The 120,578-nt window shown below is 46.4% G+C and overlaps 4 protein-coding genes and 4 pseudogenes across 6 annotated transcripts in view; 2 read left to right on the forward strand and 6 right to left on the reverse strand.

Annotated features, from left to right (window-relative positions):
• LOC147961869 (cysteine-rich receptor-like protein kinase 44) overlaps positions 1-1,834 on the forward strand; it is a 2,113-nt gene extending 279 nt beyond the window's left edge. Inside the window, exons 2-6 of the mRNA XM_087534681.1 lie at positions 1-224; positions 306-534; positions 629-779; positions 887-1,117; positions 1,290-1,834. The exon at positions 1-224 is cut by the window's left edge and continues 32 nt beyond it. Of these exons, the coding sequence (XP_087390807.1) occupies positions 1-224; positions 306-534; positions 629-779; positions 887-1,117; positions 1,290-1,700 (1,246 nt within the window). The 3' untranslated portion in view covers positions 1,701-1,834. The remainder of the gene's footprint in view (positions 225-305; positions 535-628; positions 780-886; positions 1,118-1,289) is intronic.
• A 50,565-nt stretch (positions 1,835-52,399) lies between these two features.
• LOC147961870 (uncharacterized) lies at positions 52,400-53,658 on the reverse strand. The gene has a single exon (XM_087534683.1). It carries the CDS (start codon positions 53,614-53,616, stop codon positions 52,408-52,410), a length of 1,209 nt encoding a protein of 402 aa, XP_087390809.1. The 5' UTR covers positions 53,617-53,658; the 3' UTR covers positions 52,400-52,407.
• A 3,356-nt stretch (positions 53,659-57,014) lies between these two features.
• Positions 57,015-58,547, reverse strand: LOC125519404 (AAA-ATPase At3g28580 pseudogene; annotated as a pseudogene).
• A 21,442-nt stretch (positions 58,548-79,989) lies between these two features.
• Positions 79,990-80,595, reverse strand: LOC147961871 (AAA-ATPase At3g28540 pseudogene; annotated as a pseudogene).
• Positions 80,596-80,609: 14 nt separating this feature from the next.
• LOC125522252 (AAA-ATPase ASD, mitochondrial pseudogene) lies at positions 80,610-81,827 on the reverse strand (annotated as a pseudogene).
• A 10,965-nt stretch (positions 81,828-92,792) lies between these two features.
• On the reverse strand, positions 92,793-98,339 carry LOC125525118 (uncharacterized). Its single transcript, XM_048690142.2, has 2 exons — positions 93,614-98,339; positions 92,793-93,345 (listed from the first exon to the last, which is right to left on the reverse strand). Exon 1 carries the CDS (start codon positions 98,050-98,052, stop codon positions 95,359-95,361), a length of 2,694 nt encoding a protein of 897 aa, XP_048546099.1. The 5' UTR covers positions 98,053-98,339; the 3' UTR covers positions 92,793-93,345; positions 93,614-95,358.
• A 1,829-nt stretch (positions 98,340-100,168) lies between these two features.
• LOC125525548 (putative methyltransferase At2g41040, chloroplastic) lies at positions 100,169-103,646 on the forward strand (annotated as a pseudogene). The gene is made up of 7 exons (XR_015610361.1): positions 100,169-100,432; positions 101,514-101,614; positions 101,708-101,931; positions 102,139-102,332; positions 102,676-102,794; positions 103,150-103,266; positions 103,358-103,646. The product of XR_015610361.1 is annotated as a putative methyltransferase At2g41040, chloroplastic (transcript).
• Positions 103,647-103,791: 145 nt separating this feature from the next.
• On the reverse strand, positions 103,792-107,425 carry LOC125525549 (uncharacterized). 2 transcript variants are annotated; one of them, XM_087534684.1, is made up of 6 exons: positions 107,129-107,425; positions 105,723-105,819; positions 105,250-105,619; positions 104,924-105,165; positions 104,728-104,760; positions 103,792-104,627 (listed from the first exon to the last, which is right to left on the reverse strand). In XM_087534684.1, the coding sequence occupies exons 3-6, from the start codon at positions 105,515-105,517 to the stop codon at positions 104,538-104,540; spliced, it is 633 nt and encodes a 210-aa protein (XP_087390810.1). In that variant the 5' UTR covers positions 105,518-105,619; positions 105,723-105,819; positions 107,129-107,425; the 3' UTR covers positions 103,792-104,537. The 2 variants fall into 2 exon arrangements, with proteins under 2 accessions (XP_087390810.1, XP_048546516.2); XM_048690559.2 differs by lacking the exon at positions 107,129-107,425 and adding an exon at positions 106,188-106,316.
• Between the last annotated feature and the right edge of the window lie 13,153 nt (positions 107,426-120,578).

Raw genomic sequence — 120,578 nt, forward strand, 5'->3', positions numbered from 1 at the left:
GAAGCTTCACCACTTGGTAGGACTTGATGACAAAGCATTTGACAGTGAATTTCGTAACCTTAGCAAGGTCCAGCATCAAAATATCATACGATTAATTGGCTACTGCTACGAATCACGACATCAGTATGTCAAGCTCAATGGGGATCTAGTTTTTGCTAAAGAGATGGAGCGAGTTCTCTGCTTTGAATTTATGGAAGGTGGAAGCCTTGATCATCATATCGCAGGTTTGATGGATGATGATCCACATTGGCATGCTAAGATGAATGGTTTAGTAACCTCATATGTTTCTATTTTTGCTTTGACAGATGATTCTTGTGGACTTGAATGGCCCACATGTTATGAAATTATTAAAGGGACTTGCGAGGGCTTGAATCATCTACATAATTCACAGGGAAAACCTATTTTACATCTGGATTTAAAACCTGCCAACATATTGCTAGATAAGAACAAGACTGCCAAAATTGCAGATCTTGGTTTGTCCAGACTTGTTGCGTCAACACAAACCCATAAAACAGAAGTTGTCAAAGGATCACAGTAAGTTGATGCAATGTATGCTTTAAAGAAATTTTTTTAGTGCTTTGTGTTAAACTAACCAAAATATATGTTTGACACTTATGCTATGTTGCAGAGGGTACATGCCACCAGAATACATAAACGATAATCTTATATCAATGAAGTTTGACGTGTTTAGTTTGGGGGTTATAATTATAAAAATAATGGATGGAAATATGGGCCGCTCCCGCTGTTCTGACATGGGCAGTGAACCATTTATTGAGTTTGTAAGAAAACTTACCAAGATCAGTTATATTTTCATATGTACCAGTATGTTTTGTGTGCTAGTCTTTTTCTCCGAAACTTTCTAACTTCATATACCAAAACTTTGCAGGTATGTAAAAACTGGATGACAAAGCTGCGGGCAAAGTCGGGATATTCATCAGATGAAATACACAGGAAATGCATTAAGAAATGTGTTGAAATAGCATTAAGTTGTGTGGTGTCTGACCGAAATAAAAGACCATTAATAAAGGATATCGTCCAAGAACTGGAAGAATTAGAAGATGAGATTAAGGAAATGTCAATGTCTTCTGTTCAGTTAGAAGATCTAGTCGCACGTCAGGTAGCATCATCCTGATAGCATGGATATTTTTTTATAAAACCAAGCGATATGTTTAACATATGTACATCATGTTAACAAAAAACACTATTGTAATATGATGCTAGCTTGTCAAGGATGTGCATCGATATAGCTAGGTTGCACACACATCACATTAACCCCGTGTTCCTTGCAGAGAGGCTGTGATTCCAACGTGCTTGCTGTTGATCCGACCCTGGAGCTGCGCTTCTTGTTTGAGCCAAGGAAAGACATATCAAGCTGCCTGCAGCTAACCAACATGACGAGTGGCTTTACTGCATTTAACATAAAGACCAACCACACCAAGTACAGAACAAAGCCAAGCAAAGGAGTTATGCCACCGTGCTCCAAGCGTTATATCTCGGTGACCCTGGTAGCACAGGATGAATCACCACAGAATATGCAGTGCAACGACATGTTCCTTGTGCAGACTGCTTGTGTCGGCGTGAACCTGACATCCGATGAGATGATCACCGAAGACTTGTTCAAAGAAGCCATGGCTGAGAAGGTGGTGGATGCGGTCAAATTGCCGATCGTTTATGTTTCCCTGGACCAATTTCAATGCTAGAATTGCCGACGAGAGGAATTAGCAGAATGCCCTTGCCAAATTCCTGGTAAATTACATACTCATCACATGTTGTGTGGCCATACTGTATGTTTGGTTTGTTCGAGTAATTCAGGCAGCTTCCAGTGTTGCACCTCTAGCCCTAGTCCTTTTAAAAATACTATGTTTCAGTGTTTGTAATTCCAGAAAGAAAAGAAACTTCATGGACACATTTGTAATAATCATTTGGCTGAAAGTTCATGTTTGGCTGGCACTAGGACTTTGAGGGGAAATCAATACCAAAATCAAAATGAGCAATAATATGCATTGAACCTCTAGTGTTCAAACATACAATAATATTATGCATTGAACTGTACTATGCCAGTACCATATATAAAACAAAACAAAAAACGGATACTAGACCATGAGACTTTGTAAAAAGTTCAATCGTTGCAATATGATAAAGTTCACAAGAAAATCAAATTGTCACAATTTAGAATTGGTTACATAAAAACCGAACCTTTGCATTACTAACACTACCGAGAAGACTTTCATTGCTTGATTTGCTTGAGGATATTTTTCTCCATTCTTTTGTTCGGCGCCATACGTTACCCAAAATTTGATGCATTTTGCCTGTAGCAAGCGGTTTCTTTGTTTTCCTACAAAATATGATGACAAATGGCCTCACGGTGTACGCGTAAACAGTCCATGAACACAATGGTATTGTGGGAACTGTAGCGGTTGAGATGTAGATATTGCATGTGTATATCTTGTACAACAAGCCCTCCTCCTTCCGTGTATAGTTGAGGACGTGGCTCTTCTATGTACTTATATATACGTGCATATGCACCCGATCAATATATCGTGAGTTGCACATATTTTCTACATGGTATCAGCCTCCCTTCGATCCTCTTAACCCTAGCCGTGCCGCGCCGCCGTCGCTACCCAGCCACCGCCGCCGCTACCTCCCACCGCTGCCCCGACGTCGCTGGCCCTCTCGCCGCCGCCGTAGCCTCCCCACCCTCCTGCCTCGCGATCGCCACCCGCCCTCGCTGCTCTCCACTGCCGCCCAAACCCTCGATCGCCACCCACCCTCGCAGCTACCCGCAGCCGCACAAACCCTAAAACCCTAACCCGCGCCGCTCCAACCCTCCGCCGCGCGCTGCTTGCCCTCCCTGCTTCTGCCCCTAGCCGCTAGCCGCTACCACCCCAAAACCTAAACCAGCTCCCGCGCCGGCCTAACCCTTCGGCGCGTGCCACCTTGTCCGGGCCCGATCTCTCCCACCACTCCCTCCTATCGACTCCTCCGCCGGTTCCACCGCCGAACCCCCACTAGTGCAAAACCGGGATGTATCACCGGTTCGTAAGGGCCTTTATTGCCGGTTCCGCAGCCAGCACTAAAGAGTGTGGACTAAAGGTCCCCCCCTTTAGTACCAGTTAGGCACGAACCGGCACTAAAGTGCAGCCACGTGGCACGAGCCAGCGCCGGGGGCGGGGAGCCCTTTAGTACCGGTTGGTAACACCAACCGGTACTAAAATATTTGAGGGGGTTTTGGTTTTATTTTTTATTTTTCCTTTAGTTTTGTTTTTTCCATTTCACATTTTTTTGTTTGCTGGTATTTTACGATACTACATATTGTACACGTTATGCATATGCACCCGATCAATATACAACTACCGACCACTTTCATGCATACCAAATCCTAGAGGATAGGAACCAAATTAGCTTGAGCCGCTGACCCCGTTTCTATAGTTGGTTTTCTTGCGTGCATACTATGCAACCATCGAAAAGTAGTACTTATAATTTTGAGTACGTACTACTAGAAATTTGAGTATATACTACTTGTTGTATACACTATTATTTTGAGTCAGATGAATTAGAACAAAGGATAATGAATGGTGTACGTATACTGCTCAAGAATAAACTGGGTTTCACCCACAAGCAGTACAACAGTTTATATTGTATCTTACTTTTTTTTCTTTAACGGGTATATACTACTTTTTCTGAGTGAACATATACAATATTCTGTTGAGAGATTATGTAGTGCTAGTATTTTGTAAGACCACATTAAATTTTGCTGAATATACTACTTTTTCGTGAGTGAGTATATACTATACTGTTTTTTGTGAAAGGATTGACCATATTTTTTCCTCAGGGGGTATATACTAGTATTTTTTTTGCGAGTGAGTATATACTATATTTTGTTGAGAGAGTATGTACTAGTACTATTTTCTTAGACTACATTGCACTTTGCTGATAGGATATATATACTGCTTTTTTTGTGAGTGAGTATATACTACATTGCATTTTTACTGTTGCGGTATATACTATTTTGTGAGTCGATATATACAAGGTACATCATGTCAAATGGGATGCATATTATTTTCTATAGACGTATATCTTCTGCAAGCAGTACATATACTTTCCTCGATGCAAAAGAAAAACATATACTTTCGTAATATATATGATATAATATACATCAACACGTTATACATCTTTGTCGTCAAGCCGATGCCTGTTATGTGCGAGTTGCCGATACGCGAGGACATCGACGAGCTGCCGCCGGCTGCTTCTCATCTTCGCTGGATGTCGAGACGCCGCCAGTCACATGTTGATATTACGTCGTCGAGCTGTGGCCGGCCGCGACGTTCCGTGACGACGTAATCGTGGCGCCATCAACCACATCTCATCTATCGTCGAGTCCTCGCTGGTTCTGGCTGCGTGTATTTTGCTGATCAGTTCAGAGCAAGTCGGTCCTTGAATCACACGATGAAACCAAGAGAAAAACAAGGATCTGAGTAAAACACATGCGTGCTACGTAAAGGTGCATGCATGAGATGAGAAGATGGATCCATGCATAGGTAAGCACATGTATATGTTACCTATGGGATGGATCAATTCAATCGTCGCTGTTGATTGCCACTGCCGTCGGCCACTAGGAGTGCCACCGCACGACGGCACGAGACACGGACAGATCCATCTGCAGAAATTGATGATCAAGAAAAACAATTAAAATAAATCGTAGAGAGTTAAAAAAAAACACTGGATCTCAGATTGCATAAGCGCGAATGAAGGCATACCTGATTGCTTCCCTTCATCAGCTAATATCATACTCTAATCACCGGTGCATGGAGCAGCCGCCGCCGAATCGTCAAAGCAAGCTGCACCGATATATTCGTGAGGTACTAGAAACCGCTACAAACCAAGGTAGCTTTTATATAGAAAAAAAGGTAAAGCGGTGCTGGATATTTTGTTTTTAATCCGCACCAAAATAGGGCAAATGGTTACAACTCGGTGCGCCAACGACAGATTGGGAAAGGAGTACGTACACCCAGGTGTATGGACTTATATATCATCGAATGTCTTACAACCACACACCATTATAATTCACACACATATACACATACATGTATATATTTATACAATTAGGTACATATACAATTTCTCCTACATGTTGCCTTGGTGCCTTCGGAGCACGATGACAAGTGGTTCATGGGGGCGGTAGCGGGTAATAGTATTTTCTTTTGAGATCTATGACCTAGTCAAGCAAAAATCCCGCTATTTTCTTTTGAAGTGCTCGTATGCGCTCCGTTGGTAGGAGCTTCTTCCGCACGTCATGGAACTGTTAAGAAGGAGATCAATATCGATAATCATGTAAAAATTGTGATTAGTGTTCTGTGAAACTTACCCATTGCTGTCTATCCGATCTGCTTTTTTCGGACGCCATCATGCGAATGTTCTCGCAAACGTAGAATGCACACACATCAGTCCCCGGCGCCTGCTTCAGGGCCTTTACGAGAATTGAATTTAATCAGGTAATAATTAATCTAGCATGATAATTAATTAATGGTATTGAAACAAGAATTAAAGAGATGGTAGCTAGCTAGCTAGTACTACTCAATTACTTATCTTGGGTCGATACCAAAACAGCTTTTCTGCCCATTTTCCTGGAGTCTCCTTGATGAACTTTGCCCAAGCCCTGCCCGCCGGCAAAGAAAAATAATAAAGGGGTTATTAAATAGTTCATGTCAAGAAATGACGAACTAAATAGATCAAGATATAGTTAATAATGATTGAAATTACCTGTTGACTATCCCCTTCAAGATGGTATAGTCACTTTCTTTTTTAAGTAGTGAGTCCAGTACTTCAACTTTTCCTTCGTCAACTTTAATGTCTAACAAGATCCAGTGGAAACTGCATGCGCACACGTTTGCATGTCTTAATTAAGCGGGCATGTGCATAACACTAATCAACTACCCTAAACCATATGCACTTAATTATTAACATCTAGCTAGCTAATAAGCAAAAACAGAATTTGTAGTACAAGACAGTGTGACTGACAGGAAGTTGTAAGGAAGTAGTATATCTTCATTGGTATTGAGGCGCTTCAAGAACTCTAGCATGCTTTCCTCTAAACTTGCTCGACAACTTGTAATTTTCCATGTGTATTCATTAACGGTATTTGGGTCAATGAACCCAATGCCATAGCGTCCAGATTTTTTCATTTCATACATCTTCATCCTACATAATACCACATAAAAGAATATAGTGAGGATAATTACAGGTAATAATTGATCAAAATGATCACTACAGCTAGCTTGAGACTTAAATTACAGAAAGAAATCACTTACAGACAATAGCAACTGACGATAGATTTGTCGAGTGCATCTTGATTGAATAACTGAAATAGTTCTGAATACTCAACGGACACATCTTTCTCATGGAAGTAATGCTCCTCCTTGACATTCACCATGAGGGACTCTCGATTGGAAATCTTTGTAATGTTCATGTACCATTGATGCAATTCATACATTCTCGTTGGGACGTTCTTGACCTCGTCTGGCTCGACCAAAGGTTGGCCCCGGACATATTTCTGATTTATTTCCTCCTCTCTAAGCGGAAACATGGGCTCGATATCGAGGAGATGTCCAACAGTGATCTTGAGCATTTCAGCCTGCATTATATGCTCCTCGGTTATTACCACATTGCTCAGCTGGGGAACGTAAACGGTTTGCCCACAATAATATTGGGCGTGCGTACTCTCATGTGTTGTCGGCACAACAAGCGGGGGGATTGATTGCGCCGCCTGTTCTCCCAGGTGGGGAACGGTTACCCCGCATTTTTTGACAGCTGCTTGTGGGCTCGAGCTCGAGCTCGCTTCTTTCTGTAGTCGTGCTCGATGTGCCTTCCTGATTTGGTGCTCATAGTCTGAGTCAACAGGCTTGGGAGCTAGTTTTCTTGCCATATGAATAAAGTGGTCAATAACTTTCTCAAGCACTTTCTCCCTTGGCGGCGGTGCCGGTTTCGGTCCAAAATGGGCGTCCACTTGGGCCCGCATTATGGCATCATTTTGCTCCTCGGTCATGTCGTATGGCCTCTGAGTTAGAGGAGTGAGGCTTGGACCATATTTATATCGCTTGCCTCCGCCTGTACCTCATGTACTACCTCGACACGTACCGCTACTGTTGGAAATATGCCCTAGAGGCAATAATAAAAGCTTTATTATTATATTTCTTTGTTCATGATAATTGTCTTTATTCATGCTATAATTGTGTTATCCAGAAATCGTAATACATGTGTGAATAACAGACACCAACATGTCCCTAGTATGCCTCTAGTTGACTAGCTCGTTGATCAACAGATAGTCATGGTTTCCTGACTATGGACATTGGATGTCGTTGATAACGAGATCACATCATTAGGAGAATGATGTGATGGACAAGACCCAATCCTAAACATAGCTTAAAGATCGTATAGTTCGTTTGCTAGAGTTTTTCCAATGTCAAGTATCCTTTCCTTAGACCATGAGATCGTGTAACTCCCGGATACCGTAGGAGTGCTTTGGGTATACCAAACGTCACAACGTAACTGGGTGACTATAAAGGTATACTACGGGTATCTCCAAAAGTGTCTGTTGGGTTGACACGGATCAAGACTGGGATTTGTCACTCCGTATGACGGAGAGGTATCACTGGGCCCACTCGGTAATGCATCATCATAATGAGCTCAAAGTGACCAAGTGTCTGGTCACGGGATCATGCATTACGGTACGAGTAAAGTGACTTGCCGGTAACGAGATAGAACAAGGTATTGGGATACCGACGATCGAATCTCGGGCAAGTAACATATCGATTGACAAAGGGAATTGCATACGGGGTTGATTGAATCCTCGACATCGTGGTTCATCCGATGAGATCATCGTGGAGCATGTGGGAGCCAACATGGGTATCCAGATCCCGCTGTTGGTTATTGACCGGAGAGTCGTCTCGGTCATGTCTGCCTGTCTCCCGAACCCGTAGGGTCTACACACTTAAGGTTCGGTAACGCTAGGGTTGTAGGGATATGTATATGTAGTAACCCGAATGTTGTTCGGAGTCCCCGATGAGATCCCGGACGTCACGAGGAGTTCCGGAATGGTCCGGAGGTAAAGAATTATATATAGGAAGTGCTATTTCGGCCATCGGGACAAGTTTCGGGGTTATCGGTATTGTACCGGGACCACCGGAAGGGTCCCGGGGGCCCACCGGTTGGGGCCACCTGCCCCGGGGGGGCACATGGGCTATAGGGGGTGCGCCTTGGCCTACATGGGCCAAGGGCACCAGCCCCAAGAGGCCCATGCGCCTAGGGTTCACAAAAGGGAAGAGTCCCACTTGTGGAAGGCACCTCCGAGGTGCCTTGGGGGGAGGGAAACCTCCCCTGGCCGCCGCCCCCTAGGAGATTGGATCTCCTAGGGCCGGCGCCCCCCTAGGCCCTCCTATATATAGTGGGTGAAGGAGGGCTTTTCATCCATGCCTTTGGTTGCCTCCTTCTCCCTCTCCAACTCCTCCTCCTCCTCCATAGCACTTGGCGAAGCCCTGACGGAGTACTGCAGCTCCATCACCACCACGCCGTCGTGCTGCTGCTGGAGCCATCTTCCTCAACCTCTCCTTTACCCTTGCTGGATCAAGAAGCAGGAGACATTATGCTGACCGTACGTGTGTTGAACGCGGAGGTGCCGTCCGTTCGGTGCTAGGATCTCCGGTGATTTGGATCACGTCGTGTTCGACTACCTCATCCCCGTTCTTTGAACGCTTCCGCTCGCGATCTACAAAGGTATGTAGATGCATCCGATCACTCGTTGCTAGATGAACTCATAGATGGATCTTGGTGAAACCGTAGGAAAATTTTTGTTTTCTGCAACGTTCCCCAACAGTGGTATCAGAGCTAAGTCTATGCGTAGTTCTTCTTGCGCGAGTAGAACACAATTTGTTGTGGGCGTAGATATTGTCAACCTTCTTGCCGCTACTAGTCTTATCTTGCTTCAACGGTATTGTGGGATGAAGCGGCCCGGACCAACCTTACACGTATGCTTACGTGAGACCGGTTCCACCGACTAACATGCACTAGTTGCATAAGGTGGCTGGCGGGTGTCTGTCTCTCCTACTTTAGTTGGAGCAGATTCGATGAAAAGGGTCCTTATGAAGGGTAAATAGAAGTTGACAAATCATGGTGTGGCTTTCACGTAGGTAAGAAAACGTTCTTGCTAGAACCCTAATTCAGCCACGTAAAACTTGCAACAACAATTAGAGGACGTCTAACTTGTTTTTGCAGCAAGTGCTTTGTGATATGATATGGCCAAAGTTGTGATGAATGATGAATGATCTATATGTGATGTATGAGTTGTTCATGCTATTGTAATAGGAATCACGACTTGCATGTCGATGAGTATGACAACCGGCAGGAGCCATAGGAGTTGTCTTTATTTTGTAATGACCTGCGTGTCATTGAAGAACGCCATGTAAATTACTTTACTTTATTGCTAAACGCATTAGCCATAGTAGTAGAAGTAATAGTTGGCGAGCAACTTCATGGAGACACGATGATGGAGATCATGATGATGGAGATCATGGTGTCAAGCCGGTGACAAGATGATCATGGAGCCCCAAGATGGAGACCAAAGGAGCTATGTGATATTGGCCATATCATGTCACTATTATTATTTGATTGCATGTGATGTTTATCATGTTTAGCATCTTGTTTACTTAGAATGACGGTAGTAAATAAGATGATCCCTTACAACAATTTCAAGAAGTGTTCTCCCCTAACTGTGCACCGTTGCTAAAGTTCGTCGTTTCGAAGCACCACGTGATGATCGGGTGTGATAGATCCTTACGTTCACATACAACGGGTGTAAGACAGTTTTACACATGCAAAACACTTAGGGTTAACTTGACGAGCCTAGCATGTGTATAGACATGGCCTCGGAACACAGAGACCGAAAGGTCGAACATGAGTCGTATGGAAGATACGATCAACATGAAGATGTTCACCGACGATGACTAGTCCGTCTCACGTGATGATCGGACACGGCCTAGTCGACTCGGATCGTGTAACACTTAGATGACTAGAGGGATGTCTAATCTGAGTGGGAGTTCATTAATAATTTGATTAGATGAACTTAATTATCATGAACTTAGTCTAAAATCTTTACAATATGTCTTGTAGATCAAATGGCCAACGTTGTCTTCAATTTCAACGCGTTCCTAGAGAAAACCAAGCTGAAAGACGATGGCAGCAACTATACGGACTGGGTCCGGAACCTGAGGATCATCCTCATAGCTGCCAAGAAAGATTATGTCCTACAAGCACCGCTCGGTGATCCACCCGTCCCACAGAACCAAGACGTTATGAACGCTTGGCAGACACGTACTGATGACTACTCCCTCGTTCAGTACAGCATGCTTTACAGTTTAGAGCCGGGGCTCCAAAAGCGTTTTGAGAGACATGGAGCATATGAGATGTTTGAAGAGCTGAAAATGGTTTTTCAAGCTCATGCCCGGATCGAGAGATATGAAGTCTCCGACAAGTTCTTCAGCTGTAAGATGGAGGAAAATAGTTCTGTCAGTGAGCACATACTCACCATGTCTGGGTTACATAACCGCTTGACTCAGCTGGGAGTTAATCTCCCGGATGACGCGGTCATTGACAGAATCCTCCAGTCGCTTCCACCAAGCTACAAGAGCTTTGTGATGAACTTCAATATGCAGGGGATGCAAAAGACCATTCCTGAGGTATTTGCAATGCTGAAATCAGCAGAGGTAGAAGTCAAGAAGGAACATCAAGTGTTGATGGTAAATAAAACCACTAAGTTCAAGAAGGGCAAGGGTAAAAAGAACTTCAAGAAGGACGGCAAGTAAGTTGCCGCGCCTAGCAAGAAAGCTGCCGGGAAGAAGCCAAAGAATGGACCCAAGCCCGAGACTGAGTGCTTTTATTGCAAGGAAAGTGGTCACTCGAAGCGGAACTGCCCCAAATACTTAGCAGACAAGAAGGCCGGCAAAACGAAAGGTATATGTGATATACATGTAATTGATGTGTACCTTACCAGTACTCGTAGTAGCTCTTGGGTATTTGATACCGGTGCAGTTGCTCACATTTGTAACTCAAAGCAGGAGCTGCAGAATAAGCGGGGACTGGCGAAGGATGGGGTGACGATGCGCGTCGGGAATGGTTCCAAGGTCGATGTGATCGCCGTCGGCATGCTGCCTCTACATTTACCTACGGGATTAGTTTTAAACCTCAATAATTGTTATTTAGTGCCAGCTTTGAGCATGAACATTGTATCGGGATCTCGTTTAATTCGAGATGGCTACTCATTTAAATCCGAGAATAATGGTTGTTCCATTTATATGAGAGATATGTTTTATGGTCATGCTCCTATGGTGAATGGTTTATTCTTAATGAATCTCGAGCGTAATGCTACACATATTCATAGTGTGAGTACCAAAAGAAGTAAAGTTGATAATGATAGTCCCACATACTTGTGGCACTGCCGCCTTGGTCACATAGGTGTCAAACGCATGAAGAAGCTCCATGCAGATGGACTTTTAGAGTCTCTTGATTACGAATCATTTGACACGTGCGAACTATGCCTCATGGGTAAGATGACCAAGACTCCGTTCTCAGGAACAATGGAGTGAGCAACCAACTTATTGGAAATCATACATACTGATGTGTGCGGTCCAATGAGTGTTGAGGCTCGCGGTGGCTATCGTTACGTTCTCACCCTCACTGATGATTTGAGTAGACATGGGTATATCTACTTAATGAAACACAAGTCTGAGACCTTTGAAAAGTTCAAGGAATTTTAGGGTGAGGTTGAGAATCAACGTGACAGGAAAATCAAGTTTCTACGATCAGATCGTGGAGGAGAATACTTGAGTCACGAATTTGGCACACACTTAAGAAAATGTGGAATAGTTTCACAACTGACGCCGCCTGGAACACCTCAGCGTAATGGTGTTTCTGAACGTCGTAATCGCACTCTATTAGATATGGTGCGATCTATGATGTCTCTTACCGATTTACCGCTATCTTTTTGGGGCTATGCTTTAGAGACTGCCGCATTCACTTTAAATAGGGCTCCGTCAAAATCCGTTGAGACGACACCGTTTGAATTATGGTTTGGGAAGAAACCTAAGCTGTCGTTTCTAAAAGTTTGAGGATGCGATGCTTATGTCAAGAAACTTCAACCTGAAAAGCTCGAACCCGAGTTGGAAAAATGCGTCTTCATAGGATACCCTAAAGAAACGGTTGGGTATACTTTCTACCTCAGATCCGAAGGCAAGATCTTTGTTGCCAGGAATGGATCCTTTCTAGAGAAAGAGTTTCTCTCGAAAGAAGTAAGTGGGAGGAAAGTAGAACTTGATGAAGTATTACCTCTTGAACCGGAAAATGGCGCAACTCAAGAAAATGTTCCTGAGGTGCCTGCACCGACTAGAGAGGAAGTAATGATAATGATCAAGATACTTCTGATCAAGCTCCTACTGAAATTCGAAGGTCCACAAGGACACGTTCCGCACCAGAGTGGTACGGCAACCCTGTCTTGGAAATCATGTTGTTAGACAATGGTGAACCTTCGAACTATGAAGAAGCGATGGCGGGCCTAGATTCTGACAAATGGCTAGAAGCCATGAAATCCGAGATAGGATCCACTTATGAAAACGAAGTATGGACTTTGACTGACTTGCCCATTGAACGACGAGCCATAGAAAATAAATGGATCTTTAAGAAGAAGACAGACGCGGATGGTAATGTGACCATCTATAAAGCTCGGCTTGTCGCTAAGGGTTATCGACAAGTTCAAGGGGTTGACTACGATGAGACTTTCTCATCGGTAGCGAAGCTAAAGTCCGTCCGAATCATGTTAGCAATTGCCGCATTCTACGATTATGAAATATGGCAAATGGACGTCAAAACGGCATTCCTTAATGGTTTCCTTAAGGAAGAATTGTATATGATGCAGCCGGAAGGTTTTGTCGATCCTAAGAATGCTGACGAGGTGTGCAAGCTCCAACGCTCGATTTATGGGCTGGTGCAAGCATCTCGGAGTTGGAACATTCGCTTTGATGAGATGATCAAAGCGTTTGGGTTTACACAGACTTATGGAGAAGCCTGCGTTTACAAGAAAGTGAGTGGGAGCTCTGTAGCATGTCTCATATTATATGTAGATGACATACTTTTGATGTGAAATGATATAGAACTCTTGGACAACATCAAGGCCTACTTGAATAAGAGTTTTTCAATGAAGGACCTTACAGAAGCTGCTTATATATTAGGCATCAAGATCTATAGAGATAGATCAAGATGCCTCGTAGGTCTTTCACAAAGCACATACCTTGATAAGATATTGAAGAAGTTCAATATGGATCAGTCTAAGAAGGGGTTCTTGCCTGTGTTGCAAGGTATGAAATTGAGCTCAGCTCAATGTCCGACCACGGCAGAAGATATAGAAGAGATGAGTGTCATCCCCTATGCCTCAGCCATAGGTTCTATTATGTATGCCATGCTGTGTACCAGACCTGATGTAAACCTTGCCGTAAGTTTGGTAGGAAGGTACCAAAGTAATCCCGGCAAGGAACACTGGACAGCGGTCAAGAATATCCTGAAGTACCTGAAAAGGACTAAGGAAATGTTTCTCGTTTATGGAGGCGACGAACAGCTCGTCGTAAAGGGTTACGTTGACGCTAGCTTCGACATAGATCTGGATGACTCTAAGTCACAAACCGGATACGTGTATATTTTGAATGGTGCGGCAGTAAGCTGGTGCAGTTGCAAGCAGAGCGTCGTGGCGGGATCTACATGTGAAGCGGAGTACATGGCAGCCTCGGAGGCAGCACATGAAGCAATTTGGCTGAAGGAGTTCATCACCGACCTAGGAGTCATACCCAATGCGTCGGGGCCAATCAAACTCTTTTGTGACAACACTGGAGCTATTGCACTTGCCAAGGAGACCAGGTTTCACAAGAAGACAAGGCACATCAAGCGTCGCTTCAACTCCATTCGTGAAAATGTTCAAGATGGAGACATAGAGATTTGTAAAGTACATACGGACCTGAATGTAGCAGATCCGTTGACTAAACCTCTTCCTAGGGCAAAACATGATCAACACCAGAATTCCATGGGTGTTCAATTCATCACAATGTAACTAAATTATTGACTCTAGTGCAAGTGGGAGACTGTTGGAAATATGCCCTAGAGGCAATAATAAAAGCTTTATTATTATATTTCTTTGTTCATGATAATTGTCTTTATTCATGCTATAATTGTGTTATCCGGAAATCGTAATACATGTGTGAATAACAGACACCAACATGTCCCTAGTATGCCTCTAGTTGACTAGCTCGTTGATCAACAGATAGTCATGGTTTCCTGACTATGGACATTGGATGTCGTTGATAACGAGATCACATCATTAGGAGAATGATGTGATGGACAAGACCCAATCCTAAACATAGCTTAAAGATCGTATAGTTCGTTTGCTAGAGTTTTTCCAATGTCAAGTATCCTTTCCTTAGACCATGAGATCGTGTAACTCCCGGATACCGTAGGAGTGCTTTGGGTATACCAAACGTCACAACGTAACTGGGTGACTATAAAGGTATACTACGGGTATCTCCGAAAGTGTCTGTTGGGTTGACACGGATCAAGACTGGGATTTGTCACTCCGTATAACGGAGAGGTATCACTGGGACCACTCGGTATTGCATCATCATAATGAGATCAAAGTGACCAAGTGTCTGGTCACGGGATCATGCATTACGGTACGAGTAAAGTGACTTGCCGGTAACAAGATTGAACAAGGTATTGGGATACCGACGATCGAATCTCGGGCAAGTAACATATCGATTGACAAAGGGAATTGCATACGGGGTTGATTGAATCCTCGACATCGTGGTTCATCCGATGAGATCATCGTGGAGCATGTGGGAGCCAACATGGGTATCCAGATCCCACTGTTGGTTATTGACCGGAGAGTCGTCTCGGTCATGTCTGCCTGTCTCCCAAACCCGTAGGGTCTACACACTTAAGGTTCGGTAACGCTAGGGTTGTAGGGATATGTATATGCAGTAACCCGAATGTTGTTCGGAGTCTCGGATGAGATCCCGGACGTCACGAGGAGTTCCGGAATGGTCCGGAGGTAAAGAATTATATATAGGAAGTGCTATTTCGGCCATCGGGACAAGTTTCGGGGTTATCGGTATTGTACCGGGACCACCGGAAGGGTCCCGGGGGCCCACCGGGTGGGGCCACCTGCCCCGGGGGGCCACATGGGCTATAGGGGGTGCACCTTGGCCTACATGGGCCAAGTGCACCAGCCCCAAGAGGCCCATGCGCCTAGGGTTCACAAAAGGGAAGAGTCCCACTTGTGGAAGGCACCTCCGAGGTGCCTTGGGGGGAGGGAAACCTCCCCTGGCCGCCGCCCCCTAGGAGATTGGATCTCCTAGGGCCGGCGCCCCCCCCCCCTAGGCCCTCCTATATATAGTGGGGGAAGGAGGGCTTTTCATCCATGCCTTTGGTTGCCTCCTTCTCCCTCTCCAACTCCTCCTCCTCCATAGCACTTGGCGAAGCCCTGACGAAGTACTGCAGCTCCATCACCACCACGCCGTCATGCTGCTGCTGGAGCCATCTTCCTCAACCTCTCCTTTCCCCTTGCTGGATCAAGAAGAAGGAGACGTTATGCTGACCGTACGTGTGTTGAACGCGGAGGTGCCGTCCGTTCGGTGCTAGGATCTCCGGTGATTTTGATCACGTCGTGTTCGACTACCTCATCCCCGTTCTTTGAACGCTTCCGCTCGCGATCTACAAAGGTATGTAGATGCATCCGATCACTCGTTGCTAGATGAACTCATAGATGGATCTTGGTGAAACCGTAGGAAAATTTTTGTTTTCTGCAACGTTCGCCAACAGCTACGCACCAGCTGCGGCGTGTCTCTTCTGCGATTGCTGAGGCGGCGGAGACGGCTGACGTGGCTGAGTTGGAGCAGGAGTCTGCTCACCCATTGGTGGACTTGGAGGAGCGGGAGTCTGCTGACACGGTGGCAGACTTCAAGGAGGAGTCGGCTCACGCGTTCGTGGACTTGGAGGAGCGGGAGTCTGCTGACATGGTGGCGGACTTCGAGGAGGAGTCGGCTCACGCATTCGTGGACTTGGAGGAGTGGGAGTCTGCTAACTCGGTGCCGGACTTCAAGGAGGAATCGGCAGATGCGGTGTCGGTGGCCTTCGAAAGATGATGCAATCCTTTCTCCATAGGATGATACGATGTATGGCCTCTCCTAGTGTGTGCTCGTCGTCACCTCCAGGAATGTCAAGCTCTAGCCCCGAATATTGGTCCACCACCTCATCAACCAAGACACGAGCATAGCCCGCTGGAATCAGGGTGCAATGGAAGGTTGCTTCGGGGGTATTTGTAAAAGCAACGGCGTCCGCCACCTTCATGGATATGTTCTTCATTTTGAAGTGTAGCTCACAGTTAGTGTTCTGTATGATGTCATCCATAGGGTATGTATCCAGCAGTGCGTCGCCCGGGGCGGAACCAATGTTGCTTCTCGGCATGGATAGGACGGTGCTATCCAATGCTGGACGATCATTCGCTTGCTGCTGCCGCTGCTGAGACCCCCTTTCCTGGCTAAGTGAGTCGATCTACTGCTCCTACAGCTGGAATTTGAGTGCCAAGTCTGCGTGCCTTGCTTCTAAGCCTTGAAGGCGTTCTGCGTCCTGCTTCCTCTGCTCCTCCTCCAGCTTCCTCTTCTTCTCCTCCTCCATATTCTTTGTTGCACGGCTCCTGTAGTCATTGTTCCATTCCGAAAAGCCCTCATACCGGGGAATAACGCCCTTGCCTCGTGTTCTTCCTGGATGTTCAGGATTTCCCAGGGCGCGCGTAAGCTCGTCGTTCTCTCTGTTGGGCGTGAACACCCCCTTTCGAGCATCTTCTATTGCGTCAACTAACTTTTGTTCGGCTCCTTTTAGACTCGCCTTCTTCGAAACCAGGCCTGTCTTCGGGTCCAACGCCCCCCATGTGCATAGAACCAAGTTCTGCACCTGGGGGGCCATCTCCTAGTAACCGGAGTGACCCCTGCATCCTCCATCTCTTGCTCAGACTTATCCCACTTAGGCATTGCCACCACATAGCCACCTGGCCTCAGCCTATGGAACTGCGTCTTTTTTGCAGCATTGGCCTTGTTTTTTCTTGACCGTTCCTTAGATAATTCTGATTCCTTGAATTTCACGAAAGCGGGCCAGTGTTCTCTTTGCTTCTCCAGTGTTCCCTTGAATTCTGGAGTCTTCCTTTCTACAGCGACGTAGTTGGCCCATGCAGTTTTCTTATGGGTGTTGAATGCAATTGCCATCTTCTTAAGAGCAGCATCCTTGACTTTCTACACATCTGCATCAGTGAAATAATCTGGCAGGGTGAAATGTTCCATCAGAGATTCCCAAAGCTTTTCTTTTGCTCTGTCATCGACCCAAGTAACATCTGGACGTTTAGTTTTTGGCTCTTTCCATTCTTGAATGGAGATCGGGAGTTGGTCCTTCACAAGAACTCCGCACTGACGTATGAACTTGTTCGCAATGTTCTTAGGCGTGAGGGGTTCGCCACTAGCTTTGATGGAATTGGTGTTGTACTTTACACCCTCCTTCAACTTTTTGCCCAGGCCTTGTTTTTTCCTGCTGTCTGTAGAAGCAGATTTGCTCGATCCGGAGGGCTGAAAGAAGAAAGATCGATTCGTTAATATATCTTCAAATAAAAAACATGTGATGATCACTAGATGCCTAATTATATAAATATACCTCGCCGGTAGTCTTTGTTATTTCAAGATCAACATTGTATTCGTCATCATAATCATTGTCTGCGCCATCATAATCATAATCATAGTTCATGACTTCATCAGCTCGGTCGCCGAGATCGAATATCTTATCATCACCCTCCCCGGTATTGTTCAGATATTGGGAGCCGTCATCTGCTTCATTCAGATCATCTGGCCTGTTAGGGCTGCGTATGATCTCGAATAGGGCCTCTTCTCCCTCTCTACCGGTATTGTCCGCCATAGCTTTTATTTAACTAATACAGAAGAAATATAAAACAATTTAGTATTCAAATTACAATGCATGGATGCAATCAATAAGGAAAAACTGAATCATATAGTACATAATATGCATCGTCTCGAATAATATATAATCTCGAATACATCGTCTTGAATAATATATAATCTCGAGTACATCGTCTCTAATAATACATATAATCTCGAATACATCATCTCGAATATTATATATCAAATACATCACTGGCTAGGTAGCTAATAAATATCGAATACTACAGAAGAATCTAGGCCACTCGCGGTTCCTGGGGCGCGGGCGGTGGACACCCAAAGAGAAGGAACCATCACAGGATCATATCTCCGGTCATCTGCCCAAAGAACCTGCCAGGTATTGGAGAACCTGACGTCCATAGATGCCATGTAGCGATGGACGTGCTCGTCCTCCTCCCTGACACGGCGACGCACCACCTCCGGCAGGGCCGGCTCCCTCTGCACCGAATGTGGCCCACGCGAACGCCACCAAAGGAGATCAGGGTCGACGACGGGACCCGAGGCCGGGTTCCTCACCAAGCGGTGCGTCCCTCCAGGTAGCACCTCCCAGTGCCAGCCTGACGGAGCCCGGTACCGGACATGGGTCAGCCGAACGTTGTCGCGAACGGGTCGATGGCGAGGATGCGGGCCGGGCATCGTAACAAGTAACATTTTTCTATAACTAAAATTATAACATCGATCATCGTCTAACAATTTGACATTAATCTAATTCATCTAGCTAAAATTATTTCTAAAATTTCAATATTTCTATATAACTAACATTTCTATAACATTTCTAATATTTCTATAACTAAAAAACAGAAAAATTGCTAACATTTCTATAACTAAAAAAACAATTATAACATTTCTATATAACAAACATTTCTATAACGTTTCTAATATTCCTATAACTAAAAAACAGACAAATTTCTAACATTTCCATAGATATTTCTATAACTAAAAAACAGAAAAATTTCTATAACTAAAATTTGTTACTAAAAAACTAAACAACAATGTGTGTGTGTGTGTGTGTGGACATGGCGGCGGGCAGGAGGTCACTGGCGGCGAGGCGAGGCGACGGGGGGCGGCGACGGGGACGGCGACGGGCGGTGACGACAGGGATCGATGGGGACAGGGCGGCGACGACGGGGACGGGGACGGGCCGGGCGGGGACGATGCGCGGGACGACGGTGCGTGGCGTGGCGACGGGGACGACGGGGACGAGGACGCGGCCGGGGCGGCAACGGCGACGGACGGCGACGGGGACGGCGACGGGGGCAGCGACGAGGGGCGGCGGCGACGGGGCAGAGGAGAAGAAGCAGCGGGAGAGATGAGAAACTGACAAAATTTTGAAGTGTTTTCTTATATAGAACCACCCTTTAGTACCGGTTGGAGCCACCAACCGGTACTAAAGGTCTGTTTTGGCCAGGCCAAGCGGCAGGAAGCGCACCCCTTTAGTACCGGTTGGTGGCACCAACCGGTACTAAAGACCCACCCTCTAGTACCGGTTGGAGCAACGACCCGGTACTAAAGGGGTGCGCTGGCGCAGGTGCGGTGCGGCTAGTTTAGTCCCACCTCGCTAGCCGAGGGGCGTCCGCACTGGTTTATAAGCCCCAGTGCGGTAGCTCTCTCGAGCTCCTCTCCAAAGCAGGCCTACTGAGCCTACCTATTCTGTGCTTCCCTGTGGGCCCACTGGGCCTTTGCGGGCCTCCATCCTGGCCCAACAACACGTTCGGTTTCTAGTCGTATGCAGGCCGCTCTGGCCCAGTAGGTGGGCTTTTTATTTTCTTATTTTTTTGCTTTATTTATTTTTGTTTTATTTATTTTTGAGTTGTTTTCTGCTGTATTTATAGTTTCTTTGTGAATATTTTTGCTTTACGTACAAAAAATTACAAACTTACTGTTAGTGCCGGTAGTTTTCAAATTTCAAAAGTTTAAATTTTGAATCATTTGAAATTTGTGTGAATCACTAGTTTGTGAATAACTTAACTTTGAAAATAGATTTTTCAGTGATTCTTTTTTCTTATGTTTAATATTAGTGTGTTTTATCATTATATTCAATTTGATAATGCTTAGGTTTTTTAAAAAATGAAATGCCTTTGTAACAGATGAGTTTTCATCCGAAACCCTGATACTTCGAAAGAGATTGTCCATTTTGTACACGAAGTGCATCCAGCTTTTGCGGTAACCCTCTCTACTTTTTTGCACATGCTATGTGGGTAAAATTATGATACCATGCCAACTTTCAACCTTTTCTGAGTTCATTTCAAGTGCTTTTCAATTTCAGGGTAATTTAGCTGAAAAAATCCGTAAATGCATGAAAGAATTTATTTGCACATAAATTTGTTCATGTTTCAAATGCCAAACCCATAACTACCCTAACTATTACAGAGATTCCCTCCTGGGTGTGAAACACAGAAGAAAGTGATGATAGTGAAGCCGATCACATCCCAGACCTTTGGGTGTGAAACGTTTTCTTCGCGTGTGTCCCTTTGCACCGTAGCCATCAAAAATCTTCATCATTTAACTGGATGCTTGGGTCAATATTCACTCTGAATGGAGCAATTTCAGCAAACTTTTCATAATCTTCTGACATGTCTGTCTTGTCATTCACTCCCACGATGTTTCTCTTCCAGAAAGAACTATGTGGCGCTTTGGTTCATCGTATGATGCATTCGCTTCCTTATCTTTTCTTTTTCTCTGCTTGGTAGACATGTACTTCACATAGAAAACCTGTGCCACATCATTGGCTAGGACGAATGGTTCATCTGCATATGCAAGATTGTTGAGATCCACTTTTGTCATTCCGTACTGCGGGTCTTCCGTTACCCCGCCTCGTGTCATATTGACCCATTTGCACAGAAACAAAGGGACCTTCAAACCACGTCCATAGTAAGGTTCCCATATGTCCTCTATGTAACCATAATATGTTTCCTTACCCGTCTTGGTTGTTGCATCAAAGCGGACACCACTGTTTTGGTTGGTGATCTTCTTATCTTGGGCGATCATGTAAAATGTATTACCATTTATCTCATATCCTTTGAAAGTCATTATATTCGAAGATGGTAACTGGGACAGCAAGTACAGGTAATCTTCAATAGAGGCGTCAATGACCTCCTCATTTTCATGTCCCTTGGAGATGCTTCCTTCAGGCCTAGCACGGTTATGAACATATTTCTTTAAGACTCCCATGAACCTCTCAAAGGGAAACATATTGTGTAGAAATACAGGACCCAAAACGTTAATATCTTCGCATAGGTGAACTAGGACGTGTGTCATGATGTTGAAGAAGGATGGTGGGAACACCAACTCGAAACTAACAAGGCATTGCACCAAATCATTCTCTAACCTTGGTATTATTTCTGGATCGATTACCTTCTGAGAGATTGCATTGAGGAATGCACATAGCTTCACAATGGCTAATCGAACGTTATTCGGTAGAAGCCCCCTCAATGCAACCGGAAGCAGTTGCGTCATAATCACGTGGCAGTCATGAGACTTTAGGTTCTGAAACTTTTTCTCTGCCATGTTTATTATTCCATATTCGACGAGAAGCCAGACGGTACCTTAATACTAAGCAGGCATTCAAAGAACATTTCCTTCTCTTCTTTGGTAAGAGCATAGCTAGCATGACCCTAATGTATGCCGTCTTTTCCGTGCATACGTTGCTAGTCCTCCCGTGCCTCAGGTGCATCTTTTGTCTTCCCATACACGCCCAAGAAGCCAAGCAGGGTCACGCAAAGATTCTTCATCACGTCCATCACGTCGATTGCGGAGCGGGCCTCTAGGTCTTTCCAATAGGGCAGGTCCCAAAATATAGATTTCTTCTTCCACACGGGTGCACGTCCGTCAGCGTCATTCGGAACAGGTTGTCCGCCAGGATCCTTTCCAAATACTACCTTCAAATCCTTGACCACATCATGTACATCAGCACCAGTACGGTGGCGAGGCTTCGTCCGGTGATCCGCCTCACCTTTGAAATGCTTGCCTTTCTTTCTTACGGGATGCCTGCTCGGAAGAAATCAACGATGTCCCAGGTACACATTCTTCCTACAATTATCCAAATATATACCGTCGGTATCATCCAAAGAGTGCGTGCATGCGTGATATCCCTTGTTTGTCTATCCTGAAAGGTTACTGAGAGCAGGCCAATCATTGATGGTCACGAACAGCAACGCTTTTAGGTCAAATTCTTCCCCCATGTGCTCATCCCACGCACGTACACCCGTTCCATTCCACAGCTGTAAGAGTTCTTCAACTAATGGCCTTAGGTACACATCAATGTCGTTGCCGGGTTGATTAGGGCCTTGGATGAGCACTGGCATCATAATGAACTTCCGCTTCATGCACAACCAAGGAGGAAGGTTATAAAAACATAGAGTCACAGGCCAGGTGCTATGGTTGCTGCTCTGCTCCCCAAAAGGATTAATGCCATCTGCGCTTAGACCAAACCATACGTTCCTGTCGTCATCTGCAAACTCCTTCCCGTACTTTCTCTCGATTTTTCTCCACTGCGACCCGTCAGCGGGTACTCTCAACTTTCCGTCTTTCTTACGGTCTTCTCCGTGCCATCGCATCGCCTTGGCATGCTCTTTGTTTTGGAACAAACATGTCAACTGTGGTATTATAGGAGCATACCACATCACCTTGGCAGGAATCTTCTTCCTGGGGCGCACGCCCACGACATCACTAAGGTCATCGCGGCTGATCTTATAGCGCAATGCACCGCATACCGGGCAAGCGTTCAAATCCTCGTACTCACCGCAGTAGAGGATGCAGTCATTAGGGCATGCATGTATCTTCTGCACCTGTAACCCTAGAGGGCAGACAACCTTCTTTGTTTCATACGTATTCTCGGGCAATTCGTTGTCCTTTGAAGCATATTATTTTTCATTACCAGCAACTTTCCAAATCCCTTGTAAGATACACCATTCTCCTCCTTCCATTGCAGCAATTCCAGTGTGGTGCCCAACTTTTTCTTGTCAGCTTCGCAATTCAGGTACAACAATTTCTTGTGATCCTCTAACATGCGGTGCAACTTCTTCTTCTCCAAATCACTTGCGCAGTTTCTATTTGCATCGGCAATGGCCCGACCTAGATCATCAGCGGGCTCATCTGATGCCTCTTCTTCAGCTTCTTCCCGCATTGCCGGCTCAGCTTCTTCCCCCATTGTTGTATCATCGTATTTAGGGAACCCATGGTCAGGATAGCTGTCGTCGTCCTCTTCTTCTTCATTGTCTTTCATCATAACCCCTCTTTCTCCGTGCTTGGTCCAAACATTATAGTGGGGCATGAAACCGGACTTAAACAGGTGGACGTGAATGGTTCTTGACGTAGAGTAATTGTGATCATTCTTACAGACAGCACATGGACAAGGCATAAAACCATCTGCCCGCTTGTTTGCCTCAGCCGCAAGCAGAAAAGTATGCACGCCATTAATGAACTCGGGAGAGCATCGGTCATCATACATCCATTGTCGGCTCATCTTCATTACACAACACCGAAAAGACCAAATTAATACAAGTTCATACATAAAGTTCATACATATATATAGTTCATACAACACTTAAGTGCAACAAACAAATAACTCTCTAGCTAAAGCATTTAAATGCAACAACAAATACGATCAAGCTCGCAACTAAGGTAACAATTGATCCAACAGCATAATGATACCAAGCCACACTATCAATGGCATATTTTATAATCTTTCTAATCTTCAAGCGCATTTTCTCCATCTTGATCTTGTGATCATCCACGACATCGGCAACATGCAACTCCAATTCCATCTTCTCCGCCTCAATTCTTTTCAATTTTTCTTTCAAATACTCGTTTTCTCTTTCAACTAATTTTAACCTCTCGAAAATAGGGTCGGTTGGAATTTCCGGTTCACATACCTCCTAGATAAAAATATCTATGTCAACTTGATGGGCTGATACGTCTCCAACGTATCTATAATTTTTGATTTCTCCATGCTATATTATCTACTGTTTTGGACTATATTGGGCTTTATTTTTCACTTTTATATTATTTTTGGGACTAACATATTAACCGGAGGCCCAGCCCAGAATTGCTGTTTTTTGCCTATTTCAGTGTTTCGAAGAAACGAAATATCAAACGGAGTCCAAACGGAATGAAACCTTCAGGAATGTGATTTTCTCACCGAACGTGATCCAGGAGACTTGGACCCTACGCCAAGGCATCAGAGAGGCGGTCACGAGGGTGGGGGCGCCCCCCCCCCTTAGGGCACGCCCCCCTGCCTCGTGGGCCCCTCGGAGCTCCACCGACGTACTTCTTCCTCCTTTATATACCTACGTACCCCCAAACAAACAGATACAGAGCCAAAAACCTAATTCCACCGCCGCAACTTTCTGTATCCACAAGATCCCATCTTGGGGCCTGTTCTGGAGCTCCACAGGAGAGGGCCGTCATCACGGAGGGCTTCTATATCATCATAGCCTCTCCGATGCAGTGTGAGTAGTTTACCTCAGACCTTCGGGTCCATAGTTAGTAGCTAGATGGCTTCTTCTCTCTTTTTGGATCTCAATACAATGTTCTCCCCCTCTCTTATGGAGATCTATTCGATGTAATCTTCTTTTTGCGGTGTGTTCGTTGAGATCGATGAATTGTGGGTTTATGATCAAGTCTATCTATGAATAATATTTGAATCTTCTCTGAATTCCTTTATGTATTATTGGTTATCTTTGCAAGTCTCTTCGAATTATCAGTTTGATTTGGCCTACTAGATTGGTTTTTCTTGCCATGGGAGAAGTGCTTAGCTTTGGGTTCGATCTTGTGGTGTCCTTTCCCTGTGACAGAAGGGGCAGCAAGGCACGTATTGTATCGTTGCCATCGAGGATAAAAAGATGGGGTTTATTTCATATTGCATGAATTTATCTCTCTACATCATGTCATCTTGCTTAAGGCATTACTCTGTTTTTAACTTAATACTCTAGATGCATGCTGGATAGCGGTCGATGAGTGGAGTAATAGTAGTAGATGCAGGCAGGAGTCGGTCTACTTGTCTCGGACGTGATGCCTATATACATGATCATACCTAGATATTCTCATAACTATGCTCAATTCTGTCAATTTCTCAACAATAATTTGTTCACCCACCGTAGAATACTTATGCTCTTGAGAGAAGCCACTAGTGAAACCTATGGCCCCCGGGTCTATTCTCATCATATCAATCTCCATCACTTTAATCTTGCTTTGCTTTTTTACTTTGCCTTTTACTTTTCACTTTGCATCTCTATACTAAAAATACCAAAAATATAATCTATCACCTCTATCAGATCTCACTCTCGTAAGTGACCGTGAAGGGATTGACTACCCCTAATCACGTTGGTTGCGAGGAGCTATCATTTTTGTGTAGGTACAAGGGACTTGAGCGTGGCCTCCTACTGGATTGATACCTTGGTTCTCAAAAACTGAGGGAAATACTTACACTACTCTGCTGCATCATCCTTTCCTCTTCGGGGAAATCCAACGCAAGCTCAAGAGGTAGCAAGAAGAATTTCTGGCGCCGTTGCCGGGGAGTCTACGCAAAAAGTAAACATACCAAGTACCCATCACAATCCCTATCTCCCGCATTACATTAGTTGCCATTTGCCTTTCGTTTTCCTCTCCCCCAATTCACCCTTGCCGTTTTATTCGCCCTCTCTTTTCTGTTCGTCTTGCCTTGATGTCTTTCTTGGCTCGTTTGCTCGTTTGGTTGAAATAGTTGAGTATTTATTCCTAAATAGAGAAGCTAATATCTATGGATCCTCATCCGCTTGCCAATCATTTTAAGAGATCCAATTATGATGAACCAATTCCTAGTGATTTGGATGCACTAGATTATCTTTATAAGCTTTTGCCTGAAACCCGTAAATCTGAAAATTGTGATGAAGTGCTTCACGATAGATCTTTGAATAAAAAGCATGATTGCAATGATTTTATTATAAATTCTCTTGATGTCAATTATGGTAGTAATATGCAAAACCCTAAGCTTGGGGATGCCCGTTTTGCTATGTCCAATAGTCATGATTGGGGAGATTCTTCTTATGATCTTGAAAATTTATTTAAGCCCCACGATGAATATAAGATTGATAATAGTGTTTGCAATAATATTGAAAGTGAGTTTGGAATAGTGTCAACTTTAGATCCCATATATTTGGATAACATTCAATCTTATGAAATTTTTGATAAAAGTGGGCTTGGAGAAATCATGACTTTAGTTAATGATAATCCCACTATTTTGGAAGAGTGTCAACTTCGCATGCATGTGGATCGTGTTGAGAATATGTTATGTGATAGCTATATTGTTGAATTTTCTTATGATCCTACATGAAATTATTATGAGAGAGGAAAATACGGTTATAGAAATTTTCATGTTACTAAATTACCTCTCGTTAGGTTGAGATTGTTATTGTTCCTTTCCGCTTCCTTGCATATGCTAGTTTTTGCTTGCTATGATAATTTGTTTTTCTATAAGATGCCTATGCATAGGAAGTATGTTAGACTTAGATGTGTTTCACACGTATTTTATGATGCTCTCTTTGTGCTTCAATTCTTGTCTTTCATGTGACCATCATTAAAATTATCAATGCCTAGCTAAAAGGCTTTAAAGAAAAGCGCTTGTTGCGAGACAACCCAGTATTTTTCCTTGCTAATTAGTAATAAATAACCCATCTACCTTCTTTTTGGATGTGGTTTTGTGTTTTAATTAGTGTTTGTGCCAAGATAGACCTATTGGATCTTTTTGGATGATAGTTATTTGATCTTGCTGTAATTTCCAGAAACTTTGCGCTCAGTGCCCGAATTATTAAAAATCACCGGAACGTTATAAAATACTGATTCCAATTTCTGCTGATCAATAAACAAATTGTCTAGGTCGTCCAATTTTGGTAGATTTTTTGGAGTTCTATAAGTTTGCGTTAGTTACAGATTACTACAGACTGTTCTGTTTTTGACAGATTCTGTTTTTCGTGTGTTGTTTGTTTATTTTGATGAATCTATGGCTAGTAAAATAGTTTATAATCCATAGAGAAGTTGGAACACAGTAGGTTTAACCCCAATATAAATAAATAATGAGTTCATTACAGTACCATGAAGTGGTCTTTTGTTTTCTTTCTCTAACGGAGCTCACGAGATTTCTATTGAGTTTTGTGTTGTGAAGTTTTCAAGTTTTGGGTGAATTCTTTTGATGGATTATGGAACAAGGAGTGGAAAGAGCCTAAGCTTGGGGATGCCCATGGCACCCCCAAGATAATCTAAGGACACCAAAAAGTCAAATCTTGGGGATGCCCCGGAAGGCATCCCCTCTTTCGTCTACTTCCATCGGTAATTTACTTGGAGCTAAATTTTTATTCATCAACGTGATATGTGTTTTGCTTGGAGCATCTTGTATTATTTGTGTATTTGTTTGTTAGTGTGCCACAATCATACTTGTTGTACACACGTTTTGAGAGATCAATACATGAATTGGAATTTGATAGAATACTCTATGTGCTTCACTTATATCTTTTGAGCTATATAGATATAGTTTTGCTCTATGTGCTTCACTTATATCTTTTTGAGCGTTATAATTTTGCTCTATGTGCTTCACTTAGATCTTTTAGAGCACGGTGGTGGATTTGTTTTAAAGAAACTATTGATCTCTCATGATTCACTTAGATTATTTTGAGAGTCTTAATAGCATGGTAATTTGCTTAATAATAATATGCTTGGTATTCAAGATTTGTGAAACTTTCTTTTGAGTGCGTTGAATACTAAGAAAAGATTGATGCTTGATAATTGTTTTGAGACATGAGGATGGTGATATTAGAGTCATGCTAGTTGAGTAGTTGTGAATTTGAGAAATTCTTGTGTTAAAGTTTGTGATTACCGTAGCATGCACGTATGGTGAACCGTTATGTGATGAAGTCGGAGCATGATTTATTTATTGATTGTCTTCCTTATGAGTGGCGGCCGGGGACGAGCGATGGTCTTTTCCTACCAATATATCCCCCTAGGAGCATGCGCGTAATACTTTGCTTTGATAACTTCTAGATTTTTGCAATAAGTATATGAGTTCTTTATGACTAATGTTGAGTCCATGGATTATATGCACTTTTCCCATCCTTCCACCATTGCTAGCCTCTCTAATACCGCGCACTTTTCGCCGGTATCATACACCCACCATATACCCTCCTCAAAACAGCCACCATACCTACCTATCATGGCATTTCCATAGCCATTCCGAGATATATTGCCATGCAACTTTCCACCGTTCCGTTTATTATGACACGCTCTTTCATTGTCATATTGCTAGCATGATCATGTAGTTGACATTGTATTTGTGGCAAAGCCATCGTTCATAATTCTTTCATACATGTCACTCTTGATTCATTGCACATCCCGGTACACCGCCAGAGGCATTCATATAGTCATATTTTGTTCTAAGTATCGAGTTGTAATTGTTGAGTTGTAAGAAAAATAAAAGTGTGATGATCATCATTTTTAGAGCATTGTCCCAAGTGAGGAAAGAATGATGGAGACTATGATTCCCCCATAAGTCGGGATGAGACTCCGGATGAAAAATAAAAAAAAAGAAAAGAAAAGAGGCCATAAAAAAGAGAGAAAAGGCCCAAATAAAAAAATGAGAGAAAAAGAGAGAAGGGACAATGTTACTATCCTTTTACCACACTTGTGCTTCAAAGTAGCACTATGATCTTCATAATAGAGAGTCTCTCATTTTGTCACTTTCATATACTAGTGGGAATTTTTCATTATAGAACTTGGCTTGTATATTCCAATGATGGGCTTCCTCAAAATTGCCCTAGGTCTTCGTGAGCAAGCGAGTTGGATGCACACCCACTTAGTTTCTTCTGTTGAGCTTTCATATACTTATAGCTCTAGTGCATCCGTTGCATGGCAATCCCTACTCACTCACATTGATATCTATTGATGGTCATCTCCATAGTCCGTTGATACGCCTAGTTGATGTGAGACTATCTTCCCCTCTTTTGTCTTCTCCACAACCACCATTCTATTCCACATATAGTGCTATATCCATGGCTCACGCTCATGTATTGCGTGAAGATTGAAAAAGTTTTGAGAAAGTTAGAGTATGAAACAATTGCTTGGCTTGTCATCGGGGTTGTGCATGATTTAAATACTATGTGTGGTGAAGATAGAGCATAGCCAGACTATATGATTTTGTAGGGATAACTTTATTTGGCCATGTTATTTTGAGAAGACATAATTGCTTTGTTAGTATGCTTGAAGTATTATTATTTTTATGTCAATATGAACTATTGTCTTGAATCTTTTTATCATTGAAATACCACAATTAAGAAGATTTGCATTGAAATTATGCCAAGTAGCACTCCGCATAAAAAATTCTCTTTTTATCATTTACCTACTCGAGGACGAGCAGGAATTAAGCTTGGGGATGCCTGATACGTCTCCAACGTATATATAATTTTTGATTGCTCCATGCTATATTATCTACTGTTTTGGACTATATTGGGCTTTATTTTCCACTTTTATATTATTTTTGGGACTAACCTATTAACCGGAGGCCCAGCCCAGAATTGTTGTTTTTTTCCTATTTCAGTGTTTCGAAGAAACGGAATATCAAACGGAGGCCAAACGGAATGAAACCTTCGGGAACCTGATTTTCTCACTGAACGTGATCCAGGAGAATTGGACCCTACGCCAAGGCATCAGAGAGGCGGTCACGAGGGTGGGGGGCGCCCCCCTAGGGCGCGCCCCCCTGCCTCATGGGCCCCTCGGAGCTCCACCGACGTACTTCTTCCTCCTATATATACCTACGTACCCCCAAACGAACAGATACGGAGCCAAAAACCTAATTACACCGCCGCAACTTTCTGTATCCACGAGATCCCATCTTGGGGCCTGTTCCGGAGCTCCGCCGGACAGGGCCGTCATCACGGAGGGCTTCTACATCACCATAGCCTCTCCGATGAAGTGTGAGTAGTTTACCTCAGACCTTCGGGTCCATAGTTAGTATCTAGATGGCTTCTTCTCTCTTTTTGGATCTCAATACAATGTTCTCCCCCTCTCTTGTGGAGATCTATTCGATGTAATCTTCTTTTTGCGGTGTGTTTGTTGAGACCGATGAATTGTGGGTTTATGATCAAGTCTATCTATGAATAATATTTGAATCTTCTCTGAATTCTTTTATGTATGATTGGTTATCTTTGCAAGTCTCTTCGAATTATCAGTTTGGTTTGTCCTACTAGATTGGTTTTTTTGCCATGGGAGAAGTGCTTAGCTTTGGGTTCGATCTTGCGGTGTCCTTTCCCAGTGACAGAAGGGGCAGCAAGGCACGTATTGTATCGTTGCCATCGAGGATAAAAGATGGGGTTTATTTCATATTGCATGAATTTATCTCTCTACATCATGTCATCTTGCTTAAGGCATTACTCTGTTTTTAACTTAATACTCTAGATGCATGCTGGATAGCGGTCGATGAGTGGAGTAATAGTAGTAGATGCAGGCAGGAGTCGGTCTACTTGTCTCGGACGTGATGCCTATATACATGATCATACCTAGATATTCTCATAACTATGCTCAATTCTTTCAATTGCTCAACAGTAATTTGTTCACCCACCGTAGAATACTTATGCTCTTGAGAGAAGCCACTAGTGAAACCTATGGCCCCCGGGTCTATTCTCATCATATCAATCTCCATCACTTTAATCTTGCTTTGCTTTTTTACTTTGCCTTTTACTTTTCACTTTGCATCTCTATACTAAAAATACAAAAAATATTATGTATCACCTATATCAGATCTCACTCTCGTAAGTGACCGTGAAGGGATTGACAACCCCTAATCGCGTTGGTTGCGAGGAGCTATCATTTTTGTGTAGGTACAAGGGACTTGAGCGTGGCCTCCTACTGGATTGATACCTTGGTTCTCAAAAACTGAGGGAAATACTTACGCTACTCTGCTGCATCATCCTTTCCTTTTCGGGGAAATCCAACGCAAGCTCAATAGGTAGCATGGGCATAATTTGTCATGAACACAAAATGCAACAACTTGTTTTATAAGAGAATATACCACATCCGAATCATAACAAGGACGAGGGACGACGGGGACGGATATCAAAACCATGGCACTATGTATAACAAACAACGTATGGGTAAGATAATTATACGAGTAACTATATATCCAAATCACAGAAACATCAATTTTTTTATATAAAACATTCATGAACAAGAGGCTCCCCACAAGGTGGTGCCGGCGACGGGACGGTGCGGGCGATCGACGGTGGTTACGACAGAGATTTAGAAGGCACTAAGTGAACCACACCTACATATGCAAACTAAGTGCTATTTTTTTACCTCAAATTGCATATAAATTAAATACTAGCACATATAATTCCTCCCAAATTAATCACTATATAAAGCGTTGCACGAGCTAATCTACAATGAGAGATGAAAGGACAAAGTTGCTAACCTTTGTGATCATTTGATGGGGGCCTTCAAATCTTGACAAAATTTGGGCAAAATGTGGGATGAGCTCGAGAGGAAGAGGGGAAGAATAGAGAGGAGAGGGGAAAGGGGAAGAACAGAGCAAGCTCGGGTGGACGAAGGGTTTATGTAGGATGACCTTTAGTACCGGTTTGTGACACAAACCGGTACTACAGGTGCTGGAGGGGCCCCAGACTGACAACATCCGGCCACCACTCACTTTAGTACCGGTTCGTGGCACGAACCGGTGCTAAAGGTTCGCCACGAACTGATACTAATGAGAGCAGCTGGCTAGCCGTTGGAACTGGCACTAATGGACACATTAGTGCCGGCTGAAAATCAAACCGGCACTAATGTGCTTCACATTTGACCCTTTTTCTACTAGTGCCCTTCGACTCCTCCGCCGGTTCCATAGCCACGATCCCGATCCTTCCTACATCCGCGATGTTCCCATCGAACGCCGCGTCCCGGTTGTCCTCTCCCACAAAGAGTCCAATTTTTATGCATGGAAGACATACTTCAGTATCCTCCTTCGCGAGTATAATCTGTAGGATCGCATCGACGACACCGCCAACCTGTTCATCCTGAACCGCGATGCTGACTGGTTGGCGATCGACGCCACCATCATCCGGTGGCTCTTCCACACCGTCTCCAAGGACATCTTCCACACCTTCATTCGCGATAAGGATGATGCATGCATGGTGTGGAGCAACATCGTCGGCCTCTTCACCGACAACAAGCTCCAACGGATCGTCTTCTTGCAGTAGGAGTTCTTTGGGTGTCATCAAAACGACTCCTCCGTTGATGATTTCTGCATGCGCCTCAGGACCCTCTCTAACGAGCTCAATGACATCGGCTTCAAGGTGGGCGACAAACTGCTCCTCTCCACCCTCACCGCCGGCCTCAACGAGGATCTCGGCAACGCCGCCTCCTACCTTTGAGCGGGCGGTGGCATATCTCCGCCTCGAGGAACGCTGGTTGAAGCATCTTCGCTCCCGTGCCATTCTCACCGCCTTCGCCGCCGGCTACTTGGGCAGTGGCCCTCCTCCTCCAACGGCGCCTCCTGGTTTCCCAGCGCCATACCAGCAGCCCCGGCCCCAGGCGCCTCCTGCACCAACTGGCGCCTACGGCGCCCCGTACCAACCGCACCCTCCAGGTCCCGCGGCCCCTCCTCCACAACAGCCGCAATAGCAGTAGCGATAGCAATGCCGTGGCCGTGGCAATGGCCAATAGTGCGCGCAAGGGCAGCAGCAGCCGCAGCGTGTCGGGTCGCGGCCACATCCCCTGGGTCGGGTTTGTGCATGCATACACCATGCCCGTGCCCCGCCCGCCCGCTCCGAGTCTTCTCGGGCCCGGGCCGTCCGACCACTAGGCCTTCTATGCGGGGCAGTAGCAGTCGAGCCCACCTGTCGTCCAGCAGCCCAACTAACCCGCCACTCCGGTTGGCTATGGCGGGCCAAACCCTAGCGCTGGGTCAATTGGCTACTCGGGCTACCCCACCGCACTGGTCTCCTACGACTCGGCTCTGCTCGCTGCACTCCACCACCAGCCCACTCGCGGTTCATATTTCGGTGGTGTCGACTGGTTCATGGGCACCGGTGCATCTTTGCACATGGCCGCTTATCCGGGTAATCTCTCTTCCGTGTCTCCTATCAACACTTCTTCTCGTATCATTATCAGTAATGGTGCAGGTCTTCCTATCAATCATGATGGTTCCACTAGCTTTCCATCCACCTCTAGACCACTTGATCTCAATAATGTTCTTGTGTCTCCTGAACTTATTCAGAACTTAGTCTGTGTTCGTAAGCTTTCTTGTGATAACTCTATAACTGTGGAATTTGACGAAGTTGGATCTTCTGTTAAGGACGCCCTCACCTGGATGGTTCTTCACCGCTGTGACAGCCCCGGCGACATGTGCTCCATCCAGTCACCATCATCCACACATGCTGAATCGATCGCTCTTTCCATCGGTGTTGATCTTTGGCACGCCCGTCTTGGTCATCCGAGCTCCAGCACACTTCATCAAATTATTAGGAATTTTTGTTTTACATGTAATAAAATGGATGCGCACTCTTGTCACGCATGCCGTCTAGGCAAACATGTTCACCTCCCTTTTAGTGCTTCCTCCACAGTTGCATCATTACCTTTTGAGTTAATCAATAGTGATGTCTGGACCTCCCCCATTGCTAGTAATACTGGATTTTCGTATTATCTTGTTATCTTGGATAACTAATCTCATTTTGTGTGGAACTTTCCACTACGTAAGAAGTCTGATGTTGCTGCCATACTTGCTGCCTTCTACTCTTACGTTTCTACACAATTTGGTCGTCCTATCCTCGCTTTGCAAACTGATAATGGGAAAGAATTCGGCAACACCACCATCCGCAATATTCTCTCCACTCATGGCACAATTTTCTGGCTCACATGTCTTTACACCTCACAACAGAATGGTCGGGCTGAACGAATCCTTCGCACTCTTAACGATTGCATCCGCACCCTCCTCTTCCAAGCCTACATGCCTTATCGCTTTTGGCCCGACGCTCTCGCCACCACTACCCTCCTTATTAACCTTCGTCCGTGTCGCACTCACTAGAATTTTGCACCACACCACCTTCTCTTTCGGTCTCCTCCCTCATATGATGGTCTCCGTATTTTCGATTGTCTTTGTTACACTAGTATCGCCGCCACCTCCCCTCATAAACTCGCTCCTCATTCTCTTCCGTTGTCCTCCTTGGTTACCCGGCTAACACAAAGGGCTATAGATGCTATGATCCGGTTTCTCACCGCGTCATCACATCTTGGCATGTTTATTCTGACGAGTTTTGCTTTCTGTTTCAACAGGAACAACATGTTGCTTCTTCAGCTGTGCCCGGTGTCGTGGTTCTAAGTCTGACAGTAGAATGGGAGGTAGGTTAGGAGAGGCAAGATCCTAGCTACGATGAGGTTGTGCACGCAAGATTTATGAGTTCAGACCCTTCTCGGAGGAAGTAACAGCCCTACGTCTTGGTGCCCGGAAGCTGGTCGATTGGATTATGCGTGAAGTTACAGGGGGTGAGAACCCTTGTGCCAGAGGGGAGGGGCGGCTTATATAGAGTGCGCTACCCCTTCACAGGCCTCGATTACACAAGGGTTTAATGTAGATTAAGACAGAGACGTTACTGGTAACACCAGCATTAAAGCCATATAAATGATCATTAAGACTACGGAGTGGATGCCTGACTGTTGCTATCCAGAGTGACGTTTGATCTTCTATACTCCGAGTGGTTTCTGACATGGTCAAATGATTATATCCTGGTCGAATGGAATTGGGTTATCCGAGTGGAACCGTTGGTCGAGTGGGTTGCATCTTGGGGTGATTCCAGTCGGTAAATGTTGCTGTCCTTTGAATGTTTTTGACTGTAGGGCAGTGTCCTTGGGTGGTGTTTTTAGATCAGGTTTATTACCCTACCCTGGGCACATGTCATCATCATTAGCCCCCGACTGGTTCAGGGTCTGAGAGGAGATAGAGTCGAAGATGGTTCCAATCCAATTTTTGTGCTTCAGAAGCATTTAATGTGGGTTGGTGAACCACGCAGAAACTTCGACCTCATTTTCAGTCGCCTTGATCCATTCTGAGGTTGTCGAGTGAACTTTGCAAATAGGCTTCGAATGTTGATATGGTATAAAATCTTCGGCATGATCGACTACGCTGCCGTTCCCGGATCTCGCGGGATTCAAAATTTGGGGAAGCGCGCGAGGCAGAGAGGGCTGCGGTAAGCGGGGCGGATTAGGCATGGGCGCCTTGATTCCCGCGCCACCTTTTTTGCCACGTACTGGGCGCGCGACTGTTGCGGGATTTGACAGGATTTCCTGGACCCACAAGTCATTCACTCGGGGAGTGAGCCCATATAAGGCTTCTGGGCCGGTGTTTTTGCACTGTGCATGCCATTTCTTCTCTTCCTCCTCTGCTTCTCCACTGCGTCTGCCCCCTCCTTCGACGCCGCCGCCCAGCCTGAGCGCAACCCGCAGCGATGGCGAAGGACAATACGGTGGCCTGGAGCGCGCAAAGAATGCGACGACGAAGGAGAAGGGCAAGAAGACGAGACGGGGAGGGTCGTCATCGAGATCTGGCCTGCCGCCCGACTGGATCCAGAGTGAGTGGATTCGCTCCACGATCCAGCATGATGATCTGGAGGATCTGGTGGCGGGGGGATTGATTCCCCATGGTTCTTGGCGGCTTCCGGAGGACGAGATTGAGCCGCGGCCGCAGGAGGGTGAGTGTGTCCTTATTGCCACTCATGTCGACCGCGGTTTCTCTTTGCCCCCCCCCCCATCCTTTTTTCTAGGGTTTTCTGAACTTCTTTGGAGCCCAGCTTCACCACTTTTCTCCCAACACTATCACATACCTTGCCGCATTCGTGTCCTTGTGCGAGAACTTTCTGGATTGTCGACCACACTGGGGTCTCTTCAAGCACATTTTCACTTGTCGTTCTCATTCTGTAAAAAAGGCTAACCCGAGTGACGAGAGGATGCACGTGATCCAGATGTGTGGGGGTCTAGGGATCCAGATGAGTGGTAAAAGCACTTTCCCTGCTATGATTCTTCCCGACTCAGTCAGAGGGTGGCAACCTGGTTCTATTGTAAGGACCAAATGACCCCTGGTCAGTCGACTGGCCTTCCTCCGTTTTCCATGGAGCGAGTTGAGAAGCCCTCTTCATTGAAAGTGACTCCAGCTAAGAAAGTGGAGGTGAAAATGTTGGTTGAGCGAGTAGTCCAACTTATCCGCGATGGTGTGACTGGCATGGATTTTCTGGAGGTGTTTCTCAGTCGACGCATCCAGCCACTCCAAGCCCTCGATCATCCAATGTGGATGTACTCGGGTGTTGAAGACAGCACTCGGATCCACCCAGAAGAAGTCAATGAGGAGACGGTGGCGCAGTGGTTGCAGGGCATCACTGGAAACAAGGGCAACCCCACGGGGTCTAGGAGGGTCCCTCCACTCAACAACACCAACGAACCAGACAAGGTCCGACTCTTTCCTTCCGTGTGTCTTTTTGTTCTGACATGTAATTGCTCTTGAAACTGAATGATACCCGGTCAACTCTGTGTCTTGCAGATTTATACTGAGATGTATTCGATGCCCAATGGAGAGCAGGAGCAGGAGGGAGAGGCGAGTGGAGGTGACAGCGGCGACTGGAATTCTGACGGAGGAGAAGATGATGAGAGTAAAGACTCCAGCGACAACGAGGAGGTCGACTCTCCACCACGCTCGGAAAGACGCTCCAAGCAGAGGCAAGACCCAACGAGTGTCCGTGGAAAGGCGACCGGGCAGACTTCGAAGCGCGCTCGAACATCTTCTCCTGTGCTGACTGAGAAAGCCCTGAAGCAGCCCAAAGTCGCACCATCAAAGCCCTGGAAGGCCTTGCCCAAGATCAAAGTGGCTGTCCTTATCGCTTCTGGGTAATCATTGTGCTCGATCTCTTAGTTTTGCACAACTTGATTTTTGGTCGACTCACTTTCCTTCTCTGACCGAGTGAATTCTGAAATTTGCAGTGTTGCTACCTCTTGGACAAGTATTTATAAAGATGAGGAGGAGGAGGAGATGGGAGACGCAATCACTTCCGACGCAGGTATAACTCTTGTCATCTTGCCTTTACTTTACCAGCCACATTGACGACCGACTGAACTCTTGCGATCGACTCCTTTGCATCCACGGAAGATGAGCCACGGAAACCCACGAGAAGGAGGGGTAAGACTTTGGGCAGGAGGGCACCAGCTAGCAAAACGCCCCAGTCGACGCCGGTGACAGAACCAGCGATTCAGCAGTCTAGAGACCTCAACCGAGCACTACTAGGGAAAAGCTTATAGGCAAACGCTTACTAGTACCGAGGGTTTATACCCCTCGCTACTGCTACTTACTAGTAGCGCGGGTTTTTACCCCTCGCTACTACTAAGTGGATAGTAGTAGCGCGGGTTTTTAACCCTGGCTACTACTAAGCGGTCTCTACCGTGCCCCCCGAGACATGCCATAGTAGTAGCGAGGGGTATAAACCCACGCTACTACTAAGTTGAGAGTAGTAGCGTTGTTTTATACCCCTAACTACTACTAAGTACGAGGTAGGTGAAGTCGCCACATCCTCGGCCGAATCCCCATCTCCTCCCCCAAATCCCTCCTCTCTTCCGCCACTCTCTCCTCTCACTTTCCATACGCTCTCACATGGACCTCTTGCCCATGCACCCCTCCTCCGTGGCGTCGAAAGAGGCCGCCGCCTCGCGCCACCTGCGTCTAGGAGCTCGCCGGTCTTCCACCGATGTCTAGGAGGCCGCCGCCGCCCCGCGCCACCACACTAGAGCACCTCACCACCGGTGACTAGCTCCGCTGCTCCCTCCATCACCTTCCTCTCTCCCTCGGTTTTCCTTTTCTCTCTCTCCCTCTGGTTTGACTCACCCTCCCATGTCCATGCCCGTGTAGGTCGTCGCCATGGATGACCCGGAGCTATCTGGCATCGTCGGGAAGAGGAGCCCCATGCAGCGGCCTGGCTCTGCCATAGAAACGGGCCCTCTCCAACAACCACCGCCGGATCTAGTCTTCTGGCGCGACCAGTTTTCCGGGCATTGATTTCCGGAAAATGGCCGTTGTGCTCACCAGCCCCAGGATTACTGTTAGCTAATGAGGCACCAACTCGATACAGAAATTCCAAGCAAAATACAAAATATGTAGTACAAGACCATACGGGCCTGTGAGTACAACAATTGGTCTCTAGTGGTCGATGGCGGAAGCGGTTTGAGAGTCGTCAGGGTCTATGGGTCTCCATTTCCCACAGGAACAGCTGACCAGGATAACTCCTATCTTCGCGAGGCTGGTATCACCGTTGTTTAGTTTCCGGGGCTGTCATCGCACGCTCCTCTCCATGCAGAAATCTGGCCAAGACAATAGCCAGGGACAAGCCAGTGAGTACTTTGAATGTACTCGCAAACATTATGAACACTGGAATAATATAATTGATAAACATGCACTGAAGTATTCTATGATCACATCGTCAGTCATAAATAAAACATCTTTTATGCATGCAAGTAAGTTATTTATATGCCACACGAATAAGCAATAATGGAGTGGGAATAAACTGCCGCAGTCGGGCGTCTGTGCGACACCACATAAAGGGCTTATAAAGTAAATAAATAACAAACAATGCCACAGTCGGGCGTCTCAGCGACACCACATAAAGGGCTTATAAGTAAATAAATAACAAACAATGCCACAGTCGGGCGTCTCAGCAACACCACATAAAGGGCTTATAAGTAAATAAATAACAAGCACTGCCACAGTCGGGCGTCTCAGCGACACCACATAAAGGGCTTATAAAGTAAATAATCACAATGAATATCCAGGAGGTAGAACCGTCCCAGGGATACTCAATGATATAATGGGTTAGTCCATAAAAACAATAATCATAATCTTCACAAGTCACAAGTTACAATCCATGTTTTGGTTTAATAATTCTCCTCCGAAGACCGACACTAAGACCAGCCCTTGGCCCATCCCAGACTGTAATCCTTAACCATGGACACGGCTATTCGAATAGGTTTAATCTCTGCAGATGGTGTACTCTTTAACCACGAGTAACGGATTCCTTTAGTCCATTGGGACTAATTCCGTCTACGGTCTTTTAATTGAAAACACACCTGATTTGCACACAGCAGCTTAACTCACCGGTGTCTCGAATCACCCACGACACCTATTAAGCAAAACTCTAAGTGGGGAGGCTACAACCTCGCGTAGCATGGGATCAAATTTATATCGCGCGCTCTAAGGGGTGGCCTCCCCTCTCGGTCTCAACCGGAAACACCCATGCCCCCGGACCAGGTGGCCTGCCTACCGGCTACAACCGGTATCTTCCACCATGGCCTCTCTGTACGGTGTGTGCTTGAAAGGGTTGACGACTTACTGAACCGTACCCTACCTGCGGCAGGGACAAGTGGTAGTACGAGCCAAGTATGGGGGTTACTGGAACAAGACTCGATCTACGGTCGACAAAGGAGGTTTAGATATTCCCTGCATGACATGTATAACAAAAAGAATATTTCAACCAACAAATCAACGCTCATTATACCTTACTATGCCATACCGGACATAACCGTCCCGACGGAGGCCGGCGACAAGCTCATGCCTACCCAAGGCAGAGGCTCTCCCGGATACTTTTCCGGCATGCATGCAAGGCACATGAGGATGATTACCATCACATGTATATTCATTTCCAACAGCAAGGAAATCACTGATATGCATCCATGCAAATGATCATATCACCACATAAAATAACGAGTTTCCGAAATAAGGTGGAGTTATAATCGTGTCAATCAACACATCAAAAGATATCATGCTAGGGTTCAAGATGCTTGCCTTCATGGTGTGGAAAGGCAGGGTGCACTCCAAGACTTTTGCAAGTTTCCTTTCCTCTCTCCAAAATCCTATTTTAAATAATTTTGAATTAACACATATTTCCAAAACAGCACAAAAAAGTTGTCTGAATTTTTTTTCAATTAAATCTTAAAATAAACTAGACAATATTTGAGAGAGGTAGGAAAAAGAATCAACTCATATGGAGTTGTATTTTAAAAGATATAGCCAGTCAAAGTTTAGTCAAATTCTGTTATTTAAAATAAAACAGAAAAGAAAACGGTTTGAATATATACGTACACGTCGAAGGCGTATTCTGGAAAATACGTTTCCACTTACGCCTGCGTGGACCGGCGCTGGGTCACTGACAGTGGGCCCGCCTGGCCCACTGGTCAGGTTTGACCAGTCCACGCGCGCGTCGTCTCCCCCTGACCGAACAGAGGAGGAGCTCCGGCGAGGCTCGCCGGTGAATGGAGGCGCCCCTCGGTGATCTGAGCGCATGGGTGTGCTCAGGAGGTCGAGACGAACTCGGGGGTACCCGCCATGGTCGCCGACGTGGACGGAGTTGCCGGCGACGAGCTTCGCGGCGGAGATGGCTTCGGGAGCAAAGTGAGTTTGGGGCTACGGTGGTTCCCGATCAAAATCGAGCAGGGGGAAGGGTTCGCGGGAGGAAGAGAGAGCTTCTGGTGAAGAGAGTGGAGAGGGGGAGGCCCTGGTTGCGCTGAACGGGGCCGGGAGGCGGCGGTGGCCGAACTGGCCGGAGTCGGGGAAGACGACCTCCCCGGTTCGATTGCTGGCCAACGAGGGGTTCCTGGAGATCGCTTGATACTACCTGTGTGCGGGGATGAGCTCGGGGTCCCCTATATAGGCGAGTCAAGGCGGTTCCGCGGCGGCCGTGGATCACCTCGTCGGCGACCGACGTTCTGTAGCTTGCAGGGCAACGTGGCGGGGCTGGGGATGACGGCAGGAGCTAGCGGACGAGCGGGCACTGCTCCAGGGGCGAGCTGGCGAGTGGGAGTGGCTCGGGCGGCGCCGACCAGTGCAGAGGCTGTCGGCGGCCGTGGCGGCTAGCTCCTGGCCTGCCGGGGACGTGGCGAGGGACTGCTTGGCGCAATGCGGTGAGAAGGGTGCATGTGGCGCGGCTCTGCAGTGACGTTAAACCGGTGCGCGACGCGTTGGCTCGGGCGCGGCACGTGCAAAACGCGTGCTCTGCTCGCGTCCAGAGCATGCACGGGACGTGCTCGACGAAATGCTAACGCATGCTAGGGGGCTCTAAACCACAAGAGAGTTAACAGGGTGGGGTTGGAGGCTAGGACAAAACCAATGGACATGCTGGTCTGGTCAGAAGATCAAGTTCATAAAACAAACTTATAATCGTGCCAAATCTGTTCATGCCCACAGGGTGTTCGACCAAAATGCCAGAGGCATCTAGGCAGTTCTAGGAGGGGTCAAACCTTCCAGAGTGGGGTCTCTTTAGATGCATAAGAAAGTGGTGAGGTTAGTTTGTGAAAAGCACAAACTTGTTAGTGCAAGTTTTACAAAACTTCAATTCTGGACAGGAGATAAATGGCAGTATTTCATGAACCAAAAATATTCAAATGGGTGCATGCTCCTGGACTTAGGGGTTTGGTAGGGCTGACTACAAGTAGGAGAAAGCACAAGGTCATTGGAGAAAAAAGAAATAGGGTAGCAGTAGAAATCACAAGGCTGGACCAGAATGGAAAAGAGGTTGATTCACTCAAAATTTTCAAAGCACATCACTAGGTTTTTGCATGAAGTTGAATTGCATGCTACCACTGTCATCCCATAATTTTGGTGGAGGCTAGAAGAAAATATTTAAATGGGTTGTAGTGCAAAATTGCACTCTGGACCAGAGAAGAAAATTGGGTGTAGAGCTCATAATATTACATGAATAAAAGATATTTTTGTATAAAAGTAATTTAAAAACATCACATGACATCTCCAAATTTTGGTTGAAATTTTAAGTGAATTTATCAAATGGTTGTAGTTCAAATATGGCCATATAACTTTGAAAAACCATTTTTCAAGAAAATAAAGATCAAGCAAATTAATTATTTAATTTATTCTACTAATAAAAGAAGAGTTTTTCTTGGAGGTTAAACATGTCTAAAAACATATTTGAAAAGTTTTCTCTTTGGGGAAAAACTGCATAATAACAAGGGAGAAAATGGTTCAAAAATCAAAATGGAGCCCAGAAAACAAAAGTTTTAATTCCTGGCAAAATTTTAATCCATTAAAACAAGGTCAAAATTTTGGGGTGTCACAACACTACCCCCTTAAGAAAAATCTCGTCCTCGAGATTTGTTAAAAGCTGTTTTAAGAAAAATAATATGCAATAAAATGTGGCTACAGTGAGAGGGCAATAAGTGGTGCAAAACCACAGTGTGGATACTGGCGCTGCGTGGAAAAATCTACGGTTAGGGAAAAGACGAGAGATTTCTACGTTGGATACAGTAAATTTAGAATAAATTCTAAATTTAATAAATACGCTGGTCGTACCCGAGAGCACAGTGCTCTCCCTGGCCGACAGGTGGACCCGGGGCCCACTGTTAGCCTCTTCTTCTCCCTCTGGTTCTCTCTTGGTCGGGCCTCAGAGTTCTGCCGATGGCCATCTGAGGATTTAAATCCGCGAGGCTCTGGAGATAACCCATCACGCGTTGGGTTAAACGTTCTTGAGCGACGACGTTCTGGACAAGGTTGGCCAGGACTGGATCTCTCTCAATTCATCCACTGGGAAAATACGTTACTCCTCCGGGTGCTGCACGGCTCAGAAAGTAATAATACCCTCGTTCGCTGGCATAGGGTACCGCGAATCGAAGGCGAGCAAGCACTTCGTATGCAGCAGCTTCTATGGCCATATGCGGGGTCGGCATAGATTTCCCTACGAAGGAGACCTCCGTTGGGTCTTGGTTTGAGTTTACGGGAGGGATGTGTACTGTTGCCCAATATCTCGAGGTGGAAGGGGTGATTCTCGATTTGAACAGCTCGTACTGGGGTGGTTGGGTAGCGCCCATGGTACTGCAGGTAAAATCCCACAATATCTTGACAAAGCTACCCGGGGTTGCATCTGGAGTTCTCAGATAAATACTAGGGCTCGGCATGGCAAGAAATGGTTGTGAGGATGGTGCACAAGATGAGGGGTGCTTGGCAAGGTCACACGGTGGCCTTTTATAGCACCGGAGCTGGGTCATTTTTACCGTGGTGAATGGTAATGAAATTTCCAGCCCTGCTCCAAGGTCAGGGTCAAGCCACAGATACACACATTTCACTAAAGTGACGTGTTACTGTGGGGGTTGTCAGGGAGGTTTTTGGTAACTGTGTCTGGCATATCCATGCAAAGCTACTAGAGGCACGACAACGGGTGGCGTTTATTTACAGAGTCACACGATTACAAAGCGGGAAATACACTGAGACTCGACACTACTCGAGTGACTTAGTCTACCTCGTTTACATCCAAGCGGGCGTGCCTTGTGGATGCCGAGGCTTCTCCACGAGTCTCACCGTCGGAATTAGCTGGAGTGGGTTGAGGGGCTGCAGGCTCGGGGTAGCGATGATGACCATCTCGGCGATCGTTGGCCACAACCCCGTTGGAGTGTGCTCCCAAGAGGCGACGAAGCACTTCTGGGGTCATCAGAGTACCTTGGCCGATGGCTGGGTCGGATCTCAGGGACTCGATCGGGTGTCCAATAAGCACGACTGGGTTGTCGGCGTTGGGCTCGTCCTCTTCTCTCGCCGGGGCTCGACGAACCAGCTCTCCACGAGCTACGATTAGATCAATGGTGATTTGATCGAACAGTTCCTCTAGTGCACTTACATAGCGCACTAGGTGCAACAATGCAGGATCTGTCTTGTGATCTCTGTTGGCCACTTGGGGTGGTCTACCATACCCTTCACGTCTGGGGTAGCAGTGGAACGAGCGACAGTTAACTCTGGGCGACAAGTGCCGGACATGAACTATAGCCTCTCGAGCAGCTAGTTGGATGGCTTGAGGCTCAAAGGAAGTTGTCCTTCCAGTGAACATGTAGGGGCGCTCGGGCGCTAGACCCCTACCGTAGATGTGCATAGTGGCCCAGAATTGTCGGCTCTCACCGCTCAAGGGTCCTTGGTACACAACATATTCCGGGGGCTCTTCTAACGCATAGGCACGACAGGTGAGGTTTGCGAGTATGGTCACAAAGCCTCCAAGGTTGGTTGTTGTGGTCTCATTGTGCACGACGGGGCCAGGCATTGTGGCTCGGTTTGGGGTAGCGGTTGTGCTGTGCTGGGTTGAGACTAGCGTGCCCTTTTTATAGAAAAAGGGGACGGAGTCTTCCTTCGCATGCTTGCGAATGAGACACCTTGGGTGCTGGTCACTGGTGCGTGATCGACAGGCTATGCTGATAGGTTGGGCACCGACTGCCAAAAAGGTGTTGGGTCACTGTTTGGCTATCTTGCACGAGAAGTTTGACTGGGGTTTGGTTATGGTCTGGTGGGTTCGTTTGCCTAAGTTTATAGACCCGGCTAAGATAGGATTAGCCAATGGTCAGCCTGGCTCTGATACCAAGTCTGTCGCGACCGGTTTTCCGGGCATTGATTTCCGGAAAATGGCCGTTGTGCTCACCAGCCCCAGGATTACTGTTAGCTAATGAGGCACCAACTCGATACAGAAATTCCAAGCAAAATACAAAATATGTAGTACAAGACCATACGGGCCTGTGAGTACAACAATTGGTCTCTAGTGGTCGATGGCAGAAGCGGTTTGAGAGTCGTCAGGGTCCATGGGTCTCCATTTCCCGCAGGAACAGCTGACCAGGATAACTCCTATCTTCGCGAGGCTGCAATCACCATTGTTTAGTTTCCGGGGCTGTCATCGCACGCTCCTCTCCATGCAGAAATGTGGCCAAGACAATAGCCAGGGACAAGCCAGTGAGTACTTTGAATGTACTCGCAAACATTATGAACACTGGAATAATATAATTGATAAACATGCACTGAAGTATTCTATGATCACATCGTCAGTCATAAAAAAACATCTTTTATGCATGCAAGTAAGTTATTTATATGCCACACGAATAAGCAATAATGGAGTGGGAATAAACTGCCACAGTCGGGCGTCTGTGCGACACCACATAAAGGGCTTATAAAGTAAATAAATAACAAACAATGCCACAGTCGGGCGTCTCAGCGACACCACATAAAGGGCTTATAAGTAAATAAATAACAAAACATTCCACAGTCGGGCGTCTCAGCGACACCACATAAAGGGCTTATAAGTAAATAAATAACAAACAATGCCACAGTCGGGCGTCTCAGCGACACCACATAAAGGGCTTATAAGTAAATAAATAACAAGCACTGCCACAGTCGGGCGTCTCAGCGACACCACATAAAGGGCTTATAAAGTAAATAATCACAATGAATATCCAGGAGGTAGAACCGTCCCAGGGATACTCAATGATATAATGGGTTAGTCCATAAAAACAATAATCATAATCTTCACAAGTCACAAGTTACAATCCAAGTTTTGGTATAATAATTCTCCTCCGAAGACCGACACTAAGACCAGCCCTTGGCCCATCCCAAACTGTAATCCTTAACCATGGACACAGCTATTCGAATAGGTTTAATCTCTGCAGAGGGTGTACTCTTTACCCACGAGTAACAGATTCCTTTAGTCCATTGGGACTAATTCCGTCTATGGTCTTTTAATTGAAAACACACCTGACTTGCACACACCAGCTTAACTCACCGGTGTCTGGAATCACCCACGACACCTGTTAAGGAAAACTCTAAGTCGGGAGGCTACAACCTCGCGTAGCATGGGATCAAATTTATATCGCGCGCTCTAAGGGGTGGCCTCCCCTCTCGGTCTCAACCGAAAACACCCATGCCCCCGGACCAGGTGGCCTGCCTACCGGCTACAACCGGTATCTTCCACCATGGCCTCTCTGTACGGTGTGTGCTTGAAAGGGGTTGACGACTTACTGAACCGTACCCTACCTGCGGCAGGGACAAGTGGTAGTACGAGGCAAGTATGGGGGTTACTCGAACAAGACTCGATCTACGGTTGACTCACGAGGTTTAGATATTCCCTGCAAGACATGTATAACAAAAAAAATATTTCAACCAACAAATCAACGCTCATTATACCTTACTATGCCATACCGGACATAACCGTCCCGACGGAGGCCGGCGACAAGCTCATGCCTACCCAAGGCAGAGGCTCTCCCGGACACTTTTCCGGCATGCATGCAAAGCACATGAGGATGATTACCATCACATGTATATTCATTTCCAACAGCAAGGAAATCACTAATATGCATCCATGCAAATGATCATATCACCACATAAAATAACGAGTTTCTGAAATAAGGTGGAGTTATAATCGTGTCAATCAACACATCAAAAGATATCATGCCAGGGTTCAAGATGCTTGCCTTCATGGTGTGGAAAGGCAGGGTGCACTCCAAGACTTTTGCAAGTTTCCTTTCCTCTCTCCAAAATCCTATTTTAAATAATTTTGAATTAACACATATTTCCAAAACAGAACAAAAAAGTTGTCTAATTTTTTTTTCAATTAAATCTTAAAATAAACTAGACAATATTTGAGAGAGGTAGGAAAAAGAATCAACTCATTTGGAGTTGTATTTTAAAAGATATAGCCAGTCAAAGTTTAGTCAAATTCTGTTATTTAAAATAAAACAGAAAAGAAAACGGTTTGAATATATACGTACACGTCGAAGGCGTATTCTGGAAAATACGTTTCCACTTACGCCTGCGTGGACCGGCGCTGGGTCACTGACAGTGGGCCCGCCTGGCCCACTGGTCAGGTTTGACCAGTCCACGCGCGCGTCGTCTCCCCCTGACCGAACAGAGGCGGAGCTCCGGCGAGGCTCGCCGGCGAATGGAGCCGCCCCTCGGTGATCTGAGCGCATGGGTGTGCTCAGGAGGTCGAGACGAACTCGGGGGTACCGACCATGGTCGCCGACGTGGACGGAGTTGCCGGTGACGAGCTTCGCGGCGGAGATGGCTTCGGGAGCAAAGTGAGTTTGGGGCTACGGTGGTTCCCGATCAAAATCGAGCAGGGGGAAGGGTTCGCGGGAGGAAGAAAGAGCTTCTGGTGAAGAGAGTGGAGAGGGGGAGGCCCTGGTTGCGCTGAATGGCGCCGGGAGGCGGCGGTGGCCGAACTGGCCGGAGTCGGGGAAGACGACCTCCCCGGTTCGATTGCTGGCCAACGAGGGGTTCCTGGAGATCGCTTGAGACTACCTGTGTGCGGGGATGAGCTCGGGGTCCTCTATATAGGCGAGTCAAGGCGGTTCCGCGGCGGCCGTGGATTAGCTCGTCGGCGACCGACGTTCTGTAGCTTGCAGGGCAACGTGGCGGGGCTGGGGATGACGGCAGGAGCTAGCGGACGAGCGGGCACTGCTCCAGGGGCAAGCTGGCGAGCAGGAGTGGCTCGGGGGGCGCCGACCAGTGCAGAGGCTGTCCGCGGCCGTGGCGGCTAGCTCCTGGCCTGCCGGGGACGTGGCGAGGGACTGCTTGGCGTGATGCGGTGAGAAGGGTGCGTGTGGCGCGGCTCTGCAGTGAGGGTAAACCGGGGCGCGACGCGTTGGCTCGGGCGCGGCATGTGCAAAACGCGTGCTCTGCTCACGCCCAGAGCATGCACTGGACGTGCTCGACGAAATGCTAACGCATGCTAGGGGGCTCTAAACCACAAGAGAGTTAACAGGGTGGGGTTGGAGGCTAGGGCAAAACCAATGGACATGCTGGTCTGGTCAGAAGATCAAGTTCATAACACAAACTTATAATCGTGCCAAATCTGTTCATGCCCACAGGGTGTTCGACCAAAATGCCAGAGGCACCTAGGCAGTTCTAGGAGGGGTCAAACCTTCTAGAGTGGGGTCTCTTTAGATGCATAAGAAAGTGGTGAGGTTAGTTTGTGAAAAGCACAAACTTGTTAGTGCAAGTTTTACAAAACTTCAATTCTGGACAGGAGATAAATGGCAGTATTTCATGAACCAAAAATATTCAAATGGGTGCATGCTCCTGGATTTAGGGGTTTGGTAGGGCTGACTACAAGTACGAGAAAGCACAAGGTCATTGGAGCAAAAATAAATAGGGTAGCAGTAGAAATCACAAGGCTGGACCAGAATGGAAAAGAGGTTGATTCACTCAAAATTTTCACAGCACATCACTTGGTTTTTGCATGAAGTTGAATTGCATGCTACCACTGTCATCCCATAATTTTGGTGGAGGCTAGAAGAAAATATATAAATGGGTTGTAGTGCAAAATTGCACTCTGGACCAGAGAAGAAAATTGGGTGTAGAGCTCATAATATTACATGAGTAAATGATATTTTTGTATAGAAGTGATTTAAAAACATCACATGACATCTCCAAATTTTGGTTGAAATTTTAAATGAATTTATCAAATGGTTGTAGTTCAAATATGCCCATATAACTTTGAAAAACCATTTTTCAAGAAAATAAAGATCAAGCAAATTAATTATTTAATTTGTTCTACTAATAAAAGAAGAGTTTTTCTTGAGAGGTTAAACATGTCTAAAAACATATTTGAAAAGTTTTCTCTTTGGGGAAAAACTCCATAATAACAAGGGAGAAAATGGTTCAAAAATCAAAAGGGAGCCCAGAAAACAAAAGTTTTAATTCCTGGCAAAATTTTAATCCATTAAAACAAGGTCAAAATTTTGGGGTGTCACATCTTCCACTGTCCGTTCATGCCTCCGGCGACGCCAACCCTCGCAAGATTGAACCACTGCTGCCATTGACAACACGCACGGGATCGAGATTTTTTTTGTTTATGATAGTAATAGCAGTAGCGCTGTCTGCAACGTACGCTACAGCTAACCATGTATAGCAGTAGCGTGTGTCAACACGCGCTACTGCTACAAGTTAGCTGTGGCACCGCATCAGTAGCGCGGGCACCCGCGCCCGCGCTACTGATACACCCAAAACCCGCGCTGGTGCTAGGCTTTTCCCTAGTAGTGGAGCTTTTGTTACTTTTGCGGTTCCCGTGTCAATTGGAAGTCCTTCACCGTCGACTGCACCACTCCCTGTTTCGTCTACGCGGCTCCATGCCTCTGATCCTCAAGCTTCTGTGGTTGATCTACCCTCTCCACTTTTAACAACCCATCATGTCCCAGAGGACCAAGTGGGCGCTGCCAAGGAAGCCATACGCCAGGCAGGCCTGACGATGGAGAAAATGAAAGTGGTGCGTGAGGCCAGTCAGGCTGCTTATGACGCCAGCTCGGCCCTCCAGACGAATGTCCAGGTTAGTTGATTTCCGACTGGTCTTCTAGCTTGCCTCTTGTTCTGTTATGATATGCTACCTGTAACCTTTATTGTGCAGCTATTTATAAGTCTGCACTTCACAGCAACACACCCACTGGGTGCTTCAATTTTTCGCTGAGTACTTCTGCCACTTGAGTCGACTGCTTAATGTCGATTGTATCTTTGAAGTAGTGGGGGCACGCAGAGTGCACCCACTGGGTGTAGTCCTCGAGGCCGCCGTCGAATGTGTGATTCGACGGGGATCTTGATAAAAATATTACATAACCGTTTTTCCACCTGACTAGACAGGTCTAGTTGAGTGAAAACCCGACTAGTGGGGGCACGCTGAGTGCACCCACTGGGTGTAGTCCCCGAGACCGCAGTCGACTGTGGGCTGTCGGTTGTGGTCTAAGGATAACTGTTACCTCGCTTTTTTTATTCTTCCACTCGGTCTGGGCGGACCATGTCGAGTGGAACCTGGACCAGTGGGGGCACGCTGAGTGCACCCACTGGGTGTAGTCCCTGAGACTACTGTTGAATGTTTGATTCGGCAGTAGTCTTAGAACTGATCTTGTTTTTGAGTGCTCGGAATTAACCAAATCTCTATTCTTGTTGACTGATTGTTAACTTGACACTACTAGGGAAAACCCTAGCAGTAGCGCGGGTATTTTGCCTATCAGTAGCGCGGGACGACGCGCTACTGATAAGGCGCTACAGCTAACGTGTAGCAGTAGCGCCTGTCGTCCCACGCTACTGCTATACATGGCTAGCAGTAGCGCGCTTTAGTGCAGAGCGCTGCTGCTAATATCTGCAGCGCTTTTTAGCAGGAAGCGCTACTGGTAAGGGAGCTCTATTGCTAACTTTGTTCCCCTCGCTACTGCTAGTTTTATTAGTTTCTTTTTTTTTCTGCATATTTGTTTTGTATTTGAGTAGGCTTTATACAATAATCTTTAGCATATCATACACATACAAATGTAATCATAGCATATACATACGAATAGTCTCATCAAATCATGTCATCATCATAATCATCATCCAACACAAAGTGGTCTCTCGTCATCATCTCGAAAACAGCGATACAAGTCTCGATTACTTGCAACTACATCGTCATCCATCTAAACAATGATATACGCGAGAAGAGCTATCACTTTGAGTAAGAGCGGAACTATGCACTACATGAGTTTGTATCCCTCTCTCGCATTAGCGTGAACCTAAACTAACTACTGGCTGTCGCTCGGAAACCGGTACACCCGGGCCTGACATTCCGGCCACTCGTCGTATACTCCTGGCGTAGCACTTCTTTGCCATCGATGATCTATACACCTGCATCGTCACATGAGTCGATGATATGCAACATATATAGTTGAGCAACAGAAAGAGACAGACTTGGCAAAAATAGAAGCAACATATCATAAGCATAAATAACAAAGTTCATCATACCCAAAATGCCCTAACTAGAGTGATCTTCGCTAGTCGAGGAGGACGGTTTAATTACATCACAAATAAAGTTTCATCGTGCATAACTCAAAGTTTCGTCATACGGATAGTATAGACTGAACAGACACATTGTCATATATCGACAATCACTCCAACATGTCGTGCCATCCATCCAAGTCAGGGAGATAGTCCCCGAGCTTAGTGAAAGGCTTCAGGTCGAGACGCTGAGCGGCTACGCATGTTCGGACGTCTTTTTGTGACATTTGTCCTTCTTCATAGAACATCCCTGTTTTTTCGACGACCTCCTTCATGATGATTTGGGCAAGTTCGCGCTGGATTGGATAGAACTCAGCTCGAAGTCGATGATCCTCGATATCTCCTAAGTTCTTTGCCCATTGCAGAATATGGGCATCGCCGGATCTAGGTGACATGCGAAGCATCTGGTGATCCCGTCTGTACTCCAGCAGGTGGTGTATGACATAGAATTCATCATTAAGAGAATCACTCGGTTGCTGGATGCCGCAGAAGTCGGTCTTATGGTCGAAGGCGGGCCTGCCGTCCTTTGTCTTCTTGTCCTTGACCTCTCCACCCTGTGCGTCGTAGTAAAACATAGCACTGTGAAGAACAGACTTGATGTGGGTGTAATCCTTTTTGTTAATGTTCTTCGACGAGTCCAAGTAAAGAGCGTGGGAGTATCAGGGGTAGATGATGATGAGGACGGCGCGCCCGCTGCTGCGTAAAATAAGTACACCTCAAATTAATTAGCCTTCACCATGCAAGTGAATGGTTGAAATCAAAGGAAGGATATCCGCGCGGATGACTTACAGGGGATGATAAGGCACGGGAATCGCCTCCTTGTCCTTATTGGCGAGCATGAAATTGACGATGTATTCCCTCACGTATTCACAGTGCTCTGCGCAGACTCCCAAGAAGCCCTCGTGCACTCTCGAATATGAGGTATCTGCTCAACCCCGATGAGGTAGTTCATGTGCAATGCTGATCTGTTTGCGGCTCCATCGGATCTGAACAAGCAAGACCGAAGTTTAGATCAGACCAGAGAAGACTTTCGGTGTCCAATTTGTACACATATTCGAGAGTTTACGAGCTTAAAGGAACAAATTATAGGCATTATATTGGGCTATATATAGCAGCAGAACAGCATCCGTTCCATCAGTAAGGTTCATCTAAATCGGATTTGAAATATGAGACGCTGTTGTGTCTTCAGCTTCAGCAGTGTAATTTGCAATGCAGGTTGGAGCACGTAACAAGACAGAGAAATGTACACAAAAGAAACCAGCACTGAAAATCTTAGGTCATTCTAAACTGGTAGTAGCTTAGTGTTTGCAGGCCTTTGGATATTTTATTGACTAGCTTAAGTCACTTAAGAAAATATATCAGGGGTTCTAGCCATAATCAATAAATGATAGATGTGAAGCCTATAACTGATTTATGAGACTGACCCAAATCACACAGTGTGAGCGCACACTGCTCTTTCTTTGTTAGTCAGAGCAGTGACTCAAGCAGTTATTTGTGAACACAGTAATTAGGCAGAGATTTTCTTTTGTATGATTCTCTTGAAACTGGAATTGAAACAAACAGGAGAAAATATCACAAATATGTTCACTTTCCCATGATTGAGCACAAGAACATAACCACTACTAGGCCGTGTAAAATAAGAATGGCCAACTGCAACACTGAACTGTTAAGCATTAGACAATCCATGTGAAAACTATGAAGGGAAAGGCATAACATAACTGAAAATGCAGTAGAAAGTATACCACTTCATATTGTCGGCGAAGACAGCGATGGCGGGAAGTGGGCATATATGCGCGTCCTGGACAAGGACTTCCCGAAAGGCTTCACACAGACCCTCTCAAGCTGCAACTTCTTGACGTCCACCGAGATATACTCCAACAAGTCTGGCATCTCCATAGACAAGCCGACGAGCCGTGGGGCTTCAGAACATATCAGGAGCACACACCTCTCTGTTGCCGCTTTGAGATAATGCAGGCCCTCAGGACCTAGTGAGAACGTCTTCACCATCTGCCACTGACCGGAATTCTTGCCTTTGTTCTGCCTAACGCTATAGCAGAGGTCATGTTTGCTGCCACCTGCGGTTCCATCACGGATACCAAACAGCCCAAGCCTGCCTTGCCCTGCCTCCACAATGGCGACGCCTAGAGTGCCCCAACCAGAGGATGGGAGCTCGGCGATGGAGAACTCCATTCTCTGGATGTTAAGCACGAGTAACTCTTTCCTCTTGTTATTGGTGGAGTCCCAGTGGAAGCAGCCATAGGCGTGGTGCCGCCTGAGATAAGCAGGATCCATGGGCGACACTGGCATGGCCGACCAAAGCATGGGTGCCGCGGCTCGCCACTGCCCGGTGCTGGAAGAGAATACAAAGGGGGCCAGCTTAGTCTCGCAATGCACCATGGAGATCACCGTGAATGCCGTCCCTTCCGCCGCAGCATCGTTCTCGCCGAGGGGAAGGAGGATAGGCTCGTCGAAGGGCCTGCGTCGCACGGGGGGCGGGCGCTCCGCCGAGGCGACGAGGGCGTCGGGCACCGGGGGGAGCAGGACGTACCGCCGGTGCAGGGGGTCGCACACCGCGAGCTCCCTGCAGATCGGAGGCCGCGCGTCCTTCCCGTGGTCCCGGCCGAGGAGGACGCGGCCGTCGCGGACGTCCATCGGGATCCAGCGGCAGTGGGAGGGGAGGAAGGAGAAGGAGAAGTCAGCGGCGCTGGCAAGCGCGCGGGCGGCGGGCGCGGCGGGGTGGGGCGGGAGCGCGGGCTGGAAGCCGTCGAGGTCGATGAAGGCGAGAAACCGCGGGGCGTGGAGGCGGCGGAAGCGGCGCAGGAAGGAGGCGTCGTTGGCGAGGCGGCGGAAGGCGGGGCAGGCGGCCGAGGCGCGGGCGAGGTCCTCCGGCTCGGGCAACCGGAGGAGGATTTCGGTGAGGAGGCTGCCCGGGAGCCCCATCAGCGTCGGGGCCATCTCTTTGCCGGCCACCGGCGGTTTCGAGGAGGGGAAGTGGTCGCCGACGGGAGCGGAAGGCCGTACAAATCGGACAAGACGGTGAGGTGGAAGGGGAATAGGCGGCGGCGGCGGCGGCGGCTGTGCTGCAGTCTTGGCCGAGTACTGTACTTGTGTTCCCTGGGCTGAAGAGGGTGACAAAATGAAATTCTAAAATCAAAAATACTGTGAACATTCTGTAAAATAGATACAACTTCACCGCTGCTACATTGCCCATGAGAACAATAATTAGCGGTTGTGCTATGCACACACACACGCTCACCTAAGTATTGACAAGGGAAGGTTTCGGTCCTTTTCTTGAGGTTTTTTGTTTTTGAGGGAGAAATCCTAACTGCCACTATTGTCTGCCTCCTCCTCTTTCCACCCCATCAGCGTCGTCGGGCTAAATCCATGCCGCTTGGCTCCTGCAGGATTCTTATGGGCTTATGACCCGACGACATGACATGTAGTGCATCTCATCCGTGACAACGGTCTCATGTGGCTTCTCGGCGAAACCCTCACCTACTCTCGTGGTAAGGGATGTCACGATGACGGATATGGTCGTCGCGCCATAAGACTCATGCAGGAGCCATCACCGCGGACACGCATGGTAGATGTTCAACGAAATGCATAAATCAAAAAGTAACTTTACTCTCTTATATATAGGCGATCGGCTAGGTCTGGCCAAAACTTAGTGGGGTAAAAATAATCCACTAACAGTTTACTCTGCCGGATCCTCCTCTATTTTTAGGGATCGATCAGAGTTGCCCTATGGTATAAAATGCACTTACCAAATGAGCTTCATGAATTTATTTTACAGTCCACGGGGATATATGAACGCGCCGGTGAGGGGGCGCCACAACACCGACGGCCGCCGCCTGTGGTGGAGCGCCCCTGGCGCACGCTCCATGCCGTCCTCGAGCACCTCGAGGGTGGCAACGAGCCGCCGCTTGAGTACCCGGCGGCCCCGGCCCCGGTCCCCAGCAGCCCTTGGCTGGCGAGGCGCATGGCGGGCGGGTCCTCTTCCTCCTCCTCCTCCCGCCCCTTCGGTTCCCCGGCTCTCGTCAACGTCAAGCCCGAGCCCGCCAAGCCAGTGGCCCCTCTGACGCGCCCGGAGTCATCGCGTCCGGCTTGTATGTCTCCTTGGCGTTATCGAGGGCACGTCGGACTTCTGCCCACTTCTCGCACTTATCAATGCGCTTGTGGACGTGGAGGTGCTTGAAGTCGGCGTCTTGGTTGTCGCCCCGATACATGGCGAACATACGCAGCAGCTGCGCGGAGGGATGAACAGTTGGCGAACGGCGTGTGTACCTGATCCTCAACGCTGGCGCCGCTCTCCGGGCGAGCCGCAACCTCCTCGACGATTCCATGCCATTTGTTGCACGCCAACTGGATACGCCCCCAATGGTTCGCCATCGCCTTGGAGCCGCGCTGCATGTAGACGCCTTTGAAGTAGGGGTCGACGAGCTTCCGCTCGTCGAACTCAGCTTCGATGGCGGCGCCCTCGGCTTCCTCTGCTTCGGCTGTGCCACGGCGCCAGTCGCGGTTGCCGCCGCGCGTGGCATGGCGTACTTCTTCGGCGGCATGGCGACGACTGGAAGGCGAGCGGGAGGGGGTTTGGCGGGAGAAAGGCAGAGAATGGCGGGAGGAAGGCGAGCGAGCGGGAGAGATGCGAGGGAAAAGCGTCAAGAAACGGCGGGAAAAGGCCCTCGGGGCGCCTTTTTCGCTTGTGCCGGCTCCCCAAGCGCCCCCAGGGCGCCGGGTTCGGCCTGGGTCCGCCGGCACCAGTTTTGGCCCGAGCCGGCGAAAAACGGGCTCTTGGGGGCGTGACTGGGGCCTTTTTTTGGCGTCGGCGCGGCAAAATCGCCTGGGGAGGGCCTGTTGGGGGCGCGGCTGAAGATGCCCTAAAGGGTGGGCACTAAAGCCCCCCCCCCTTTAGTACCGGTTCGGCACGAACCGGCGCTAAAGTGCCACCACGTGGCGTGAGCTCGCGCCCTGGTATGGGTGACCTTTAGTACCGGTTGGTGTTACCAACCGGTACTAAAGGTTTTTTTTTGAATTTTTTTTTTGAAAATTTTGGAAAAAAAATTTGATTTTTTTTATTTTTAATTTTTCTAAATTATTTGATGATTTAGTCTCTAATCACCTCTCTTAACTGCTCAAGTGTGGATCACTCATTCCAAATCGCCTGACTTTCCGGCCGGTCACCCATCCTCTCACTCCCCCAGCCTGAGCACGCTTAACTTCGGAGTTCTATTCCCCCTACATTCCAAGTCTGCACTTGTTGTTTTCCTGACAAATGTAAGCTGTCAATCCTATTAACCCTCAGTAGTTTAGCTTGAGCATGAAGTCACACGTTTCACCGTTTGAGTTTGAAACTATTATTCTAAAAAATAGTAATTATGTAGTAACACTAATATTTCTTGAATAAGTAGTTTGACCATAGTTTGACCACAGTTTGACCAAATTTGATCAAAATTCAAAAAAACTGAGATACTTATTTAGTAACACTAATAGTATTGCGTAATTATTTAGTAACACTCTATATTTCTTGAATCAGTTGTTTGACCGGTTTGACAAGATTTAACCAAAATTCAAAAAAACATAAATTAGAGCATATCTTTTTTTCCTTTTACAATTTTGTCATTTCAAAAATTGTCCTAAACCCTAAACCCGGGACTTAAAACGTCGGGAACTCTATGCTAAACAGTAAAAACTAAGGGTTTAAACCATAAAACCTAACCCTAAACTCTGAAATCTAAACCCTAGCAGTAAACGCTAAAAACGTCTAAAAAGCATCTAAAACGCCCAAAAACTCTATTTTCCCTTTGAATTTTGTGATTTTAAAAAATTGTCGAAACGGAAAACTAGTTTTAAAAATTGTTTCAGCGGATCAATCTTTTTGTTCTGCAAATTTTGATATATTATATGTATTTTTCTGAATTAGGATGATTTAGTTATGATTTTTTCAAGTTTGAAAATTGCCCTATAGTCCCGGTTTGTGTCTCCAACCGGTACTATAGCTTAGACCCCTTTAGTGCCGGTTCGTCGCACGAACCGGTACTAAAGGTTAAAGAGGCTCGTGGGGCCCCGGCCTGACGCCAGCCTGCCACCACCCCTTTAGTACCGGTTCGTGGCACGAACCGGTACTAAAGGTTCAACACGAACCGGCATTAATGCAAATCCATTCGAACCGGCACTAATGGTACCATTAGTACCGGGCCAAAATCAAACCGGCACTAATGTGCTTCACGTTTGACCCTTTTTCTACTAGTGATTAATAGTTGAGAAGATGGGTGATACATTTTTTATTTAAACAAACACTGCATCTGTTTGTGTTTGTAAGAGAGCACTAACAAGCTCAATCTACTCCTGTCACTTCACTCGTCCCCTTGTTTGATGTCTCCTTTAGCTTCCTCTGGTGTTGCACCCTTCCCACCGTCTTTCTCCTTGTCTTTCTTCTCCTTTGCTCCTCTTTCTCCTCGGCTTTCTCCGCTTCTGCCTCCTCTTCCTCATTCGCATTCGCCTTTGCCGCTGCCGCGTCTTCCTTGGCCTTCTTGAGCGCCTCAATGAGGCCTGATAAACACTAATTAGGGTCCCTTTTCTTCTTCATCGACATTGGCATCAGGTTCTCGGCCACATTGGTGGGCGACATGTCAATCTCCTCGAGCAGCCGTTGAATCTCCCTAAACAGACCATGCTCCACGATGTCCAGGTAGTTCTTGACGAGCACCTTGAAGCCCTCGAAAAGGCAATAGGGCATCTCGATGTGCTTGTCCATCCTGCCTTGTCGGATCAGTGCCGGGTCCATTTTCTCCTTGTGGTTCGTCGTGAAGATGATGATTCGCTCACGGCCGGATGCTGCTATAGCCCGTCGATGAAGTTAAGCAGGCATGAGAGCATCACCTTGCTTTCATGGTCCTTGAGGGGGTCTTGTTAGCATTTTGTATTGTTGCATGCTTTATATGTAGCAGCATTAGAAGTGAGATCACTGCATTTTTCTTTTGCAAGGGAGCACTAGCGAACAAGCGCACTCCTTCCCTTTGTCTTCCTACTTGGCTTTCTTCACCTCTGCCTCCTCTTTCTCCTTGGCTTTCTTTGTTGCAGCCTCCTTGGCCTCCTCTGCCTCCTTCACCTTGGCTGCCGCCGTCTCCTCTTTGGACTGCTTGAGCACCTCGATGAGGCCTGTCAAGCACTCGTTGGGCTCCCTCTTTTTCTTCTTTGACATGGGCATCAGGTTCCCTGCAACATTGATGGGTGACATGTCTGTCTCCTCGAGCAGCCGCTAAATTTCCCAAAGAGCTCGTGCTCGATGACATATAGGTAGTTTATGGCAAGCACCTTGAAGCCCTCGAAGCGGTATAGTAGGACATCTTGATGTGCTTGTCCACTCTGCCCCTCCGGATCAACACCGAGTCCAGCTTCTCCTTGTGGTTGGTGGTGAAGATGATGACCCGCTCACCTCCGCAAGCAGACCACAGCCCGTCGATGAAGTTAAGCAGGCCTGAGATCGTCGCCTTGGTGACATCATCCTTCTCCGGCTCTACGGGTAGCTTCGGCTTGTCATCATTGTTGGAGTCCTTGTCGCTTGCGGTCTTCTTGTCCTTGCGGCGTTTTCCGGTGAGGTTGACAAAGCAGTCAATGTCCTTCATGACGATGATGGACTTGCCTGTGGTCTCGATGAAGAGCTTCCGCAACTCGGTGTTGCTCTTGACCATCGTGAGCTCGAGGTCATAGACTTCGTAGTCGAGGAAGTTGGCCATGGCGGCGATCATGGTGGACTTGCCGGTGCCGGGCGGTTCATAATGGAGGTACCCACGCTTCCACGCCTTGCCGACATTGGCGTAGTATTCCTTGCTCTCTTGGAATGCCATGAGGTCGTCGATGACAGCCTCCTTCTCATCAAGGTGCATAGTGAGCGTGTCAAAGGAAGATGACGGTCGACACCACCGATCCGGGCCCCTCCCACCTCTTCACCATCGATGTCATTGCTGGACCTGGAGCTCCTCTTCATGTTGTGTCTTGATACAAAGCCGTAAGCTTTTTTCGGTAAAGCCGTAGTGACCTGGATTGGAATGGATATGCGTTTACATGTTGCGTATATAATGCCAATAATTCCTGGGGGTGATTTGCTTAGGTTGAAGCTAACTAGCCAAGCGTCGTCGTGGTTGGGGCCGGAGCAGGTGATTTGCTTAGGTTAGCTGTTTTTTTCTAGGGTCAACAGGATAGCTAATTGGGCGGAAGAGGAGGTGGCCCAGCGAGCGTTTAGCTGCTGCTGGTCGGATGCTTTTTAGTACCGCATCGCTCGCGTTGGAGCCTACTTCACGGTCTAAATAGTTTGGTAGTGATCCACATATTGCCGATGACGCAAAGCATATACACCAGTTTGCTGGTCAGGGTCTGTCGAGGCAAAAAGCAGTCATTACATACTTCTGGCCGGGCCAGGCCGTGGGCTTGTCACCTTAAGTTGTTGTTAAGTCGTGCATGAGGGGGGCCAGAAGTATGGATTGGCGTCAGTCTTTTTTTTCTTAAGCCTTCATTTTTGTTTTTTCAAAATATATCAACATCTATTATATAAAAAGGAAAAACATGGAAATCAGTCGGATGATGAATGCGCTTCGTAAGAGCATCTCCAACGCACGCCACGCATCCGATAGGCCCACGCGCCACCTATCTCTCTTCCTCCCTTATCCTTTCCTTTCCCCCATTATCTCTTCCTCCAGATGCGCTGAGCCGCTCATTCTTTCTAACTTTTCTTCTTCCTTCACCACACCGCCCCACACACCAGCGCCATCGCCCATCGTCATAGACCAGCGCCGCCACCACCGCTGCTACAAACTGCCGTCGCCTCGCTGCACCATTGCTGCAAATACCTTTGCCGCTCACCTCGTCAGGCTAGGCTGGGCGGAAGCTGCTGCCATGGCCGGCGGGAGCTGCGTGCAACGGCAAATTTGACTCTTTTGACCTGTGGACAAAATCAATTCACAAAATGAACTGCCCGTGAAACAATTTCACAGCCCTAACCTTTTTGTGTGGCGCCCGCCACGGCGGCGCCACACCCAACAGTGCAGCGCCCAGCTCGGGGGCGTTGCACTTCGGTCCACCGTGGCAGCCCCTGGGCCCGCACCCAGCAGTGCAGCGCCTTCGAGCTAGGCGCCACACATGTAATGTGCAGCGCCTCCGAGGTAGGCGCCACACATGTAATGTGCAGCGCCCGGCCCGTAGGCGCTGCACTGTGACTTAGATGCCAGCCGCCCGCTGCCCCTCCCCCCACCCCACCCATTCGATCCAGAGGAGTTACAGAACAGAAAACAGGCGGCCGGCGGCTTCCTCCTCTCCCCTTCTCAATCCCCTCTTCAAAAATCTTCAGATCTGACGATTTGGCCCGTGGATTCCTTCACCAATCCATCCTAGAAGGTAGTTTTCTCCGATCCCCTTCTTTCTATCCATAGAATGTATGCTACTTCGGAGATTTGAGGAACCCTTGTTTGAATCTTGTGTGTATTAGATTTGGGGAATTTTTATTTGAATCTTGCATGTATTAGATTTGGGGAACCCTTGTTAGACTAGAATGTGGTTTGGATACATAGGTTGACATGTTATTTATATAGTTTGGATACATAGGTTGACATTTTATTTATATGGAAAAGATATTTGTATTGAATCTTGCATGAGGTAGGCTTAGTTTAGTTTATTGAAATTACATTTGTATTGGCAAGAATGGTTTGGATACATATGCTTTGTATTTTGCATCTAGTAGCCGTAGTTTACTTTTTTTGTATTCAAAAGATAATCGTGTTGACAAGAAAGCTTTCTTTCAAATTGTTAGGATGGTTTGGCTTATCAATGATCACTGGGACCAACAACACCGGTCGCATGCTATGTCGGTGGAGCAGCGGGTAATAATGAAAGTTGCCGGTGTTATGAATTTCGTGTTTTTTTTCAAACACATACCCCCCATATGTAATGATTTGTTTGTTTGTTTGTAGGAGCTTGCACCTCTGAAGCTTCGGGCTCACGGGGTCAACCTTGGGGGGATGCGCTATGATGAGCGGTACACACCGTATGTTAGGGAGACAGGACTTCTCCCTTTCATTCAGTTGGTCAGCTGGTCGACGCCACCCAACAATGCTCCAGCACTCACCGCGCTTATTGATCATTGGAGGCCAGAGACACACACTTTCCATCTTCGGACCGGGGAGATGACCGTGACGCTCCAGGATATAGCTATGATCACCGGTCTTCCTATTGACAGGAATCCTCTATGTATGAGCACCGATTCTGATGGGTGGCGCGAGCAGATGTTTGCCCTTATTGGTAATTTTCCTCCAGAGCCTCGCGAACCAGAAGAAGAAGGCAAGAAGAAGGTTAGAGTCGCCGCTGGTGCTACTTTCATGTGGATTGTATCGAACTTCAGTTTGCCCTGAGGATGCTGATGAGGACACGGTGAAGACATATGCTCGTGTCTACATGTGGTACGTGATATCCAGGACTATGTTTGCTGATGGCACAGGCAAGAATGCTCCATGGATGTGGCTCAAGGCGTTGACCGTCTTCGATAGCAAATGGAGTTGGGGTTTGGCGACACTGGCTTACTTGTATAGGCAGGTATGAAGTTGTTTATGTTTCACTTCATTGGTACATTATGAATCCAATCTTGCTGTTAATTCAAACAAGTTCTTTTGTATGTGCAGTTGGACGAAGCCTCTTGTAGGCTATCTGGAGGTATTGGTGGTTGTTTGCTCGCACTCTCCATATGGAGCTGGGAGCGTTTGCCGGTTAGACGACCGAAGATCGTGAAGTTCGAGGATTGGGACGACAAAGGCGACCCACTACGGCTCCCCACTTGGGCTTACAAGTGGGATGTGTTAAATGAGATGGCGGATGATCCCTCGGTCATGTACAAGCTGTACAGGAGCGAGATGGATGCGATCACGCCTGAGCAGGTGAATTGACATTCCATAAGTGATTTTGATGCTTCTATTGTAACTCGATATCAATTTTGCATTCTATCCCATTTTGTAGGTTGAATGGGAACCGTATGGAAAAGGATATAGCTTTGGGAACCCTCTAGAGTTCAAGCTGAATCTGATGTGCCTTAGAGATAGGGATCTCTGGCATATGCGGTGTCCACTCATATGCAACTGGGTGGTTGAGATTCACCAGCCACATCGGGTGTTCCGCCAGTTTGGTTTGTTCCAGCCACACCCGCCAGAGTGGGAGGACAAGGACATAGTGCTACACGCATAAGATATAATCAACCTTGAGCACTTAGCGGCTTCTCGGCGGTTTCGATGATGCTAATATTCTGTTTCTAACTTGCAGGTTGGATAAGAAAAAGCAGCGGAAGATCAAGGATTGGTCCAAGCATCACAGCAAGTATATCATACAATTCAAATTTGCTGTGGAGCAAGCTCGGGCTGGAAAACGAGCCCAGCTTCGTCAGCACTGCCCGATCGCGTTCAACAACTATCTCACATGGTTTCTTGCAAGCACCCGTGTGGAGGTATGCAAGCCGGCGTATGCCGAGGAGATTTTGGAAGAACCCACTGTTTTTGATGAGGTTGCCCAGCACCAGTACAACTCATTGATCAGGAAAGGCAACTCAATTATCCCTTCAGCTCCAATGATGAACTTTGTGGTATTTGCCCTTTTTGCTTTTCCATTCGCACTACTCACATCTTCACTTGCCTAACATGTTAACACCGTTTCTGTTCATAGCGTGCCCAGATCAAGAAAGCAGCTGATGAGACCGACACTATTCTGGAAACAACCCCGGCTGGCAAAAGCGATGGGGAAGGTGCACTTCGAGCTTTCATTAAGGTTCACATCTCCTTCAAACTAGCACTTAACATGTGTTGCTACGTTCGATGTCTCATTCACTTGTTCATGTTGCAGCGCCAGGGCCAAAAGTTAATGCGGCTATCAAACCCTTTCGGTTGTCGTGACCCCGAGTATGTATCACCAGAACGTTCTAGGTCGGTGACACCATCAGATCCAACTTCTGGCAACGCTGATCCTTTGGAGGATGAGGATGTGGGTGTGGTCACCCAAGAGGTATGGCATGAGGATATATCCAATTGTTGATGCATTGCTAACTATATCCTGACACACGGTCTTTCCATATCTTTTGTGCATGCGTAGGTTCCTGATGATATGGTCTTGGGGACCTACAAGGGTCGGTCTGCATACGAGTTAAAGCCTAGGAAGGGAATCAACAAATACACACCTGAGGACTTCACTCAAAGAGGCAAAAGGACGGTCGGCACCTCGCGGATGCAAGCTTTGGATGACTATTTGGAGGACGAAATGGAAGACGTGGAGGTACCGGAGCCGGAGCCGGAGCCGGAGCGGGTTCCTCGTCCTAGGAAGGTGAAGAAGAATATCTGTGAAGAGGGGGGAGGAGCCAGCAAGCGCGGAAAGCACTAGTCATCCTTAGTAATGTTCAACCCAGAGTGGTGGTAGCTCTTAGTAATGTGGAATTTGTTATGTCGTTGAAGTTAGAGTGATGGACTTGAACTTATTGTAGCTCTATGTTATGGTAGCTCTATGTTATGGTACCTCTAAGTTATGGTAGCTCTATGTTAAACTTGAACTTATTGTGATGGTCCTTTCTAAGAAATGATGTCTTTGTTCAACACTATTTGAACCTTACTGAAAATGACAGTCTTTGGTAATGTTGAATTGTGGCTGAAAATGACAGTCTGAATGGCAAAAAAACACTAAGTGTTTGTGCAGCGCCTAGCTGGGAGGCGCCACACTCCATAGTGCAACGCCCAGTAGGCAGGCGCTGCACTATGGAGTGTGGCGCCTACAAGCTAGGCGCTGCACATGTCTGTAACCTGTCCAAACTTCTGTTGCTCTCTGGATGGATACAGACATGTGCAGCGCCTAGCTGGGAGGCGCCACACTCCATAGTGCAACGCCCAGTAGGCAGGCGCTGCACTATGGAGTGTGGCACCTACAAGCTAGGCGTTGCACATGTCTGTAACTTGTCCAAACTTCTGTTGCTCTCTGGATAGATACAGACACGTGCAGCGCCTAGCTGGGAGGTGCCACACTCCATAGTGCAACACCCAGTATGCAGGCGCTGCACTATGGAGTGTGGCGCCTACAAGCTAGGCGTTGCACATGTCTGTAACTTGTCCAAACTTCTGTTGCTCTCTGGATAGATACAGACATGTGCAGCGCCTAGCTTGGAGGCGCCACACTCCATAGTGCAACGCCCAGGGGCTAGGCGCTGCACTATGGAGTGTGGCGCCTCCCAGCTAGGCGCTGCACATGTTTGTAACTTGTCCAAACTTATGTTGCTCTCTGGATAGGTACAGACATGTGCAGCGCCTAGCTGGGAGGCGCCACACTCCATAGTGCAACGCCCAGTATGCAGGTGCTGCACTATGGAGTGTGGCACCTACAAGCTAGGCGCTGCACATGTCTGTATCTTGTCCAAACTTCTGTTGCTCTCTGGATAGCTACAAACATGTGCAGCGCCTAGCTGGAAGGCGCCACACTCCATAGTGCAGCGGCGCCTTCCAGCTAGGCGCTGCACATGTCTGTAGCTATCCAGAGAGCAACAGAAGTTTGGACAACTACAGACCAGTGTGGCGCCTATCCTGGAGGCGCCACACTCCATAGTGCAGCGCCTGGCCCCTGGGCGTTGCACTTGTACTTAGTGATTTTTTTTGCATATGCAAACATAGTAAGATGATGTGAGGTAGGATTGATACATAGCTAAGATGATGTGAGGTAGGATTGATACATAGCTAAGATGATGTGAGGTAGGATTGATACATAGCAAGCAAACGACTATGAAGAGAACATATGCACGACACATAGTACTTCACGACACATAGTAGTTCTTACAACCTAATCGACGAGGAGGAGACATAGTAGTTCGCGACACATAGTAGTTCTTACAACCAAATCGACGAGGAGGAGACATAATGGTTCATGACACATAGTAGTTCTTACAACCAAATCGAGGAGGAGGAGACATAATGGTTCACGACACATAGTAGTTCACAACCACATTCAGGAGGAGACATAGTTCATGACACATAGTAGCTCTATTGCGTAGAGCAAGGCCCCTTTCCCTTCTTCTTCTTCCTCTCTTCTTCCTCTTCCTCCTCCCTTTTCCTTATGTGGTGAGCCTCGTTAACCACCCTCTCCATGAATATCTGATTCTCCCTCTCTTCTTTTTCAGCTGCAATTGCCCAAAGCTTCATCGTTTTCTCTTGAAAATCCTTTAAACGCTTCTTCTGTGCCTCCTCACATTTCCTCACCAACGCTTGCTCCCTAGCGTACATCGCTTCTCTTCCTCTCTCTTCTCTTCCTCTCCATCTCAAGATCCTCTTCCTTCTTCTTCTTTAGCTTGGCTGCATCCTCCTCTCTAAGCTTCTTGGCAGCCTTCTCCCACCATCCCGCCATCTCATCTTCGCCATCCTCCTTCATCGTTGGTTTGTTGGGTTGGGAAGCCGCCATACCTACAATGAGTGAAACATAATGGTTAGTAGGGACAATAAGAACAAATGGAAGCACATATGAAAAAGAAGAACATATGAAAAAACAAGAACATATGAAAAAACAAGAACATATGATACATTATAGTTAGTGAGGAACATACGGAAACGGTCCATCTAGGTATCCAAACATTCCTCTATAACGAACTTGCCCTTGTCCATCACCGCGGCCAAGTCCACCACCAAGGCCAAGACCATCACCAAGGCCTAGACCATCACCACGGCCATTACCACCTCCACAAGCTCTACCACCACCACGGCCTAGACCACCACCACGAGCTCTACCACCACCACGGCCTCTTGTAAGTCCTAGTTGCCGACCTCTTTGTTGCCTAGATCCTCTTTGGCTAACGCTTGGTTGGCTACCACTTGGTTGCCTTGGCACTTGTTGGCTACCACTAGGTTGGCTACCACTTGGTTGGCTTGGTAGTTGTTGGCTACCACTAGGTTGTCTACCACTTGGTTGCCTTGGCACTTGTTGGCTACCACTTGGTTGCCTTGGCACTTGATGGCTACCGCGTGGTTGCCTTCGCACTTGTTGGCTACCTCTTGGTTGGCTTGGCACTTGTTGGCTACCACTTGATTGGCTCCCTTGTGTACCTCCTTGTTGGCTTGTGCTTGCATCATTTGTCTTGGACCTTTTCCTTGGTTTCGTACATTTTCTTTTGTTGTGGCCTTGACCTTTGCACTCCCCATAACGGGAGCTCTCACGAGGCTCTTGGAATTGGTCATTGCCCGCTTCGCGGCGGCCACCATGGCCCCATCCGTCCATGTCGCCTCTAAGACGCTTTGTCTTACGTCTACCCCGTTTAACAACCTTCAACTCTGGATCCGGCCATAGTTGAACTCCATGATACTCCGGCCATTGTGATTGGTCAAAGTACGGGTGAAAGCGGGGAGCCCATGTTTTCTTGACCTTCATAATTGAGAACTCCGACTCCCTCACGGTGCGTGGGTGATTGATGTCCACATTCCTAACGTGACCGGCCGTATACAAGTGTGAGCACGGGAGATGAAGCAACAATGGCCTCCCGCAAGTGCAATCACACTGTGTTAACGACACCTTGAAAGCCTTCCCTCCATGTTGCCATCCATCATTTGTGGTTCCTCCTGGCTCTTTCACTTCGTACTTCCACTCTTCGTTGTCATACAATATAGCTTCTTCTGAGTCCGCCTTCCGCGATTGAAATACCAACCATTCATCAACTTTGGGTGGGAACTTGTACTTGTACTTCCGTGGGTTCTCACCCGCTATCTGCGCATCGGTTTCCATCGAGTACTTTACAAAGTACGCATTCATCTTGTCAAATGTGTATTGAACTATTGCCGTCACGGGTAATCCACGTGCACCTTTGAGCACCCTATTGAAGCATTCGGCCATATTGCTTTTCATTTGACCGTATCTCCGGCCATCTTCATCAAAAGCACGTGCCCACTTGTCCCGGTATTGAAGGTGCCTATTGAGAAAGTCTTGACCCCCGGCATCAAGCTTTTTGTGTGCGAGCAATTTGTTGTACAAAGTGGCGAAGCGCCTTTCGGAGAAAGCGAGACAACAATCCTGAAGATTGTCGGCCAACTCCTTAAGGCCACATGCCCTATAGAAGTTCGAACAAAAGTGCCTCATGCACCATCTATGATGCAACGGAGCATGCCCGGGAATGTCAATCTCCACCGCGTTAAGAATTCCTTGATTCCGATCCGATATGACACAAATTTCCCTTTGAGCGGGTAACACCTTCGTCCTCAAAAGATAAAGAAACCACTCCCAGTTGTCATTGTTTTCCACCTCAACCAAAGCAAATGCCAATGGCAACACACGGTTATTGGCATCACTTGCTATCGCAACCAACAAGGTGCCCTTGTATTGTCCGGTCAAGAACGTGCCATCAATTGCGATGACCGGTCTACAATGTTCGAAAGCCCTCACACATTGCTCGAATGCCCAAAAAGCACGGCCAAATACTCTGACTCTTCTTCCTTCATGAACCGTTGTTTGGTGCCCATGAGGCTCGACCACATGAACCATGCCCGGGTTTGTCGCGGCCATGGCTAGCAACAACCTAGGGATTCGGTTGTATGCTTCCTCCCATGTACCATACAACATCTTAAATGCGGCTTGCTTCGCCTTCCATGCCTTGCCGTACTTCACCTTGTAATGAAAGATGGCTTTCACAAGGTCAATGACATGTTGGACGCTATATTGAGTTGGAGAGCCTGTAAGCGATGAACTCGGACGTGAGTTGTTTGTGGTTTTGAGACACGATCTTGCCATCCACCCTCTTGCCTTGGCACATGTGAGTTGGCACACAACTCACTACATGCCAACTTGGACCTCCTTTCCATGGTCTTGCACGCACAATCCACGGACATATTTCATCTTCACATGCACATGCAACCGTGTAGCGCACATTGACGTCCGAGTGCACCACCTTGTGTGGACGATAATGCGCAACCGAGTAGTTGTCGAGCCACATTTTCAATTCCAACAAAGTGTCGAACTTAGAACCTTTAGCAATCCGGTTCCTGTCGTCTCCCAAATCACGATAAGAGCTTGGCCTAACCCCAAGAGGTGCACATTGGCCACCATCTACCACGCCTTCATCCGCGAGACTAACATCCTTGAACAATGTAGTCCGATGATCCCGACGAAATACCTTCTCAAAAGCTTCGGCCTCCTTCACCGTGAACCCCTCCGCATCAACTTGTTCATCGGGACCATCGTCATCCGAGTCCGATGCATATGCACGGGAAAAAGGGATGGATTGGTCCATTGTCTCTTGCAAATGATATTTGTCGAGATCACCCACATTGTTGTCATGGAGATCAACTTCATTGTCATCGTCCGCATACTCATCATTGTCCTCTTGCAAAACTTCATCTTGGTTGTTTGTAAATGGGCTCAATGTTGGCCTCACTTCTTGGGTCAAAAGAGGTTCAACAATTTCATCTCGCTTCAAGGGTGGGGGGCTACTAGCAACCAAAGGGGAGGGGTTCCGGTTCAAGTCCAAATGCAAGCTTGAATCAACCTTCTTCGTTGCAAATAACTCAAGAGCCTTGTCTAGTGATTCGGCCACCGTCTCCTTGTATGCAACCCAACGTTGCTCCGAGTTGACACGCATTGTCTTCCAACGGACGTGCATTCCAAGACCAATATTATGCCTTCCCTCCAACTCAATGATATCATTAGGGTCCATCCAATTCAAATCTTTCCTAACTTGTTGCAAAAGGTCCGCATAGCTAGGACTACTATCAAACACCATGTCAAGCTCATCCGGGTCTGGTTCTATATTGCCTCTCAAAAAGGCGTCTTTGTCCCCATGATGAACAAACACACATGTTCTTCCCATCCCTATAAGCATTCCAAGAAACACAAGGTAACATTGCTTCCATGAGTACTAATCCAAGGATTAACACGGAATACAAACCCTAATATATATATCAAACAACAACCCTAACCCTATTCATAACCCTAACCCTAACCATAACCCTAGCCCTAAACCTAACCCTAGCACCAACATAAGAACACCCATAAGAGTAACCCTAGCATACTAACAAAGCCTAATCATAGAAATTGGCAAACAAACATCTCACATCTCCATGCAAATCTCTAGATCCAAACAAAACTAGGGTTTCCCCAAACTAGCAAGAAATGAGCAATGGGAGAACTTTACTTGGATCAAAACAAGGGGATCGGAGAAGATTACCTTGAGGGAGGGTTTGACTTCGAAATCCACGGGCAAATTCTTCGAATATGCAAGATTTGGGAGAGGATTTGAGAGAGGGAGAGAGTGGGAGAGGGGGCAAAGCTCGGGTTGGGTGTGTGGTGTGGGGGGTGGGGGAGGGGGGCCAGCCAGGTGGCTGGATAAGTCATAGTGCAGCGCCCCCGCGCTGGGCGTTGCACTTTAATTGTGTGGCGCCTAGCTCGGGGGCGCTGCACATTACATGTGTGGCGCCTAGCTCGAAGGCGCTGCACTGCTGGGTGCGGGCCCAGGGGCTGCCACGGTGGACTGAAGTGCAACGCCCCCGAGCTAGGCGCTGCACCGTAGGGTGTGGCGCCGTCGTGGCGGGCGCTACACAAAAAGGTTAGGGCTATGAAATTGTTTCGCGGGCAGCTCATTTTGTGAATTGATTTCGTCCACAGGTCAAAATAGTCAAATTTGCCGCGTGCAACAGGTGAAGTAGAGGGGGCTCACCGGCGTTGCGATGAAGCAGTAGTGTGGTGTTGCAGACTAGCTGACGGGCTGCAGCAGCCGGTGAAGCAGAGCGGGCTCGCCGGAGTTGCGATGAAGCGTCGCCAGAGTTGGGATGAAGCGTTGCCGGAGTTGATTGAAGCGCCGTCGGAGTAGGGATGAAGCACCACCAGAGTTGATTGAAGCGTCGGCGGAATTGCAAAGAAGCTCGCCGGTGTTCCAATGAAGTATCGTGGGGGCCATTGAAGCTTCGGCGGCGCTGCAATGGAGTGCGGCCGACGCTGCAGTGAAGGGCCGCGGGGATCGCCGGAGTTGCAATGAAGCGCCGTGGCAGGTCGCCGGAGGTGTAATGGAGCGCCACCGGGACGTCGGCGGTGCTGCCATGGAGTTGTTGCCATGACTAGTCATGGTGTGGTCCGATCCCACGGCTGTGAGTGTCTGATCGGACGGCTCTGGGGCGACTTAAATTTGTAAGCAATCAATCGGCTGATTTGTAGTAGCCGCCTTATAAAAATGACCGATGCCAGGAGCCGGCCGGTCCAAATTTCGGCCGGTCGTGCCCTAGCCATCAAATGCGACTCGCGTGGGCCGTTCAATTTGCCGAAATGGTTTTCACTCAGCTCCCCTTCCCCGTCTCACATCTCGCCCAGTACTGCCGATCCCGTCGTCCTCGGCCGAGGAACAATGTCATGCCGGTCCAAAGCACCGCGCCTCGCCGATGCCACCACCCTCGATTGCAGCATCCATGGATCCCGCCGCACCGACGGTCGCAGCGTACACTTGCACTGGTTCTAGCAATGGCGTGTGTGGCTGCAACATCTCACCGCAGGCGTCGAAGCTCGACAGCTTGCCATGGTGACATTGTAGCTCGTCACGACAACAGTTCCAGCAAAGCCTAATTCACGGTTGCAGCACCTTGCTGCCATGGTTCCAGCTCGCGCCAGTGACCTAACGCAGCTCGCCACGGTCATCGCTTCCACTCTGTCGCGCCTTCGGGTCGAGGTAGTAACAAAAATAGTAGCCGGTTGCAGAAAAAAAAGCCAGTTCCAGCAAAAATTGCCCTGCAGTCGCCAGGTTAAAGCAAAAAATTCGGTCGGCGTTGCTAATTTGAAGCAGAGAAAATAGTCGGTTCCAGCAAAAAAAGAAGCCAATTCCAGCAGGGTGAAAACCCAACGAATCGGAGGGGTTCACCGTCTAACGGAACCCGGCGTGTGAACAGTTACGCCACATCACCATTTGCAGGTCCAATCTGTCATAATCATGATCACAACGGTGTAAGCCACCAACCAGTGTTTCCTGCAGAAGAAAAAAAAAGTAGGCGCAGAATTTGGTTTTTGGCACGAATATGTAAACTTGTGTTTTCTGCAAACCTAGCCTTCATTGCTGATGGTTTTTGCAATTCACTCCCCTGGTAGGGGCTCTAGCTGCCGTTGGCATTTTTGGCGAAGAGGCTGGCATTGTTGGTGAAGAGACGGCGTTGCTGGTTTTTGCGTGACCCTTGCGAATGACAAAAGGCAGGTATGAGTCGACGACGAGGTCGCGGTGCCAGCGATGAAAGACAACCTGTTAGAAGTGCCTCTCGTCCTCGCCGTGGTAGAAGCTAATGACGTTGGCCTGTTGGAGGCATACCACCAGACGATGGTCCCTGAGAACTCGTTCGTGACCTCCTCATGGTCGTCGACGGAGACATGGAGGTTCTTGCTTTCTTTCTTTGCTGTTAAGTCGTGCATAGGGGGGCCAGAAGTATGAATTGGCGTCGGTCTTTTTTTCCTAAGCCTTCACTTTTTTTCCTGATGCTAGGCGCCGGCCGGCCAGCCCAAAATTTTTGGCGGGTTGAAGCGAAAAATTTCGTCAGTCCCAGCAAAAAAGAAGCCAATTCCAGCAAAATTGCCTCGCCGTCGCCAACCACAACAAAAAAACTGGTCAGTTCCGGCTAAAGGAAAAGCAGGTTGTAGCTCAAAATCGTGTCGGTTGTAGCATGTCGACTTCATGCCACCAGAAACGCACCTCGCTCCAGCGCAGGCTGCTGCCGTTTGCAGCTCCTATGATCGTCATCTCCATCAACGACGGCTGTCGGGGTTGCAGTACTGCATCGGGGGCGTAGCTCGTAAGCTATGGCCTCGAGTTCGTCGGTGTTTGTTGTGCTCGTGACAAGGCCGGGGAGTACGCGGCAAGCGCGGGGCTGGTCGCAGCAAATCCGGCGTGCGGTGGCTGCTCCGTGGGTGCGACGCTGGAGAGCAGAGGTAGGGCCATCGACACGGGGGAGCAGGAGGTGGGCGGCCGTCGACGCGGGGGAGAAGGAGGTGGGCGGTCGTCAGCGCAGGGAAGATAGAGATGCGGGTGAGAGAGATGACGCGGATCAGCTGAGGAGATAAGGTAGTAGTTGTGAGATGACGATTAGTTCGGATTGAGCCACACGAGCGGTTGGCGCAAAGTTGCGCCGATCGTCCGTATACAAATGTTTCCCGATAAAAATTCGTCGGAAGTAGAAAGTATCTTAAACATAATAAATATTACATCAAGGTCTTTGGACCATCGAATGACCAACCGTCGGCAAAGCAACCCACTGAAACGCCAACTTCTCCCCTCTCTTATGTAAGCCTTTCCTTCTCTTTCAAATGTTGAACTTCATGATCCTAATCACATTAGCTTGTGCACATTGGTGATGCTTCCATATGCCAGCCTTTTCTTGCAGCTTGGTGTCTCCTCCTCTTTCTTTGCCAGCTCTCCCTTCAAGTTGCCCACTGAATTGTCCAGCAAGCCATCTTCTCATATTCATTGGACCTCTTAAACTGCTGGTTGTTGAACTCCATGGCCATCTATTCCTGGGCATCAAAGGGGCAGTTGACATCAACAACTAACTTCTGATAGTTCTCCTCTAGTTTGCTTTTCTCTCGATTCAGATTGTGAACTTGAAATGAACTCTCCAGATCGTCCCTTATCCTATATGTCTTGCTCTCTTGAAGGGACCAGTGCCTTCTCCATTGACTCTGGCCACTCTAAACCAATCCACTAAATTACTCCATAATTATTCCTTCCTGCAAAATTATGAAAATAACATGGCAATAAGCTAAATGACTTAGATATGTTATAGTAAACTAGAGGAGAACAGATAAGTTACAAAAAAATCACAAGGGCAGTTGTTTTGAAACTTGGTATAAAAATATGACTACTTGAGCACCATCTGACAATTTCCATATTCACTGACAAACTAAATGATAACTATTGACCAGGGCAATTATTTGAAACATGGTTAGTTAAGCACTGCCAAACAATGAGCATTGAAATTCAGCAAAAAATAATGATCAATATACAATCAACACTAAAGAATTAACACAATACAATCTCAATGAGCAACGAACAATTAACAACGACCACTTCACAGTCCGCCACCATATTAAACTAATGAACTATTTAAACAACAAAACACTAAAAGTCAAACACTAAGCATGTAAACAATTAGCAAAGTATAAATCTCAATTAATTAATAATCACATGATTGCAAACATGTACAAATGAATAGTACAATACAGATACCAACTAATTAAACTAAGACCACACTTAGCAAATTTCTAAGCACACTTAACAAATCTAAATGAGCTTGAATTAGCACACCTTCTCAGCAAATGTGAGAATCCCTTCAAACGCAATGCATCTCTCCGAGGGCTTGCCTTGGTCACACAAGACACTCAGATATGGGTCACTGCCGGTGAAATCCACATCATGCATGGTAGTAGGGAACTATACGAGCAAACAACATGCAAAGATAGGAAGGAACAGTTGAGATAGAGCTCCTAGTGAAAATCCCCGGAATCAGAAAAACCTAGCCGTAGCAAACTAACCTTGAGGATGTCGTCGTGGGAGGAGGAAACATGCTAGATGGAACCCTCGTTGGTTTTTTCTTTTCAAGTCATTCAAAGAAAATATGGCGCGGCATGGCATGGGCCAGCGGTCGGGCGACGACTGTGCGAAGAACAGAAAGAGAGTTCACGAGAGGAGAGGGCTCGAGCGAGAAGGAGGGGGGGGGGGTGAGTAGGGGTTTGACCCTATAACGATTTGTTTGGTTTTGACGAAAACGTTTCGGTCTGTCACCTTACAACGGAGCCTGCGCGTGAATAGTTATGCTACGTCACCATTTGTAGGTCCCAACTGTCATAGTCATCAACCAGTTTTTTCTAGAAAAAACTGATTGGTGGCTATGACGTAGTACTGCACCATGCATGGACCAGAGGAAGATGACGGTCGCCACCGCCGATCCGAGCCACGCCCACCTCTCGACCACCGCAGCCGCCATGGCCGTTCCTGCAGCTCCTCTTGATACCGTGTGTTGATGGAAAGCCGTAGTCACCTGGACTGGACATGCGTGTACATGTTGCGTTCCAGTGACTGTCATTCGTGTGGTGATTTGCTTCGGTTGAAGCTTAGCTAAGCATCGTGTAGTCGTCGTCGTTGGCGCCGGAGCACGTGTCGTCGTCGTTGGCGTCGTTAGTGCCGGAGCACGTGTAGTCGTCGTCGGAGGTGAGGTAAACCGGCGAGCATTGATCCAACAGTCCATGGAAATGAGATTACTTAATGGATGCAGAGTTGGCTAGCTCAGTTTGTAGGCAACCAGATGCGTCAGGATTCCGATTGTTAATTGCATATTGTCATTTTATTTAGACGATTGATTGCATCTTGTCATAACAGGTAGTATAATTAATTTGCATGTGTATAATACTACAATAGTAGCTTTGAAAGTGATATGCATGGTGCTTAGTCGTCGGCGATACGAAGCATGCAATACTTTTCTTCGTGTAGCTGCTGCTGGGCCGGGAACGAGCACACATCGGTTCGCTGTATGTCGCCGTATGCTTTTAGTACCACATCGCTCGCGTTGGAGCCTACTTCGCGGTCTAAGTAGTCTGGCAGGGACGCACGTTTCGCCGATGACGCAAAGCATACACACCAGCTTGCTGGTCCAGGGTCTGTCGAGGCAAAAAGCAGTCATCACATACTTCTGGCCGGGCCAGGCCGTGGGCCTGTCACCTTAAGTTGTTGTTAAGTCGTGCATGAGGGGGGCCAGAAGTATGAATTAGCGTCGGTCTTTCTTTTTCCTTTTGTGTACTTTCAAAATACCAAGATCTGTTATAAAAATGGCCAATGCCCCTTTCCCATGCCGCATCTCGCCCAGTACCGCAGATCCCGTCACCCTCGGCAGCGGAACAACGCCATGCTGGTCCAAAGCACCGCGCCTTGCCGGCGCCACCACTCTCGGTTGCAACATCCATGGATCCCGTCGTACCGGTGCTCGCAACTTACACTTGCACTAGTTCCAGTAATGGCCAGAGTGGTTGCAACATCTCACGCAGGCCTCGAAGCTCGTTGGCTCGCCATGGTGACACCGTAGCTCGTCGCCGTAACGGTTCCAGCAAAGCCAATTCATGGTTGCAGCACCTCTCTGCCATGGTTCCAGCTCGCCGTGGTGACCTAACAAAGCCAATTCTTCTGGCTGGGCCCTTAAGTTGTTGTTAAGTCGTGCATGAGGGGGGCCAGAAGTATGGATTGGCGTCAGTCTTTTTTTTCCTTTTGTGTACTTTCAAAATACCAAGATCTGTTATAAAAATGGCCAATGCCCCTTCCCCATGCCGCATCTCGCCTAGTACCGTAGATCCAGTCACCCTCGGCAGCGGAGCAATGCCATGCTGGTCCAAAGCACCGCGCCTCGCCGGCGCCACCACTCTCGGTTACAACATCCATGGATCCCGTCGTACCGGTGCTCGCAACCTACACTTGCACTAGTTCCAGTAATGGCCTGAGTGGTTGCAACATCTCACGCAGGCCTCGAAGCTCGTTGGCTCGCCATGGTGACACCGTAGCTCGTCGCCGCAACGGTTCCAGCAAAGCCAATTCATGGTTGCAGCACCTCTCTGCCATGGTTCCAGCTCGCCGTGGTGACCTAACAAAGCCAATTCTTCTGGCTGGGCCAGGCCGTGGGCCTGTCACCTTAAGTTGTTGTTAAGTCGTGCATGAGGGGGGCCAGAAGTATGGATTGGCGTCAGTCTTTTTTTTTCCTTTTGTGTACTTTCAAAATACCAAGATCGGTTATAAAAATGGCCAATGCCCCTTCCCCATGCCGCATCTCGCCTAGTACCGTAGATCTAGTCACCCTCGGCAGCGGAGCAACGCCATGCTGGTCCAAAGCACCGCGCCTCGCCGGCGCCACCACTCTCGGTTGCAACATCCATGGATCCCGTCGTACCGGTGCTCGCAACCTACACTTGCACTAGTTCCAGTAATGGCCTGAGTGGTTGCAACATCTCACGCAGGCCTCGAAGCTCGTTGGCTCGCCATGGTGACACCGTAGCTCGTCGCCGCAACGGTTCCAGCAAAGCCAATTCATGGTTGCAGCACCTCTCTGCCATGGTTCCAGCTCGCCGTGGTGACCTAACGCAGCTCGCCATGGTAACCGATTCTGCTCCGTCGCGCTTGCCGGTCGAGGTAGTAACAAAAATAGTAGCCGGTTGCAGAACAAAAACAATTCCAGCAAAAATTGCCACGCCGTTGTCGGGCTAAAGCAAAAAATTCCGTCGGCGTTGCCGGTTTGGGGCAAAAAGTTTCGTCGGTTCAAGCAAAAAAAACAAGCCAATTCCAACAAAATTGCCTCGCCGCCGGCGACAACAAAAAAAACTCGTCGGTTCCAGCAAAAGGAAAAGCCGATTGTAGCTCAAAGTCATGCCGGTTGTAGCATGTCGACTCTACGCCACCAGAAACGCACCTCGCTCCAGCGTCTGCTGTTGCCGGTTGCAGCTCCTGTGACCGCCATCTCCAGCAATGGCGGCTGCCGGGGTTGCAGCACACAGCACCGCGCCGGGGGCGTAGCTCGTAACTTGTGGCCTCGAGCTCATTGGCGTTTGTTGTGTTCGCGACAAGGCCGGGGGAGCACGCTGCGAGCATGGGGCTGGTCGCAACAAATCCAGCGCGTGGTGGCGGCTCCATGGGTGTGACTCAGGGGATTAGGAGGTGAGGCCATCGACACGGGGGAGGAGGAGGTTGGCTGCCGTCTACGCTGGCGAGCAAGTGGGCGGTCGTCGGCGCGGGGAAGAGGGAGATGCCGGTGAGAGAGATGACACTGATCGGCTAAGGAGATAAGGTAGTAGTTGTGAGACGAACAATTAGTTCGGATCGAGCAGCTGGTGTAAAGTTGGGCCGGTCGGCCATATACAAATGCTTTCCTATAAAAATTCATAGAAAGTACAAAGTATCTCAAACATAATAAGTATTACATCAAGGTCTTTGGGACACCGAACGACCAAACGTGGCCAGAAAGACCCACAGTACACACACGTCTGCGTCCCTCCCGAGCCGCCCCCCGCGTGGGCGACCGGGAGGCCCCAGATCCCATCGCCGCCGAACCTCCCCCACTCCTCCTCCTCCTCCCTCTCCGCCACCCAAGGGCACAGCCAGGCGAAGCCTAGCTGTCGCCGGCGGCAACGGGGACTCGGGCCCTCTCGCTCGGGTGGGGCAGGCGCGGGCCGGCGCCTCCGGGCCGGAGCGTGGCGGCGGGCCGGTCGCCACGGCGGGTGGTGGCGGTGCCTCGGCGACGTCGATTCCTCGCAGCAGGAGGCCTTGCGATCTGGTGCGTCGCGGCCGCCAGAGACGGCGGCGGCGTGACCGGATTGGTTCGCGGCGGCGTGGCCGGATTGATCGCTGGTCGGCCGTCGGCACGGTGATGGGTGCGACTCGTCGGCAGCTGGGCAGATCTGCGGGATTCTACCCTTGTCTGGCCCTTGACAACGCGGGCAACTACGGGGGAAACCCTAGATCTCCTTGGGATCGAGCGATGGCGGCGCTTTGGCGTCGTAGTCCCTCTTTAGGGCATTGTTTTGGAGTTTGCTCTGGTTGAAGGGACCAGCGACGTCGGCGGCGCACGTCTGGTGGAGCAACTGCCGATGAAAATCGCGCCGACTACGGTCATGGCGGACTATGGCGGCGTCTTAGATGTCGTTCCCTTGTCGAGGCATCGTCGTTGCAGTCTGCGTCATCAGGCTCGGGATGCTCCGGGGGAAACCCTAGATCTAGGTCTTCCGGATCGGACGATGATGTCATTTTATCGCTTTCCCTCCCAGGGGCATCGTTTTGGAGTAAGTGCTGGCTGGGGGGATGGTGGAGCGGTGCTTCATCTCACACATCGATGGCGGCGGATATCGGCGGCATGGCGCTTCGGAGGCTCGGCGTCCAATGCACGGAGATGGACTCGCGCAGGGGGAGGTTGCTGTCTGGCGTCATAGTGATGTCGATGGCAGAGTGGCCAGACAAGGTAGAAGCCTCAATATGATCTGAAGACGGACCTGTGGAAGATGGCGGCGACGACACACGAGTGCGTCTGACCGGATTGTGCCCCAGACCCGGTATGTGGCTCGGCTGGGGATTCCGAATATGTTTCGGTTTCCGACTTTTGATGTTAGGCTTAGGTGAGTGGTTTGGGTAGTGGCCCAGTTAGCACCCCTTCATCATTTTGGATAGGAGTAGCGGCATGTGTTGCCAAGATGGTGGATTCATGCACATTGTTGTAATACTTTGTAAGGTCCTCGAGAATAATCAATAAAGTGGCCGTATGCATCTTCCAGATGCAGAGGCCGGGGGTCATCCTCCTTTTCAAAAAAAAAAAGACCCACAGAGATGCCAAGTTCCTCTCTCTCATGTAAACCTTTCCTTCTTTTTCAAATGGTTTAACTTCAAGTTCCTAATGACATTAGCTTGAGCACATTGATGATGATTCTATATGCCAGCCATATTGACATGCGTGTACATGTTGCGTATATAATGCTAATGGTTGGTGTGGTGATTTTGCTGATGTTGAAGCTTAGCTAAGCACGTGTTGTCGTTGTCGTTGGGGCCATAGGAGGAGATGAGAAGCTGTACTTGCGATGTAATTTTCATTATGTTTGGAATGATTTGTACTTTCGATGAATCTTTATAATAGATCTGATATTTTCTTAAAAAGAAAAAGCTCACACCAATACATCAACAATTTTATATCTGGTGACTCTAATTGGTGGGCGAATTATATATCAAGCTTGCCGATAGGGCTGAACTTATCAGTTAATCATATTTCACAACCTCAGATAATCCGTAAAAACTACAGGATAATCCACATCCGATGGATATTATCGACCATATCCGTTGGATATCCAGTTGACCAAAATCCGTACCTGTATCCATATCCGACAGATTTGTGCAAGTGCAGAACATATCCTTAGAAACGGATGTGAATACTGATCTGGAACATGAATTATCTGTACCATTTACATCCCTAAGGGTAACCCGCGTGTTTGTGCAGCTAGATATGTTTTACCGTTATAAAAATATGTTTTACATATTTTTTTTCAAAGTTTATGTGTTGAGATACCATTATATTCATATAGGTTACAGAAAAGTTTATAGCAAAAAAAAACCTACTTAGCGACCTAGAATGATTTTTTAGTGTTCCTCGACCTCAGCCAGTTGTTCTCCTCCAGACTAAGTATTATCTGATTAATTTTTTATAGCCCTAGTTCTATACCATCAAAAATAAAATAATTAAATATAGCTAACATACCTGGTGTCAAAATTATTGTACTCCCTCTGACTCCAAAAGAAGAAGGACCATAAAGTTTGTCTATAGTCAAGCACCACCTTTGTAGGAAAGACTATCAATAACTATAATACTAAAGAATATATTTAGCCTAAAATAGTAATATTGAAAATTATATTATTATGTATTTACTGATACTAATTTGGCGTTCAATTTCTGGATATTTTTTTCTAGAAATTCGGTCAAATTTTGCACGGTTTGACTTGTTTGTCTTTATTCCTTCTTATCTGGTCATTAGAGTATATCTAAAACTAAAGAGTTTAGAAATTGTCCAGTGATGATTAAGCATTAGTATTGATGGCTTACATCTAACCTTATTGTAGTTTCCTCAATCCGTCTCATCATTGATCATTAATATAATGTTGTTATGCTTAAATTTGTTGCAAAATCATGCCTCTTCTGCACACTCATCTTACAAATTATTAATATCTCTTACCCATCTATATATCCATAAAAACATGCTCATCATAACGTTGGAGGTGTTCGGGCTGAACCATTTTGGCACCACCTTCAACACGGTGACCACAAGCCACAAGGTGAGCTTGCGTGCGCTGGTAAGCAATGCTTCGCATTCTCTTTTCTGATCATTGCCATGTGTGTGTCTTCGGGTCTGCTGTAGCATTTGAATACTTCATCAGAACAAGCAAGTTTTATAGACGAGTTATATACGCTAGACTGCTGTCTTTTGTTTTGTAAACGACACTCTGTTTTTGTTCTGTTCTTACAACAATATCATGTTACATTTGGTCAGGGCTGAAAGAATGCAGAATTGGGTTGCTTAATTTAGTTAATTAATGAATGAACAGGCCAATTCAGATTTGGGTTGCTTAATTAGTTAATTAATGAATGAACGGGCCAATTCAGATTTGGGTTGCTTAATTAACTCTAGGAGCAGGATAAATTCTGATTGCTAATTGCATATTGTCACTGTCATGCGTAGTGGCGGCATTGGGTTGGTGAAATGGTAATGAAGCCTGCATGATACCATGTTTATTTTTTAATTCCATGAAAAAAACTTGTTAGCCTTTTGCTGTAGGTAAGGCGTGTGATTCTTGTTGCAGTAGCTTTTTGTATTGTTGCATACTTTATATGCAGCAGCATTACAAGTGTGAGAAGAAAGAAATATTGTTTCACTTGAAAGGTGAATTATTTTTCTCTCACCAAACACTGCATTTTTGTTTTGTAAGGGAGCACTAGTGAACAAGCTCATTCTTTTTCCTTGGCTTCCTGGAGTGATGTCACTTCACTTGTCACCTTGCTTAATATCCCCATTGGCTGCCTCGGGTGCTTTATCCTTCTCTTTGTCTTCCTCCTTGCCTTTCTTCACCTCTGTCTCCTCTATCTCCTTGGCTTTCTTCGCTTGAGCCTCGTCTGCCTCCTTCACCTTGGCCGCCGCCGCTTCCTCCTTGGCCTGCTTGAGCGCCTCGATTAGGCCTATCAAGCACACATTCGGGTCCCTCTTTTTCTTCTTCGACATGGGCATCAGGTTCTCTGCAACGTCAGCGGGCGACATGTCGGTCTCCTCAAGCAGGCGCTGAACTTCCCCAAACAGCTCGTGCTCAATGACATCTAGGTAGTTCTTGGCGAGCACCTTGAAGCCCTCAAAGCGGCAGTAGGACATCTCGATGTGCTTGTCCATCCTGCCCCGCCGGATCAGCGCCGGGTCCAGCTTCTCCTTGTGGTTGGTGGTGAAGATGATGATCCCTCACCTCTGCAAGCAGACCACAGCCCGTAGATGAAGTTAAGCAGGCCCGAGAGCGTCACCTTGGTGGCATCGTCCTTCTCTGGCTCTATCGGTAGCTTGGGCTTGTCATCGTTGTCGGAGTCCTTGTCGCTTGAGGCCTTCTTGTCCTTGCGGCGTTTTCCTGTGAAGTCGACGGAGCAGTCGATGTCCTCTATGACGATGATGGACTTGCCCGTTGTCTCGATGAAGAGCTTCCGCAACTCGGTGTTGTTCTTGACCGCCGTGAGCTCGAGGTCGTAGATGTCATAGTCGAGGAAGTTGGCCATGGCGGCAATCATGGTAGACTTGCCAGTGCCGGGCGGTCCGTAAAGCTGGTACCCGCGCTTCCACGCCTTGCCGACCTTGGCATAGTATTCCTTGCTCTCCTGGAAGGCCATGAGGTCGTCGATGACAGATTCCTTCTCATCGGGGTGCATGGCGAGCGTGTCAAAGGTGGCGGGGTGCTCGAAGGGGACATGGCTCCAGACGCTTTTGCTCTGGTAGGGGTTCCAGCTGCCGCTAGCATTGTTGGTGAAGAGGCGGCGTTGGCGGTTCTTCACAGTGACAGCACGGCCCTCACCGAGTACGAAAGGAAGGTAGGAGTCAACGACAAGGTCGCGGTGCCGTCGATGGAAGATGACCCGGTAGAAGCGCCTCTCATCCTGGCCGGGGTATAAATGGATGACGTTGGCCTTGGATTGCCTCTTTGAGGCGTACCACCAGATGGTGGTCCCGCAGAAGTCGTCAGTGACCTCCTCGTGGTCGTCCACGGAGACCCGGAGGTTCTTACTGTCCTTGCCGAGCTCGGCCTTGAGCTTGCGTGCGCGGCGGGCGCAGGCGTCGCTGAGGTAGGCCTCGACGGCGAGGAAGAAGTCGCTGCGCTGGAAGCGCTCGGCGCCATACTCGGAGATGGTGATCTGGAGGTAGGGGTTGAAGCAGGCGGCGAGTTTGGCGGCCCAGGTGGTGAGGTAGAGGCGGAAGGTCGGGGGCACGTAGTTCTGCACCACGGACAGAGGAAGATGACGGTCGCCACCCCCGATCCAAGCCCCGCCCACTTCTCCACCACTGCCGCTGCCATGGCCGGACCTGGAGCTCCTCTTGATCTTGTGTTGATGGAAAGCCGTAGTGATTTGGACTGGACTGGACATGCGTCTACATGTGGCGTATATAATGCGAATGGCTCGTGTGGTGATTTTGCTCGTGTGTTGTCGTGGTCGTTGGGGCCAGAGCAGGTGAGGAGAACCGCCGAGAGTCCATGGAACGAGATTACTTAATGGATCCAATGGCAAATGCGGACATGGCTATATCAGTTTTGTAGCCAACCAGATACGTCAGGATTGCGATTGTTAATTGCATCATGAAACTTTTTTTAGACGATTGATTATTGCATCTTGTTACAAGAGGCTAATATAAAAAATTGCATGTGTATAATACAATGGTACGTACTCGCTCCATTTTCAGATATTTGTCTTTCTAGAGATTTCAATATATGACTACATATGAAGCAAAATAAGTTAATCTACACTCTAAAATATATCTATATACATTCGTATGTTATATTCATTTAAAATATCTAGAAAGACAAATATTTAGAAATGAAGGGAGTAGCTTTGAAACTAATCAGAGATGCATAAGGTCGGCATGGGTGATGATTTGTATGGTGCTGATGACCCCCGAGGACAAAAGGCACAGTTTAGCTTCTTTTTTTTTCCCAGCGAAAGGCACAGCTTAATTAGCTGGACGGAAGACGACCGAGGTGGCTCGCTGGGCCGTGAAGGAGGCCAGTTCTTTTGCTAGCCTTTTTGGGCTTCCAAAATAAGCTGCTTCCTACCCAACTTATTTTAGAAGCCCAATCAATATTTTTTTTAAAATATACTAGTCAAGTCTTAATTACTAGGCTTTTAAAAAAATAAATTTGTTTGAACTTTTAGAATAAGCCAGGTAGGAAGCAGCTTATTCTAAAAGCCACGAAAAGAACTGACCCACATGGCTCGGTTCGGCGTGTACCACGCCGTGCCTAAAGAAGCATTAGTACAACACCGCTCGCACGAGTCCTACGTCGCGGTCTAAATAGCCTGGCAGTGACCCACGTATTGCCAACGACGCAAGCATATACACCAGCTTGCTGGTCCATGGTCTGCTGAGGCAAAAGCAGTCATCACGTACTTCTGACCGGGCCAAGCCACATGCCTGTCACCTGAAGTTGCTGTTTACTCTAGCATGAGGGGGGCTAGAAGTACGGATTGACGTCAGTTTTTTTTTTCTTTTCTTCTGAGCCTTCTCTTTTTTTATACCAACATCTATTATAAAAGTCTGAAGTACAAGTTATTTTAAAAATAATAATAATTACATCAAAGTCATTGGGCCACCGAACGATCACTATACCGTCGTCAGTACGACTTGCTGAGAGCCTCCCTTTTTCAACCTCTGCTATTCCTATGTTACTTCATTTGTCGTGATCTTAATATAACTTGACCTTTTGGTCATCCAGACATTAAGAAATGACAATTTATTTTAAGGAAAATCATAAGCTTTAGTACGGCATAATAGTTGGCAAATCGGCTATTATAAGGCTATCAACATTTTCTTTTTTGAATCTCCCTAATAACATATGTTAGAACATTATACTCCCAATAACAGCGAGACCCTACCCGCGCACATACACACACACTTATTTGGGCCAACTCATGGGTCACACCATTGAAATTTTGTCTACATGAAATAACATCACACGCACCAAACCAAGTCTTAGGGAAACTCCAATGCGGATCACCTATTGGACACCATCATTGTCTAAAAAAACCTATTAGACATAACCAAGACCTCCTTTTCCCCTCATGCTAGGGTTAGCTTTTCCCTCAGCGGTGATGGCAACTTGGGCTCAGAGAAGACGACCTCCATGATGTTCTTGTGCAACAGGATGAAGCACTGACGGATAATTTGACATGATGGATAGCCATTGCATGAGTCCATATGGACAAGCCCAACAACCAATACTGTTTTTACAAGAACATGAGAGTGGCGTGAAAATTTGCCAAGGAGGTGACCTTTCGCCCCCTGAACGACAACCTTTACACCTTGGAGTCCTATTGCCTTGACGATTCGAAATGGGTTATCGAAGAAGGGCCTTGGAAATTTCATGGTGTTGGTGCCATACGAATGGTTTACAAAACCCTCGCCAATCAAGCTCGATTCTCCAAAGATATGGACCTAAATCCACGACCTACCAGATGAGTATGTGTTGTTACTGAATCACTAGCAGGGAAGGTTAGTAAATTTATCTATGCTAAGCCGAAGTCGCAGGATTTTGAGGGATTTTTTCCAGAGCTGAAGTTAAGATCAATGTTAATAAACATATGAAGAATGGTGTTTCACTTATCCCGGATAATATGCGCTAGATCTTTCGCGTGAGATTTGAACGACTCCCAAACTGGTGCTCGGTGTGTGGAAACCTTGGTCACATGTACAAAGAGTACGGCGATGGGATTCACCCCTTCCCCCGCCGCCCCTTGTCTTTAAGGACTAGACCATAAAAGCGCGCGTTGCCGCGCCCGTCCATCTTGATAAAATATATTTAAGAAAATTTGGTTATTGCAAATACTTGAGAAAAATTAAAGGGTATATTTATGTTATGAAAATCTACCAAGGAAATTCTTCATTTTGATGCAAGGGACAAACGAAACTGATGCTATAGATACAATTTCTCATCTTATTTACAACTGATGTTCAAAGTCAAGGATACCATGATATCTCACAAAATCAGCATATGAATATGATAATGTCTTACATGCCCACACAGAACTTCAGACACCTCAACATGAACATGCTTCTCTCATTAAAAAATGTGACCATGTTGTTCAGTACTCATCGAATGTGAGAGTATTGGATGTCCTTTAGCTGCTCCACGGTTTGTTTTATTACCTTGTTGAATTTGTTCTTGCTCCGAGGGGATTGTATGACCAACACAGTTAAACTGATTTAGAAAAGAAGACTAAATTCAGGAGTGGATTTCCAAGAAAATGGCTTAAAAGCATGGCAAAAAGATGTACATGATTGATATTAGATACTTTGCACAAGAAAATCTCAACTACAGAAAAAAAAAACTATATAAAAGTACATACAGAAGTTGTTATATAGTTCCTAAAACCGCAAGGATGACTGAAATCTTTGAAACGATTGCAATTTCTTTTTGAAATGATTGCAATTTCTTATTCATTCAAAGGGATACTAATACATATGGACTTTCTTTGCGGTGAAATCTTTGTGGTTCATTGATGAAAGTAAACATGATAACTAATGTTCTTATAGACTGACACTATATACAATGGTCACAAAGGCTAAACTTTACTAAACATAAATAATAGGAGAAGATAAACATACTGAATTAAGTTGTTTCATGGAAGTGTCCCTTTAAAAAAACATGAGGTGCTCCAATTAGTAAGTATAACCGAAAAAGAAAACATTCTAGGATCAAAATTTATTCATCATATACAAAAATAATATGAACACAATTTCTTATAGTGACAAAAAAGTGTGTAAAAATGACCACAACTCAACTCTTTTATGTCAGTGTTCAAAAGTGGGTTGCATGTTTGCAATTTAATCCAAGACGAATACAGAGCGTGGTAGAACATTTTCACAACTTTGTGCTTCTGATATTGTGGCAAGATGGTTCAAATATGTCTGAGGTGTCAAGATCTGCGTCTTTTCCTCTTCCACCACTGCTCCTTTACTCCCTAAATAGCTTTGCCATTAGCCTGGTCAACCGTCTCTTTGTAGTTAGCTTAGGTATAAATTGCTACTGGGAGATCATGTATACGAAACAAATATCGGACGCGGCTAATCTGCACCCGAGCTCATATGCTCCCGCATGAACAGTAAAATCGAAAAAAAATCAAAAAAATTCAAAAAATTCCAATTTTTTTTTGAGAGAAATATTGACAAAAGTTCTAAGTGCCTGCAAAAATTCGTCATGAAATCACATTCCTATAAGGCGTGGCAAAAAAACAAAAATAGTACTCTGAAAAAGCTACTTTCAAATGCATTTTGAAGCACTGAATTTGTTTTTTTTGCCACGCCTTACAGGAATGTGATTTCATGATGAATTTTTGCAGGCACTTAGAACTTTTGTCAATGTTTCTCTCAAAAAAAATTGGAATTTTTTGAATTTTTTTCGATTTTTTTTCGATTTTACTGTTCATGCGGGAGCATATGAGCTCGGGTGCAGAATGGACTTTTCGACAAATATCCTTACACCATAGGAACATGACTGACTACATTCTTTGAGGGACAAACTGGTCAACTGATTTCAGATCCTGGACGGTGCATATATTATGTTCTACCTTTCGATTGGTAAGTTACTGTATGATGTAAAAAGTAAGATACTGTTAGCAACTAGCTACAAATCTTAAGGGATTGCCATGGAGGAAAGGGGATCGAGAGGGGAATTGCTTCAGTATTCGAATTTTAGTAGCTAGTTACAGGTTTCTCCTCTTACAAGCTGACGGCAGAGCCGTTCAACCAATGGTCGAATGACACGGTAGCTGGGACACGTTGATATATAGTTCACTTGACCCAATCGTCTGAGGCGTATCGCTGGGCTGGCTGTCTCAGTCGCTTGTCGAGCCGAACCACCTCCTGGGCTTCTTCAGTTGGGCCGTTTCCTGTAGTAGCCCGTGGTTTAGCCTTAACATTCCCCTTCCCCTTGAAATGCTGCTTGTCCCCAAGCGGTCGCTCGAGGAAAACGCTGCTTCAACGCCTCCAGATCCTCCCAAGTTGCTAATGACTCCGGCGGATCAGACCACTGAATAATGCTACCTCTTGAGCACTGCGTTGGATTTCCCCGAAGAGGAGAGGATGATGCAGCAAAGTAACGTAAGTATTTCCCTCAGTTTTTGAGAACCAAGGTATCAATCCAGTAGGAGGCTACGCGTGAGTCCCTCGTACCTACACAAAACAATAGCTCAACGCAACCAACGCGATTAGGGGTTGTCAATCCCTTCACGGTCACTTACGAGAGTGAGATATGATAGAGATGATAGATAATATTTTTGGTATTTTTGGTATAGAGATGCAAAGTGAAAAGTAAAAGGCAAAGTAAAAAAGCAAAGCAATAATAAAGTGATGGAGATTGATATGATGAGAATAGACCTAGGGGCCATAGGTTTCACTAGTGACTTCTCTCAAGAGCATAAATATTCTACGGTGGGTGAACAAATTACTGTTGAGCAATTGACAGAATTGAGCATAGTTATGAGAATATCTAGGTATGATCATGTATATAGGCATCACATCCGAGACAAGTAGACCGACTCCTGCCTGCATCTACTACTATTACTCCACTCATCGACCGCTATCCAGCATGCATCTAGAGTATTAAGTTAAAAACAGAGTAATGCCTTAAGCAAGATGACATGATGTAGAGGGATAGTTTCATGCAATATGATAAAAACCCCATCTTGTTATCCTCGATGGCAACAATACAATACGTGCCTTGCTACCCCTTCTGTCACTGGGAAAGGACACCGCATGATTGAACCCAAAGCTAAGCACTTCTCCCATTGCAAGAAAAACCAATCTAGTAGGCCAAACCAAACTGATAATTCGAAGAGACATGCAAAGATAACCAATCACACATAAAAGAATTCAGAGAAGATTCAAATATTATTCATAGATAGACTTGATCATAAACCCACAATTCATCGGTCTCAACAAACACACCGCAAAAAGAAGATTACATCGAATAGATCTCCACAAGAGAGGGGGAGAACATTGTATTGAGATCCAAAAAGAGAGAAGAATCCATCTAGCTACTGACTATGGACCCGAAGGTCTGAGGTAAACTACTCACACTTCATCGGAGGGGCTATGGTGATGTAGAAGCCCTCCGTGATGATGGCCCTCTCCGGTGGAGCTCCGGAACAGGCCCCAAGATGGGATCTCGTGGATACAGAAAGTTGCGGCAGTGGAATTAGGTTTTTGGCTCCGTATCTGATCATTTGGGGGTACGTAGGTATATATAGGAGGAAGGAGTACGTCGGTGGAGCTTCGAGGGGCCCACGAGGCAGGGGGCGCGCCCTCCACCCTCGTGGCCGCCTCGTGGCTTTCTTGACGGAGGGTCCAAGTCTCCTGGATCTTATCTGATGAGAAAATCACGTTCCCGAAGGTTTCATTTCGTTTGGACTCCGTTTGATATTCTTTTTCTCCGAAACACTGAAATAGGCAAAAAAACAGCAATTCTGGGCTGGGCCTTCGGTTAATAGGTTAGTCCCAAAAATAATATAAAAGTGGAAAATAAAGCCCAATATAGTCCAAAACAGTAGATAATATAGCATGGAGCAATCAAAAATTATAGATACGTTGAGATGTATCAGGCATCCCCAAGCTTAATTCCTGCTCGTCCTCGAGTAGGTAAATGATAAAAAGAGAATTTTTGATGCGGAGTGCTACTTGGCATAATTTCAATGTAAATCTTCTCAATTGTGGTATGAATATTCAGATCCGAAAGATTCAAGACAAAAGTTCATATTGACATAAAAATAATAATACTTCAAGCATACTAACTAAGCAATTGTGTCTTCTCAAAATAACATGGCCAAAGAAAGTTCATCCCTACAAAATCATATAGTTTAGTCATGCTCCATTTTCGTCACACAAGAATGCTCTCATCATGCACAACCCCGATGACAAGCCAAGCAATTGTTTTATACTTTAATAATCTCAAACTTATAAACCTTCACGCAATACATGAGCGCGAGCCATGGATATAGCACTATGGGTGGAATAGAATATGATGATGGGGGTTATGTGGAGAAGACAAAAAAGGAGAAAGTCTCACATCAACGAGCATAATCAATGGGCTATGGAGATGCCCACCGATTGATGTTAATGCAAGGAGTAGGGATTGCCATGCAACGAATGCACTAGAGCTATAAATGTATGAAAGCTCAACAAAAGAAACTAAGTGGGTGTGCATCCAACTTGCTTGCTCATGAAGACCTATGGCATTTGAGGAAGCCCATCGTTGGAATATACAAGCCAAGTTCTATAATGAAAAGTTCCCACTAGTATATGAAAATGACAAAACAAGAGACTCTCTATTATGAATATTATGGTGCTACTTTGAAGCACAAGCGTGGAAAAAGGATAGTAGTATTGCCCCTTTTTATTTTATATTTTTTTGGGCCTTCTTTTTTTTTCTTTGGCCTTTCTTCTTTTTTTTGGACAATACTCTATTAAATGATGATCATCACACTTCTATTTATTTACAACTCAATGGTTACAACTCGATACTAGAACAAAGTATGACTCTATATGAATGCCTCCGGCGGTGTACCGGGATATGCAATGAATTAAGAGTGACATGTATGAAAGAATTATGAACGGTGGCTTTGCCACGAATGCTATGTCAACTACATGATCATGTTAAGCAATATGACAATGATGGATATGTCATGATGAACGGAATGGTGGAAAGTTGCATGGCAATATATCTCGGAATGGCTATGGAAATGCCATAATAGGTAGGTATGGTGGCTGTTTTGAGGAAGATATAAGGAGGTTTATGTGTGAAAGAGCGTATCATATCACGGGGTTTGGGTGCACCGGCGAAGTTTGCACCAACTCTCAATGTGAGAAAGGGAAATGCACGGTATCAAAGAGGCTAGCAATGATGGAAGGGTGAGAGTGCGTATAATCCATGGACTCAACATTAGTCATAAAGAACTCATATACTTATTGCAAAGACCTACAAGCCATCAAAAACCAAATCATTACGCGCATGCTCCTAGGGGGATAGATTGGTAGGAAAAGACCATCGCTCGTCCCCGACCGCCACTCATAAGGAGGACAATCAAATAACACCTCATGTTTCAAATTTGTTACATAACATTTACCATACGTGCATGCTACGGGACTTGCAAAATTCAACTCAAGCATTTGTCAAATTCAAAACTACTCAACTAGCACAACTTTGATATTATCACCTCCATATCTCAAAACAATTATCAAGCATCAAACTTTTCTTAGTATTCAACGCACTCAAAAGAAAGTTTTACAAATCTTGAATACCAAGCATATTATTATTATTAAGCAAATTACCATGCTATTAAAGACTCTCAAAATAATCTAAGTGAAGCATGAGAGATCAATAGTTTTTTTAAAACAAATCCACCACCGTGCTCTAAAAGATATAAGTGAAGCACTGGAGCAAAACTATAAAGCTCAAAAGATATAAGTGAAGCACATAGAGCAAAACTATATAGCTCAAAAGATATAATTGAAGCACATAGAGTATTCTATCAAATTCCAAATTATGTATGGCTCTCCCAAAAGGTGTGTACAGAAAGGATGATTGTGGCACACTAACAAACAAAGACACAAATAACACAAGACGCTCCAAGAAAAACACATATCATATGGTGAATAAAAATATAGCTCCAAGTAAAATTACCGATGGAAGTAGACGAAAGAGGGGATGCCTTCCGGGGCATCCCCAAGCTTTGACTTTTTGGTGTCCTTAGATTATCTTGGGGGTGCCATGGGAATCCCCAAGCTTAGGCTCTTGCCACTCCTTGTTCCATAATCCATCAAAAGATTTCACCCAAAACTTGAAAACTTCACAACACAAAACTCAACAGAAATCTCGTGAGCTCCGTTAGCGAAAGAAAACAAAAGACCACTTCAAGGTACTGTAATGAACTCATTCTTTATTTATATTGGTGTTAAACCTACTGTATTCCAACTTCTCCATGGATTATAAACTATTTTACTAGCCATAGATTCATCAAAATAAGCAAACAACACACGAAAAAGAGAATCTGCCAAAAACAGAACAGTCTGTAGTAATCTGTAACTAACGCAAACTTATGGAACTCCAAAAAATCAGCCAAAATAGTAAGACCTAGGCAATTTGTTTATTGATCAGCATAAATTGGAATCACTATTTTATCACGTTCTGGTGAATTTTAATAATTGTTTTCGTGAACCGAAAGTTTCTGGAAATTACAGCAATATCAAATAACTAGCATCCAAGAAGATCCTATAGGTTTAACTTGGCACAGACACTAATTAAAATATAAAACCACATATAAAAAGAAGGTAGATGGATTATTTATTCTTAATCAGCAAGGAAAAATATTGGGTTGTCTCCCAACAAGAACTTTCTTTAAAGCCTTTTTATCTAGGCATTGAGATTTCAATGATGCTCACAAGAAAGACAAGAATTGAGGCACAACAAGAGCATCATAAAACATGTGACAAACACACTTAAGTCTAACATACTTCCTATGCATAGGCATATTATAGGCAAACAAATTATCGTATCAAGCAAAAACTAGCATATGCAAGGAAGAGGAAAGGAACAATAGCAATCTCAACATAAAGAGAGGTAATTTAGTAACATGAAAATTTCTACAACCATATTTTCCTCTCTCATAATAATTACATGTAGGATCGTAAGAAAATTCAACAATATAGCTATCACAAAACATATTCTCAACACGATCCACATGCATGCAAAGTTGACATTCTTCCAAAATAGTGGGATCAACATTAACTAAAGTCATGACCTCTCCAAACCCACTTTTATCAAAAATTTCATAAGATTGAATATTCTCCAAATATGTGGGATCTAAAGTTGACAATCTTCCAAACCAACTTTTAATATTATTGCAAACAATATTATCAATCTCATATTCATCATGGGGATTAAATAAATTTTCAAGATTATAAGAAAAATCTCCCCAATCATGACTATTGGACATAGTCAAACTAGCATCCCCAAGCTTAGGGTTTTGCATATTATTAGCATAATTTACACCAATAGAATTTATAATAAAATCATTGCAATCATGCTTTTTATTCAAAGATCTATCGTGAAGCACTTCATCACAATTTTCAGATTTACGAATTTTAGGCCAAAGCTTATAAAGATAATCTAGTGCATCCAAATCACTAGGAATTGGTTCATCATAATTGGATCTCTTAAAAAGATTGGCAAGCAGATGAGGATCCATAGATATTAGCTTCTCTGTTTAGGAATAAATACTCAACTATTTCAACCAAGCGAGAAAACGAGCCAAGAGAGACATAAAGGCGAACGGAAAAGAGGGGGCGAATAAAACGGCAAGGGTGAAGTGGGGGAGAGGAAAACGAGAGGCAAATGGCAAATAATGTAATGCGGGAGATAACGGTTGTGAAGGGTATTTGGTATGTTGACTTTTGCGCAGACTCCCCGGCAACGGCGCCAGAAATTCTTCTTGCTACCTCTTGAGCACTGCGTTGGATTTCCCCGAAGAGGAGGATGATGCAGCAAAGTAACGTAAGTATTTCCCTCAGTTTTTGAGAACCAAGGTATCAATCCAGTAGGAGGCTACGCGCGAGTCCCTCGTACCTACACAAAACAATAGCTCAACGCGATTAGGGGTTGTCAATCCCTTCACGGTCACTTACGAGAGTGGGATCTGATAGAGATGATAGATAATATTTTTGGTATTTTTGGTATAGAGATGCAAAGTGAAAAGTAAAAGGCAAAGTAAAAAAGCAAAGCAATAATAAAGTGATGGAGATTGATATGATGAGAATAGACCTAGGGGCCATAGGTTTCACTAGTGACTTCTCTCAAGAGCATAAATATTCTACGGTGGGTGAACAAATTACTGTTGAGCAATTGACAGAATTGAGCATAGTTATGAGAATATCTAGGTATGATCATGTATATAGGCATCACGTCCGAGACAAGTAGACTGACTCCTGCCTGCATCTACTACTATTACTCCACTCATCGACCGCTATCCAGCATGCATCTAGAGTATTAAGTTAAAAACATAGTAACGCACCTTAAGCAAGATGACATGATGTAGAGGGATAGTTTCATGCAATATGATAAAAAAAACCATCTTGTTATCCTCCATGGCAACAATACAATACGTGCCTTGCTGCCCCTTCTGTCACTGGGAAAGGACACCGCAAGATTGAACCCAAAGCTAAGCACTTCTCCCATTGCAAGAAAAACCAATCTAGTAGGCCAAACCAAACTGATAATTCGAAGAGACTTGCAAAGATAACCAATCATACATAAAAGAATTCAGAGAAGATTCAAATATTATTCATAGATAGACTTGATCATAAACCCATAATTCATCGATCTCAACAAACACACCGCAAAAAGAAGATTACATTGAATAGATCTCCACAAGAGAGGGGGAGAACATTGTATTGGGATCCAAAAAGAGAGAAGAAGCCATCTAGCTACTAACTATGGACCCGAAGGTCTGAGGTAAACTACTCACACTTCATCGGAGGGGCTATGGTGATGTAGAAGCCCTCCATGATGATGGCCCTCTCCGGCGGAGCTCCAGAACAGGCCCCAAGATGGGATCTCGTGGAAACAGAAAGTTGCGGCGGTGGAATTAGGTTTTTGGCTCCGTATCTGATCGTTTGGGGGTACGTAGGTATATATAGGAGGAATGAGTACGTCGGTGGAGCTTCGAGGGGCCCACGAGGCAGGGGGCGCGCCCTAGGGGGGGCGCCCTCCACCCTCGTGACCGCCTCGTGGCTTTCTTGACGGAGGGTCCAAGTCTCCTGGGTCTTATCTGATGAGAAAATCACGTTCCCGAAGGTTTCATTCCGTTTGGACTCCGTTTGACATTCTTTTTCTCTGAAACACTGAAATAGGCAAAAAACAGCAATTCTGGGTTGGGCCTCTGGTTAATAGGTTAGTCCAAAAAATAATATAAAAGTGGAAAATAAAGCCCAATATAGTCCAAAACAGTAGATAATATAGCATGGAGCAATCAAAAATTATAGATACGTTGGAGACGTATCAAATAAGACCTTGAGGAACTGCTCGTTCGCCAGCTTGACAGAAACGGCGCTGAAGCACTCTGACAGGGATAGCAAGTTGTGAATCAACAGGAGGAAGATCAGATTGTACCTGACAATGAGGCCCCAATGCTTTCTTCAGTTGAGAGACATGCAAAACTGGATGAATTTTGCTATGAGGAGGAAGTTGCAGGCGATAAGCAGAAGGACCAATGCGCTCCAGTATCTTGAAGGGGCCATAAAACTTGAAAAGAAGCTTATGATGTGCACGGGGGGCAACAGAAGACTGCACATACGGCTGTAGTTTCATCAAGACAGAGTCACCCACTTGAAATACCCTGTCAGATCTCTTCTTGTCTGCCTGATCTTTCATACGAACACGCACACGTTCCAAATGCTACTGCAACAGCCTGAGCATGAGTGCGCGATCTTGGAGCCAAGTGGACAGTTCTAGCACTGAACAAGCGTCTGCATCTGATATGCCAAACTGATGAGGAGAATGCCCATACAGAGTCTCAAATGGAGATTTACCTTGCAGAGAGGAATGCATACTGGTGTTATACCAATACTCCGCGAGTGACAGCCACTGCGCCCACTTAGCCGGGCATGCATGCGTGAAACATCGAAGAAAGGCTTCCAAGCACTGATTCACGCGCTCTAACTGTCTGTCAGTCTGAGGATGATGGGAAGAACTCATCTTGAGCTTAGTGCCTATCAGAGCAGCAATCTCTCGCCAAAAACGACTGGTAAAGATACGATCACGATCAGTAACAATTGATTCAGGCATCCTGTGAAGCTTGTATATGTTGTCCATGAACGCTGCAGTCACCGTGGATACAGTAAAGGGATGCTGAAGTCCAATAAAATGTGCATACTTGGACAACTTGTCCACAACCACTAGAATGCAATTAAAGCCACCCGATTTTGGAAGGCCTTCAACAAAATCCATAATAAGTAGTTGCCAGTACTGAGAAGGAACATGCAAAGGAGGAAGAAGTCCAGGGTATTTAGCATGATCTGGTTTAGCACGTTGACAGATCAAGCATTCTTGCACCATCTTATGCACCTGATTACTCATGCCTTTCCAATAGAATAATTTCTTGAGCTTCCGCAAGGTGAGTGGCACACCTGAATGTCCTCTCAGGGGACTAGCATGGAAAGCCTCAATAATTTTCACTGTCATGGGTGAGCCATGAGGCAACCACAATCGCTGCTTGTACCTGATCAGTCCATTTTGTAGAGAAAAGGCATCTCCAGAGTCAGAGCGAACAGCCAATCTCGTAAGCAATTCTTGCGCTTCTTGATCATGTTGGTAGGTGTCACACACATCCTGCAACCAAGCTAGGTGCTGACAAGTGATCGCTAACAATTCAGACTCAGGATGTGGTCTGCGAGATAAGGCATCAGCAACTCGATTTTCAGACCCTTTTTTGTATTTGATCTTGAACTGCAAACCTAGCAACTTAGTGAACACTTTCTGCTGCCAGGGAGTATGCAAGCGCTGGTCTTCCAGATGGGCCAAACTGCAGTGATCGGTAAAAATCAAAAACTCAGAATGTTGTAAGTATGTGTGCCACTGTTCAACAACCAATAAAATCGCCATGTATTCCTTCTCATAAGTGGACAATCCATGATTTTTTGGTCCCAGTCCCTTACTGACAAATGCTATTGGATGTCCCTTCTGTAATAACACTGCACCTACCCCAGTGTCACTGGCATCAGTTTCAACAACAAACTGAACCTTGAAATCTGGCAAAGCAAGTACACGTGCTGACGTTAGAGCTTTTTTCAACACTTCAAAAGCAGTCTGTGTTGTTGTAGACCATACAAAGGGCACATTCTTGCGCAGGAGATGAGTCAAGGGCTGGCTGATAACACCATAATTGCCACAAATTTCCTGTAGTACCCGGAAAGTCCAAGAAACCCTCGAAGCTCCCTAATAGATTGGGGCACTGGCCACTCAAGGACCGCTTGCACCTTAGCTGGGTCTGTTGACACTCTGTTCCCACTGACCACAAAGCCCAGATAGGATATGCTACGCTGGGCAAATGCACATTTTGACTCTTTAACTCTCCACTGATGTTGCCTGAGTAGTTGCAAAACTTTCTTGAGGTGCTGCACATGTTCCTCTAAGGTAGCACTGAACACCGGTATATCATCAAAGAATACAACTGCACAGACACGGTCCACAGGTGCTAGAGTAAAGTTCATCTCTCCTTGGAATGTAGCTGGCCCTCCCGTCAGCCCAAATGATACCACATTAAACTCATAGTGACCATTGTGTGTATGAAAGGCCGTCTTGTATTCTTCCCCGAGAGCCAAACGGATCTGATGATACCCAGCACGAAGGTCCAATTTGGAAAACCATGAGGCGCCTGATAATTCATCGAGCAATTCATCTATCACGGGCAGAGGATATTTAGTCTTTAGTGTCAACATATTCAGTTGTCTGTAATCAACACAGAGTCGCCATGTGCCTTCCTTTTTCTTAACCAAAATGATTGGGGAAGCAAATGGACTAGTGCTAGGAGAAATTACACCTGAGGCTAGCATTTCTTTCACTTGTCGTTCTATTTCTGTCTTTTGCTCAGGGGAATACCTGTACGGTCTAATGTTAACAAGATGAGCTCCCTCCACCAGTGGTACTTTGTGATCACAGGAGCGACGAGGAGGAAGACCAGTAGGTTCCTCAAAGATATCAGCAAAGGAAGCAATGACTTGTTGAATTTCTTCAGGTACATCATCCATCACAGTCACTTTTGTTTCTTGTGTGTCTTGGATAAGTTGTAGTTCTACCACAATGAATTCACACTCAGATGGCAGGTCTCCTTGTAGAACCACTTTTGCGCCCTTGTAATCAAAGGATAGCCATTTTTGTAACCAATTAACACTCATAGTCCCCCGAGCTGAGAGCCAATCCATCCCAATAATCCCATCATAATGTTGCAGAGGTAGGATTTTGAAATCAGTAACAAACTGATGTCCCTCCACTGACCATCCACAGTTAGGAATCCAAGCAGAGCATTCCAGTTGCCATCCTCCAGCGATCTTGACTTTCTGCACCCTGCTCAAAGGTTGCTGACCCACCAAATGACCTGCTAATTTGTCACTGAGAAATGAATGTGAGCTTCCAGAATCCAATAAGAAGACTACTTCCTGTCCTCCAACTTGACAAGTGAGTCGAATAGCACTGTTAGCCGGATCAGATGTTTGTGTTTCTGCAGATAATACCATCAAATCCACTTCACTATCATCAGATTCCACAGGATCAGTAGCACAAAATTCCAATATCTCCTGCACAACATGCAGTTGCACTGTATTATTGCACTTGTGATCTCTGCCCCACCTCTCACCACATATGTAACACAACCCTTTTGCCCTCCTGTAAGCCTTGAGAGTGGCTAACTTTTCCTCAGTAACTGAAGTGACCTTTTGTGTTTCAGGTACTCGGATCTCAATTGGCACTTTATATTCAGCTGACTGTTTATACTGCTGAGATGGATTGGAGTAACTAGCTCGCCTGCTGCAAGGAGTGTACTCTGGTTCACAATCAGCAACCTCTTCTTGCACAGCAGCAATGGAATAAGTTGCATCCAAATCAGCAGGCCTTTGCACTGCAACCACCATCCTGACAGTGTGTTTCAGACCATCAATAAAACGCGTGGTATAGTGTAACATATCAGGATCAGGTTCATAAGCGGTCAACTGATCCATCAACTCTGAGAATTGAGCAATGTATTCCTCCACAAATCCTGTTTGTTGCAGCCTGTACAATTTGCGCACAAGTGATTGATGCTGATTGCGCCCAAAGCGAGCAAGGACGGCAGCACAAAACTCATCCCATGATGCACGAACAAACTTATGCTTTACTAATGAGAGCCAACGCGCTGCTGATCCTTCAAATTGCATAGCTGCTACTGCAATCCAAAGATCAGGATCTGTGTCCAACATGTCAAAATAATCCACACACCGTGTTTGCCATAATTTGGGGTTCTCTCCATCAAACCTCGGAAAATCAACTGACGGTGGTCTCCCGTGCCCAGAATTGCCTGACGAAGACGCAGCACCATTCCTCCTCTGACGGGCAGACAGACTGGAGAAGGACGAGGTTGGTCTGGGTAATTCAGTCATACCTCGAGCTGGAGGTGGAACATACGGCCCTGACGAGACTGCACCATTCGACGCCATGGATGAGCGAAACGCATGCGCGCTCCCCTCGGGTGCGCCCTTCGGCGAACGCTCGCCTCCTTCCGCTTCGCTGGGGCGAGCTGCAGAACTATTGGCGACACGCAACTCCTGGATCTGCTTGAGGAGGTCCGCTTCCGCGCCGTCGGTGTACGCTTGCATGTCGTTGACCGCTGCTTCCATCGCTGCCTCGACGGCCTTGTCGACTGCCGCCCCGACGGAGCGCGACACCACCGCCTCGACAACGCTGCCCACCGTCGCCACAATCATCGCCTCGAGCTCCTTCTGGTGGCGAAGATGAGCCGCGTCGCTTGCTTGTGTGACCGTCTCGTAGATCGCCTTCCCCTCGGGAGTGAGTTTCTCCATTAGCTCCTGACGCCGGCGCGCCGCCAGCCTAGTCTCGTGCGGATGCTCCAGCGTGGGTGGAATTTTTTGGCTCTGAGTACCAATTGTTAGCAACTAGCTACAAATCTCAAGGAATTGCCATGGAGGAAAGGGGATCGAGAGGGGAATCGCTTCAGTATTCGAATTGCAGTAGCTAGTTACAGGTTTCTCCTCTTACAAGCTGACGGCAGAGCCGTTCAACCAATGGCCGAATGACACGGTAGCTGGGACACGTCGATATATAGTTCACTTGACCCAATCGTCTGAGGCGTATCGCTGAGCTGGCTGACTCAGTCGCTTGTCGAGCCGAACCACCTCCTGGGCTTCTTCGGTTAGGCCGTCTCCTGTAGTAGCCCGTGGTTTAGCCTTAACAGATACCTTGGTGTTGTCCGCTTGAGGAAGGTCCCTTGGTTAGTCTCAAAGAGACGGGAGAGGTTTTCGATTATATAAGATACATCAACCGAAATATATGTAGTTATTTACCTGATATGGTGATAATGGCAACTGACCAAAGAGCTCAGCCATGTGTGACCTGAAATTCAACTTGGCATGTATTATACCTGAATCATCAGTACCAGTGAGAGGCACCTCCCCGGCTCTCAGATTTGCTGATATACATAACAGGCTGCACACTTGAGAGAAGAAAACACCCACTTTTCAGTTTAACAGGAGATTGGTGAAGAACTGAAGATATGGTCAGCCCGGGACTCTGTGCGGCACGAAGGCAAGCACTCCGGTTATGTTCTTATTATAAAATTGAATCGAACCGTTGCGGTTTACCGAAAAAAGGGTTTCTCCCCGCTTTGTATTCCAAAGCAATCAACATCGATACAGAATCGCTGGGTCAAACAGCACAACAAATCCAAAAGAAAAAGAAGAAGAAGCAAATGCCAACAACGGCAGCTCGACAGAGCGCGGATGACCCGCCACCGCTACGCCCACCAAAGACAAACCACTACAACCCGAGGCTCCGGACCACCGTGTACAAAACAGCACCTCCCAAAAGGAAAGCGACGCCGACGACGCTGCTGCCCGGACATGTCCTAGGGTTTCCCCGGCACGCGGAGGGAGGTGGGGGATGGATATCACCGACACCCTCCAGGATGGATATCACCGCATCGGGGCCGAAGACCGGCAAGGATTTCTCCCGTACTCCAATCCCCGCCGACCAACCAGACCGCCGTCCACCACCATGCGCCATTGCGGTTGCGCCGTCACCCACGCCGCCTCACTGCGAACACCAACACGAGGCCAATAGGACCGGAGAGAAGCGCCCCACGGAGGGAGAAGCAGCACTGAAGCCGAACGGGAGGGAACCACCTCCACCGCCGTCGTGCGGGAGGCCAGAGCCTCTGGCACCGTCGCGGTAGCCGTCCGGACGCGGCAGGAGGGCATGCCAGGCCACCCCTGGCCCGGCCAGGCCCGAAACGGGCCCGCTAAGCCCCGCCGTCACGCTGCAGCAAGCCGGCGATGGCGTCGCCAACACCCTGCCGCTCATCGCCTCTCCCCCTCCTCCCGGAAGCCACGAAGCAGACCCACCCCGCCGCCGGCCCGCCCAGAAGTCCGCCTCCGCTCGCGCCAGGAGCCCCCGCCGCCGCACTGGACCGCCGCCGCCTAGAAGCACCGCCCGGGGTCGCCTCGTCTCGTGCCGGCGAACACCCGAGAGGGAAAAAGCCAGGGGGGCGCCGCCACCAGCGTCGCCCGGGCCAAGCCCGCAGCGGACGCCGGCGCCGGCGGGAGAGAGGAAGGGGGAGGGAGAGGCGTGCGGTGATGCAAGCGGTGGGCGGGTTTTGTGTGCTGCGTCCTGACCTGCCGGGGCAGACGACGTTGGCAAGGACAAAGACCAACGATCTGTTGCGACGCAGGCCGGTGATCCCTTTTTTCTTTTGCTAGAGTAGAATTAGAAGTAGAACGCGAGTGTGGCAGAGAGGACGAGTCGTGCATGAGAAGGGGTTGACTTGATCCAACGACTCTACGTTGCGCGAATGTAAGGGCTTGGGAGGTGACCGATCTGGAATCTAGCCGGTCGACCGACGTGGAGTGCTGCCCATCTAAAAAGAGAAAATCCGGACCCAAACGGCCTAGGCGCGAACGGACGGGGCGGGCGGCACGCCTGAGCCCACCACCACACCCCTGCTCCTCTGCCCGAGCATTTCTTTCCTTCTCTTCCCAGGCTGCAATTGCTCTGCAGCTCCGCGTCGGCGTCGCCATGGAGCTCGCCGTCAGAGCCGCGGCGGCGTCCTGCTCCTCCTCCCCGTCGCTCCATCCCCCGCGCGTCCGCTGCCGCCTTGGCCGCAGCCCAGGCCTGCCGCAGCGGGCTCGCCGGGTGGCCGTCGCCGCGGCGGCCGTCGCCCTCGACCCGGTACGTACCTACCTAGGCCACTAGCTGATTCTCATCTCAGGGAAGGCAAGGGAACGCGTTGTGTGTGTGTGCGCGCGCTAGAAAAAAGGGGGAACGATTGTCGCATGCCAGATGTTCGGTGTTATGTCTAGGCGGGGTTTGGCAGGAACCAAGCTCTGTATTTGCTCCAAGAGTAATCAATTGAGTCGAGATAGGCGTGATTTAGCAGAGCTTTTCAGTTTGGGGAGGTGATGCGTGTCATGGCGTGCACTGCTAGTATTTGGCAACGAGAGGGAAAGACTGTTAGAACTTAGAATTATTAGTACGTACTACTAGTTAACCTTGTCTTAGTTTCAGACTTTATTTATCTGCATTTTGTAACAATCTGGGCATTGGTCAATCTGTATAGGTCATGCCCTCTACTCAAAACGTTCACTTGCTCTGCGCTAGTACAGCAGACAAGGGATGGGCGATGTCTTGGGCGGACAGGCGTGCAGTGTAGCGCACGTCCTGGTGAGCGCCTCCGGCGGCCGTGTGAGTCATGTATATCTCGTCCTCCTTCGTGTTGCTGCAGAGATTAACCCCAGAAAATGCCAAAAAGGCATGCGGTGTAGTGCCCACCAAAATCTCTGACTTCTTGCCATTCCTCTGCTTTGTGCATTTCTGTTGTAGTGTGCAGACCACCTGTTCGTTGGTTTGCCTGAAGAAGCTTGGGTGAGGAACTGAGTTCCCAGCTCTGTCCACTGGACAAGGAAGGACGAGGGAGACTCAGGCAACTATCACTATCAGACTGTACCTCCCATTTAGATTAGTGATTGAGCTAAATGGTTATATACCTGCTGATATCTGGATTTCTGTTGCCTTAGGACTAGTGGTCTCTGCAATCTAGCTTGTACTTTTTAATACTAGAGAGCTAGTCTTGCTAACAGCGATCGTGTGTGGTTCAGAAATAAGCAGCCTGTTTAATACAGTAGCATGGTTTACAGTCGTGTTAAGGGTAAGCCAAGGTGAATGTTTTGCATACAAGGTGTTTGATGTTATGCCAAGGGAGGACTTTATTCATACCGTGTGAAACTGACAATGACTATGTGAACAATTTCAGGAGATCAAAACCGAGCAGAATGACGTTTCGAAAACTGAGGTCTTTGCGTGCCCTGTTTGCTATGAACCGCTGATAAGGAAAGGGCCACCAGGCATGAACTTGTACGTCTAAAGTCCATGATTTATCTTCATCTCTCATGCATATCTGTTGTCTGGATTAGGATTTATGTCGTTTGGCTTCTACGCATGTCCCAGGCCGGCGATATATAGGTCCGGATTCAAGTGTTCAAAATGCAGCAAGTCATTCACCAGCAAAGATGTCTTCCTGGATCTCACTGTCACCTCAGGAATGAAAGAATACAGTGAACTCAAGCCTGCTAGAACCGAGCTATTCAGGAGTCCACTTGTCTCGTTTCTTTACGAAGAGGGGGTGGCGTCAGAACTTCAATCGGAGTGGCTTCCCTGGCCGCGACGAAGAGGTACATTTCTAGGACGCCTCACTCTTTAAGTTGTTGCTGCTCACTAAATTGTTACATACCTGGCTTGTAAATTCATACATCTGTCGCAGGTAATATTTGGTGCTTCATGTTTTGGTGTTGCAACAAAAAATGATCACCACTCTTTCATGTCTACTTAATATTCATGTTTTTATGCATATAATTCTGATGTACCGTTGGTTTTATCAGTTCCAAATGGCTCAAGACTATTTCCAATCAGTCGCTGGTGGTATACTCGTTGATGTCAGCTGCGGCAGTGGCTTGTTTTCAAGGAAGTTTGCAAGTTCTGGGGCATACTCTGCTGTGATTGCTTTGGACTTTTCTGAGAATATGCTCCGCCAATGCTATGACTACATCAAACAAGAAGAAACCCCTATGAACACGTGAGCTTTCCGTCATGCTTATTTCGAGCTTTCCCTGTAGGACTTGAAAAAAATGTCTTGCAACATCCAGCTCTAACAAACCGTCATTTGGACAACTTGGGCATCATTAAATTGTCTGTGGAAGCTAGTGTTTTGTTTTCTTTCACTACCAAAAAACGTTATGATCTCTGTTCTCAACATCTAATTGAACAACATTTGATAATCTACTCTATTATTTCCATCTGGTACTAGTTCAAAACATTCCTTTTGTTTGAAGTACAGTACAGTAATCATGACCATTCATCAGCAGTATTCCATGATGCTTCTAGCAAATACTTACTGTTCTCTTCTGTTGGTTCTGCAGGAACCTCGCACTTGTAAGGGCTGATATTTCGAGGCTCCCTTTTGCTTCGTGTTCAATTGATGCTATTCATGCTGGAACCGCTATCCACTGACCACTGTTGGCCATCCCCTTCAAATGCGGTATAGTACCTGTCTCGTTTGCACTTTTTGATCCAATATTGTACATGGTTCATAACTTCATATAGTAAAACTGGAAATAGCGAATAATTCATCCAGTCAACTGAACAATTAGCCAATCCATAATGTTCAAACCACTTTTGGCATTACATGGGAAATACCGTTCCATATTTCTGTGAATTATTGCCCTCTCAATGCATTTGTAAAGTCAACCACAATAGTTTAGTGCTTAGTTAGTATGCTTTGGACAGCTTTGCCCAGGAACAGGACATCGTGCGATGACCTGTGTACCGATCTTTTTGACGTATGAACTTATTCATCACCATGACCTCTCCTCCTGCTGCTGTTTGAAAACCAGATAGCTGAAATCAGCCGTGTGCTAAAGCCCGGCGGTGTATTCGTAGCGACAACCTTCTTATCCACCCCCACGAACAGCAGCTTGTTCTCTATCGATGCACTAAAGCCACTGAGACAGGTAAAAGAAGTCGTTGATCGTCTAGCGCTACTACTTATTTTCTGCATCGCAGAGGCTTACCTAGCCTGATGCACCCTGCCATGTTCTGCAGATTGTTGGGCCAGTGAACAGCAGCTACAACTTCTTCACCGAAGGAGAGCTGGAAGACCTGTGCAGGTCCTGTGGCCTGGTCAACTACAGTAGCAAGGTGCAGAGGTCATTCATCATGTTCTCCGGGCAAAAGCCGTAGCTGAGCATCACATCCAGACTTTCTTTGTATAGCCAGCACTGTGTATATATAGCTGTGCTTTTTTTTTACTGGTATATGTATAGATGTTACGATTAAATTAGGTGGTGAGAATGTAATTCAAATGCACATTAGGCAATTGAACCAAAATGCATGATCTCTGACTCTGATGAACAGTAGTAGCATTGTGTTGTTTCTGCACCATAAATAAAATTTTGAAGTAACTGCTGAACTATGAACCTTTTGTGGTATCCATTTCTAACTAATCTTGATAACGACCTGAACGTCTGTTAAAATCTTCAAGGGTACAGACTGAAATCCTTCCTAGAGAAGATCAAGAGGGACGTATCCTGGCTCCAATTTTTACAGAATGGTTGAAACCCAATTGAGTATCAGTACAAACAATCAGAACGGCTGAGTGAGTGACAGGATATCGTCATCAACCAAAATTATTCCAAGGATCCACAACGAACCACACCATACAGCAGCAAGAAAGAAACTACCCTAGCTACTACTCATCCTGCTGGCTGGCCTTAAGGTACAAGCAGCCATTCCGGCACCTCACGATCGCTCAAGGTACAGGCAGAGTGGTGAATAAACCTGCTGCTTGGAGGCAGCGGCACCTTGATTCTTCGGGTCGAGGCGTGTCACAGGTGCTCGATTCGAGCTATCAACTGCATTATTCCTTGAGCGGAGTGAGTGAGACTGCTTGAAGCAGTGTGTGTAAATGTGCATATCCATTCACCATTCATATCATAAGACCAAAAGCTTCCAGCAGAATGTAGCATGGTGTAATGAAAGGTCAAGCTACTGTAGCAAAACAGGCAAGCCAACAGGTCGAAGGAGCGAGCGCTATTTCCATTCACAGGGCAGTTAGGCAGGAGACAGAAACTGCTCCATCCAGATGGTTCAATCTACTTTCGACACGCTTAATATGACAGCCTATGCTTCACAGTTCTTGAAAAACAACAGAATTGTCGTTGCGGGGCCATTGCTACACCAGAAGTACCATGTGACGTTTCTTGTAGCATTCGCGAGTGCAGCTTCATTTTCGAGGGTAATCAGCTGCCAGCCTCTTGATCTTTTCGACCCAATCCTTATCTAGACGAGGCGAGGTCCTTCTTTTCACATTTCCCTGGAATTCAAGAAATGTAAGAGATGAAAAATTGGTGGTGCTTCATGAGGAGTTTGATAAAGTTATGATAGAAAATATTCTTTTTAGATGTGGGCCCGACCGTGAAGGCTTTCACTAGGTTTCTCCACTTATCCTGAAAGATTAAACACATAAAAATTAACATCTTTTACAATAAAATATATGTAGATAAATAAAAGATGAGCAGAGAAAAAGTGTGAAATACGACAAAACAATGAGCAGAGAGAGCATGTAATGCATGTTCTTTAGTGCAATTAATCACCAATTAACTATACTACCTTAAGATGCTCCGCCGTTCGAACTGATATTGGAAATCTTTTGCTCTTCAACTTAGCCCATTGGCTAGCCCCATATGCAGATATGCCATCCACTAGTTCTTTCACCTCTTCAGATGTCCAATGGTCATTGTTTCTTCTGCGCCCACGTTTTTGGCATTGTTCCATGTTTATCGACCATGTTCCTCTCTCCCGTTCACTTCTCACACGACTTCCATGCCTCCAACCACTTTTTGGTACGTAATCTGAAGCACATAACATATGTGTTTAGCTGCTTGAGACAATGCCAAATGGTACATTGCAACAAACGGAGCCTTCATAATTCATACCTAGTAGATTGCAGGTCCCCTCCTCCGGAGGTGTGGCGGTGGCCGCAAGCCTCCTGCTTCTTCGGTGACAAGGTGGCAGGTACATGGCCCCTCCCCCCTCTCTCGTTTCCCCCTCTTCTCCTCCTCCGCCGTTGAGAGTCGTGGTGGCAGGAGCCTCCTCTTTCTCAGGCAACGCCTTCGGTGGGGCAGGTGTTTGTATTATCATGCCATGATCACTAGTTGGTGAATAAAATTTACATTCAATCTGCAATGATGAAACATATGCCATTTTCCACGTTCATTTGTTTTGCAAGTTTGTACTTCTGGATGTGCGAAAATCTTGCCTCATGAGTTAAATTCGCCTCCTTTATATAAATAGGAATGAATGCCCCTGCAAGGAATCATGCATAATTTGGTTTCAAAGTCGAACCATGGATAAATTGCTTCCTTGTGTAATGAAGTTTGGAATAGACCGCAACAATTAAACATTGTACCTTTCAGCCATCTGTCCAAATCATGGGGTCCTTCTAAGAGTGCTTGAAAGTCCATGGTGCCATAATCCACATATGTTGAGTGAACTTTAATCTCCGCCTGTGATCAAGAACAATGAAATATAAGTTGTTATTGTGTCGGGATTTCGACGAGCCTGTTGCGAACTCTATATCCAAGTCAGATTTGATAAGATCTAAAGAGTGGGGATCGTATATGAACTATGCTTGTTGACATATATTACATCCAGTTAAAATGAAGGTTGAATAAACCATGGAGTATGCTTCAATACTTTTTATTGACCATTTTGGTTGTGCTTATAATCCTCTTTCAGATAACTTACAACTTTTTAGTTTAGACATATAGGCCGGCTCCACTTTTATATTGAAATAAAACAAAGCATCCAACTAGTCATCCAACTACTCATCGTCTCTGACATAGATATGTGATCTGATCAACAAAGTGAATACCCGTTGGCTTGGAAGAGGATTGGCCAAGATGGGCGCCCAAATGTCAAGTTGTTCCATTGTGTCAGTGAGCAGCTACCACACTTCACTTGTCCAATATAGGAAACTGAAATAATGGCTAGAGTTAATGTGTTTATTTAATACTACATACTGTAAATGGATTGGTGAAAAAAAATACTTGGTCCATCAAGTAATATATATTGTACATGCATGAATGATAAATCCAGATATATATACTTCATGTGTATATTTAATTGTTTATACTTACTTGTTTTTCTATATCGCTGACCAAATATAATAATAGATGCATGTGTATGCACTGCACAGTCAATCATCTCGCCTAGCACGATGGTACACTGCAATGCAAACTATATTACTCCCTCCATCTCAAATAAGTGTCTCAAGTTTAGTATAATTAACTTTACGTTAAAGTTAGTACAAAGTTAAAACACTTATTTTGGGACAGAGGTGGTATTTTTTTTGACAGCATGTAAACTATTCTGTACTATTCTACTTTTCTCATTCGGGTGTTTTCTATTGCCATGGAGCATTAGATATTAGTCGCAGATATTTTCATGCATATTTTGATTTTGGATTGTAAAAAGATTGACCTCCTCTTAGTTGCTCATCACGCTCCGCCACTGCATGCATGTATGCGTGCAACAAATTAACTGCCAAGCTAATTAAGCTTACATAAAATCCTATCCAGCTAGCTAGCAATCAGATCAACTAGTACAAAAGGTAAATGAAGAAGTTCTTGTCTGATCTGCAGCTAGTATAAAGTACTCCCTCCGTCTGAAAAAACATGTCCCAAGCTTGTTCATCAAATGGATGTATCTAGCACTAACTTGATGCTAGATACATCAATTTGAGGAACAAGCTTTTTCAGACGAAGGAAGTACTAATTAACTCTGGACTGGACAGAGGCCGGATGAATAACGTACCTGTGTGCAACCGCGCTCGCGCAGCCGTGCCGGCGGCTGTCTCCGCGCGACGGATGTCGGACTAGTACGCCGCCGTCCGTCGAAGATCGTAGTTGCAGACGACCGGAGCAGAGCCGGCCGGCGGCCTCTGCTTGGAGACACGCGCGCGGCGACGGACCTCGTTCCTCGACTCTGCTCTCCTGGAGCTAGCTACGGTTACGGTGTGAGAGAGTGGCCGGCCGGGCGGTGGCGGCGTTTATATGCATTGCCAAGCTAGCAACTTCCGGGAAGCTGCCCGGCCCCCGATTAAGCTTCACACTAAGCTCCATCGTTTCTAGCCTTATTACCTGCATGGATAAATGACATGATGCGATGTGAGCTTGGACTCGCAGCTTCCACGAAGCTTCCTCCTCTCCGAACATGAACCGGCATGGCGCAGTCCACTGTTCATTTCTAGCACCAGGTACTCTAGCTACGCGCCATTGATGCGGGTACAGGCCGGTCACAGGCTCACAGCCATGGCGTATAGTCAACTGCGCCGGTCAGGCGTGTAGTGATGATGGGCCGTCCCTTTCACTAGTTTGTGCAAACGACTAGCGCAGGCTCATCGCCGTGCCTTTGGCTTAAAATGGTTACTGGCAAGCTTCACAGCAGTGCATTATAGTCGACGGATGGATAGCTTTTACCCGAACAAGGGCACACACTCGTAGCTGGGCCCTTTAGCATAAAATGAGTACGCCCATCTATTTATGCTTCTATTTGCTATCCCAAGGAAACCTAACCCATGTGATGTGAAGCAGACGCAAGGCTAGCTTAGTCATGCCCACTGACTTGCAGCGAAATTAAACTGGGCGGCAGTGTTCTAGAATTCTTTTCAACTTTTGGCCGGTGTGGTCAATAGAGAATTTACTGCAAGAGTGCAGAAATGTTGTTACAAAACACAACATTTTTCAGGCTTCGGCACGAAGTAGAAAGACGGGTGCAGATATGGGTCACATGACATGATCACAAAGAAATTCTTAGTAGTCGTGCATGCTACTGTTCCCGGATCGAGGTCACAAAGTCATGCGCAAATATTCTTAGCAGTCGTGCACAAATATTCCATTTTCCTAATATGAATACGGTTCGAGGTTACAAAGTGCATTATTACACGTTGTAGTCGGATCGTCAGATTCATCTAAACCTAAATCGATTGTGTTTCTCATCAAAAGATTGGGATACCCATAGCGCTACCACAGACCCTTCCCCGAGGTTTGGTGTGGGTGTAGTTCTAGGTGAAAGCTTGAGTTTATCGAAGGGGGTGGGAGTTGGGGAAGGAGGTTGATGCTGGCGAAGATGGTGCTCAAGTGGGTCCTTTCCCTCCTTGGAAGCTGACAAGCGTTTTCAAATTACTCACTCACTTGTCAATCCAGATTGCGGGCATGTTTAGTGGTGGAAGTCAATTTTCGGGTCGACGTTGATGCCGGAGCTTCTGAGCAAGCTGCAGTGTTGGGTTACCAGTGTTGCTCTTTTCCCCTTCTCATTGGAGGGGGTTTTCACGTTAAAATCCTTGTGTCCCCCATGTTGATTTAATCTTCTTCGTTTCCTTGCTAGTCGTATCTCTAACACTCTGCATCATTGTGATGCACACAGCTTTTTATACTATAATTGATGTAAGGCAACAAGTCCAAAGACATCAACAAGTAGAGTACCGAATATAGACAATCACGATCGGAACATTACAAGATGTGAAATAATCATCTACGACTAAATCGACTTCTTGTGTAGCAATGCCTCCAAGAAAGAATAAACGCCCTCGTGTAGTCGTCACCGCTTCTGGTTGGAGATGGTTTGGAAGGATTTTCATCCTGATTGCCAAGACCAACCAATGAAGGCCAGGACAACAAGTCAACAAGGAGACAACACCTTCAACATGATAACGCCTTCAGCAATGAGACAACACCTTCGACGGCAAGAAGTACATCGTTGTTGAGCCCGACCAGTAAAGGCCGGGACAAGGGTTTTCACCCCGGACATGAAGCGGTGCTCCCGTCACTATCTTGATGCCGAATCTTTTGATAGTTGCACCAGTTAGTACCCCATGACAAACCAAAAAAGTGCTAACGTATTGGTGGGATGTTTTCCCACCTTCAGACATCTCGCCACAACCACGGCAGGTCGTCCATGGCGTGGCGGGGATGCAGCCGCTGCCATTCGGCACCACCGTGCGTTGACCTGCATCATCCAGCACGCTGCTGCCATGGTACTAGATGATGAAGGGGAGTCGTCGGTGTGTGGCCCTGCGTCTATTGAAAGTTTCCTTCCCGGATGCATGCCTGCACGGGCCTAAGATCCGGCCGGACAACACTTGGAAAATTCCTTTTGCACCATCAGCGAGCGTGCACATCGCTGCATGCGACCGCCGCTGATGCGCCGTCGCGCCTGTAGTTGCACATCTGCGTCTGGCCTGCGATCCTTGACCTACGTGTTGCGGTCGTCGAGGGCCACCACCGTCCTATCTTGCCATCAATGGATCAGAACACCGTTGCCAGTGTCGGTCCGTCGAATGGATGCTGGTGCCACCATGACTCCCATCCATTGCATCGCATGTGCCTCCTCGCCTGTTGGCTCGTGCGCGCGCCGCCCGCACGGCCACCACCGTCGCGCGTGATAGGATAGCAGGGCCCCGGCACGGTAAAAAATAACGTTCTTTCTAGCCTTATTACCTGCATGGATAAATGCCATGATGCGGATCGATGTGAGCTTGAGGTTGCAACTTCCACGAAGTTTCCTCCTCCCAAAATATGAACCGGCATGGTGCAGTCCACCTGTTCAATTCTAGCACTACTCTAGCTACGCGCCATTGATGCAGGTACACTAGTAGAAAACAAAGCTTTAGCACCGGTTTGTAAGGGCCTTTAGTGCCGGTTCCATAACCGGCACTAAGCCCCCCCCCCCCCCCTAGTACCGGTTCGGCACGAACCGGCGCTAAAGTGCCACCACGTGGCGTGAGCTCGCGCCCTGGTATGGTTTTTTTTTGAATTTTTATTTTTGAAAATTTTGGAATTTTTTTTGATTTTTTTCGATTTTTAATTTTTCTGAATTATTTGACGATTTAGTCTCTAATCACCTCTCTTAACTGCTCAAGTGTGGATCACTCATTCCAAATCATCTAACTTCCACTTGTTGTTTTCCTAACAATAGTAAGATGTCAATCCTATTAACCCTCAGGAGTTTAGCTTGAGCATGAAGTCACACATTTCACCGTTTGAGTTTGAAACTATTATTCTAAAAAACAGTAATTATTTAGTAACGCTAGTATTTCTTGAATAAGTTTGACCATAGTTTGACCACAGTTTGACCAGATTTGACCAAAATTCAAAAAATTGAAATAATTATTTAGTAACACTAATATTTTTAAATAATTATGTAGTAACATTAATACTTTTTGAATAAGTAGTTTGACCAGATTTAACCAATTTTTTTTTAAAAATCTGAAATTTGACCATATCTTTTTTTCCTTTTGGAATTTGAGGATTCTAAAAAATTCCAAACAGGCCGTAGGCAGTCTCCATCGGATGCAGATTTTCGTGCTGAATTTTTTGATATATTATACGTTTTTTTCCGACATCATATGCAAAAGTTATAGCCGTTTTACATTTTCCCTACACTTTTTGCAAAACATGTCCAAATTGTAGTTTTCAAATTTTCCTAACTAGTAGATGTAGTAATATAACTACCTCTCGAAGGATTTTATTTTTTGAAGTTTTTATCATTTTCTTTTGATTTTTTCAGAACTGAAATGGCGACACACGGAGGGGGGGGGGTAGAGTTTGAAAATTGCCCTATAGTGCCGGTTTGTGTCACAAACCGGTACTATAGGTCAGACCCCTTTAGTACCGGTTCGTGGCACAAACCGGTACTAAAGGTTAGACCTTTAGTACCGGTTCGTGCCATGAACCGGTACCTTTAGTACCGGTTTGTGCCACGAACCGGTACTAAAGGTGATCGTGGGGCCCCGGTCTGACGCCAGCCTGCCACCACCCCTTTAGTACCGGTTCGTGCCACGAACCGGTACTAAAGATTCAACACGAACTGGCATTAATGCAAATCCGTTCAAACCGGCACTAATGATACCATTAGTACCGGGCCAAAATCAAACCGGCAGTAATGTGCTTCACTTTTGACCCTTTTTCTACTAGTGGTATAGGCCATAGGCTCACAGCCATGGCATATCGGTGCTTATACTCTCCACCACCAACTGCGCCGGTCAGGCCTGTAGTGATGATGGACCGTCCTTTTTCACTAGTTTGTGCAAACGTGAAGCTTCACGGCAATGCATTATAGTCGACCGACGGGTCGCTTTTGAAGGCCACAGACTCGTAGCTGGGCCTTTAGCTTAAAATGAATATTCCCATCTGTTTATGGTTATATTTGTTATGCCAAAGACTCTGAGCTAGCCTAACCCATGTGACTTGAAGCAGACGCAAGACTAGCTAGTCAGGCCCACTGATTTGCAGCCAAAAATGGGCGGCAGTGTTCTAGAATTCGTTTCAACTTTCGGCCGGGGTGTTGAGCTAGAGGATTTACTGCAAGTGTAGAATACAAAGCCTTGAGCCTATCTCTATTGACCGCAAGAACGCAGAAATGTTGTTACAGATGCTAGTCAGATTAAAACATGCACAATGCGAAATAACCGTGAGAGTGAACACAGATGATCAAAGCTTTGGGTGATGCAGGTATTGGTAGGGAGGAACGTGCGTGTGTAGATCAAGCGTGATGATGGACCGGTCAAACGTGTCCATTTCATTAGGCCTCTTCGATTCACGAGATTTCAAGAACACAAGAACAAGGAAACATAGGAATAAGATAGGATTGCACGTGCAAAACAAAGGATGGTGAAAACATATGAATTTGCAAAATTGTGTGTTTGATTTGCAAGAATAGGAGAGCATGGGGATCCTAAAAGCACGATCAAATTAAGGTTAAAACATATGCAAATTTAAGATTAAGTTTACTATGTTAGTTATGGCATTTGCCTTGGTTTGTGCATATTACGGATGTAAAAGAGATGTTAGAGTGGATCGTAAAATTCCTTTGTTTTTCTGAAAACCAAAGGAAAATTTCCGAGTTTCCCCTATGGTCCGTTCTTTCGAATCAAATGTATAAATAGTGTAACAACTATAAAATTTTGTATTCCTGCATTCTTCGGTTCTTCCTCCACTTTCCCATGTGTTAAAGAGGCCCCCAATTTGTGCAAATGGGCAGACTCATTATTTGTACCTTTAGCTTAAAATGGTTACTATGAAACTTCAACGTAACACATTAATCAGTCGACCCATCACTTTCGCCCGCTTTTGTGCAAACAAGGGCAAAGACTCATGGCTAGGCCTTTAGCTTAAAATGCCCATCCAATTATGGTTGTATTTTTATCCCAAGGACTCGAGCTAGGGCAACCCATGTGACGTGAAGCAACGCAAGACTAGCTAGTCCACTTGTTTTGTAGCCAAAGATAGATGCCGGTGTTCTAGAATTTGTTGCAAGTTTTTAGGAAATTTTACTGCAAGTGTGACATGATCACAGAATAATATTATTTAGGGGAACATAATAATGGTAAGGCACTGCCCACCGTCTATGGCTGAGCAACCTCGCTTGTTTTGACTCCCCGGGCACAAGTCCACATATCTTCACACCACGAAATACCTCCCCCAACCTTCTCAGGCCAGACTTCATCCCTACACATTCAAGTTTCAAAAGACAAAAAAACACAGCTCCATTAACACAAATTACAACAAAAAATTTGGCATTGCAAAATATTATCTACGGTAAGCTTGTCAAAGTTGTGCTACAAAACAATGGATACATTCGATGCCTTAGAACACAGCTCAATTCCGTAAAGGTTACCATGTATTCAATTAATCGGGAAATCCAAGCCAATTACTAGTAGTACTTATAATCGGGTGTTGCTAGCTAGAGAACACGCAAAAAACAACCCCCGCATCAACTCCCTTGGCGGCTTGGGAGAGCAATCCTAAGGCACCGCCACCACCTTGCCTCGACCCTTCCTTATCTTGCCGTTGTTGGAGGGTTCCCATGGGCGAAGCTTAGGCCTGAGGGAAATGGCGGAGGGGCACTTATTCCCCGCCGACGAGGCACTTCTCTCCACCCCCACACCCGTCATGGTCCGTCGCGACTGCTGCCCTCCGGTCGTCCAACGCTACCTCCCAACCACCATGTTGGGCCACAAGCGGCTCTCTCGGTGGCGACTGTTTGTGAGGGTTGGGGCTGGTCGCCACCTTTCTCACTAGTGGTCGCATCCAATCCGGTTAGTGAATGTCTCTATAAGTGTTCGATTAGGAAGGATTTCCCCTTCAAATGTAACAGTGGCGACACCAATAGGTCACTCGAGCTGCAAGTTGCGGTGGACGTCAAAATTTTGTGAGGGTTCTTCTCTCCAGATCCAGTGGCTGTTGTCGGTGGCTCATCTGGCGATGTGCTGGAATGGAGTCGAAGGTTCCACTGTGACTTTTGGCGGCTCTCGTTCCGGTCAGTTTGCCTTCTACTATGAGATGCAATCTATGGAGGATGTCCTGACGCATAGGGCATGCTTATGTAGCGGCGTCGGTGGGATTTCTACCCGCGCGTGTAGCTATTGGGATCATGGAAAAGTGGTGGGTACAACACATGATTGACTTCAATTTTGTGGTGCTTCTCAAGTACTCGGTCTCGAGCTCCGAGGTGAAAACCTAGGTCTGACCCGAGTTGGTTACACGTGGAAGTGATGATGTCCTTGTGTCGTTACCTTGTTGAAGGCATTGCTTGGATATGCTCGGACTTGCTCTTCAGGGTGAAAACCTAGAATCTGGCATTTGGTGGTTGGATCTGGTGATGACGGTGCTTGAGCGTTGTTCCATTCCTAGAGGAATTGTCATTAAAGAAGCTTTCTCGTTTTCCTTGTGGTGCCAAGAGATAGTTGTTGCCGGAAGGTCGTATGAAGGCGGGCAAATTTCAATCTACCAAAGATAAAGCTATTAAGCGAGGGGCAGACTGGGTGGAAAAATATGCTTCCAGCGGGGTAAAGGATATTCAAATCAAATCTGTTATTCAGGCCATTCCGGTCTATGGCATGAGTATTTTTAAATTTCCCGTGTCCCTCTGTGATGATTTATCGCAAATTATTCGGAATTTTTGGTGGGGTGATGACGAGAATAGAAGGAGAACTCATTGGTTGGCTTGGGATAAGATGACAAGACCAAAAGGTGAAGGGGGTATGGGCTTTCGTGATCTCAGGCTATTTAATCAAGCACTTCTGGCCAAACAAGCATGGCGTTTATTGGTTTTTCCGGACTCTTTGTGTGCTAAGGTGATGAAAGCAAAATATTATCCGCATGGACATCTTATTGATACTGTATTCCCGCAATCGTCATCGCTTCCGTGGCAAGGTATTATGCATGGCCTCGAATTATTGAAACAGGGTGTAATCTGGAGAGTTGTTGATGGGACCAGTATAAACATATGGAGAGACAATTGGATTCCTAGGGAGTCTGGCCTGGAGATTACTGCCAAGAAAAACAGAACAAGGATCAAATGGGTGTCCGAGTTATTTAGGTCAGATACTAGGAGGTGGGATGAGAATCTGATCAGACATCTTTTTTACCCTCATGATGCAGAAGAAATCTTAAAGCTGCGCACACTGAATTTGGGGGAGGGAGATTTTATTGCCTGGCATCATGAGAAAAGTGGCATGTTTTCAGTTAAGAGTGCGTACAGGCTTGCTCAGAACCTCATGGACTCGAAGGTTAATATGGGAAATTCTAGTGTAGCAGTAAATGGGGAAAGGAGGATCTGGAATATTATCTGGAAAGCTAATGTCCCTCAGAAGATTAGAATTTTTGCTTGGCGGGTGGCTTCAAATAGTTTGGCAGTTCAAGTTAATAGGGTTAAACACCATCAAGCAATCCTGAGAACGTGCACAATTTGTGGCATCGAAGATGAATGCACTTTTCATGCTTTGGTGAGTTGCCCAAAGGCACGTGCACTTCGTTTGGCTTTGAGCAAAGTGTGGAATTTGCATGCCGAAGTGCTTTTTAAAAATACTGGGCCAGATTGGTTTCTTATTTTACTGGATCAATTAAGTCCAACAGTGCGTGAGCAAACTATTTTCACGTTATGGAGAGCTTGGCACATGAGGAATGATTTGATTTTTGCTAAAGGTAAAGAATCCATATCCGCCTCTGTAAATTTTGTTCATAATTACTAGGCTTCCTTTTCGTCTTGCCACTCAAAAACGTAGGGAGTGATAAGTTACAAAGGCAAGGAATTGGGGGAGGGCATTCGGGATTCAAATAATGGGGAGAGGAAGGATGTTAGTTGGAAACCTCCCAACGCGGAGTTTTTCAAAATTAACGTCGATGCAAGATTTGTGAAGGCAATCAACGCCGCAAGTGTGGGGGTTGTTGTCAGGAATCATATTGGAGAAATAATCATTTCCTCTTGGGATTATATTGGAGCCTGCTATAGTGCTGAAGAAGCGGAAATTAGAGTGACAATCTCCGGATTGTATATTGGTATCACCCTTCACCAACCCATCATATTAGAAACTGATTGTTCTTTTATGGCTGGTGTTCTTGAAAATTATAGGTTTGACAGATCTCCCCTTGTTGACCTAAAGACTCGCCTGTTTAACATAAGCCAACCTTGTATCTGTGTTTTTCCTCTCTGTTGTATGAAGTGTGGAGCAACATGCCTTAGATAAACTATGCAAGATCGACTTAGGTTTGCTCAGTTTAAAATGAGCACACGAAGCTCCATGCAATATACTACTACTCCCTTGGTTCCATATTACTTGTCCCTGATTTAGTACAAAGTTGTACTAAATCAGCGACAAGTAATATGGAACGGAATACAGTGTTGGGGAACGTAGCAGAAATTCAAAATTTTCCTACGTATCACCAAGATCTATCTATGGAGAGACTAGCAACGAGGGGAAGGAGAGTGCATCTACATACCCTTGTAGATTGCTAAGCGGAAGCGTTCAAGTGAACGGGGTTGATGGAGTCGTACTCGTCGTGATTCAAATCACCGATGACCAAGTGCCGAACGCACGGCACCTCCGCGTTCAACACATGTACAGCCCGGTGACGTCTCCCATGCCTTGATCTAGCAAGGAGAGAGGGAGAGGTTGAGGAAGACTCCATCCAGCAGCAGCACAACGGCGTGGTGGTGGTGGAGGAGCGTGGCAATCCTGCAGGGCTTCGCCAAGCACCACGGGAGAGGAGAAGAACTTGGGAGAGAGGGAGGGGCTGCACCAAAGGCAAAAGTTGTGTTTAAGAGGCCCTCCTACCCCCACTATATATAGGGATCCCAAAGGGGGGTGCGCCAGCCCTAGGAGATCCAATCTCCTAGGGGGCGGCGGCCAGGGGAGGAATCCTTCCCCCCCAAGGCACCTAGGAGGTGCCTTCCCCTTCTGGGACTCTTCCTTTAGGGTTTCCCCAGGCGCATGGGCCTCTTGGGGCTGGTGACCTTGGCCCATGTAGGCCAAGGCACACCCCCTACAGCCCATGTGGCCCCCCGGGGCAGGTGGCCCCACCCGGTGGGCCACCGGGACCCTTCCGGTGGTCCCGGTACAATACCGATGACCCCGAAACTTGTCCCGATGGCCGAAACAGGACTTCCTATATATAAATCTTTATCTCCGGACCATTCCGGAACTCCTCGTGACGTCCGGGATCTCATCCGGGACTCCGAACAACATTCTCTAACCACATACAAGCTTCCTTTATAACCCTAGCATCATCAAACCTTAAGTGTGTAGACCCTACGGGTTCGGGAGACATGCAGACATGACCGAGATGTTCTCCGGTCAATAACCAACAGCGGGATCTGGATACCCATGTTGGCTCCCACATGTTCCACGATGATCTCATCGGATGAACCACGATGTCAAGGACTTAATCAATCCCGTATACAATTCCCTTTGTCTAGCGGTATTGTACTTGCCCGAGATTCGATCGTCGGTATCCCTATACCTTGTTCAATCTCGTTACCGGCAAGTCTCTTTACTCGTTCCGTAACACATCATCCCGTGATCAACTCCTTGGTCACATTGCGCATATGATGATGTCCTACCGAGTGGGCCCAGAGATACCTCTCCGCTTACACGGAGTGACAAATCCCAGTCTCGATTCGTGCCAACCCAACAGACACTTTCGGAGATACCTGTAGTGCACCTTTATAGTCACCCAGTTACGTTGTGACGTTTGATACACCCAAAGCATTCCTACGGTATCCGGGAGTTGCACAATCTCATGGTCTAAGGAAATGATACTTGACATTAGAAAAGCTTTAGCATACGAACTACACGATCTTTGTGCTAGGCTTAGGATTGGGTCTTGTCCATCACATCATTCTCCTAATGATGTGATCCCGTTATCAACGACATCCAATGTCCATGGTCAGGAAACCGTAACCATCTATTGATCAACGAGCCAGTCAACTAGAGGCTTACTAGGGACATGGTGTTGTCTATGTATCCACACATGTATCTGAGTTTCCTATCAATACAATTCTAGCATGGATAATAAACGATTATCATGAACAAGGAAATATAATAATAATCAATTTATTATTGCCTCTAGGGCATATTTCCAACAGTCTCCCACTTGCACTAGAGTCAATAATCTAGTTCACATCGCCATGTGATTAACACTCACAGGTCACATCGCCATGTGACTAACACCCAAGAGTTTACTAGAGTCAGTAGTCTAGCTCACATCACTATGTGATTAACACTCAATGAGTTCTAGGTTTGATCATGTTGCTTGTGAGAGAGGTTTTAGTCGATGGGTCTGAACCTTTCAGATCCGTGTGTGCTTTACAAATCTCTATGTCATCTCCTAGATGTAGCTACCACATTCTATTTGGAGCTATTCCAAATAACTGTTCTATTTGGATATATTCTAAATTGTTGCTCCATTATACGTATCCGGTATCTCTACTCAGAGCTATCCGGATAGGTGTTAAGCTTGCATCGACGTAACCCTTTACGACGAACTCTTTTACCACCTCCATAATCGAGAAAATTCCTTAGTCCACTAGTTACTAAGGATAACTTTGACCGCTGTCCTGTGATCCATTCTTGGATCACTCTTGTACCCCTTGACTGACTCATGGTAAGGCACACTTCAGGTGCGGTACACAGCATAGCATACTGTAGAACCTATGTCTTAATCATAGGGGACGACCTTCGTCCTTTCTCTCTATTCTGCCGTGGTCGAGCTTTAAGTCTTAACTTCATACCTTACAACTCAGGCAAGAACTCCTTCTTTGACTGATCCATCTTGAACACCTTCATGATCATATCAAGGTATGTGCTCATTTGAAAGTACCATTAAGCGTTTTGATCTATCCTTATAGATCTTGATGCTCAATGCTCAAGTAGCTTAATCCAGGCTTTCCATTGAAAAACACTTTCCAAATAACCCTATATGCTTTCCAGAAATTCTACGTCATTTCTGATCTATGATATGTCGACAACATATATTCATCAGAAATTCTATAGTGCTCCCACTCACTTCTTTGGAAATACAAGTTTCTCATAAACTTTGTATAAACCCAAAATCTTTGATCATCTCATCAAAGTATACATTCCAACACCGAGATGCTTACTCCAGTCCTCAGAAGGATAGCTAGAGCTTTGCATACTTATTAGCATCTTTCAGGATTGACAAAACCTTCCGGTTGTATCACATACAACCTTTCCTCAAGAAAAAACGTCGAGGAAACAATGTTTTGACATCCTATCTGCAAGATTTCATAAATAACGCAGTAATCGCTAATATAATTCCAACAGACTCTTAGCATCGCTACGAGTGAGAAAGTCTCACCGTAGTCAACTCCTTGAACTTGTCGGAAAACATCTTAACGACAAGTCGAGCTTTCTTAATGGTGACATTTACCATCATTGTCCGCCTTCCTTTTAAAATCCATCTATACTCAACAGCCTCACGACCATCGAGCTGTTCTGTCAAAGTCTACACTTTGTTTCCATACATGGATCCTACCTCGGATTTTATGGCCTCGGGCCATTTATCGGAATCCGGGCCCACCATCGCTTCTCCATAGCTCGTAGGTTTATTGTTGTCTAGCAACACGACTTCCAAGACAGGACTACGTACCACTCTGAAGTAGTATGCATCCTTGTCATCCTACGAGGTTTGGTAGTGACTTGATCTGAAGTTTCATGATCACTATCATAAGCTTCCACTTCAATTGGTGTAGGTGCCACAGGAACAACTCTTTGTGCCCTGCTATTCACTAGTTGAAGTAACGGTTCAATAACCTTATCAAGTCTCCACCATCCTCCCACTCAATTCTTTCGAGAGAAACTTTTCCTCGAGAAAGGACCCGATTATAGAAAAAATCCCTTATTGCTTTCGAATCTGAGGCAGGAGGTATACCCAACTGTTTTGGGTGTCCTATGAAGATGCATTTATCCGCTTTGGGTTCGAGCTTATCAGCCTGAAACTTTTTCACATAAGCATCGCAGCCCCAAACCTTTTAAGAAATGACAGCTTAGGTTTCTCTAAACCATAGTTCATACGGTGTCATCTCATCGGAATTACGTGGTGCCCCTTTTAAAGTGAATGCGGTTGTCTCTAATGCCTAACCCATAAACTATCGTGGTAATTCGATAAGAGACATCATGGTATGCATCATATCCAATAGGGTGCAATTATGATGTTCGGACACACCATCACACTATGGTGTTCCAGGCTGTATTGGTTTGTGAAACAATTTCCACAATGTCTTAATTCTGCGCCAAACTCGTAATTCAGATATTTATCTCTATGATCATATCATAGATATTTTATCCTCTTGTCACGACGATCTTTCAACTTCACCCTGAAATTACTTGAACCTTTCAATAATTCAGACTCGTGATTCATCAAGTAAATATACTCAACATCTACTCAAATCATCTGTGAAGTAAGAACATAACGATATCCACTACATGCCTCAGCACTCATTGGACTGCACACATCAATATGTATTACTTCCAACAAGTTGCTTTCTAGTTCCATTTTACTGAAACCGAGGCTTTCAGTCATTTTGCCCATGTGGTATGATTTGCATGTCTCAAGTGATTCAAAAATCAAGTGAGTCCAAACGGTCCATTTGCATGGAGTTTCTTCATGCATATACACCAATAGACATGGTTCGCATGTCTCAAACTTTTCAAAAACGAGTGAGCCCAAAAGATCCATCAACATGGAGCTTCTTCATGCGTTTTATACCGATATGACTTACGTGGCAGTGCCACAAGTAGGTGGTACTATCATTACTATCTTTTGGCATGAACATGTGTATCACTACGATCGAGATCCAATAAACCATTCATTTTAGGTGTAAGACCATTGAAGGTATTATTCAAATAAACAGAGTAACCATTATTCTCCTTAAATGAATAACCGTATTGCGATAGACATAATCC

Source organism: Triticum urartu, chromosome 7A, assembly GCF_056163025.1.
Source record: "Triticum urartu cultivar PI428250 chromosome 7A, HENAU_Tu73, whole genome shotgun sequence".
NCBI classification, from domain to species: domain Eukaryota; kingdom Viridiplantae; phylum Streptophyta; class Magnoliopsida; order Poales; family Poaceae; genus Triticum; species Triticum urartu.

Coding starts and splice junctions, on each gene's coding strand:
- LOC147961870 (XM_087534683.1), bottom strand. CDS start 53,616: ATGGCCCCGACGCTGATGGGGCTCCCGGGCAGCCTCCTCACCGAAATC.
- LOC125525118 (XM_048690142.2), bottom strand. CDS start 98,052: ATGGAGAAACTCACTCCCGAGGGGAAGGCGATCTACGAGACGGTCACA.
- LOC125525549 (XM_087534684.1), bottom strand. CDS start 105,517: ATGGCATATGTTTCATCATTGCAGATTGAATGTAAATTTTATTCACCA. Junction 105,166..105,249: donor GGGGACCTGCAATCTACTAG/GTATGAATTATG, acceptor TATGTGCTTCAG/ATTACGTACCAAAAAGTGGT. Junction 104,761..104,923: donor GAACGGCGGAGCATCTTAAG/GTAGTATAGTTA, acceptor TTAATCTTTCAG/GATAAGTGGAGAAACCTAGT.